Source organism: Camelus bactrianus, chromosome 6, assembly GCF_048773025.1.
Source record: "Camelus bactrianus isolate YW-2024 breed Bactrian camel chromosome 6, ASM4877302v1, whole genome shotgun sequence".
Classification (NCBI taxonomy): domain Eukaryota; kingdom Metazoa; phylum Chordata; class Mammalia; order Artiodactyla; family Camelidae; genus Camelus; species Camelus bactrianus.
In genome coordinates this window covers 8,937,127-9,081,305 of record NC_133544.1, presented here as the reverse complement: position 1 = coordinate 9,081,305, position 144,179 = coordinate 8,937,127, and the positions used below count along the sequence as shown (strand labels likewise).

At 42.9% G+C, this 144,179-nt stretch overlaps 1 protein-coding gene across 7 annotated transcripts; it reads right to left on the bottom strand.

The window, feature by feature from the left end:
- Positions 1 to 74,512: 74,512 nt before the first annotated feature.
- On the bottom strand, positions 74,513 to 143,398 carry DICER1 (dicer 1, ribonuclease III). Of its 7 annotated transcripts, XM_074365076.1 has the most exons (29): positions 143,096 to 143,398; positions 125,825 to 126,039; positions 123,588 to 123,652; positions 118,413 to 118,601; positions 117,622 to 117,784; positions 116,534 to 116,664; positions 115,429 to 115,563; positions 114,820 to 114,980; positions 112,743 to 112,911; positions 110,953 to 111,425; positions 104,753 to 104,885; positions 103,258 to 103,500; positions 102,542 to 102,696; positions 99,862 to 99,994; positions 99,152 to 99,227; positions 98,337 to 98,476; positions 96,426 to 96,605; positions 95,781 to 95,994; positions 95,423 to 95,576; positions 94,103 to 94,285; positions 93,726 to 93,831; positions 93,087 to 93,262; positions 91,314 to 92,097; positions 88,022 to 88,177; positions 84,135 to 85,023; positions 82,213 to 82,481; positions 79,497 to 79,659; positions 79,330 to 79,405; positions 74,513 to 78,979 (listed from the first exon to the last, which is right to left on the bottom strand). In XM_074365076.1, exons 4-29 carry the CDS (start codon positions 118,554 to 118,556, stop codon positions 78,814 to 78,816), a joined length of 5,772 nt encoding a protein of 1,923 aa, XP_074221177.1. In that variant the 5' UTR covers positions 118,557 to 118,601; positions 123,588 to 123,652; positions 125,825 to 126,039; positions 143,096 to 143,398; the 3' UTR covers positions 74,513 to 78,813. The 7 variants fall into 7 exon arrangements, with proteins under 7 accessions (XP_074221177.1, XP_074221178.1, XP_074221176.1 ...); XM_074365077.1 differs by lacking the exon at positions 125,825 to 126,039; XM_074365080.1 differs by lacking the exons at positions 74,513 to 78,979; positions 79,330 to 79,405; positions 79,497 to 79,659 and adding exons at positions 81,198 to 82,141; positions 122,239 to 122,339.
- Positions 143,399 to 144,179: the final 781 nt, after the last annotated feature.

Sequence of the window (144,179 nt, the reverse complement as noted above, 5' to 3'; positions counted from 1 at the left end):
TGCAGAGCATCCCCTCTTCAAGTCCCTGGACTCCCCTCTGTGTGGTGCCTCTCCGCTCCTGGACGGAGGGGAAGACCCACACCCCTTAATTAACAACCTGAGACAAATTGGAAACAGCTGTGAATAATTAGACAATTTAAGTGCTGTGAAGGAGGAATAATTTCTGTAGCCTTTGTAATAAATCTTATGCTGTCGCAGTCCCTATGCTGGACTTGAACTTTTTTTTTTTTCCAGGGGTGAGTTAGCACATTACTCATAAAAGAAACAGTATCCCTTTTGTTTGGCCTGGGTCTGTTTAATAACAAAAGAGCCTATCGCAATTACAGGGCCAGCATGGGGACAAAGCAAGTGCCCCCATTTGACGGGGCTGGCAAACTCCCTGGCGAGATGGGCAGCGGCTCCCTGACCCAGCTGTCCTGTCCAGTGTGGCTTGATTTCCACTCTAAACGATCTTCACTTTCAATTGGCTCCAGACTTTGGAGATCGCAGTGGGAAAGGTAGAGGCCCAGATGTGTTCTTGTCAAACAAGAACCTCGGTCTGAGCAGGGTTGGACTTCTGCAGGATTCCAAGAGTTTGTCTGTTTTACTTCCCCCCATACTCCTCAGGAAGAAAGAGAGAGAGAAAGCCTCATAGGTAACGAGTAAGAAAAGACTGAGGTGGCGCCTAGATCAATCCCTTTGTTTTACAGAGAAGAATCAAGACCCACAGAGAGGAATTCTGTGGCTGAAGCAACCACTGAATTTGCAGCAGAATCAGATCTAGCATTCAACCGTCTGCTTTGGATTCTGCATGGCCATTTCCAGATGATTAAATAATCAGAATCACTTAGAGCGCCCTTAAAGGGTGCGTGTAGCGGCTCTATGAGTAAGCACACTGTGAAGATTCAGAGCGTGAGCTCTGGAGTCAGTCCTGGATTGCAGTCCCGGCTCTACCCCTTCCTGAATGTGATCTTGGGTAATTCACCTCACCTCTCAAGGTCTCAGTTTATTCATCTGTGAAATGGGTGTGAAATACCTTCTCAGGTCTCTTATGAAGGTTGAGGAGATAAAATCTCATTAAATATAACTGCCTTGTCCACATGGGCACCCCCTCAGCTGAGCATGGCTGGGGGAAGTCACATCAAAGGGCTCGCCTTGAACTCACGTCCCGGCACTCAGGCAGTCTCTTTGGGCTACCCAGCCATGATAGGGAAATAAAAGAAGTTTTCTAGTTCCCTATCTTTCCTTTCCTAGAATATCATTCTATTCCTCTCATCCTGCCAACACCCACTCTGCTCTGCTCGATCTCAGCTGATAACCTTGCATTTATTTTATTTAACTAAAACCAAGTTGAAGCAGTTGGAAGAGAACTTCCAACTGGCCCTCCATGAAATCAACAAGTCCACTGATATCCATATACTCTGCTTTTTCTCCTGTTCAAAAGATGAATGCCCACACCCTGATCTAAGCCATTTCTTCACCTAGTGCCAGATCAAAGTTCAGAGAAGCTAAGTTTTTTGCCCAAGGTTAATAGCTAGTAAATAGTAGAGTTAAAATTCTTCCTCTTAAATCTACAAGAAGACAAACTCTGAGAGATCTTTTCCTCAGAGAGCCTGGAATATGGCAGACATTCAGTAAATGTCTGTAATCAATAAATGAATGAAAGACCAATCTATGGATCTCAATGGACTTCCCATGACATCAGTAATTTACCAACTGTAGCTCCCCATCTCTCCCTCTTCATCATCCCAAGAGCAGAGGTCTCAGATGTGTGTAAGGAGGCGGGAGAATGGAGACTCTTGCATAAAGCCACTAGCAAGCAGACAAATGGCAGCGGAAGCTTGCCACCTGTCCGCAGCCCTGCCTAGGAAAAAAATCTACCTTCTAGAATTTGGTAACCCTAATTGAACTTTATGTTCCTCCTAAGGGAACATCTGAAACTGACACTTTAACATAAAAACTAGTCCAAGGCAAGGGAAACTTACAAAGGCCATTTGGAGAGACGATGTATAATCCAATGTGCGCAGAATTCCCACAGGAAGCAACTCTTATGAGAGATGAGGTTGCAATTAAAAAATTACAAACCACATGAAGAATAAACATGAGGATTAGCAGCCCAAGAACCAAAGAGGATGATAATCTGACAGTGACTAAAAATATTGTACTGTATCATAATAACAGAAATGGTTCAATTTAAGTTCATTTTTCGAAAGGGAAACCAATAGGATTAGAGGCACAACCAGCCACAGATCATTACCTAAAAATACACTCCGTGTTTTGCAACTTCAGTCATTAGCATGCAATTTTTGTGACATCTACAAAGAACTTATAATATCTACTTATTTTTTCTTGAAATTGCCTCCCTTTAAAATTTTCCATTAATTGAATTTAACAGGAAATTATAATGATGCACAATATTCATAAAATCATGGGTTTAATGTGCCAAATATGTTGTTATTAAACACTAACATAAACATATAATTATTATAATGTTTTAAATAGTTGTCCACGTACTAAATATTTCTTGCACCAACAGTGGTGCATCAACCAAGCTTTAGAAAATATTAGCCTACAGCAATTTTGTTTCAAATAGGAAAGTAAAACTTTACCAGAGGTCAAAGAGCAAGTTCAGGGCAGAGCCAGGGCTTGAATCCAAACACCTTCCTCTCCGCCCAGGGGTTGAATCCTTTGTTCTGTACCATGTAGCCATCATTCACATTTTTTCTTATGTAACTTTAAAATCTGTTCACAAAAGTCAGAAATTCTTTATGCATTTTCCAAAATAAATATGTAAATAGCCTTAATAGAGGGGAGAGTTATTTCCACCAGACATTTATTACATGTCTGTAAATTAAACCCATATTTATGCATGCTGATGAGATTGGACGTAAGCAAAAGTCCTTCCCAATGAGTGGAGAAGCAAGTTTGCACGGAATGTATTAAACTAATAATATTGCTCAAGTCACAGTTAGGTGAGGATCTCAAAGGGCTTCATTAATGGGAAATCATTCATAACACTTGGAAAGAAATTAAATTAAAGAGAGAGGGATTTCCTTTACAACTAAAATATTCTTAATCTATGGGTAAGCTGGAGCCTGCTTGCTTTGAGCAACTGCAGAGCAAAGGAGATATTTAGAGCATTTTTTCATTATGCTAGGATTACAACCAACTTTCAGTTATCTGGGAGCAAAATTTTCAGCCCCATCCACACACTTCAACTCCATCTCTCCACCCCCACCACTGCTCCATCTATGAACGTTCCAAATAAAACATCTCAAGGTAAGTATTCAAACTCCACAAAGCATCATTCAAGATTCCTCTCAGTCAGATCTCACCAGCCCACTACTTTCTCACCATAGGTACTCACTGGACTTACACATATGCTTGTGTAAATTATAAAGGTGCCAGCCGCTAAAACAAATACATCCCAGAAGTTCAATGGCTTAGCATGATAGAACTTTACTTCTCACTCCCTTAATAGTTTTATGTGAGTGTTGCGGTTTGGTGAGTTCCTCCGTGTGCTGACTCAGGTTCTTTCCATCTTGTGTTTCTGCCATTTTTTGGAACTCAGGACCCTCTAACTCCAGCCATCAGACCAGGGAAGAGTTCAAAGACATGGTATGCTCCTTTCTTAATCATGTCAGTCCAGGGGATAGCAAACATCACTCGCACTCACATTCCACTGGCAAGAACAGTCATTTGGCACCCTCCAGATGGAAGGCAGGATGAGTATACAGTCACGGTGTAACCAGTCCTCTGCCCTTTCTCCTACTGCACAATCTCCACCTCTTGAACTCCTATTCATCCTTCAAAGGCCCTATTCATCTTTCAAATACCCTCTTCTACAAAGCCATGACTGTTGCCCCAGGCAGAATAACCACATTCTTCTCTTTTGGAAGACACATCAGGTATTCAAGCATCTGTCTCTTCTGACATCTGAGCCCCAAGAACCAGACCTGTGTCTTATTAAACTTTGTGTCACTGGTAACACTTAGCACTATTCCTGACATGGGATAGTGGATATTCAATCTATGTTTATTAAATTGCACTAATATATGTTCATAAAATTCATTAATAAGCATTTAGTGAGTTATTACTTTGCTCCCAGAACCACATAAAGAGTAAAAGAGTTCCCAAATAAACATAAAAATCATCTTAACTCTAAATGTTAAAATTTTAGGAAAAATGCAGAGTGAATTTTGGTGGCAAAATTTAATAAATTGCTGGGACTCCTTAAAATCCCTTCCAAAGGCAAAAAGAAATAAATTGAACATTCTCCACCTTTCTCTCTTTTCTCCAAACTACTGTTCTCCTCATTAACACAGATAAGTAAGCATTGCTTTTATAAGTAAATGGCGAGAGGGAGAGAGGTAAGCAGAAGGAAGGGAAACAGGAGGGAAAACTCCATTGAATTTTTTATTTTGAATTAACTTCGGACTTACAAAAAAGTTGGTGACTATAGTTAGTAATACAGTACTGCATATTTGAAAGAGAGGAGATTTTAAAAGTTGTCATCCAAGAAAATAAAATTATAACTATGGATGGTAATAGACATTAACTAGACTTGACCGGGGGTGATATATACAAACTCGAATCATTGTGTTGTGTACCTGAATCGCATACGTCAATTACATCTCAATATAAATAAATAGGTTGCAAAAACAGTATAGAGAGTGTTCACACATTCCTTTCCTGAGGGATTCCTTCCTGATCATGGTGGACAGACATGACCAATGGGACCATCCATCTGAGCAGGGTGGCCATGGGGACTGTTAGGTATTCTATAGTTACCGTCATCAACAGCCTGTCATCCCCGTCCAGAAACCATCTAAGAATTTGAGGACATTCGAAACTGCAAAAACGTCTAGTCAGAAGAGCCGTGCTGCAGGGTCTTTGTGAGAGTGCGCAACAGAACCCTTGGAGGGCTCCTTAAGGCACAGACTGCTGGCCCCACCTGAGTTTGTGACCCAGGAGGTCTGAGTGGAGCCCACGAATCTGGATTTCTCACAAGCTACCTGGGATGCTGATACTGAGAGTCTAGACTTTGAGAACCAGTGCCCTGGAAGATTCCCTTTAAATCCGTGGGTTATGCCTGCATGTTAACATTGTTAGGGGGTGCCTTTAAAAAAATCCATGCCTGGACCTCAGCCCCAAAGAGTCAGATTTTTAAAATCAGCATTTAAAAATATCTCCCTAAATGATTCTAATGTGCCTCTGAGGGTTGAAAACCACTGTGTTCAAGGTAACCAATATACCCCTCCTGGGTTTTCTTTGTCCAAAGATATTTACTCCAAAACCTCTTTTCTTTGTCACATTCTATAAATGATTCTATTCCACAGCATTTGGGAATTGGTGGCAGCTTTTTTCCAGGATTCCTAGGATCTAAGGAAGTATTGATTCCGTTGGCATTATACCAGTGCTTCCTGGTAATTCTCTGACGATAGGTTTCTCCAGGTCCACAGTGGGAGGAACTAGGAAACACAGGATGCTCAGGGCTGCAGGCTGTGCTGGAGCTAAGGAAACACACTTGGCTGTGCTAGGAGGCTGTCCAGCACCTCACATGTGCAGGGGAAAGGGGCCCAAGCCTTCGCTGGCAATACAATGGTGAAATTCCAGAAGTGACCTTCTTAATGTCAAGCAGCAGACCCGGGGGCGGCAAATGCTGGGCTCGGACTTCATTGCCCTGTGTTAGTCTCCCGGGGCTCCTGTAACACATCATCACAAACTGGGCATCTTAAAACAGCAGACGTGCATTCTTACTCCCAGAGGCCAGAAGTTCAAAATCAAGGTGTCAGCACTGCCATGCTCCCTGTGAAGGTGCTAGGGGGCAAATCCTTCCCTCCTTCTTCCAGCACTGGATGGCTCCAGGCGTCCCTTGTCTTATGGTCACAGCACTCCAATCTTGCCTCTGTGGCCACATGGCCTTTTCTGTGTCTGTGTCTCCTCTTCTGTCTGTTATACAGACAGTTCTCCTTGGATTTGGGGTCCACCAGGGTAATCCAGAATGATTTCATCCCAGGATCCTTAACTTCATCCTATTTGCCAAGACCCTTTTTCTTTTTCCCAATAATGTCACGTTCACGGGGTCCGGGTATTAGGACCTGGACATATTTTTCGGGGCCACCCTTCAACCCACAGCAGCCTCTGTCCACCCACAGCCTTGGCAGAGCAAGGGTCTGGTCCGTACTCCTCATCTGACTCCTTGCCCAGAGCCAGACGTGGAAGAGGACTTACACGTTCCAGACTTCACAGTCTTCCTTGTTTGAGGAGCAGAGAGGAATAAAGCTGAAAGCTAGGGGGTGAGGGAGGGCAGGGGGACTAGACAAGAAGAAATACAGGGTTCTGGCCCAGAATTAACTCCCCAGGAGCCCTGGGAAGCCAGTTAACACAAGGGAGACCGCGTCCCTGTCAAGTTAAGCTGTGCCACTTTGGTCCTGCTGCCCCTCTCCCTGCACTGTGCATCCGCCCCATCCTGAGACTAAATCCTGGGCACCGCCTGCTCCCCTGCCCTCCCCTCCGAGGTGGGAATTGGTCATTCCCTCCTCTGTGTCCCCAGAGTCCTGAAAATGAGGGCAGATGAGGGGGTGCTGCAGGAAAGCAGGGGGCTCCAGAAATTGGACTCTGCGGAAGGTCCCAATAGAAAACATGTCAAGTCATTCAAGAAGAAAGTCTCATGAGATTTGGTAAGATTATTGAAGGAAAAAGAGAGAGGGCTCGCTCTGTGCTTTCCCCTCATGGCATTCAATTGACAGGATTGGCTTTATCTTTAAAAGAAGCCGTGGAAAATACTTATTTCACATCTTAACTGAGTCATTCCTCTCTTTAAAAAAAATAAGCAGGTGATGCCCCACAGAATCTGGCATGCAGCTGCGTAAATTGGGGACTATCTAAAGCCAGGACAATGCCATCTCTGCAAACGCTTAAGTCACGGGCTCTGACGACTGGGGCCACCCTGTGCTGGACAGTAATGAGCAGGACCGTCCCTGGCTGAGTTCAGTGTCGGGCTGAGCTAGCTGGGCAGAGCCCACGCCTCCCATGGAGCCACTGCAGCTGGAGCCCCCTCCTCACGCAAGGGGAGATCTGAGGGGCCACCACGGAGCTGACGCCCTTGTCATGGAAGCCGGGATTTTTGTGGAGGCAAAAAAAAAAAAAAAAAAAAAAGCATGAGTTGTGGGGAGGGTGTAGCTCAGTGGTAGAGCGCATGCTCAGATGCACGAGGTCCTGGGTTCAACCCCCAGGACCTCCACTAAACAAAAGAAGCATGAGTCAGAGCTCATGCGGGTGGACATGCAAGATGAACTCACACCACTGGGATTCATTTGGGAGCTTTTGGGGAGCAGGGGATGAGATGGTGGAGGTAACAGGAGGCCAGGCCAAGACATTGTGTTTTATGCCAAGGGCGGGGAGGAGCAGAGTGACGTGCGCAGATGGATGCTTTAGAAACATTATGTAACATGTGATGTAGAAGCAGTTAAAACCTGACACATTCAATTATGGAAAAGGAAAATTTATGTAAAAAGTGAAAGTTTCTGCATGGAGGAAAACACGAATAAAATCCAAAGACAAATTATAAAGTGGGGGGACATATTTGCAACTCATATCACAGAGAAAGGATTGAGTTCCTTAATTTCTGGAAAACTGCCACAAATTCATAACTAAAAGACCAAATTCTGCAAATGAGGTGAGCAAATGGCTCACAGCAAAAGAAAGAAAAATGAGTTCTGAACATATTAAAAGTTGGTCAAACTCACTCATAATAAGGAGAATGCAATTATAAAAGTACGAGATTCCATTTTTATCCGCTAAATTTACAAAGATTAAAAATCTATTTTTGTATATGTAGTTTGGAGGAGGGCAGTAATCTCCCTCTTTGTGGAGAGCAATTGTCAAGATTAATTCAGAGTTAAATGCAGATCGTCTTAATGCAGCCACTCAGCCACTGCTAGGAACTTGCCCTGTGGCTACATGCACGGATGCAGGGTTTCATTTGCAATAGGGGAAGTCTGGAAATGACAGAGAAGTCCGTCAACAAGCGAACAGTGGTTAAGAACATCAATGTGGGCAGAAAGTGTCTCCCAGAAGATATGCTGAAGTCCTAACCCCAGTGCCTCAGAATGTGACCTAGTTTGGAAACAGGGCCACTGCCGACGTGATTAGTGAGGATGACGTGGCATAGGGCAGGCCCACACTCTATTAATTCTGGGGTCCTTATAGGAAGAGGGGAGACACAGAAAGGAGAACACCACTGGAGGCAGAGACGCAAGGGGACGATGGAGGCAGAGGTTGGAGTGATGCAGCTCCAAACCAAGAGACCCCAACAATTGCTGGTAACCCCCAGAAGCTAAGGGAGAGACATGGAACGGATCCTATCCAGAGTCTCAGAAAACAACGTGGCTCTGCTGACACCTCCATCTTGGACTTCCAGCCTCAGGAGCTGTGAGAGACTGAAGTTCCGTTGTTTAAGTCACACAGTTTGTGGTAGTTCATTACAGCTGCCCTAGGACACTAAGACAGACACACGCTCCGGAGCTGGACCACCTGGGTAGCACCCCTGCTCTGCCACTGACCAGCCTTAGTTTCTTGACTTCTCTGAGCCTCTGTTTTCTCATCTTTAAATGGAAATAACAAAACAATATCTCCTAGGGTTGCCCTTACACTGAATGAGTTAATACCTGAACAGCTCTTCAACAGAACCTGCACGTAAAATTACCACTATATCAGTGTTTACAAAATAGAGACACATTTTAAGATAAGATAGAGCAGGGTGTACGCAAGAAAATATTAGGGAGGCCTTAAAAGAATGCTGGGGATCTAAAGCACTGAAATGGAGCAATCGCTAAGATACACTAAGGAGGAGACAGCAAGATGCAGGACAGCACGTAATAAGGTGCCGCCGCTGATGCAAGGATGGGCAAAGATGGTGGTTCGGAGTTACAAGCACTGACTGTCTTTGGAGGTAACTGCCAGCTATGGGGACCTCTGGGGGCACCTAAGGGGCTTGAGGACCCAATTTTCCCCACATTCTTCACACTTTTTGAATTTTGAATCTTGTGCATGTATCACCTCGTTATAAATTAAATGAATCAAAAATTTTAAAGAAAGAAAGACCATGCTGTCAGCCAAGAGGGATGGGGGCACCAGAGCTCAGCGCCTGGCTAGGACTCGACATCGATAGTCAAGTGGGAGATGACTTGGTCCTGAATCTGGGCAGTGGGTGGGGACAGAGAAGCAGGAATATGGAGCATCCAGAGATGCCGAAAAGATGGACTCACAGAGATGTGAAGGAGAGGAAGATCTCAGGACGTCTCTGAGGCTTCTGGTCTGGACCATAAGAAGATGGATGAGCATCTGCTGAGATGGAGAGTGACAGAGGAAGGCCAGTTGGCTTTTCTTGCATAAGAAAGTGGGAGGTGGATGGAGGGAAGAGTAGAAGGCATTTACTTTGGAAAATGCCTTTTAGTTCATTCTACATTCCTATTTGATCTGTAAGGCTTGTTCTCTACTCCGTCTCAGGAACATGGACCCCTGTGTGCTCCAGAAAGGAAATGCAGCTCATGCAGAACCAGGCTTGTCTCCCAGCCCCACCACGTCCTGGCTGTGTGAGCTTGGACAAGTCACAACCTCTCTGAAATTCATCGTTAAATGAACTCATAGATAGAGAAAGAGTGTGTGGGATCAACAATGGGACTGATTCTGACAGCCATTGTTGCTGTCGATATAAAATTCCTTTCCTCCTCTCTAAGAATGCCACATGGATATGTATGCTGGCTTAGCTTTAAATCTGTGTTTGTTACAGTAAAAAAGAAAAGTTTTTTTTTTGCTTCTGTAAGAGGAATCCTTTGGATTCTAAATAAATAGATTCTGGAATTCAGGCGGTTGTTTAAAATTGGCCCGGGAGTTTGCATCTGCTCCCAGCATTACCAGGGTGAGGCTCTGTGAATGAGATGCCAGGCAGGCAGGCATCCATCCTCGGAGAGAAGAGGCTGGGAGCGGACCCACCTGTTGGCAATAGTGCTAGCAGCACCCACCACCCCCTTCCGGGGGCCGCCCACACCCTGACTATGAGCGACTTCTGTGCTAAAGAGCTTTACTGATGCCGCGGCCTTGAATTCCAGCTGCAACTAACAAGATAGAACTTGTAATTCGCAGTTTACGGATGGGGACATGGAAGCCTGGAGAAGTTAAATGATATGCCTGAAGCCACACAAAGTTTGACTAAAGGGCTAAAGCCAGGACTTGAACTCAGCTCTGTCTGAGTCTTTTCACCTGACCACTGGGTTATACTTTCTCCCTAAGTTGTTTCCTGTAAAACCACTGTGTGAGCATGGGCCACCTTTCAGAGCGGGGGGCCCAGTTCCTGAGCCCTATTACAATGTCATGGCAGCAGGGAGGGCCAGGAGAGGCTCAGGGACAGCCTCTCCTTGCCTCGGCTCTCCTGCACACACTGGATTTCACCATCTATTTGTTTGCAATAAAGAGGCTCTGGTCAAATGTCGCTCTATCCTTCACTCTTCTTCAGAGTGAGATAAGCCGGCTTTCCTCAGTGGGTGCCCCAGGGAACACCAGTCCCTTCAGCTGCCTCCTAGCGAAGCAAGAGAGAAGGTTTCTGCAGTTTAACGAGTTTGGGAAACACACCTGTGAATGAAAAATATTGCCAGCCATATCATTACACAAAGGACACTGTGGCCATCAAGTCATCAGCTGCTGCCACCACTCCTGACAGTGAGCAGAGGGAACTCAGGAAGGGGACAAGCAGGCAGCAAAAAGGAATAATTTCAATGAGCCCAAACCTTTGCACCTTCCCATACATAGAAAAGTGCTAAATTCCTTAATTTGAGATATCTAGTTTTCTTTAACAGTAATCTTTTGATGTTCCGACTACCTGGTCTTTGTGACAAAATTTATGTGTATCCTGGCTCTTCCCCTCCCTCTTTGAAACAGTCTTTGGCTCTGCATCACCCATCTGTTTGTAACTTCATTTCATGACCTATACGTGTCTCTGCTCTTTAAATTCTCCTCTCAGCCAATCCTATCTTACCAGTTGCCTCATTAATTAATGAGTTAAATACAATCTCTGATGTGTTCATTTCACATTTTCATTTATATTCATTTATTTCTATTTTAAATTTTTGAGGGGGGAGGGTATAGCTCAGAGGTAGAGCGCTTGCCTAGCATGCATGAGGTCTTGAGTTCAATCCCCAGTAACTCTGTTAAAAAACAAAACAAATAAATAAACTTAATTACCTCCCCTCACCAAAAAATTTTTTTTAAAAACCACTTTGCACATATTTTAAATTTTTAAATTATCCTTGAGCACTCCCATTCATATAGTCTTAAAATTCTAAACAGAATACCAGCCCCTTTTTTTCTTGATTTCTTTGTTGAGTTCTCTTTCTCATCTCTTGACTTAAGCACTTGATTCTTATTCTTTCTTATTTAACAGTGAAGAGTATTTTGTTACAGATTTCCTTCTGCAATAGGAAGAAAAATTACCTCTCCAAAGGTATACTCACTCCTAATTCCTAGAACCTGTGACTATTACCTTATATGGCAAAAGATGTGATAAAGTTAAGGATCTTGGGGGGAAGAGCTTACCCTGGATTATCTAAATGGGGTCTAAATGCTATTATTTGCATCCTTTCAAGAGCAAACACGAAGAGAGATTTAACACAGACACACAGAGGAGAAGGTGATGTGAAGACGGAGGCAGAGGATGGACTTACGAAGCCTCAAGACAGCTGGGGTGGCTGGAAGAGACTCTCCCCAGCAGCCCTTGGAGGGAGTACAGCCCTGCCAGATTTGACTTCAGACTTCTGCTCTCCAGAACGGTGAGAGAATGCATTTCTGTTGTGATAAGCCACCAGCTTTGTGGTGGTTTGTTACAGCAGCCACAGGAAACTAATACATCATATAATATAGAGTTGGCCATATGGGCTGGATTTCCACATATTGGGTGGTCATTATGAATATTTTCTAGGTAGCTTCCAATTGCAGCTTTTAGTTACTCTTTGACCTAAGAAATATTTAGAAGAAAAGTCTGTTACCATGTTTTTCAAGTGGGTTTTGTTAGTTGCTGCTGCTGATAATGATTGAAAGTATTATTTTGGGCACTCTAAATTTAGCTTGTGCTTTTTTTTAATTTATCAAACATTTTTATCACAGTTAAAATTTATCACCATTTTTTAAAAATGTTCCATGGGATTGGAAAAGTTGTAAAGCAAACTATAACAGGTAATAAGTAAATAAATAAATAAACACGTCGTTCACAATATCCACGTTTCTGTTTTTTAACTACTCGATCTTGAAGGACTAAATTCTTCTTAACGATAAATTAGTCTTATTATGTTTGTGATAATTTCTCTTTGTGTTAACAGTTTTTGCTTTCTAAATTTTAATACTATGCAATTCATCCCACACAATTTTGTGATTGTTTTGTTTTGTTTATAGATTTTATCAAATTTTAGCAACCAAAATTTAGTCTTTGTGTTCTTTTGGTTTTGTTTGTTTTGCCTTATGATTGCTTAAAAGAGGCTTTGAAAAAACTTTTCCTTCAAATTTTTGAGCCACTTCATGTTATACTTTTCCCTCAAATTTTTGTGCCTTGTGGAAACAGTACATAATTGAATTTGGAGTTGGATTTTTTTTTGGTCTAATCTAGGAGTAAGCATGAAGTTTAAGCCATTTATATTTATTGTCATAACTGACATTTTTATTGTTTACATCACCTTGTTTTATAAGATGTTGATGATTTATTTTTCTTTCTTTTGCTTTGTTTTTTTTTTTTGTAATGACTACACAGGTATATATGCCATTTAAAAATCTTTCAGACACACTGGTATCCAGCTGCGTTTTGAAGAAGCCATCTCTCACCATCATTTCCAACTTTACTCTTGGGGTAGCCACTTTTTCATTCCTTCACTCAGTGAATGCTTAATGAATGCACACTATGTGCCAGATTGATGCCAGCTTCCAGGAATCAGAGATGAACAAGGATGATCTGGTAAGGAGACAGAGAGACCTCAAGTAAGTAATCATCAGTAATTGCATAAGTAATTATTTCATCCATAATTACATAAGTATAATTGTGATAATCATATAGCTGCCTTTGAATTCTACTGATGTAGAGCAGTTGAAAGGAAACCTAACTTGACTTGCTTACAAATACATCCCTCTAAATAGAGGGCCTCCATAAGGTCCGGGAGTCTTCTTACAAGCTATGCTGCTTTCTGGGAGAGGTGAGCTGCTCACAAGCCCTCAGTAGCATTTTGGAATCTGTCCTCTATCTGCTGGAATCCATTTCTGACCCATGCTGGGCACTCTCCCCAAGCTACCAGCTGGTGGAGGAAATTCTCTGTTTCTACAATTTGTACCCATCTTAGTAGGAACCAGGAGGAAAGAATCACACCTCTTTCTCTTTTCTAGGAAGATGGAAAGTTTTTGCCTCTATGTGGCCCCAGAAACTAGCATAGCAACTAGCTATTGAAATAGTGACTTATAAACATTGGGGTGCATGTATCTTTTCAGACACTAATTCAAAAAGATACATGCACCCCAATGTTTATAGCAGCACTATTTACAATTGCTAAGATATGGAAACAATTTAAATGTCCATCGGCAGATGACTGGATAAAGAAGATGTGGTATGTATACATTGGAATACTACTCAGCCATAAAAAAGAATAAAATTTTGCCATTTGCAGCAGTATGGATGGACTTGGAGGATATTATGCTAAGTGAAATAAGTCAGACAGAGAAAAACAAATACCATATGATATCACTTATATCTGGAATCTAAAAAGTAAAACAAACTAGTGAACATAACAAAAAAGAAGCAGACTCACAGATATAGAGAACAAACTAGTGGTTACCAGTGCGGGATGAGCAATATGGAGTTGGGGTAGGAGAGGGAGGTACAAACTATTGGGTGTAAGAGGCTCAAGGATGTGTTGTACAACACGGGACACAGAGCCAATATTTTGTAATAACTGTAAGTGGAAAGTAACCTTTAAAACTTGCATTTTAAGAAAAAAGTGACTTAACCAGCTTCCTTTGCTATAAACTGTTTCAATCCTTTGAGAAAAAGAGTTAATCCATTATCATAGTCCTGACTCAGTCCTTAACAACTGGGCAAACCTGGGGGAGTCTCTTCACCCTCTGAGACTTGGTTTTCTTCCCCAACCTGATGTGGCAGGACAGATGCAGCCAACAAGTCAATAATGGAAGTCCATGGGCCTCAGGTTTTGCCTCGGATAAGGGGGCAGCAGCTGAGGAGACCCGGGGGTAGGAACTGGCGTTCATTCTTCACTGGGAGAAACAGTGAAAGCCATTTCAGGAGCCATCCAGAAATTCCACAAGAAATAGATCTAGAACCAGGGTTACTTGCCAGGCCTCCAAGGAGACAAGTGGTTGGGTGCTGGAGGCTGGAGGGGACAGAGAGGATGGCGGCGTCTCATAGGCACACACAGGTCCCCGGGCCTCTGTGACAGCTGGAGGAGACGGTCTTAGGGCCACACCCTAATGCTGTGGTTCCCCAACCCTGACTCATCCTGGTGTTCTGGGAAACAACTTCAGGATGAGACCACCACAGCTTCCCCATCAGCCTTCCACTGTGATCAGTCGTTGCAACTAAACTTTTCCAATGACACTCCCCTGCTAATGCCAAACTGCAATTTTCCAAGAGGCCCACCCACCAGGAAGGGTTTAAGGATTTGGGGATCCAACCAAAGCCACTGGGGTCAACTGCGTGGCCAGCTTCCAGCAGAGGGAACAAAATCTCAAGAGAGGGAATCCCAGAGGATGGTGTGAGCAGCAGAGGAGGGTTCTCAAGAGTCAGCTTAGCTGAAACAGCTCAGCCCAGACTCGGGTCCCTCCACGGCAGGGTGCCCAGCCCATCCTGCAGCCAACAGGGCTTATAGAGCACGTGGGTGCCAACTCAGTCACCCTGCTCTCTCAGCATCTCTTCTGTCACCAAGCGAGGTTGCTCACCGTCCATCTCAGTCTCGCACACAAGTATACCAAAAGAACTTTGGGGTAGCTTTGGGGTGGAGATGAGGAGGCAGGATCAGAAAAAAATCCACCCACATTGTCTCCAGTTCTGCCTTCCCGCAAACGTAGTACCTAACAGGGGGCACCATTCATAAGGAGACTTAGCTGCTGGCTAACGTTTTCGCTTTTTCTTTTTCTTCTTTTTTTGAATCCGGTGTTTATAATTCCAATTGGTGTAAAATTTCCTGATGGTTAACACATCACATTACTGACACTTTTGAATGAATGACTCATTCCCAAATAATTGACTAGCTTTGTAATTTGGGAAGTAAAATCACATTTACGAGCCCCCCGAGGGGCGGGTCTATATTGTTGTGCATTAAAAGTAGATAAATCATAAAAGCAAAATCTGCAAACATTCCCATTAGCCTTTGTCCTTGCATTAAGGCAGTGCCTCTTAAAAGTGCACAGCTGCCTAGGATCACCAGAGTGCTTTAAAATCAGGCCCTGTTTCATCTTGATGGTAAAATTACATGTTGGTCACCGTAATCCTATCTGTGTCCAATGGGTCGGCCATGCGCCCAATCCCCCTTCCCCAGCCCGGCTTCTCATTCTAGTTCAAACCATCCAGGCCACACTGACTTTGGGTGCTTTGCGGCCACATGTGGAACCCCATCAAGAAGAAACACTCCCCAATTAAGCCAGGTTCAATTACAAGCAGCATCCACAAATAATAAATAAGTGCATGGCCGATTTAGGGTCCAAAAAACCCACAACAAGATCCTAATCAGACCTGACAGGGGAATTTTTTTTTCTTTTTTTTGGTGGTTGAGAGTCAACTATTATTATTTTGTTTTAACTACACACATGCATGCATTTTTCAGGATATCTATTTTTAAGGGCAAAAAAAGTACACATGGCCGTGGGAGGCAGACTCAAGCCTGCACGATCTGGTGCCGAGCTCTAATTGTATTTTTATGTGCTGTGGATTTGAAATCTAGAAGTCCTGGGATTTTAAGCCTCAGGTCCTTTTCCCACTTTTCCAGAGTACTGTAAATTAGTTTAGTATGCTTGAAAGAACCCCTAATTGTAACTGCTCTTGTTGACATTTCAACTTGAGGCCGCACAGAGCTGGCTTGGGGACTGTTGCCCTTGGTTTTGTAGCTACAGTGCATTTTAAGGGCCTGACAGGTCCGGTGCTAAGATGTTCTGAATTAGATTTGAATTACAACCGCTAAATGCCCTTGTCAAAGACTGTTAGTCCTGACACTAGCCATGTACCTTGAGCTGACTGTTCTGATGCAAGGCCGACGGCTTAAACAAAGACATGCCCCCAAGTTTCATTCCGAATTGTCAAAATGTAATTGAGTTAAAAAGAGCAACTACAGCATAAGAATTGCAATCTTTGCTTCTTCTTTTCGCTTTGAAATAAATCCAAGGGACAATTTAGCGGCATCATAGGCGCAAAATGAGAAGAGCGTTTTCCTCCAAGACGCAGCGTGCTGAAAAAATAAAACTCCAGACCCGTCCATGCATTGCAGGATCAGAAGAGCCAAAGACCTTTTCAGATGCCTTTCAGTTGTGGACCTCGGCCTTTTCAAGTGAAAGAAATAAAACTGGCCAACCAGAGTTGACCCGGCAGTGCCAGGTACGTGGCTGTCACTCAACAAATGTTGGTAATGGAAGTGAGCGAACGAATTTTAAGATAGACAGACCGTGGGTAAAAAGATGGGATGTTGGAGTCAGGCGACCTGGCTTGAGTCCCCTTCCTGCAGCCAGAAGTGTGACCTGGCCCATTATTTGCCTTTTCTGAGCATCCACACCCTCATCGGCAAACATAGGGCTAGTCACGCCTACATCCTCGAGTACTAACTGAGATCATGACTATTAAAGCACATTGCAGTCTGTTGATACATTTTCTTTCCTTTCTTCAAAACATCACCCACAATGGGGCTTCATGAAGCTGCCCTGGGAACTTCCAACCAGAAGCCACGGAGGAGCAAGGGCTGTAGAGGCTGGAATGGAGGGAGGTACCCACCCCAGAAGCCATGGAGACCAAGCAGCACATCTTCGTGGGGAGCTGCTGGACTACATAAGGAGGGTGGAGACTGGTGGCTGAGGAGTCCCTGCTCCATCAGAAAAATCCCCAAATTCGAATTCCAAATACATTGGCCAAAGCAAACTTAGCTGCCAGTGGATTCAGCCAGGGGCCAACAGTGTGTACCTAGAGGATTCTTGTCTCCGTATATTTAAGAGAAGGCAGCTGGTAGAGTGGAAATCCAGAGGTCAGATAAAATACAGGATGCCCAATTAACTTTGAATTCCAGATAAATAATGTCTTAATATATGGACATCCTAAATAACACATGGGCATATTTTTAAAGTATCCATTGTTTATCTGAATTTAAATTTAGGTAGGTGTCTTGTCTTGTCTTGTCTTGTTTTTTTCTTTTCTTTTCCTAAATCTAGCAATCCTTTTTAGAAAGAAGCTGAAACTGGGAATCAAAAGCGACCAGAGGTGACGTCCTGCTGCCCCTTAGGAAAGCATTTCACCTCCCAGAACACAGGCAGTAAAATGGTAACACCGGTCCTACTCTGCAGGGGAGGGAAGGAGACAGCGAATGTCGAATGTCGGGATGGGACTTAGGAGGCTGTGACACACTGTGTGAGGATTCACTGCTGCTATTATCTCAGTGCTATCAAAATGCAAAGTGCGAGAGGCTGTTTCATTAGCAGAGTGAGAAGTCCCTCCCTCCCTTCCTTGCTAAGAAAAGTACTCTGTGTCTCGACGACACATGCATTTCTTAGCAGGGATGGAAATAGCAAGTTATCGAATTGCACAGTCGGATTCTTGGACTTGGAACAATGAGCACAAATCCGGGCAGCTTAGCATGAAAAAAAAACAACCCAGAGAAGACGTTCCAGTGGCTTGTTTGGGGGATCCCCCGCCAAGGGACAAGGAGGGGTGCGATGAGAGATGAGGTTCTCAGTCTGCATCTGCAAAGAACATTTTGTGCTCCATTAGGGAAAAGCCAGCGGCGCCCAGGAATGCTGGCCCTGGTGAGAGTGGACAGACGAGGAGAGAGAAAGAGCAGGTAGCACACAGGGACGGAGACTTTGTTAAAACTGGAAGGTTTCACTCGGCCGTAACCTTTGACTTGCAGGACTGGGAGCAGTTGCCCTGTTCATTTTAGGCTGCACAGAAATCTCTTCCATGCTCTAAAGTAAATAAATGGGAGGAAAAAAAGTGTATGTGTGAGTCGTGCATGAAGCTGAAAAGCAAAATATCCTTCTTTTTGAAAAAAGAGGGGGAAATGCAGAAATGATGAACTGTGTGTCTGAAATTAACCTACTGGCATGCCCCGTCGGATAAACAGGCTTTTATGAAAGTAAATTATTTCTCGGTGAGGAGAAGACTCAGGTTGACAAAGGAGAGGCAGAAATTTGTCTCCAGGCTCATCGACTCCAGCATTTAAGTCACAGGCTGGGGGGAATTAGCGCCCCCAGACACCCTTGGCCCCTTCGTGGCGTGAATTTCCGATTCCATTAAGAAGCTGGTCTCCCCCGATCGGCCCCTTCCCCCACCTCCACGGGCTGATTTCGGAGGCAACTTGCAGCTCCAGAGATCAAGCCGCTGCCGCTTAAGAAGGCTTATTTTGACACAGTAATTACAGGGTTCGAACGATGCTTTACATTAGAGTATAAAACACTCATTAAATTAAAATTCTTCCATGAAATCATGAAAATAAACAGTCTGTCCAAACTGGCATCAACAAATTCACAGGGCGCCTCTGCGTTTTCTCAGGCCCCGGCCAGCGACGGGGCTGCATTTAACCACGAAGTGTGAACGGCCCACATTCCTCTGAAGGCCACATTCTGCTTCTTTTTAAGATTATTGCTTTAATTGTTTTTACAAGTTGTAAGATTTTAAAGCTATTAAGCTTCAAAGTTGGAGGGGTGGGACAGTTTGAAACGGGGACCCTTGTACCCCGCGCAGCCTGCGAATGGGGGGATAGGTAACCCGTCCCAGCCCCCAGCCGATTGAAATGGGACAATTAAAATGCAGGGGACAAGAAGGGCTGGGCAAGTTTTGCATAACCCCTTAAGGGATAGAAAATAAACCTCACTTCAAAGGTTTCAGATGGGAGAGGAGGGAGCAAGAATGTGGGGGCGGCGTGGTTTGGTGGAAAGAGCGGGGACTCAGCGCCTGCCAGCGGGGCGTGAACTTGCCAACCGGCTTTTCTGAGCTCACTTTCCTTACGTATAAAATGAGGACAAGTAAGCATGGTGGGGGCTCCTTATTTGCGATGCCTGTGTTCTGTAAACACTGAGTTAGCCATTTCTGAACCATTGCTCCTGGGGGAAACACAGGATCAGGCTCCTGAGAGCCTCTGGTCACAATATTTTTATCAGCTGATCAACACATAACCTTGTTTGATGTGTGTTTCTGTTTAGAGACGTCTTATTCAATACATATTGCTGACTCGCCAACACTGAACTCGGCCAGCTCTGCAACTCACACCCGAAGGAACGCACGGATCTTCTCCGGAAGCCACGTCCCAGCCTTCCTGAGCTTGAAGGTTTTACGCTACGTGGGTCCGCTGTAAGAGGGAAGCCACCAACAAAAGGTACAAAAATGTAGCGCTAAATAGACAGCAACCAGGACTCTTGTTTCCAGCCCGCAAGCGGAAACTAGAAGGCTGAGCATCTCCTTGGTTTAACCTCAGGTGGGAACATCAGCACATTGGACGACCCAAACGTTTCACCGCTCTGTGCATGTCCGTGGAAGGCTTCAAAAGTGCCCCCAAGTATTGACTTGGGATTTACAGATAAATTTTAGCATGGAGGCAAATTCACAAATATGGAATCTATGAACAGTAAATTTGATAGTGCTTGATGGGCATGAAAAGTGTGGTGTTCTTAAGGAAAGAAAGAAAGAAAAGGGAAGGTAGCCACTATGCCTTCCAAGCAGAGGCTTGAGGGAAGGGAGTGGGGATGACCCATGACACAGTGTCACTTGTATCAGGGAAGAATAAATCTCGGTACTGGTCCCTTCCACCTACAGAGACAGGAGGGACAAAGTCATGACAAAGAGTTTGTTCAAGTCACAAGAAAAACAAATTTTAAGATGCAGGGCCTCATCGCTCATATGTGAAATCTGAAAAACAAAAACAGAAACAAAAACAAAAACAAAAACAAAAACAAAAACAAAAAAACAAAGCATAAATACAAAACAGAAACAGATTCATAGACTTGTGGTTGCCAAGGGGGCAGAGGGTGGGAAGGGATAGATGGGATTTCAAAATTGTAGAATAGATAAACAAGATTATACTGTATAGCACAGGGAAATATACACAAGATCTTATAGTATCTCAAAATGTGACAATGAATATATATATGTTCATGTATAACTGAAAAATTGTGCTCTACACTGGAATTTGACACAACATTGTAAAATGATTATAAATCAATAAAAAATGTTAAAAAAAAAAAAAAGATTCAGGGCCTCTGGCATTTTGTGCAGCAAAACATGTTGATGGGCCACAGACTTCGACCAAAAGGTTGGGGGAGAAGTTCTAGAAAGAGAGTGAAATGGAAGCAGAGATGATCTGAGGTGTCTGGGGGATTCAGAGAGCATGGCAAGGTAGGTGGGAGGGGCAGCCGCAGAGATGTTCCGTCAGGGCACGTCCTCCTGAGGAATATGCATTGTCTCCTGACCGTCCCATATTCCATCCTAGGCTGTGTGCATCACTGCGCTGCCGGGCCTGCAGCCTCCGTGCGCTCAAGCCCCCATACCTGTCTTTCTTTGGGGGTTGAGGGGAAATCCAGTTTGCAGGAGGGACCATGCAGAATGGGCCAGAACACAGGAGGGGAAATGAGGGAACAGGGAAAAGTCATTGGAAGCAGAGCTTAGAGTTGGTGAAGGTGAGGAGAAACATAACACCTTCAATCAAGATCCTCCAGAGACATTGGGTAGAGGGTGCTGATGGGGGTCCCCTCACACACAGGGTAGGGGTTCAAGCCATTCCCCTTAAACTGTTCAAAGGAAAAGGGACCCCAAAGGCTGTATTAAGAAACATCCAGGAAGCTAATACCTGAGTGGCAACGAAGAGTCAAAATAATTTATCCAAAGTGTTTAGAACATAATGAGGCTCAAAAATAGCCATATTGTAGGTATAATTGTAACAAATAAAATGTATTTATTGCCTTTTACCTCCAGCCCTCTCCCCTGTCTTTCATGGTATGGTAATGCCTCAGAACAGAAGCTGAGCCTTAGTCGATTCTGAATCCCCAGTGCTTAGGACGAGGCCCAACACAGTACGTACCTGGGAAACATGTGCCAAAAGCAGAAAATGATCACAGATTTCATGAAGACCATCATTTGCCATCTGAAAGGAATCCTTGCTTTGATGGGAAGAAATTCACAGGGCCTACAGCCTGGAATAGATGCCCAGTATCTCCATAGTTCCAGAAAATAATCCAGATTCCCTTAGGGTCCTGGAGTTTCCAGCCAGAGCTGTGAGGAGCCCCAGAGGGGTGTTGGGTGGGCTCTGGGAACCAGGGGGCAGGCCAAGCTGAGAGAAGGCCAAGCAGGTCTGGTTCAGGAATCCCCACTCAATGTCTTCCACCAGCCAAGCAGCAGTTTTAGGTGTCTTAGATCATTCAAAGTAGTATTCAGGTGGAGGAGGATAGCTCAGTGCTAGAGCACATGCTTAGTATGCACAAGGTCCTGGGTTCAATCCCCAGTACCGCCATTAATAAACAAACAAACAAAGCTAATTACCTCCCCCCCAAAAAAGCTTTAAAAAAAGGTAGTAGTCAACAAAAAGAGCTCTTTGCTTAAAAGATAATAAAACACACACTTGCACACTACCTATATCCAATCACTTAATACTGGAGAGAAGAAAACTGAGATTCATAAAGTAAAAGGGACTTGATCAAGCTCACAAAGCAAGAGAGGGACAAACTTCAGCCCCATAGCTAGGTTCCACCACACCACAGGATGGGCCTCCTGGAGCACGTCCATTTAAGTATAAATTCCTTGTATTAGTTTGGATGGGCTAGACCAGGCTGCAGTGACAAATAATCCTCAAATCTCAGGAACTTGACTCAAAGCTTGGTTGCTCACACACAAGCTTCCGTGCAGCTCTGGGTGTTTCTCCAGCACAGCCATGCTCCATGTGGTGATGCAGGATTCAGGATGCATCATTCATGTGGCTTCACCATCTCACCATTTCCTCCTTCTCCATCAAGACCTCAGTCCAGGGAGGGCCAGAAAAGAGGATCAGTCACACAAGAGCTCTCCCTTGCCTCTGTCTGGAAATGACACGTGTCACTTCCTCTCACACTTCATTGGCCAGAACTAGTCACATGACCCTGCCTCACGGTGCGGAGGCTGGAAAGTGCATTCTGCATATGCCCAGGAAGGAAAAAAGAATCAGACATTGGTTCTGACCAGTTTGGGGTGTTTATTCAGTCCCTAGGAGTATAGAAAATCCCTGGGACCTGGAGTCCGAAAACCTGAGTTCAAGTCCTGGTTCCACCAGGTGTGACCATGTGATCTCAGGTGAGTCAGTAGAGCACTATTAACCCCATTTTTCCCTCCAACGAGTGTAATAGTAGTACCTGTTTTCTCAGGAATATTTTGAGATTCAAAGGAACTGAAGCATATAAAGTTGATTTGAAAATTATAATGAAGTTTACAAATATCACTTTTTAATTGTTATCCAAAGGCTAAGCCCCTGTCAGAGCCAAGCCAGAGTAGTGTTAAGCCCAATTAAACCACATAATTAGCACTCAGCTGAGTGTGCACTTGACAAAAAGAACCAATGCTGAGCAGGAGAGAAATCTACATGCCTATGGAGGCCTGAGAAAAACCCAGAACTGGAAAGAACTGGGAAGGCCATCTCCTTCTTCTTCTCATTGTACAGGGGCCTGAGCCCATCATTACAACCCAGTCACTAGGAAGATAAATCCTTTCATGGACTTAAGAGGATTAAATGAACCCAACTTCTAAAATGGTCATTTTGGACTTCCCCCATCTTATTCATCCTTGAACTTCTCAGAACACTTAGCTGTCAGCAAAAATGCAATTGTGATGAAAAAAAATTGATAAAATTCAAGGCTGTTGAGCATAAAATGAGATAGGTGTGTGCATACTGTGCTGGTTTGGACATAGATCCAAATAATATTTTTGAATAGAGTGATATCAAAAATATTAATATATCAAAAATTTTGACCCAAGAATTCCATGCTGAGGAATCTATTTAAACTATGTACAAAAAGTTATGCACATAAATATTAATCATAACATTTTATATGATAGTGAAAACATTTAAACTCTTTAAATATCCAACAATAGGGGGGGCGATAAACACAAAGTAGGGGAATATTATGCAGCCATTAAAAGTAATAACAGTAAAGAATTTGCCATAAAATGAGAACATGTTTCTCATAAAATGTTATAGAAATCAGCATTGAATTACTTTCTTCAATTTCAATGAGCAGCTACTATCTACCAGGCTAGGAACTCAGATAAGAAGCATTTATTTGTTTCCTTATACATTCATCCAACAAAGATTTATTGATGGTCTGCTATGTGACAGGAACTCTGCTAAAATCTAGAATACAGTCATCCATTTACTTATCCATTCATTGAGTACGTGTTTTTTGAAAGCTTACTAGTTAGGCTGAGTAAGAACTAGGAAATAAAACTGCATGGAAGTGTGTAAATAATACCAAAGTGGGAAAAAAGCTGGAAGGAAAATACATGAAAATGTTCATAGTAATTAACTGTAATTAACTGTGGGAATGGGATTCTGAATCTTTTTTTTTTTTTCCTTTCTTTGTATTGTCCAAGTTTTCTGCAATGGACATTTATTGCTTTTGAATTTTTTAAAAATAATGACTAGAAGGAAACTTAAAATCAGAAGTGGAGCATAGTTGTGACCATGAGTTTGCAGAGAACCTAGCATAGGGGACAATAACTCAGATGCAAATATTGTCCCCTGGCTTAGATGCAAACAATCCCCACTTGTTCCTGCTTCCTTCTGATGCCAACAGCATTGGTTTTCTGAATGAATGGGGTTCACCTTTCCCTCCATGCTGCAGCCAGTTTCTCTTTGAGACAGAGAGATCATGGAAGTTTTCATTAAACAGATCTGAATTTGAGTCCTAGCTTTGTCACCTAATAGTCAGGAGACCTGGAAAAAAATTGCTTAAGCTCTCTGGGCTCCTACTTCCTGATCTGTGAAATGGGATGATAATAGCTACTTCCTTAGCTGCTCATGAAGGGTAAGTATGTAAGGCACTTGGTGCATAACTAAGAGATGCTTAGCACCTTTATTTACCTCCCTTAAATATCCCCTATCCTCAATCCACTCTGGAAAACACCAGGAATTCTGATATGGTATTCTCAAACATCTTCAAAAATCATGGATAGACTTACGAGAACTACCCCAGGAGTACAGAGATAGGATCCAGGTCTGATACACTATCTCTGTGGTGTCCTCACAGCCAGAGTCCTTCTCTGTTCCTGCTGTACCAGCTTACAGGCTGACTTCCATCCCCTTGGTTTCCAAACCACTCCTGAAACCAGAGAGCAATAGTTTTCCCAGTAATCTGAAGTTACAGACTCCTGTTTGCTCCTCATTGAGTCAAAGGGCAACATCAACTGCAAAGGAATCTGGGAAAGTAATTTTAAACTAAGAACATTGCTACCCTGAACAGAATCCATGGTTCTGTTTATAAAGAAGAAAGGGAGAGGGTACTAGGCAGGCAACTGTGTCTGCTGTGATTTAATATCCTTTACCAGGAATGCGGCTCTGAGATTCTGTTCTTAAGAAATAATCCAAAAAGATCTTAGGTGTAAAAATACTTATCACTGAATTATTTCAACAGTAAAAATTTGAAGGAAACAAGTACCTAAAAAGAAGAGATTGGTTAATCAATTATAAGGTACATTCACTCAATAAAGTATTATGTAGCCATTAAAATGATTCTTAAGGAGACTAGGAGGCGACATGGAAAAATGCTTATGCCATTATGTTAAGTGAAAAAACAGAATATAACATCATCACAGCTCAGGACTAAAACTATGTGAAATATGTACACCCATGGAAAAATACAGAGACGAGCTCCAAAAAAAATGACAGTTGTACAGACCAAGTGATGGTGTTACGTATGACTAATTTTTTTCTGTATTACAAAATTTTCCGCTATGTTATTCGATTATTTTTTTCCAATAAAGCTATCCATAAAAAATTAAATTATCTGAAAAGTCTAGCAGAAAATAGAACCAAATATTTCTCAGGCTCCTGGAAGTGCAGTTATTTTCTGAGCCTTGAAGCCAAAGAAAAAATTTGCAAAGGAAAAGGCAGGCAAGTCTGATGAAACAAAATATAAACATTCAGCCAAATGCAAGCTTTAACCAATACACTTTAGTTAGCAAAAGAAATCATTTTAACAGTACACACACTACTGGCAATGTTACATTGTAATGCAGGGCTGGCTGGCAGGGGGAATTGGCATGACCTTTTTGGAAGGCTATTTGGTATCATATCTCAGGAGCTGTAAATACGAACACAGGTTGTAGCCTGGCATGACCACCCTGGAGACGGCACGCTGAAGACACAGTTCAGTAGAAGATAAAGATGCATGCAGGTAGATAGAGGTTCCTTGCAGTGCTGTCTATAAATGCAACTCTTATAAAGTTCCTTGTGATGTACCAGTGGCTTAATCCTTCACGGAATGCTCTTCAGCCTTTGGATATGAAGACAATGCTGCAAACTGGAAATGTGTTTTCTGTAACAATAATTGTTAAAGAGTAGAGAAGACAGGGCTGCAGAGACCACTTATTCAGTGAGAATTTATTGAGCACCTACTGTGTACTAGATGCTGGGGCTAAGGGCTTTGGGAGGGTGAATGGAGGGGGCAAGCGCAGAACTTGACTTAGTCTGGTGTGCAACCGTGGGACCGTGTGTACATGCGTGCACACGTGTATGAGGCACGTGGTGTGGAGGGTGTCAAGGGCTGCATGGGAATGTGCAAAGTAAGACTATAAGGGATTTTTTCCCTCTGTTCAGAGATTTCTTACAGTTGTTATATTGCTTTTAAAATAATAATTTTAACTTCCAAAAGAAAATAATTCTCTTCTTGTTCTCCAAGCCCAGGAAATTGAGAAAAGGCATGTGTCTGGGTCATTTAAAATGTAATCTTCGTCCCAAAAGTTGGCCATTTAGACAGCTGAAAGCAAATGTTCAGCCACCACCAAGTGGAAAATGTGATGAGTGCTGCTAAGGACCTGAATTTGTAATTTTATTTGATTTTAATTAAATTTAAAAGCTGAAACAATGTAAAAATATTTTCTGTTAAACACTTTATTATATCCATTACATATTATTAACATTAATTAAAACTAATTTTACTTGTTTCCTTTTCCTTTTCTATTATGGCTACCAAAAATTATAAAAGTCATGAATCTTTCATTGTATTTCTATTGAGCAGCACTGTTCTAGATGTTAATCTCTTGTCAATTATGTTTTACAAAAATCTGTTCTAGTTCAAAGCTTGTTTATTCACTTTTCTTGAAATCTTTTGACAATCAGAACTTCTATATCTCTATGGCTTTTAGGTAGGGACCATTTTTCTTAAAGACGACCCCCAAAATCACAAGCCTTAAAAGAAAAATTGGTAACTTTGGCTTCATTAAAATTTTATCCGAATGGATGAACCTAGGGATTATCATACTACACGTCAGACGGAGAAAGACAAATATCATACAATTATCACTTATATGTGAAATCTTAAAAAAATGACACAAATGAACTTATTTATAGAAACAGACTCACACACATAGAAAACAAAATTGTGGTTGCCAAAGTGGGGGAATAAGTTAGGAGCTTGGGATTTGCAGATACACACTAATATACATAAAATAGATAAACAACAAGGTCCTACTGTATAGCACAGTGAGCTATACTCAATACCCTGTAGTAACCTATACTGAAAAAGAATATATATGTATAACTGAATCACCATGCTGTTTAACAGAAACTAATACAATATTGTAAATCAACAATACTTCAATAAAAAATTATCTTAAATTTTATTTCAAAATATCAGAATTTTTGCCTGTTACATTGAAATCCTTAATCCATCTGAGATGACTTTTATTCATGGTGTGAGGTAGGGATCCATTTTTTTTCCCCAATATAAATTATCATTTGTTTTAGTTCCATTTATTGACCAGTCCAACTTTTCTTTCCCTCCATCTGTCAACCTATCCCATACCAGGTCTGCACAATGTGCTGATCTGTTTCTGGATATCTCTTCTGTTCCTTTGGTCTTCTTGTCCTCGTTCATACACACCACTGTATTAATTATAATCATCTAACACTCCTACCACCTGCCAGGGCGAGTTACTCTGACTGCTATTTTCTTCTTCAGGAGGGTCTTTGGTATTCTTTACCTTTGGATCTTTTGTATAAATTTTAAAAATCTATCAAATTTCTTCAAAAGAAGAGAGAGAGAGAAAACCCCTGGGAGTTTGATAGAAATGGCATTGAATCAATAAGTCAATTTGGAAAGAACTGATGTATCAGATATTAAACTCTCTTATCCATTCAGATATATGTCCTTCCAGGTATTTAGATATTTTAATGCCTTTCAACACATTTTTATAGTTTTCCACTTTGTCTCGGTCTATTTGGCTTGTTCTATTCCAAGATACCTTAATTTTTGTTGCTGCTGCAAAAGATAACCTTTTACTGCATTTTAATTGTTCATTGTTGATATGTAGAAATGCAATTAGTATAAGCATGTATTTCTTTTATATCTAGTTTAATATTATTCTGCTTAAGCCATAACAGCATACCACAGACTGAGTGGCTTAAACAACAGAATTTTATTTTCTCACAGTTCTGGAGACCAAGTCCAAGCTCAAGGTGCTGCCAGAGGTAGTTTCTGGTAAAGCCTCTTTCCTTGGACTGCAGACAGTGACCTTCTCACAGTGTCCTCAAATTGCCTTTCCTCTGGGCACACGTGGAGAAAAATTCTGGTGTGTTTTTCTCTTCTTAGAAGGACAGCAGATTAGGACCATAGCCTTAGGACCTCATTTAACCTTAATTATCTCCTTAAAGGATCTGTCTCTAAAGATAGTCACATTAAGGGTTAGGGCTTCAACAGATGAATTGGGGGAGGCACAGTTCAGTCCATAACATCTAGCAAACTTGCTAAGCTCTGTTATTAGTTCTGATAAATTTGTCCATTAGTTCTTCTAGGTTTTTCTGTATGGACAAGGCTATCATCTGTGCATAAGGATACTTCTGCTTCTTCCTTTCGTGTATCTACATCCTTTATTTCTTTTCTTAATTTCTGTATTGACTAGGACCTCCTGTAAAGTGTTAAACAGAAACAATGATAGAAATTTTTGTCTTATTCTTATTTTAAAGGGAAAGATTTTAACGTTTCGCTATTGAGTAGAATATTTGGTGTAGGTTTTGGGTAGATATTCTTTGTCAAACTTGAGGAAATTCCCTTCATAGCTGCTAAGAGTTTCTACCATAAATTGTAATGAAATGCTTTTTTTACTGAAATACTGAGGTAATCGTATGGTTTGTCTCTTTCAAGCTGTTAACATGGTGAATTTTCCTCATATATTTTCTAATGTTGATTCAGCCTTGCCTATTGGGAAGACATCTAACTTATTTATGGTTTGTTTTCTCTTTTTAAACATTTCTGGATCCAATTCACTAATATTTTATTTAGGATATTGGCATTTCTGTTTGTGGATGATATTGACCTGTAACTTTCCAAAACTTAGCAGCTTAAAACAATAAATATTTATTATCTCACAGTTTCTGTGGGTCAGGAATCTGAGCATGGCTGTGGCTTTGATCTTATCTGAAGGCTCATGTGAGGGGAGATCTGCTTCCAAACAGATCATGGTGAATTAGATCCAGAAACAGACCCTAAGCCAAGGAGGAAAAGATCATGCTCAGTGTCCTCTCTGGCTGGCTCTCCCTTGAGCGAGTTCACCAACAGCAGGGTCCCTCATCCTTCTCCCTCCCTTGCTCTCAGCCACAAAGCAGGGCACCTGGGTTTTGTACCTTGACCAACATTCACTAGCTATGTGACTTTGGGAAAATCATTTAAACTCACTCTCTTTTCCGGGTGGAAAATAATTTGGTCTTTGGAAGAAGCACTTAGACGTAACAGATCAACCTCAGATCAGGTCGGAAAAGAAAAGGCAGATGGAAAGGATGAAAAAAAAAGACTCTACATAAGGAAATGGACTGGTGTTTTGTCCCTGAGAAGTAGAGGAGAGAAAGACAACGGCTCTTATAAACAAGAAAGAAGTTTAAGCTCTTTATTACATAAGCAAAATCTGACCCAATAAAATCTGACACCTAATCAAAGGACTTAGGACTGTGTGTGTGTGTGTGTGTGTGTGTGTTTAAATAAAGAAAAGGGGCTGAGGCCCACAGGGAGCCAGGGGCATATACAGAAAAGAGACAATCTCTAAACTAGGTCCCAACGCAGTCAAGGCAGCAGCTCTGGGATTGAAAGCACCGTGGGAGCACAGCCCACTGGAACCCCCTGGAACCCCCTGGAATTCATAGGGGGCACTGAGTCCACTCAGAACATGGAAGGATACCTTAGACTGGTCCTTGTGGCTTTTTAGAGGCATGGAGTCCCAGCTGACATAGTGACTTGGGGGACATGACAATGCTTCCCTGAAGAAGGTGGCTTCCTACTGGCCCTTGCAGCTTGTTCCCTGGTCAACGACCTTTCTGCAGTGAAGACGGAAAGACAATGTCTCTCTGCCTGTCTGAAGACGTCTTCTCCCTGACAAGGAGGACATAGGACCATAAAAGTCCTTGGGAAGAAAGCCCAGGGTCCGGAGGGCGAAGGGGCCTCCAGTCCTCAGGGGTAAACCGGATTCCCGTTAGCTCCACCCAGCCTGCTTTTGGAGTCCTCTCTCCTCTCTTTTGGCTTTGGAGGTCTGAGCAGTCCTGGAGCCCAGCCTCTCCCTTCCTCTGGACAAAGGTGGACTGGGCTGGCAGCCATCGAGTGGAACAGAGACTCAAGTGAGGGCCCACAGGCACAGCCCCAGGAATCCTGAGCTGCTGTCTACGGGGTGGAGTAGGGGGCAGCCACCCATGGTTGGAAGCCTCTGTCCAGGCTCCCTGAGAGAGGGCTGATGCAATCGTGGTGGTTGGGAACATTCTTGGAACATCTCTGTTCTGTCGGAGTCCTCAATTATGGCTGCTGGGGCTTCGTCTGAAGCCGTTCCAGCAGATGGCCTGCCTCAGTAATTGCCCCGTTTTATCTCAAGATGTGGATCTGGAGGCTGATCTCCCAGCCTTACGAAGTTACAACCAGCGCAATGCTTTTTCCATCTTCATAAAGCAAATCTGAAACATACACATACATGCATTTTGTCTTGAACTTGTGAACATGTACAAACCCCAGTGACTCCAAGAGGACTAGTCTAAACTCCTAATCATTTTATTAACCCAGGTTGTGCATCCCAGACCATCTGGGCTTGAGGGGGCCCTGCTTCAGTATTCTGGCAATTCCATGAGAACACCTTTCAAGTACCATGGTGGGTTGTCCCTGCTCCAGCCACATACGTTGGTGGATGGTGGGCAGCCCTGGGGAACAAGCAAACTGTGTCCAAACCATGTCACAGCTATTCCACAGAGTCCTGTGAGCTGACTTTTCATGTTCACAGTGTCACCCTCCATCCTAGGACCTTCATATTTCCTCTTCCTGCTCGACAACCTTGAAGGACTCGCAGCTGCGGGCCCACCGTGTCTGGAAACAGTGTTGTGCAGCCCAGCACTCCAAGACTGCAGTTTATAGGAAGCTGATTAGTCGGCTTCAAAACACAACAAAATGGAAGTGTTTATTAAATGCTGGGTTACACTTTTAAAGAATTTTTATCCTTTTCTGCAGGACTTCTCAGAGCCTTTACTATGCCAAGGGGCCATGAGCACTTCTAAGAGGGAGATGTAATATGTAGCATTTCCCAAACTTAAGGACCACAAAGCCCTTTTGCGGCAGGCACAGCGGGCATCTGTTGTTTTTGCTTACCCAGCATCCTTTTCCTCTTCCAACAACAGATTCTTCTCATTTCCATAGTGTTCTGAAGGGGCTGAGTCTGAAACTTTCCCATTATCCTCATCGCAAAGTGAATAGGTGATTCAGACCTGGCCTGAAAGGGTCCCCCTTGGAAATTCTCTGCTGGCTCCTTTTGTGAAGAAGTCCTCTTTTTGTCAGAGTTACTGGCCTGATAGGATCAGCTACCAGTGGGCCTTCAAGCTGAAAACTACAACATGGTCAGGGTTTTGGGATCCAGCCATGCCTGAAGCCATCTGTTCCCCAGACTCAGGATTGAGTTTTGTCCCAAGGAACAGGAAAAGCCCTGGTTGGTATGGAGAGTAACCTATGCAACAGTATTGATACACACTTCAGGGAATGCTTGTGTTGGTCAGGATGCTTCCAGCTACAAAAATAGATACTACCACTCAAAATGGCTTCACCAATAAAGATAATGGATTTTCTCATCCAAAAGAGGCCCCTGTAGGGTGGCCACTGGGTTTGTGAATTCAGCTGCTCAGTGATGCATCAAGAAACAGGTTCCTTTACAGTTTTCATCCAGGATGGGGTCCCTTTAAGAAGTGCCCCTTACACCAAGTACCTCAAGCTTTCCAAGCCTTGGTTTCCTCATTTATAGAATGAAAGGAAGAGCAACACTGTTCCTCCTGGGCTGTGGTGAAAGTGTAACAGTGTGACCAGAGAGCATTTAATAAACGGGACAGTGACACATGTGCCTGTGTAGCATCACCACGGATTACACCAGGATGTCTTTTAAGCCCCTCAAACACGTCCAAACAGAACTCCTAGGTTTCCTCCTCAAAACTGGTGCTACTTCATCTTCTCCCACCTCAGTACACGGCCCTTATTTTTCAGGCCAAAACCTCAGACTTCCCCTTACCACCTCCATCCAACCCATCAGCAAACTCTTGGAAATATTTGTCTCAACTGTCTTCTTCCCACAACTGTGGTCCAGACCACCCTCATCTCTGCCCTGGAATTTTGTTAAGCAGCTTTATTGAGATGTAATTTACGTTGCATCCATTTAAAGTGTATCATTCAGTGACTTTCAGTGTATGAGCATCACCACTATGTAATTTTAGAACATTGTCATCATTCAAAACAGAAACCCCCTACCCGTCAGCAGTCACTCCCCATCCACCACCGCCAGCTCCAGGCAACCATGAATTGTCTTCTGTCCCTATAGAGTTGCTTGTTCTGGACATTTCATATAAATGGAATCATACAGTATGAGGTCTTTTGTGACTGGCTTCTTTCATATAGCACGGTGTTTCCAAGGTTCATCCAGGTTGTACCTTACGTCAGCACTTCCTTCCTTTTTAGTGCTATTAATAACATTCCACTACATGGACAGACTCTATTTTGTTCATTCATTAGTTGATGGACATTTGGGTTATTTCCACCTTTTGACTTACGAAATAAAGCTGCAATGAACATTCACCTACAGATTTTTGTGTGGATGTATGTTTTTACTTCTCTTGGGTTTATGCCTAAGAGTGGAACTGCTAGGTTGCCTGGTAACTCTTTAACCATTTGAAGAACTACCAGATTGTTTTTCAAAGCAGCTGCACTATTGCATAGTCTTCCCAGCAATGTACGAGTGCTCCCTTCTCGTAGGCGTGAGGCAGGATCTTCACTATGGTTTTGATTTGCATTTCCCTGAGGATGAATGATGTTGGGCATATTTTCCTGTACTTATCAGCTATTTGTATATCTTCTTTGGAGACATATTTATTTAAATTCTTGGCCCACTTTTTAACTGAGTTCTTTGTTTTTTAAATAAATTATTGAGTTATGAGAGTTTGTAGATACAAGAGCTTTGTCAAATCTGATTTGCAACCTCATTCTGTGGGTTGTCTTTTTATTTTTTATCCTTTGAAGCATAAAATATTTTAATTTTGATGAGGTCTAATTTATCTTGTTTTTTTCTTAGGTCATTTGTGCTTTTGGTATTATATCTAAGAAAGCTTTGACAAATCCAAGTTCACAATAATTTATTCCTATATTTTCTTCTAAGAGTTTTATAGTTTTAGCTCTTGCATTTAAGTCGTTGATCCAGTGTGAGTTAATTTTTGTATATGGAGGTAGGGGCCTGACTTCATTCTTTTGCATGTGAATTTCAAGCTGTCCCAGCACTTTTCACTGAAGACACTATTCTTTCCCATTGAACTGCCTTGGTATCCTTGTTGACAATCAATTGACTGTCTATTTGAGATTTTATTTCTGGACTCTCAATTCTATTCCATTTTTCAATATATCTATCCTTATGCCAATGCCACATGATCCTGATTGCTGTAGCTTTTTAGTAAGTTTTCAAATTGAGAAGTGTTAACCTTTCAACTTTGTACTTCTTTTTCAGGATTGTTTTGGCTATTTGGGGATTCCTTGAATTTCAATGTGGATTTTAGGGACAGTTTGCCAATTTCTGAAAAAACACCAGGTGGGATTTTGATAGAAATTTTATGGAATCCATAGCTCAATTTGTGTAGTGTTGTCATCTTAATAATATTAAGCCCTCTGATCCACAAACATGGGATGCTTTCCCTTTTATCTGAGTCTTTTTTAACTTCTTCAACAATGTTTTGTGCTTTTCAGAGCATACATTTTACACTTTTTTCTTAGACTTCTCCCTAAACATTTTATTCTTCTTGATGCTATTGTAAATGAAATTGTTCTCTTAATTTCATTTTCTGATTTCATATTCACTGATGATATATAGAAATACAATTGATTTTTGTATATTGATCTTTTACCTTGCAATGTGACTGGACTTGTCAAAGAGTCTTAATAAATTTTCAGAGGATTAGTTAGGATTTTTATGTACAAGATCATGTCATTTACAAATATCAGATAGCTTTACTTCTTCTTTCTAATCTGGATGATTTTTATTTCATTTTCTTGCCTAATTGCCCTGGCAGGATAATAGTAGATAGAATTGGCAAGAGCAGATATCCCTGTCCTAGTCCTGATCTTGGGGAGGAAATAGTTAGTCTTTCACCATGAAGTATGATGTTAACTGTGGGATTTTCATAGATTTTTTGTCAGGTTAAGGAAGTTCCTTTCTACTTCTGGTTTGTTGAGCGTTTTTATCATGTAACATTATTGGATTTTGTCGATTTTTCTACACTTACTGAGATATTCATGTAGGTTTTTGTCCTTATTCCATTGATATGATGCTAATTGATTTTGGATGTTGAAACAACTTTGTATTCCTAGGATAAATCCCACATGGTCAGAGTCTACAAACCTTTTTATTTATTACTAGACTTGGTTAGCTATTATTTTGTTGAGGATTTTGCATATTTATAAGAGATATTGATCTATAGTTTCCTTGTAATATCTGTGTTTAGTTTGATATCAAATTAGTACTGCCCTCATAGAATGAGTTGGGAAGTGTTCCCTCCTTTTTAGAGAAGACTTTGTGAGGAATTGATGTCAGTTCTTTAAGACTCTGGTAGAATTTACCATTCAAGCCTGAATTTTTCTTTGTGAGAAGTTTTTAAATTACTAATTCAATCTCTTTACCTGTTATAGGTCTATTCAGATTTCCTATTTCTTCATGACTCATTTTTGATAGAATGTTTCTTGGAATCTGTCCATTTCACCAAAGTGATCAAATTTGTTGGCATAGTTATTCATAGTTCTCCCTTGTTGTTCTTTTTATTTCTGTGAAGGTTGGTTGTAGTGTTCCTCTTTTCATTCCTGATTTCAGTGATTTGACTCTTCTTCTTTTTTTTGGTAAGTCTAGCTAAAGATTTGTCAATTTTGTTGATTGTTTCAAATACCCAATTGATGTTTTTCTATTGTTACTCTATTGTCTGTTTCATTTATTTCCTCTCTAATATTTATTATTTTCTTCCTTCTTCTTGTTTCAGGTTTAGTTTGCTTTTCTTTTCCAGGTGTCTTAAGATGGAAGATTAGGTTATCGATTTAAAATCTTTCTTTTTTTGATATAGACATTTACCCTATAAAATTCCATCTAAGCGCACTCTAGCTGCATCCTTATGTTTTAGTAAATTGCATCTTCATTTTCATTAATCTCAGGGTATTTTCTAATTTCCTTTGTGATTTATTCTTTGACTCATTGGTTATTTAGGAATATGCTGTCTAATTTCTACATTTTATGAATTTCCCTAATTTCCTTGTGTTATTGATTCTAATACCATTCTGTCATGGTTGGAGAACTAACTTGGTATTATTTCAACCATTTAAAAATTCATTGAAACTTGTTTTATGTCCTAGAATAGGATCTATTCTAGAGACTAGTCTATGGGCGCTAGTAAGACTGTGTATTCTATTATTGTTGGGTAAAGTGTTTTATGGATGTTTGTTAAATCTAGTTGCTTTGTAATGCTGTTCAAGCCTTTTAATTTCTTGTTGGTCTTCTGCTAGTGTAACTTCCACCTATGAGCAAGCTGGTGACTGAAGTCCCAGTAATCTTGGCCTGCGTCACCTGGGGGAGAGCTCGTGCCCTACAAATGGAGGGAAAGCCCCAGAATTCTTAGCCACTCATGCCTAGAATAGAGCCTCTGCAGCACAGAACTGGGGAGATGCGTGCTGCTAGTGGCCTGCCCCTCCTGAGGAGTTGCCTTGGCCTCACTGGGAGCTAGGACACAAGGATTCAATCCTGTGCTCCTGGCTATACTCACCCAGAATAGTGCTTCTGCCAGCTAAGCTGGGAGCAGAGAGGAGGGGGTGGATTGTACATCCATTATCACAAATTTGATAAATTTTCTTTAAAACATTTTTCTTTCTTTGCTGTATGCCCTTAGACTAATTTCCAGAGACATTATTGGTCATGTTTTGTAGTTTTCACCAGTTATGGTTATTTCACAGGGGAGAGGGTTTGCAGGGCTCTCATGCTGCCATTCCAGAAGCCATTTCCCCTCCCATGAATTTTTGCAGCAGCCTCATAACTGGGCTCTGCATTTGCACCCTTATTCCCCTACACCCATTCTCTACCAGCAGCAAGAGTGACTCTCAAAAACCAAATCAGGTCATGTCACTCACTTGCTTATCACGTTTGAAAGGCTTCCCATCAATTTTCAATGGCCTCCCAATTCCAGAATGTTCCAACTACCGTCTATCCCTCTAACGTCATGATGTGTCTCTTCTCTCCTCATTCTGGCCACACAAGCTTTCTTTCTGATCTCAGAATATGCCAGACTGTTTCCCACATCAGGGCTTTGCACTTGCTGTTCCTTCTGCCAAGAACACCCTTCCCTCCACCTGTCACATCACTGGCTGCTTCTGGCTCCTCAGATCTCAGCTGAGATGTCACCTCCCCGAAGAAGTGACCATCCATTCTATCAAAGTTACTCTCCCTCCACCCAGAGCTGCATGCCACTTCTGTCCATCATACTGTCCTGGTCCATTTTCTCCATGGCCCCTCTGACTCCCTGAACTTGTCTCATTCATACATCTGTTCACTTTCTTATCATCAGGTTTCCACCAGCAGAATGTCTGAGACCTGACACCCTATTTCCCACTTATTCTCCAGTACTTGGAACAATGCTGGACACATTGGAGGAGTCTGACAACCAGGCAAATTCACCACTGGATTTTATACTCCTTTTAGGTCATTTGATGAGTGTGATGGTTAATTTTATGCATCAATTTGGCTAAGCTATGGTGCCCAACTCTTTAGTCAAACATCAGTCTTGATGTTGATGTGAAGATATTTTTAGATGTTATTAATCCTTAAATAAGTAGGCTTTAAGTAAAGATTAACTTTTAAATCAGTAGACTTTAAGTAAAGCAGATTACACTCCATGATGCAGGTGGGCCTCATCCAATCAGTTGAAGAAATTAGTGCAAGGACAGATTTCCTAAGGGGGAGGAATTCTGCCTCTGGAGTGCCTTTGGACTCAAAAACCACAATATCAATGCCTGCTGGAATTTCCAGCTTGCTGGCCAGACTTGCAGATTTTGGACTTATCAATCCCCACAATCACATGAGCCAATTTCTTAAAATAAATTTCACAGCAAAGACGAGAAAGAGAAAGAGATACACACACGTGCACATGTGCACACATGCACACACACTTAAAGACACACATATGTCTTATTTATTGGTCTGTTTCTCTAGAAAACTCTGACTAATATGATAAAAGTGGATCCTACTTTAGAAGAAAGACTGAGATTCCTCGAAGGCAAGAACCATAACATACCACCTTCTCCATTTCTCTGTGTCTCCCCAGCACCCAGTGTGGCACTGGGCTCCCAAGAGCTCCTCCGTGAAGCCTTGATGACTTGACTAATAAATCAGCAAATATCTCTGGCTCTCCTTGCACATAGCCCCTTCACAGCTGTGCAAGAAAGGGAAAAAGAAAACCTGTCTGTGCCCCAGGTTTCCAATCTGTTTCCTTTAAAACCAATGAAGTCTGTATTATATGGGAGCCTCTTAAAGAGAGCAGGCTTTATCCCATTGAAATTGAGTCTGTAAATGCAAAACATTAAAAAAAATAACGAATTGGTATTTGATATTCCTATATTTCAATATTCCTTTGATATTCCAATATGAAACTTAAACTGCTGGGGTTTTATGCATTCTTCGTCTTCCTTTGATTTGGCACAACTCGTTGCTTTGAATATGTTTGCTTTAATCACTGGACCATGGAGCAGGAGGGACATGCATCTTGTTTGGGGAGGGATTGGGGTGGGAAGTGCAGCCATCTGGGCCCAGAAAATGACTGCCTTCTGCAAATCACTGAATCTTCCCACTGGAATGCGGCTGGTGGGGATTGCCAGGCCCACAGGGAGGGGCGGACTTCCCTGGCCTTGCTCCAAGGGTGACACTCGAGACTCTACCTTACAGTTCAAAGTCGGAAAAGCAGAAAGAGCAGCTATAGCAGGGCCCCTGGCAGGTGTCAGGACCAGGGACAAGATCCTGGGACATCTGATGGGCAGCTGATCTGGAACGCAAGTGTCCCAGGTGCCCACTGCCAGTTCTGTGCAGGGGAGCAGGGGTGTGTGGGGGAAATCTCTCCTCATTAATTAGGCAGGCTTCTCCTAAAGAGAAGACATGACTTTGATGATCACGAGACGGTGACAGCGACAGTGCTGATGATGTGACAGGGATGATGACATAACCACAATGGCCCATATTCATGAGGTACTAACTAACGTGCCAGGTATGGTGCTAACCTCTTGAGACGCTCTTTTTATCCCCCAAATGTCTCCATTGCATTCCCCAAAAGCAGACCCTGAGACCAGGACTTGAGCCCAGTTGTTTATTTGGAGGTTGTCCCAGGAAGAATAAGTAAGGGACAGAGGAGCAGAGCAGGGCAGGAAGGGTGCACCAGTGAGCTAGTCATCTCAGCTCTGCAGGCAGCGGGGCTCCACCAGTGACGGGCCGCATGGCAGTGCATGGAAGGGTTGAGGGATACTGGGGCGGTGGTCTCAGGACCCCACGACCTGCTTCTTATAGCCCTGGACCTGGACTCTAAGATGAGAGTGACACAGAGGAGACAGGGGTAAACACTGTCAGTCAGTCAATTTATCCAGCCTGGCTCAAAACCAAAAAGGATTTGGAGCAGCATGAGAAGGCACAGAAAATGTAACATACAAATGATGTGAAGAAGTCATCCAAAGGGAAACAGAACAGGAGAAACAGGATGAAGCCCAGAGGCAGATCAGTAAATAACTTCGAGGCTGAGGTCCCAAACACGTGGGCTGTGGTGGCCTGCAAGTTGGGCTTCCAACCTCCTTCAGAAGGTCACCTCACCAAGCACACAATATTTAAAACAGATGGAAATGGGTTGCTCTGGGTTGGGGAGGGGAGCACTCGGGAGCCCGAGCTCCGCCCTGTCTGCTCCCAGCACCCTCCCAGCTGCCGGGAGCCACCCCTCAGACCCCAGGCTCCAGGGCCCACCGTCTGCAAACCTCTACGCTGGTTGGTTCTGTCTCCTTTGCACTCACAGCAAACCCCTGGCGCTGGAGCAGCCCCAGCTCTGCCTGGGACAGAGGAAGAGAGGAATGTGCCCCTCAGGTCCTCACGGGATGTGTGGCCATGAGCCGATCATAACATGCAGACAACACAGCAAGAGGTTCTAGGGCTGCTTCCCTGTCCTGAGGGGCCCCACAGCACCAGCACCTCCCCTGTGACATGGGCCCTGGGGTCCTCCACCCATCAGTAGAAATGCATGCAGAGTGACAGCCTCGGACTCAGACCCTTGTCTGGCATGGCCCACTCTCTGAAGGGCTGTCCTTTGGGAAGAGGCAGAGCAGGTCCAGTGTGTCCCCAAATCACAGAACTGAGACCAGGAGGGCCAGCCTCACAGACAGCCGTGTCCACAGTCGGAACCACTCATGCCCAGGTGTCCAACATCACTAACCTGGAGCAGCGCAGGGGACCAGAGGCTGCAGGGTCAGTGGCTCCACCCACCCCGAGCCTAGTGCACCCAGAGCCCAAAGGGTTTCTCCCTCCACCTCCCTTCCATTCCACACGCCCCAACACCCACACAGCAGCTCGTGCACTTGCTGAACTGGGTGCCGACTCTCTCCGAGGTCATCTGGACCCTGCACTGCCCATTAAAGCCCTGCCATGACTGCCCACTGCCAGGAGACAGGATCTGAGGGAGTTAGTTCCCTCTGCCGGCCCGGTAACCGGCGCCTCACCTCTACACCTTCCCTGCGGCACACTCGTCACTGGTGGGGATTTCTCTCCTTGAACGCTTTGGTTGTCAGAGGGTAAAATCTGACGCGAAGCAAATGTCTCTGAGTTCACCAGTAATAACCCCCAGGAGACCATGCTGAGGAAGTTATCGGCTACCAAATAATAAAATATCTCCATCTACTTGCAGAAGCTTTGGACAGCAAAGTGAGACCGCCGAGGGACTCTGAAAACCTTCAGACAGGATCTGTCTGGCTCGTCCAGCCTAATTCACAGTGACTTAATACATCACAGGGAAGGGGTGGTGGGGCCAGGAAGCCAAGCACAGCCAGATTTCCTCGATATAAAATACCATCAACTGAAAGATTTAACAAGAGTTTGGTGGGGGCAGCGGAGCCCCACAACGCACACAGATGCAAGATGTATCCTGACTTCAAAAACGCTGGAAACTAGGAGAAAAGAGAAAGCTCATCCATTTCAAATGAAGGAAATATGGTAGCTGGCTGGCCCTCTGGACCTGCAGGGTCTTCGTTTCCAATCCGTTTCCTGGAGGATGCTCTTTATAGCTCCAATGGCCAACGTGTAGTATGAATCACACGCCCTAAAAAAGAAACACATCAAAGGATCCGGGGCAGTCCAGTCCGTCCCCTGAGCCTCCTGCACTGGACCCCACACCCCACAGCCCCCCGGCGCTGCCCAGGTGCACCCAGATGAGAAGACTCTCGAGGAAATTCAAGGAAAAGAAAAAAATTAACAAGCCTTTGCTGAGCCCCGCCTGCGGCAGGCACTTGCTGGATGCTGGTGTGACCGGGCGCAACAAGACCCAGCCCCTGCCCTCAGTCGGGGGAGCTGAGAAGGTGACTGCAGCTCACGGAGGTTCTGCTGCATCGGTGGCCGCGCCGGGCGCCACGCTCGGGGCATCCCGTTTGGTCCTTGCCACAGCTCCCGTAGGGGGTGACTACACCCGTTCTGCTGGGGAAATAAAGGCTGGGTGAAGCTAAGTCACTTCAAACACAGGCTGCCAGCAAAAGTAGGAGCCGGAATCTGAACTCAGCCACTCTCCCCAGAGCCTGCCTGCCCTCCCTGTCACCTCGTGTGGCCCTTCCCCAGTAACCTGAAGCCCAGGGTGGTATCAACCAGCCCCAGACAGCAGCAGGCCCTGAGCTTCCTCGGCACGCGGATCACACAGTTCCACCTCTGATCAGCAAGCTCTCCAGTCTGTCCACTTCTCTTCATTTCCACTGCCAAAAGCTTAGACCAGACCCCCATGGTCATGGTCACAGTCACAGGAAGCCACCACGACATCCCAAGGAGTTTCCCAGCTTCCATGCTCACCCGCCGTGGCCCAATATCCACACCGCAGCCAGCACGGTCTTTGTCAGACACAAACCTCACAATATGTCTCTTCTGCTTAAATGCTCCCCTTGCCCTGGAGATAAAATGTTCCACCTATGAGGACCCACGTGAGCCAGCGCAACCTGACCTCCGACCCCGGGATCATGCTGCCGTGCTTCTGCCTTCCGTCCATTCTTCCAAAGTGTGCACTTCTTTCCAGCCTCTGAGCTTCGCACATGCCGTTCCTGGGCCTGAAATGCCATTCCCCTCTGTGAACCGGCTCCTCTTCATCTTGCTCAGAAGAGACTGATGCATTCACAGTACCTGAAATTATCTCCGCACCCAGAACCCGGCTCTTTTCCTTAAAGCCCTTATCACAAGTGACAGCCACCTATTTTCCTGTTTTTGTATTAAATGCGGTCTCCTCCACTGAGTCACAAGCTCACGGATGTCTGGAACTGGGTCTCTCATTCACCGTTGAGTTGTGACACTCCACAGAGTCAGTGCCAAATAAATGTGCTGAGTGAATGTGTGGATTAGCGAGTAGGAATCATGCTGCCCATCCCCAAGGTGTGTCCTCTGCTGACTGGGACACGGCTCAGTCATTTCTTGTCACCACGTCTTAGGTGCCACCACCAATTGAGCAGACTTGGCAATTTAGATGGGATTCGATGACACAAACTATGGTACATCCACACTATGGACTATTCCTCAGTAATAATAAAACAAACAAACAAACAAAAAAAAAACCTTGAATGGATCCCCTGGATGTTATGTAGAGTGAAAAAAGCCAGTCTCAAAGGGTTATACACCATACGGCTCCATTCCTGTGACCCCCTCGATGTGACCAACTTAGAGAGGTGCGGAAAAGATGAGAGGGACACGGAATCAGGCACAGGGAAGGCGGGGTCACTATCTTGGGGAAGCAGGAGAGAGTTTTTTGAAGCACGGTCTACATCATGATCACGGTCGTGGTCATGAACCTACACGTGGGATCAAATGGCATAGAACGCTACACAAGGACAGACAAAAAAATAAAATGACACGAACACATGCAAAAACCGGTGTAATGCAAGCAAAACCTGCAGTCTGGGTCATGGCATCGTGCCGGACAACGTACTGGTTTTGGTCACGCACTGCAGTCACAGAAGTTGTCACCACTGGCAGAAGCTGGGAGCAGGGGCCACCGGACCTCTTGGTACTATGTTTGCAACTTCTTGTGAGTCTACAATTCTTTCCAAATAAAGAGTAAAATAGGTTAAAATATTTAAAGATAGAATTTACGTGGCACTCCAACCTCAGACTCTCCTTACCCATCTTCCCCCCCATCTCCTTCCCTGGGACACCAGGTGACAGCTGCCCCAGGTGACTGCCTCCCAGCCGGGAACTTGCAGACAAACCAGAGCCAAGGACTAGCCCTGCAGGCTCCCGCAGGAGGAAGGGACTGGACCCCTCAGCCCACCAACCAGAGTGGTTGGGTAACACAGCCATCAGTTGCACCTACTCACTGTCTCATTTTTGCACTGGATTTTGCACTTCTGTTCCCAGTGTGATCTGAGGTACAGTAAGGGAAAGTGCTCCTCTGATCATTTGTTGCTGACACCCGGACCCCTGCCTCTATGTTTCAGAAGCAGCATCTGGGGAGAGGACCACAAGCAAACCCCACACTGGAAAGCTTCCTTGTAAACCCATCCCCAAAAATCAAGGAATAAGGAGTCTTTAATTGAACTGCTTTGTTCCAAAGAAGTCAATCTTTTTCTCTATCCACCATGTCACAGGCCACAGGCAGAAAAGCCACTGGCTTTTGTTAAATCCTTTCCAGTCCTTACACCGTAAGATATATGCATACAGAGGTCTGCTTGGGTCTGTGGCTCGGGGAAGAGATGACATGTCTGGTTTGAGCTCAGTCCAGATTCTGGTGGCGGAGAGCGAAAAAGTAAAAGTAAGTGCCCGGCTTGCGGCCACACAGAGAGCAGGGGCTGTGTCTACACCAACACAAGGCTGTGGGCTCCGTGTTGCCTTAACCCCTGTCTAGACTGAGCACTCACGTATACAGGCAAAGCGCTGGCCCAGACAGGGGTCTCCGGGCTGAACCGGGTAACTGAGCAGGCCTGGGGGAAGGGAATGGGCACTGGATGAGGACCAGCGGGGTCCTAGCTTTGGCTCTGCCCCTCATTCACCACGTGACCCTCCAGAAGCCCCTTTCCCTCCCTGGGCCTCAGCTTCCCCATCTTCAAAGTGCCCTGACATCTGAGGTCCTCCTCAGAACTAAACGTCTACCTGTCGGGGTTTCTCAGGCTTGGCCCTGTGGACACTGGGAGCCAGATCATGGTTTGTAGAGGGGCGGAGCTGCAGTGAGGGCTGTAGGATGTCCAGCAGCACCCCTGGCTTCTATCCCCTAGATACCAGGAGCAAAGCCCCTCCCCACAATGGTGTGATGACCAAAAATGTCTCCAGACTTTGCCAAATGTCCCCTTGGGGGGTAAAATCGCCCCTAGTGGAGAACCACTGCCCTAGAATCACGGACACTCAAATCAAGGAGGACGGGGAGTCTGGATCCTTGCCGGATGGTGGAGTCTGCTCACCTCCTCCAACAGCCCATCTTCCTTCCATCTCGGCCCCACACCTCCTGCGCCGGGAGCTCCGGAGAGGGGCCTTTCCCTCCGGGACGGTGCTCCTCATTCAAATAGGCTCTTTGCATTGAGCTGCAACGTCCAACGCTGCATAGAGCCACTCAGGACTGGTCTGTGCCTCCCCTTGAGTTCCAGGCCATTGGCTATTTGAGGAGAACCATAATTCCCCTTCTCTTCTCCGGCGCCACCCTTGAGGGGGTGGGCAGGCACACGCCGACGGGAAGACTGAAGCGGACGGGCAGAGGTGACCCGCACCAGGCTCCCCACACACACTGCGCCAAGCCCAGCCACCCGAGATGGCACCTGCCTGGACGCGACGGCTCTGCTGCCTCCCTGCTAAGCTAATGCCCGAACTTGCAGAGTCACTGATGGCCCCCCTGGGTACAGTGTCTTCACCTGCCCTGCCCTCACAGGGGCCCACACGAAGCCCTAGAAAAGAGAATAAACCAAAAGCTCTGTGTAAAAGGTGTGAGTCCTTCCAGCTCTCCTCTCTCCCGACAGACCTTTTTTGAATGCTCGTTGATTTACAATGTTGTTTTAGCTTCTGGAGGACAGTATAGTGCTTCTGTTAAACATTTAAATTTTTCATATATGTAGATATATCTCTATTTATATCTTTCATATTCGTTTTCGTTATAGGTTATTACAAGATATTGAATATACTTCCCTGCACGATACAGTAGGACCTTGTTGTTTATCTGTTTTATATATAGTAACTTGTATCTGCAAATCCCAAACTCCTAATTTATCTCTCCCCACCCCTTTCTCCTTCAGTAACCATAAGTTAGTTTTCTACGTCTGTGAGTCTGTTTCTGTTTTGTAAATAAGTTCATTTGTGTCATTTTTTTAGATTTCACAAATAAGTGGTATCATATGATATCTGTCTCTCTCTGTTTGATTTACTTGCGTAGTATGATAACCTCGCGGTCCATCCCTGTTGCTGCAAATGGCATCATTTTATTCTTTTTTATGGCTGAGTAGTATTCCTTGTGTATATATATATACACACTACTTCTTTATCCACTCATCTGTCAGTGGTCATTTAGGTTGTTTCCATGTCTTGGCTACTGTAAATACTGCTGCTATGAATATCGGGGTGCGTGTATCTTTTCAAATTAGAATTTTCTCTGGATATATGCCCAGGAGTGGGATTGCTAGATCATATGGCAACTCTATTTTTAGTTTTTAAAGGAATCTCTGTACTGTTTTCCATAGTCCCCACAAACTTTTTATTGTACCTAAAATGCCCTGATCTGGGATAAGAAATAATCACAAACCACCCAGGACAGGGGACCCAGGAAGCCCTTCACATCAGCAGGAAGGAAGCCTTTTTAGAGGGGCTCCCCTTGAAAGCTGCCGGCCCAAGCCCCATCCCCTCGCCCAGCTCCATCTTCCCCCTTGTGCTCTCTGTCCCTGGGCATGGAGTGCACGTCACACTTCTGTCTCTCATCCTCTAGCATCAACCCCATGAGGTCGGGTCTTTGCCTCGTTCACGGCTGTCTCCCCAGCAACTCAAGTAGACGTGTGCAGAGTACACTCTCGTTACACGAAAGCGGGAACACTGAGGGAGTCTCCGTTGGGGGAAGCGGCCAATGGAAGGTGGCAAAGAGGAGACAGAGGACCCTGCCTGAGACTCAAAGAACCCAGTGAGCTGGTGTGGTGAGGACTGAGGGGGATAGGGTGACATTTAGAACGTTGGTGCTTGGGACTTGAGACACACAGAGGGAGGAGAAAACTAGTGAAAGTTAGAATTGACAGCAAACCTAGAGGTGACATATGCCACCCTCACACAGACAGGATAATTGTTTTGTCAAATACTATGGTAGTATAAATTGGAACGTTAATCAATATATAAATACAACTTTTTTAAGTATTTAATTTATTCTAATATATGTGTGAGGGTATGGAAACAAACCAGATGGAGTCACTACAGTAGAAATGGCCCCACAAGCCATTCTAACAGTTACCCAATGGGTGGGTGATCTCTAACAATTGTGGGGCGAGCCTTTGACCCAACTAAATGACGCCCCTGTCTGAGCCAGGATTTGACGTGGGGATCCCCCTGCCTTGGTCAGCCCTGGCTGACGTCAGAAACACCCCAGACTGGGTGGCTTAGACATTTATTTCACACAGCTCTGGAGGCTGGAAGTTCAAGACCAAGGTGCTGGTCTCTTTGGCGCCTGGCTTGGAGGAGGCCATCTCATTGTGTGCTCGCGGGACCTCTGTGTGTGAGCAGAGAGAAAGAGCTCTGGTGTCTCTTCTTAAAAGGATGCTAACCCCATCCTGGGTTAGCACCCTCCTGAGCTCATTGAAACCTAATCACCCCTCAAAGGCCCCAGCTCCTAACACCATCACACCGGGGGTTAGGGATTCAATGTACAAACATGCAGTTCATAGCACCCCCAACTCCTCCAGGGCTTGCCATTGAGAGACACCAGGACCCTGGCGGCCAGCGGGTGGACGGCAGCATCATTTCTGTGACCAGGCCACACACACCTAGATACCGGACCTCGTCTGACCCCACCATGTCCTTGACCGCATCCCCATCACTGTCCCTTCACTCCACCCCTGCCTGCCCCTGCCTCCCAGCCTTTGCCTCTGCTGCTCCCCCTGCCTGGTGTCCTCTTCTCCCAAGGACATACATGGACTTTAATGTGGAAAACGGTTTGGGTTTTCCCTTAGCGGCTGACTTCCCTGTTAAACCTTCCTTGGTCCCCACTCCCGACAGCCCATCTTTCTCTTTCTTGTTTTCTCCTTGCACGTGTCCCCAGCAGGCCTTCCATGCATGGTGAGTCAGGAAGAAAGGAACAAAGAGGGAGGCACCTCCTTTGGGGAGCCAAGTGGCCCACAGCCTCCATGAGATGGCCACTCACCAGGAACCGTCCAACCCTCCCTAACGAAAATGTGATAGGATTTACAAGGAAAGTGGAGGGCAAAGAAAAGGAACTTTCTTGCGTGCCCAGCACCTTCTGTCTGTCATCTCCATCATTCCTCACAAGAACCTGTGAGACAGGTGTTCTCGCTCCCACGTTCCAGAGGGGAAAACCCAGGCTCGGAGGGTTTAAGCTCAAGGTCACAGAATCATGAAACACAGAGCCAGGATCAACCCCAGGTCAGCCCAGCTCTGATAACCGTGTCCTCTCTCCTCACAGTCTCTGCACCTGGGAAGCAACGCACACAGAACAGAAACCAAACCCTCTCGGCTGGTAAGCCTTCCTGTCCAACCGGGGGATCCAAATGGCCTGCATCTCTGAGCCTTTAGAGGGATGTTGGTGGCAAAGACTTGACACTTTGGAGCCCTGAGCTTGGGTCGTCCCACAGAAAGGAGCCCACAGTCGAAGCCCTGCCCTGAGTTCCTGCCCATCAAAGCTGTCTGCTCCCATCAGGACCAGGCCCCTGACGTACAAAACCCAGGCCCCGCCGCGGGCTGGTTTCAGGTTTCTGCAACACAGTAAATCGGCGTGTTTTTATTTCTCCATCTGTAAACATCTCTCCATCTAACACGGTAACTGCTGTTTATACTGAGCTATAAAAACAGAGGTCAGAGCACAATGAGATTATAGTCTTACTTCAATACATCCAATCCATAATAAAATAAAATCTTACAAACGATCCGGAGGACCGGTCCAGGCGTTCTTTCAGAATTAACGTCTGTCGTATGTGAGGATTCTGTCCGGGCAGAATATTTTCCACAGCTGTCAGGACCTATTTAAGAGGCAATATCCTTTCACTGGCATGTGACTTAGACTCTGTTTCTGCCATGTGGAGGACTGTGAATTCTGACATCTGACTCAGGAGTGTTTGATTACACCAAGGCCACCGCCACAGGGACGACCCAAGACGTGGTGTGAGCTCGGGCGGCAGGGCCGGGCCCCTTAGGCACCAGGCCCCCCCGTCGCTGATGGGGTGAGCCTGTGGGGACGGGACGCAGCAGCGGGGAGTGGAGACACTCTGCTTTCCAGGCAGCGCGGGTTGGTGGCAAGGGATGCTTTGGCTTTGAGCCTGGGTCAAGTTCATTTGCCACTTGGAGAGTTTCCCAGTTAGTAAGTACGGAAAAGCCTGTACCCTACAAGGGGTGATGGGCTGAACTGTGCCCCCCACAATTTCCTATGTTGAAGCCCCACTCCCCATCACCTCTAAGTGTGACTGTATTTGGAGACAGGGCCTTTAAAGAGGTGATTAAGTCAAAATGAGGCCATCTGGGTGGGTCCTAGTCCAGTCTGACTGGTGTCTTGCAAGAAGAGGACACGGACACACACAGAGGAAAGACCAGGAGAAGACACAGGACGGAGACAGCCGTCTACAAGCCCAGGAGACAGGCCTCGGGGGAAGCCTGTCTGCGCATGTGTTCCTTGCTGCTGCCGTCACAAATTAGCATGACCTCCATGATTTAACATAATACACACTGTTGTTGTTGCTTTCATTTGTGTCTTTTATTATGAATATTGACATTTTAAAATGCATATATACAGTGTGTCAGGTTGTGTTTTGAAATATTTTTTAATATTAAAAATATTTAAGTCAATTTTTAAAAATAACTATTTATTCTTCTGTAATCCTGGAGGTCAGAAGTCCAAGACGGGCCTCACAGGGTTCAAACCAAGGTGTAAGCAGGGCTGGTTCGTGCTGGAGGCTGGAGGGAGAATCCACTGTTGGGCCTTCTCCAGCCCCTAGAGGCCGCCCGCAGCCCTTGGCTGGTGGCCCCGTCCTCTGGCTCCAACACCCGGAGGGAGGCATCTAATCTCTCCCTCTCTCTGACTCAGCTTCCTTAGGCCAGCACATCTCTTTCCACTGACTCTGCTTCTATTTTTGCTTTACAGTCTCTTTTCCACTTAGCAGCCCTTTGGGGCTTTGGGACCCTTTTAATGTGCAGATTAGATCCTGACACTTCAGGCACTCACTCACCTGGACTGAGATGACCTCAGGGTGGCCCAGCGGCTCCTGGGCTCCAGCTCCGGATGCCTCTGGCCTCCACCCCCCCCCCCCCCACCATCCACCACTTGCTAACACTCTTCTCCTCACACTGGCCTCCTGGTTCTTTCTGGAACACTCCAAGCCTGTTCCACCTCAAGGCCTTTGCCTTTGCTGCACGCCCTGCACATTTTTCCCAGAGGCCCTCCCTGCCTGCAGGCATCTGCAGAAATGCGCCTTTGTCAGAGAGCCCCTCCCCGACCGTTCTATCTAAGTAACAACCCATCCCCCAGCTCCGGCCCCGCCCCGCCCAGATCTCTCCATCCTCTTCCCGGACTGCACGTTTCCACGTAGGATTTATCATCGTCTGATGCATATTTCTTCATTGACTGTCGTCCCCACGAGGGTGTAAATTCCATGCGAACAGGACGTGGTCTGGCTGCATCCCCAGAGCTGGCCGCCCAAGAGGCCATGTACACACAACTGGGGTTGAACAGACAAGTGTGCACTTTGAGTAATTGTGGTTGAGGTCGAAACATGAGGGAAGTCACTAAAGTGGTTCTTGAACCAGAGAATGTCTAAGTTGGAAGGCCCTTCATGACCGCCTTGCCCCGCCTTGACCATGCAGAGACCCCCTCAGCCCTTGTCCAGCAGTGGTCCATTTGAAGGGTTGAGCTTCCCTGACTACCCTGGGAGTCTCTCAGTGGAAAGGATCCCATATTCATCTTTTGAATGTCAGGATTCCAACAAAGAGCTTGATATAGATTGGGCTCTCAGTGTATGCTTGAGGGGCAAATGGAGGGTTGGGTAGGTGGAAGGGTAGATGTATGGAAGAAAGATAGTTGGGTGGATGGATGGATGGAAGGATGGGTGGGTGAATGGGTGGGTGAGTGGGTGAACAGATGGATGCTTAGATGGATGCATGGATGGTTGGATGCTTGGATGGACTGCAGGCAAGAGGATAAAAGGCATGGATGGATGAATGGATGAAAATCAGTGACTAGAGCTTACCACCAAGTCCACTGGAGAGAACTGACCAGCACAAAGCCCTTCCTGAGCTGCACTGGAGTCCTTTTCCCTGTGCGCCACACTGCTATTTTTTCAGGAGCCATCTTCTTTTCATTCACTATAGGTTTGTAGGCAGAAGGAAAGAGTGACAAGGTTTGTTACCCCTCCTCTGGTTGAGCACCACCCCCTGGGCTGTGGCCTGTCGGGTGCATTTCCCCCACGACACCATGGGCTCTCAAGGTCCAGCACAAAGCCCAGGACATGAGGATTGGGCAGCTCTTCTGATTTCTAAAAGAAAATGTTTCATGTATAAAATCCACCTTTATGTCCAGGCTGACGTGAGGGCCAGTCATATCCAGCCCATTTAGAGGACTGTCATCCTGGACTAAATGGTCCTAAATATGATACAGTTTTGTTTAAAAATTGTTTACAGAGACCTCTGTGCCCGGCCCAGGGCTGCGTGCTGGGCACAGGGACAACGGTGAGAGCAGTGATGTAAGCTTCTTGGCATCACGACATTACTTGCAGGGATTACATGGCTGAGGGGCAGATGGACACTGGACACAGAAAAAGGGCTGATGGCCAAGGCACTCTCCTTCATCCCAAAGTGGCTGAGCCCCCACACATGACACATGTCCCGGGCTTGAATGACTCCTCTGAAAGCTGCCACCTGAAGATGTCACTGACCCAGTTGTGAGCTGTCCCTCGGACAGGCCACTCCGGCTGTCCTGCCCCCACTGTCGCTGGGAGCCCCAGCTCCAGGTTCAGATTATAGGAGGTGATCTTCAAGGCCTCTCTGGCTCTAATCATCTTCTACACATAGAATGTTCTGGCTTTCACTAGATTGGCAGCAAGGTTGAAGTTTATGAAACTTTTACAGGTAACTTCATCCTAGAAAACTGCTGGAAACCATAATGACACAAAAAAAATGTTGCTAGAAGAACCCAGGGTTTGTCCCAAGTGTGAATTAAGGCCTCAGAGGTGGACCACGTTGGGTAAGAATGTAGCCTCTGAGGTCAACAGACATGGTTTCTAACCCTGGCTCTGCTCCTTGGAGGCTGTGTGACCTTAGTGAAGTCGCTCAAACTCTCTGGGCCTCATTTCCTTCATCTGCAAAATGGGACTGATGACAATCACACTGATCACAGAGGGAGGGGTGAGGGTGGAAACATCACACCAGAACTCACTGGGCAAACCCCCAGACAGAGAGTAAGGGCTACATACATGTTTGTTGTTATTATTATTATTGAAATGTGTCCCCCACGAGGCACATGCAAAGCCCCAGCCCCTGCAGGCACCCAGCCACAGGGCCAAGCAGCACACAGCAGCGTTTTGCCTGTGAAAACATTTTGGTGCAATTTTCTGACCCGCAAAAATATTTTTACAGCGAAAACGCAGGTCTGGAGTGGACTGCTCAGTCTCACCGGCCTGTTTAGCTTCTCAGGAAAATAAACAAAAGTGAATTTGCGGACACCAGGGGATGGACTCAAGTCAAACAAACGTGGCACTCGCCGGTCCCCAGTGTGCCCCCCACCCCTCCCGACTGAGCAGTGGAATCTCAGACCAGGTCACCGACCAGGTCTCCCGAGAGGCCACCAGGCACAGAGCCTCATAGCCTGAGGGCGGCCGGGACCCTGGGGAAGAGCCCACCCCTGGTTTCTCAGAGATGGTGACAAAGCCCAGAGCAGGAAGGGGACCTGCCCAAGATCACACAGCAAGACTGCATCTGCACCTTCGTTTCTTCAGAGATTTGATAGAACTTACTGAACACACACTGATTCCTTTTTATTCTTTTTTTTTAAATTGAAGTGTGGTTGACTTACAGTGTTTCAGGGATACAGCAAAGTGATTCAGTTATACACATATATTCTTCTTCAGACTCTTTCCCATTATAGGTTATTACAAGATATTGAATATAGTCCCTGTGCTATACAGTAGGTCCTTGCTGTTTATCTACTTTATAAATGTTAATCCCAAACTCCTAATTTATCCCTCCCTACCCATTCCCCTTTCCTTTGGTAACCGTAAGTTGGTTTTCTATGTCTGGGAGTCTGTTTCTGTTTTGTAAATCAGAGGTTATTTTTAAAATTCCACATATAAGTGATATCACATGATACTTGTCTTTTTCTGTCTGACTTCATATGATCATCTCTAGGTCCATCCATGTTGCTGCAAATGGCATTATTTTTTGTTCTTTTTTATGGCTGAGTAGTATTTCCATTGAATCTATACATTTGCTTTAATCCCATCATCTGTCAATGGACACTTAGGTTGATTCCATGTCTTGGCTTTTGCAAATAGTGCTGCTTTGAATATTGGAGTGCATTTTTTTTTTGCATTAGAGTTTCCACACACTGATTCTTGAAGGAGGCCAGTCCCATCACTGTTTGTACAGGAGAATATGCAGTTTGGGGAGGTGGTCTGCTGTTCCCAAGGTCATCATGTCCAGGGTTCAAGCTTCCTTCCCTCTGTCTGCTCTTGGGACACCTCTGCCCTACCTTAAATGACTGTTTCCCAATCAACCTACTTTGTCAAGAAATGTGGCAGGAAGGTGAGGGTTAAGCACAAGTCTCGACAGAAAACAGATTTCCCAGCATCACCATTTTATTAAATGTGCAACCACAGACATGCCATAAATGCCTCTATGTCCCACCCTCTGTAAGATGTCAGGGACAGACACACAAGAAGTGATGGATCCAGATGATGGAATATTACACAGCAATGAAACATAATGAACTGCCCCACACAAACCCAACATGCTGAATCTCAAACATCCATGGTGTGTGAGAGGCCAGCAGAGAAGCCCACTCTGGGTGAGTCCATTTATGAGAAGTTCAAGAACAGACGAAACTCCCAGGGTGACAGAAGCTAGAGCAATAGTTGCCTCTGGTGTCGGGTAGGGGCTGGGAGCAGCACGAGGGGGCCTAGAAGGGGCTGGAGACATCCCACACCTGGGTCTGGGTGGTGGTTACCCAGCTGCCAACGCATCCAGCTCCATCCTGAAGGTTCCTGCACTTTCATACATTTAAACCAGGCCCCGACACAGACAATTAACAAACTACAACGACGATGACTGTTTCACAGAGGCGAGCTGCGCTGCTGACACATGATGAGGGAGAAGCTGACACAGCTCCTCTTACTTATTGTTTCTGTCGGTATTTTGAAATTGCACGTTTTGCTCCCTTCACTTAAGGACTGCATAGATTCCTTTGTAACTCAGTCATTCATTTATCCACTCAGCACCCCTTGGGCTCTACGAGGGAACTGGGTGCAGGCACAGTGCGATCAGGCTGGCCCTACAGCAAAACCATTCTGGCGCCCCTGGAGAGGGATGGCTGGCAGGGGCCAGAGGGGAGGCTGCCCCGGTGACTGTGCCCGGCCCGGGGATGCAGGGAGGAAGGCGCACCTGGCCTCTGCTTTCCTGACCCACGTGAGCCTCCAGCTGGTGCACACGGTGCTACCCCCAGAATCAGCACTGTGACAAGTGCCAATGGGGAGAAGCAAAGGGCGCAGGACGCAAATGTCAGGGAGGCCTCCTGAAGAGGTGGTGTCTCAAGGATGAGGTAGCAATTGAACAAGGGGAAGATGGGGGGTGCCCAGGAGGAAGAACCTGCATGCGTAAACCCCCTGCACGGGGAAGGGGCACACAGAGTGCACTGACGGGTGAGAGGAGGCTGGTGGCCGCTGAGCAAGGGGTGGGGGCAGAGCAGCACGAGGGACAACTCAGTCCAGGCCTCCAGGCCTCAGCAAGGATTTAGGTCCTCCTGTGAAGATGGGGCAAAGGGATGGGGCTCTGAGGGTTAAGCAGGAGCCTGACTTGGTGAGAACTAGAGATTTTACCATCATTCTGTCAGTAAGGTGGAGAGTGGCTTCAAGGAGGCAGGTCTGCAGGGGACAGGAGAAATTTAGGGTCCATTAGAGTCACCCAGGCAAGAAGGAGAGGCTGACCATGGGGGTGGAGAGAGGACAGACCTCCTTCCTTCACTTAGGAGGTGCAATCCCCGGGGTTTGGTGGCCAGGCCGGGTGGAGGGTCAAGAGAAGGGAGGATTCTGGGTGACGCCCAGGTTTCTGGCTGGAGCACTGGGGTGGAAGCAGTGAAGGAAGACAAGTTTGGGGCCCCCAAAGTACAGAATCTTCTCTTCTCTTCTCAACACCAGCCCTTGCAGACCCTGGTTTGGCTCAGTCACCCCAGCTCCTGTGGAAAACCCAGGAGAGCCCAGAGGCACTGGAGAAGCACGTCCAGACATCCTGCTACCCGCTGCCGTCCGTAGCCCGGAGCTTCTCCAGCCCCACATGCCTGTGAGTCACCAGGTATAGTGGCAAAATGCAGTTTCTCATGAGGGAGGTCTGGGCCAAGTCTGAGAACCCACAGTCCAACGGGCCGCTGCTGTCGGACAGTGACCACACCAAGTAGCGAAGGTTGTGCAAACCCTGCCTGGCTGAGTCGCCCACTTGCCGGCCCCACGCCTGGGAGGACCAGGAGCACAGGTGCAGGAGCGCAGATACAGCTCTCCTCTCACCTGTCTCCATCCCATCTGCAGACCTCGTCTTCTCCCTGCTCCAGGAGAGACTCAGCTATCCCCCTGGGAGTCCCAGGAGATCGTCATTTATAGGCTCAGGACCACGTCCTCTTGGCCAAACAGCAGAAATGTCTTCTCTCACAGTTCCGGAGGCCAGAAGTTCAAAGTCAAGGTGTCAGCTGTGCCAGGCCGTCTCTGAAGGGCCGAGGGAAGAGTTCTTCCTTGCTCTCTCCGTCTTCTGGTGCTCCAAGCCATCCGCGCCAGTCCTGGGCTTGCGACAGTGCAACTCCAATCTCTCCATCTTCGCCTGCCTTCTCCTCCCTGTGTGTCTCCGTGCCTTGGTGTGGCCTTCTCGTAAGAACCCCAGTCATTGGACTTAGGGTCCATTCTGCTTCAGCGTGACCTTGTCCTAACTCAATTACATCTGCAAAATCCTGCTTCCAAATAAGGCCCCGTCATCTGGAATCTGATGTTAGGACTTCATCACGTCTCTTTGAGGGGACACAATTCAACCCACCACAGTGGGGGAAGCCCAGAGAGTGTGTCAAGCCAGGCGGGAGCCAGGGCCCCCTAGTGCCTTCCAGTCAGGAGGCCCCACTAGCAAGCAATTACCTAAAGTGTGGGGACCTGCTAGGTGTCTGCCCTCCCCGCAGCCTCTCAGGCTGCCCGGCAGTGAAGTCCTGGCCTGTAAACTCTGCTCCATTGGCTGTAAACTATTTGTAAGATTTTAAATAAATAGCCATAGTCTTTCTCAAGCCTGGTGGCTCAGCCCTCACCAGGGTTTTGGCAAGCTGTCAGCCAAATACACAGCCTCAGCCCCTGAACACTCACCAAGGGCCAGAGCCACCCACAGAGGCCAGTGAGGGGGTGCCCACAGAGGCCGCCCAAACCAGGGCACCTCCTACGGCCCTGCCGGGGCCAAACCAGCAGTGGAGACGCCACCAAGGAGGCCGGGAGCAGTGGGTTCCCCTCTGGTTCAGACATTGTCTACATGGTGGGAACTCGGGGCCCTCCTTGAGCTGCAGGCCTTGGTGTCCCAGGCTGCATGGGGAGGTCCCGTCCAGCCCACGTCGGGTACACCAGCGAAAAGGCTCCCTCCCCTGTGGTGACTGGCCTCGGGGCAGCTCCCTCCCTTCTCCGTGATGGAGGTGGGGGGGCCTAGGTTTCCCATCGGAAAGGTGGATGCCCGTTTCCCCTTGTAGCTTGGGGGCTGGTGGCACTTTTCAGCCAGGGTCACTAGCTGATGGCCTCTGGGCAAAATTCAGCCCCCAGGTGGGGTTAATTGGGCTTCTAAGGGTGGATTTTAAGTGTTTTTAGATAGTGGCCAATGTTTTATTTTGTGCTATTTATTTCATTTCATTTCATTTCATTTCATTTTAATGGAGGTACTGAGGATTGAACAAAGGACCTTGTGCATGCTAAGCATGCGCTCTACCACTGAGCTATACCCACCCCCAAAATATTTTAAAGTAAGGACATTTCATATGGAAATCTGAATTTCGAGCTTTCCATTAAAAAAATTCCATCCAGCCCAGTGGAGCTGGCCTCACCTCCTGGAGGGCCACGGGTATCCGCCCTTGTGCTGGGGTTTCCTTCCAACAAGTTGAGAAGACGGTGGAGTGGTTCTTGTGCCCCAGACCTTTATCAAGTGGGGAAGAGAGAGATCAGCTAGAAAGGCAGGGTTTCAAAAAGAGCGGCGGGACGGGGCGAAGGGCCTAGAGATTTTCTGGGCTTGTAGGACTCCTGGCAAGCTGCGGGCATGCCATGCACTCACATGGAGACCTCCTGGATTACAGTCCACCAGCGTTTTCTCTGGCACCATGCTTCTGGATGGTTCCACCAAGGGCATCGGTCAAAGGGACCGCTTGCCTGGAGGTTGGAGCATGGGCTCTGATTCTCCAGGATCTGGGATCCCAGCTCTGTTCTCACTGGCGGTGAGGCCTCGGGCAAGCATGTGACCTCCGTCTCAGCATCCTTGTCTGTAAACAGTACGTACAGCAGGGAAACGAGAGATGAAGGGAAGACGATGAGTGAAATGCAGCAAGCAGGCTAACGGGCAGCTACTCTTACTGTTGTTCCTCTGGTTTTCTTGCTGCTGCTGTTGGTAAGTGTCCCAGGTCTTAGTTTCATTCTCCCAGGAGCAGACTCAGATCAGGAGGCAGCGCAGAGGGTTGGTGGGGAGGAAGGATTCCAAGACACGCCAGGAGGGGGTGGGGAGAGGAGACAGGGAAGCCAAGGCAGCCGAGAAGGGGTGTGTGGCTAGGCCCTTTATCACTGTGGGCAACTGCCCCCTAGTCTTACTGGGGGCTCTGAGACCAGTGTAGCCCGCAAGCCTCTAAGCCACCCAGCTCCCTCCCCACCACCGCCGTGAGCCTAGGAGCTGCGGTATTGACACTCCCGTGCCTGTCGCTCATCAGCTGAGGCCACCTCCAGAGACTGCTCATCTCCCGGTCCTCTGGCCTGCATGGGGGCAGGCGGAATGAGCTTCTGCACCCAGGGAAATGCCGGTGCCCACATTTAGGAAAGGAGTGGTAAGACCTGAAGTATTAAAGGAGAGGAGATCTGGGCAGGGCACCAGCAGCATCTGCTAGAACCCACGTTACTCTTTACAGGGATGCACACTTGGTTTTTGATTTCACAATAAATCCATTATTTTATTTTAACATAAAGATATTTGGAAAAAGTACATATATAGGGACCCAAGAATTGAGCAAAAGAGATACCATTAAAAAGTGCGTCATTTTATTCTGCATCTCTTTGGACTCCCTTGCACACTGCTAAACACACATACACACACACACACACACACTCCAAGATACCTGTGACAAGATGTTTGTGGAAACTGGACCTGCCTCATCTCCTGTGAACCTCACACCCGTCTGTGCATTAGGCACGTATGATCCCCAGTCCACAGACGAGGGAAAGGAGACCTAGGGCTTGAGGCGACGGACCTGCTTAGACCTGGGTTGGTGAGTAGGCGAAAAGCCCTGGGAGCTGGCCCTTCGGTAGCCAGGCCATATGGCGTGCAGGCTACAGAGGGGCTCCCCTACGTATCTTGTGCAGGAAACAGCCTCCAAGGACCAGAGGTCTCCTGGGAGGGGAGGGAAGTGAAATCGGAAAGATCATCGTGGTGACTGAGCAGAGAAGGGATCACAGACTGAACTGGGGGCGGGAGAGCAGCGGGGAGGCCGCCAAGACATGTGCCCTGGCTGGGCTCAGAAAGACGACCACAGCCAAGAGCTCTAGCAGAAGAACTGGCAGGACTGGGGCTCACTGGGTTGGGGAGGAGGAGGAAGGGACATGACACCCAGGTGTCCAATTGGGGCAGTTAGATGGGCAGTGGGGCCATTTAGTAAGACAGGAAGCACAGGAGGAGGAGTGGCTTTGGAGGGACTGGGAAGATCATGGGTTCTTCATGAGCCGACGTTGAGGACCATCCAAGGGGAGGGTCCAGGAGATGGATGGATCAACGGGTGTGGAAGTCGGACTGGAGACTCAGACCTGGGGAGCCCTTGGCACTGAGAGTAATCATGACCATAAGAGTAGAGAGGGTCACCCAGAGAGAACGAGGGGAGGGCAGAGGCGGGGAGAACAGAGCCCCAGGCAGAGCCTGAGGAGCCCCGACGTTCAGGGTCGGGCAGGGGAGGAGCCGGTATAGACGATTAAGTGTGGTCACAGTGGTCGAGGGAGAATTTGGATAAAAAAGTACAAGGTGGCCGAGGGGGAGTGTTGGGCTCCCAGAGGCTCCCTGGGGCTGATAGAGAGTGCTTGTCTAAGATGACTTTTGTTTTAAATTGAATGAAAGATTCTTTAAATTCTATAGTGCTTTACAATTTTCAGAAGTTTCACACACATGATTTCGTATAATCCCATAATAACCTTCTCCCCCACCCCTGTGTTGCCCCTGCCCCCCCACCAGTTTGCTCCCCACATCTGTGAGTCTGCTGCTTTTATGTTATATTCACTAGTTTGTTGTGTTTCTTTTTTTACATTCCCCATACAAGTGATATCATACAGCATTTGTCTTTCTCTGTAAGACGACCTTCTTGATTGGAGAGGTGTGTAAATGGATCGCACTTTTTTTAAACGCTTTGTAGCTTGAAAAGTTCCACCAGAGCAACGGCCCGTTTGACCTTGTAGGAGGCAAAGCTGACCCTGAGGCTTCAAAAACTTCCACAGTTGGTGGAGAACTGAACTTGTAGGTGTGCCTTCATCCTGCAAGACAGTTGAGCCCTTCCCTGGCTCCGCGTGGCTCTGTCTGGCCCGGAGGACAGTGGATTGGTGCCTGCCTTGAGGTTAAGTGCTTTCCCAGAGCCCCCTCTGCCCCGCCTCCCACTGGCCCTCATGCCCCTAAACCCCAGACTGGTTGCTCGCACCAAGTGGGGATATTTGGTGTGTGAGAGCTGATTGGTTTTTGACAAATCCAGCTTGGCCTCTTTTTAGCACCTACTCATCCCCCAGGGGCAGGAAACCTGATATTTTAATGATTTGCTCCAGACCCTTGGGGGGGTGGGGCGATGACTGTGTCAAGCCAAACTCCCGGTGGAGGCGGGCCTGGTAGATGTAATTAGCAGGTGAGGACGTTCGGGGCTGGGGAATCAGGTGCTGTATGCACGCCGGGGCTGTGCTGTTAACCCACTTCCATTTTCAGCGGGAGCAACTCTTCATCTCCCAGGAGTGCAGGGACGGCCTTCCCAGTCCAGGGAGGAGAGAGGCTTTCAGGAGAGGTGGCTCTTTTGTGTCATGACTGCAGCACAAATGTTTCTTCTCTGTTTCTGTTTGCTTGGCTCCAACTTGCTTGTTTTCCCCCAACCCCTTTTCTTTCTTTCTGAGAAGATTTTCCTACATTTTTCTTTGGATCCCAGAATCTCAGAGGAAGAAAGAGGCTGAAGTTTAACCTGTTTGTTTGATAAGTGGAGAAACTGAGGCCCCGTGAAGATAAAGGACTTACCCAAGTTTATACAGGGAGTTAATACCGCATTAGCATCACCACCACCACCATCACCACCATTACCATCATCACCTCCGTCACCACCACGTCATCACCATAATCTCAGTCATCATCATCATTATCGTCATAACCATTTTCATCACCACAACCACCACCATTACCACCATCATCACCATCATTTATTTGTTTATTTATACCAACATTATTCCCAAAAGGATTTAGGGCACCTTAGCCACCATGATCTTGGGTCTACAGACTCCCTCCGTGGGGACCCTCTTTCCCCCATTTTAGCCCCTCTCTCTTTCTGCAGGTCTCACCCCACCTCTTCCTCCCCATCATCCCTCCCCTGCACCAGGAGGTGGTCTCTGCCTCACATCTAAGAGCTTCCCTCCAGTTCTCCTACCCTCTGCCCAGTTATTTCTCATGTACATACTTCTTTTCAAATCCCTTCTGTCTCTACTTCTTCCCTTTGCTTAGGGGATACTGAAACAGAAGGATCCTGGGGAAGAAATATATGAAACACGGAGGATGGGGGCTGGGGATGGAAATGAAGAAAGTAGCGGGTGGGATAGAGTGAAGGGTCCCAGACAAGCAGCTGCCTCAGCTCTGCAGCCAGGTGGGCAGGGCCACGGGACCAGCCACTCCCCTCTCTGCACCTCAGTCTCCTTGTTTAGAAGTGGTCCGAAGGGAAGGGAGGAAGGATTACGCTGGAAGATCTGAAACCCCATATGGTTCTCACGTTGCAGGATTCCAAGAGCATGGTGGTAGGGGAGGCCTCTAGTCTGGGCATTCCCAGAAGAGGGCAGAGGAGACAGTCATCACAGCCCCCAGCCCCTAAAATCTGGGCCACATCTCCCCGCCCCACTGGATTAGGGTTTCAGCTGCCAGCTCTCCTACACGCCTTTCCTTTTTCTGGACGCCTCTCACTGGAGCCTCCCTGCACGAGGTCCAACGGGTTCACACACGGAGGCATCAGTGCCCTGATCTCTGCAGGGACAGCCGCACCGGCGGGGCCACCCTCCAGGCTGTGCCCTCCTGGGCCAGCTCCCGAGTGCAGAAACCTCCAGCCCCTCCTCTTCCCACCCACTGCCCTCGCCACGTCCTCCTCCCCACCCTCCATCCTCCCAGCCTTGCTCTGTGCAGCCTGACACTTTGAAACGTGGGGTCCAACTTCAGCTGGATTTGGCCAGAAAAATACACATCCATCAGAGCTGTGTCTTTGGAAGGAGAAGGAAATTCATAAACCCTCCCCCAGGAGCCTCCCAGCAGGGAGGAAGGCGGCTCCGCTCCCCTCCCCAGAGTGATGAGCGAAAGGACAGATGACTTCAAGCTGCCCAGGGGACTCACATGAGTCCAGGGTAAGGGGCCCAGCCAAGGCCTGAGCTATGCTGGGCAGCGCGGGTCCGACAGGCCGGCCAGGCTGCCTTCCCGGAGGCAGCCTAATGAGGCTTCCAGTGCGCAGATGCAAGGAGGGGAGGCCAAAGTGATGATGACATCAGGGGACCAACTCAGTCCTGGAACAACTGACCACACTGTGTCTCGGTCCAGCAATCCATCCCCAGCCCCTCCTGGCACCTCTGGACGGCTCTGGTGTTCATGGCTCCCAAGGGCGGCACCCTTTCAGAAAAAGGAATGCAAGGTGGCCCCAAAGTAAGTGGAGGTGCAGCCAAGAGCAGCGCCCTTCCTCACTTGGGGATGATGGAAAGGGATGCAGTCGTCTTCCAGACACAGATGTGACTCCAGTAGGAACAGGCACGCTGATCTCACACATGCGGCACCGGGCCCTGGGCTGAGCACTAGAACTCCTGCTAAGGTGCAGTCCGGGTCACGTTTGTGTGGGGAGGTCAGGCAGCGGCTGAGTGGCACAGTCTGGGTTCAAACCCAGCCCTGTCTGCGTCTCTCCATCATGTCACATCACCTCCATCTCTGACCATTCACTCTAACCAACCCACACATCACAGAGACGCAAGAACCAAGGGTTGGAGGGGAAGCAGCTTCCCCAGATCATCCAGCAAAGGGGTCCAGTCCAGAGTGGCCCACGTGAAGGTGGGTGGATAGAGATGAGGTGAAGGAGGAAGGATGGAGCCAGAGGACAGCAGCAGTGGGTCAGCTAATGAGTGAGCCAGGAGGGCAGGGGGACAGGGATGGGGCATGGAGAAGAGAGGAGGGCTGAGCATGATCTGAGCTTGGTTTGTCCAAAAATCCTGCCAGCTGCATGGGACAGGGATGGCAGGCGACGAAGGCTGAAGACGGGGCTGCCACTTAGGAACTGTAAGCAAGGTGCAGGGGGGCCTGGGGGAAGGGCAGAGCCTAGCAATGGTCACAGAGGAAGTGGGAGGAGAGGCACTTCCAAGGAGAGGTGAGGACAGGAGCAGAAGGCGGCCTGATGTTTCTGGAGATGGAGAGAAGCAGGTCCACCAACTTGGCAAAGAAAAGCAGAGGGAACAACGGGCTATCCGGGCACAGGCTGGGTTTGGGGGAAGCCGGGTAGGTGCTGCGAAGATCAGGCCAGAGCTTAAAGTCAGGGCTGACATGTAGATTTGAGATCCACTCTGCTCATTCAACATTTGTTCCTACATTCAGTAAATAGGTACTGAAAACTTCCAGTTCTGAGCTCTGGACTAGATACTGAGGGAGACAAAGATGATTTTGTAATGGTCCTTGCACTACAGGAGCTCAGACTACCCCATCCCCGGCATCAGGGATGACGATGGCTCAGAATCCTCACCTTCTCCTTCCTCTGAGACGAGATCTAGGATGTTCTCATCTTAATCCCCTGCACCTCAATCCATCCCCATCTCCATCACCCCACAGCCATCACCCACCCTATCTCCGCTCTCCTCCATCTCCATCACCCCCTTCTCCATCCATCCACCATCTCCATCCACCTCCATCTCTATCTGCCCCTATCACCTGTCTCCATCCATTCTCCATGTCCATTCCTTCTCTATTTCCATCACCACCATCTCTATTTCTCCTCGATCTCCATCTACTTTCATCTTCATCACCTCCATCTCCCTGGTCCAGGTGTGGGTTTCTTTTCACTGCGTCACCTCCCCAACTGGACCGGTGTCATCTCTGTGGCAGGAGCCACCACCCCCATAGGGTCCATTGCACAGTAGATGCTCACCAACCAAATAAGGTAACCTTGATTACTATGCTTATTTGGTACCTAATAAAGATCCCCACTGACAAATAATCATTGAACTGTTCCAAGTTTTAATTTTTTTTAATCAAGCAACTTAACTTCCCAAATTTGTGGCTGAAGGGAACTCTTTGGGATCAGCCCCTCCATTTTGCTTTCACATTCATTCAACAACAGACTGCGGCTGCGCTGGGTGATATAGAGATGAATCTGCCGTCAACCGGCTCACAGGGAAGCCGGGAATGCAAAGAGTAAGACCAATAACATGTGATGGATGTGAATGGCAGGCGTACCCAAGAAATAGTTCTACCAAGAGGAGGAAGCCAGGAAGGCATCCTAGTTGGGGGCAAGTGAGGGCTTCCATGAGAGCTGGATGGATGGAGCCAGTCAGGTGGAGAGAGGAGGCTGTTCTGCAGAGCAGAGGCCGGGAGGTTGAGGCCCTGACCGTGGCTGTGTGTTGGGAGGCTGGAGTGTATGGGTTTGCTTGTTTGGGGTCATTTGCCAACCTGTTCTTAACATATGGACCAAGCTAGGCTATTAGGCTCATTGGATTCTGGAGTTTTCTTTATCACATCGTCATTCCAAATTAGGAGTCCTCCTGGGCAACATTCCCAGCCCTTAAATCATCTGGCACTGGTGCCCAGTTGACTTCCCCAGTCTGAGCTCTACCTGGAACACTCGCTCCCACCCCTGCCCCAGAGTCCTGCCCAGCCTCAGCGTCCACCTCCCTACCAAGTTCTGCCTCTACCATCTTCCCCAGAATCCATAACTCCCCTCTCTAATTTTGGGACTCCTTTGGTACCTCCCTTAGGAACCCTTGGGGTGCAAATTGTGTTCTGGCTGGTCAGTCGGATGTACAAATTTCTCCTTCCCCCTTTGCAGGAGGCAACACAGCCCAGTGGAGGAGAGCACAGGCCCGGGGGTCAGGATGCTCTGACGGGAGGGCAAGGGAGGAGCTGGAAAGCTTCCTGGAGCAGGTGACCACTATGTCTTGAAGGGTGAATAGGAGTTGGCAAAATGAAGAAGGAGGGAGGAGGAAAGGAAATTCAGGCAGAGAAAGGAGCACAGGCAAAGGGTGGAGGCATGAGAATACTCAGCACATGCAGATGCTGGTAAGAAGCTGGGTGAGGCGAAGGACAGGATACTCGGCTGACTGGGATTTCCTAGGGGGCTGAAACAGACGGACTGTCCGTATAGTGTCCAAGAAGGCAGCCACATCAGAGACCCCCAGCAGACACCGGCTGTGCAACCAGCTGGACGCTGATAGCTGGCTCAACTCTCCAAAAAACCACCGTGTCTCCAAAAGAGCCTTCTACCACGAGGAGCTTTTTCTGGCTGGAGCCAGCATAGCCCTCCTCCTCTCCGCCTTTCCCGGGGCTCCAAGTCTGCGATCCTATCAACTCTTTTTTTTTTTTCCTTTCATTCACTCACTGATCATTATCCTCCACCCTTCCGACGCTTCAGACAGGCCGTCCATTTAATTTTGTAAAACTAAACAGCACGCTGAGTTCTTTCAGGACGCACTCTGAGCGTGATGTGTTCTGGGGAATGTTTTTCAGAGCAGTGAAAAATTTAATTTTTTCCCCCAGCATGAAGATGTGTCAAACATAATTTATGCCTGGACATAATTCATCCCTAAAGATAAATATTGAAACCCAAGAGAGGAGAGACGGCTGCAGAGTTTCCAGGGGCAGGGGGGTAGGCAAGGGGGTCTCCTTTCCTCATCCCACCACTGGAGGGGTGAAAAAAGTGTAAACTAAACGCAAGTCAAGTAGCTACCTCCAGGTCTGGTCCCGGTCTCCCTCCACAGCTGCTGCAGACTTTTTTTTCCTTTTTTTTTTTTTCACAGGCCTCTTTTGTGTCTGTTGAACTGTTGCTCTGTCTTGCATAAAATCTCTTGCAAGAGAAGTCCTCAATTAAAGTCACCTGCTGGCCTTTGTCAGCTGAGCTTGACGCTGTCAAATCAGGCCCAGGTCCTTAAGCCAATACAAGTCATTAAGGAGGAGGTGAATTAGAGACCTTACATGGCGGACAGGAGCCATCCATAATCAATTGATATCTTCCTCTGCAGGAGGCGGGGTCTCGGGGAGCCCCGTCCCCACTCGCCTCATCCGCAGGGGCCTCTAGCCCTGGATCTAATTAGGCTGAGGCTCAGCAGGTCCGAGGCTGCGCTGAAAGGCCATCAGTAGGCGAGCCCATTAATAACTCGCCGGTGCCCTGCGTATTGTAATTGTCAGGCTGCAATTTACAGTAATCCTCCAATGCAAAAGCCTACGTCGCTGCAGCTGATTGGAAATTCATACACCCATTTGAAAGAGAAAAACACAAGATGCATGGGTTAAAAGGCCAAAGCATGCAAGTGTGTGTGTTGAGTGACAGACATTTTAGTACTAGCCTGGGACCATATTTTAAAAGGTCACTGAAAACTCTTGGCTTGGGCCCTCTGACAAACAATGAACGTTCCATATATTTATTTGCCATCTCTTTGTTTTTACAGCAAGCAGAATAAATGAGTTAAATGACGTTGTGCGGGCCTGCATATTGTCAGCACAGGTTATAAGTCATTATTAAACTCCATCAAATCAAACCAAACCCGGTCAAGGCAATGAGACTAAAAGTTATTTGCATTCCTTCTGTCATAAAAAATCATATCCCCTTACTCAAGACTTTCGTTTCTTTATTAAATGCAGCCACAAGAGTATTTCAGGTCTGGCAATATAAGCCCAGGAAAACCTTCCCGGTATAACTCAGTGTAACTGCTTAGACCCGACTCCACTAAAAAGTCCCAGTTGAGCGTATCTGGGCACTCAATCAAGACATACATATTACTTTTAAATAAGATTAGCCTTTATATTTTGCTGCTTAAGTTAAAACTTTTCATGTCATTCTCTACTTTTATGTAAACTCCAACATAATTCTGTTTTAGCAAAATACTTCAAACAAATTAAAAACCTCAAGTCGAGCGTGTCCTTAACAAAAACTTTCTTAATGGCATCGCAGTGTGTTTGCTGACACTAAAACACTTTTAAATAAGATGGATTTTCCCTCTATTTCCCTGTGTTTGTAATTACGGCCGTACAGAGTGCGCCTTGGGTTCCAATGGCAAAACAGTTATCTGTGCTCCAAATATTATTTGACCAATAACTTACCAGTGACCTGCAGCAACTGTGTAAAAATGTGTCTGTCCCTGTCTGTCTCCCATTGGGTTCTGCATTAGTTGGGAAATGGAAAGTGATCCATGGGGACTATTTGGGGGAGGGGCACTGGGAGTCAGAGGGTAGGTAGGTGGGAGGGAGGGGGAAACGTGTCCCACTGAATGGCACTCATATGGCAAATGGCAGAATTGCTGATCACAGTATCTTTCTGAGCCTGATGAATGGTTGGGAGGAGATTAGGGAGTCAAAGTAAACAATTGGACACCGCAGCCATTCTTAATCTAAAAAAGATGTCAGTGGCCATTATTAAGAGTATGGGGATTTGGAAAGGTAACTGCTTTGAAAAGTGAACTCTAAGCAATTTCAGTGCCCATTCAGGTCATTGATCAAATGATAGGGAACTGAAGATTTGTCCACGGTGTCTTCATGCTTACATCCACTCAGCGTATTCAGCGTTACCTGCAGCCCGAAACAGGTCATACTCCCACATCGTATTCTTCCGCTTAAGCACTCTGCCTGCCATGGCACGCAGCACACCACACCAGGGGCTGCCCAGCTTACCTCCAGATTCCTACACACCATCTCATTGAAGCTGACTACGTCCCTCCAAGACAGGTAGGAATTGTGATTCCCCGCCCCCGACAGTACATCAAAAGGAAAGCTAAAGAGGTTAAGACACTTGTCTAAGGTCACATCTGTGGTGTGGCAGGCAGAATTCTAAGATGCCCCCAGGATTCCCACACTTCAGTGTACGCGCCTTGTGTAACACCCTCGTCTTGAGCGTGGGCGAGACCTGGGACTATGATGGGAAGTCAGTGTCATGGTTAGGTATTATTACACAGCAAAGATGAAAGGATTTGCAGATGTAATTAAGGTCCCTAATCAGTTGACTTTGAGTCAGTTGACATCATTGGTGGTCCTGACCTAAGTGGATGAGACCCTTTAAAAGAGGGTCTGAGTCTTCCCTGAAAAGAGAGACTGAAGTGGCAGAATTCTCCAGCTGGCCTTGAAGAAGCAAGCTGCTTCTTCCTGGGGCCCTGCATCCACCAGGAAATGAGTTTTGCCAACAACCACGTGAGTCTGGAAGCATCCTGAGACCAGATGAGGCCTCAGCCTCATGAGACCTGAGCAGAGAACCCAGTTAAGCTGTGCCCAGACTTCTGACCCACAGAAACTGATGAGAATTGCATGTTGTTTTGACCCATGAAATGCGTGGTTACGTTATGCAGCAATAAAAAACAAATATGCGTGGCTAGTAATGAACCCAGGGCCTCCTGGTAGACCTGCCACAACATCCACGTTGTGGCCGTATTTCAACCTCATATGTGTATTCCTTCCTCCTATTTACAGTCTAGACATCAAATATAAGCTTACTTTTAAGTTGCTCTTATTCAGCCATTTTCTTATCCTAAATATATTCTGAAATATACAAAAACCCAATGAATATTATCTAAGAGGTTTCTTATAATACAAAAAAATAAGAAGGCTGTAATACCTTCTCTTTTTCATTTCAAAGGCCCGCCAACAGCAGCAGACTTGACACCAATATGAAATTTTCTTGTTAAGCTCCCCCCAAATTAGTACCTTATGAGAAAATCATACCTCTGAAAGCACCTGACTAAATATTTCATAAATGCAACACACACCAAATTCCTACAGTAGATTCACTGGATTTACAACCATCAAACTATATTAAACTTACAATATCAAGATTTATCACCTATTAAATGGAGTCTTGTTTTAGTAATATCTCGCATTTGATCCCAAAGGATCTCAAATACCTTCGACCCTTCACCAGGGCAGGCCACCGTAATTCATAACGAGGTAATCAAAACGCTCATTGTAATGCTGCTGCTGCCACACTTGGGGATTAACTCACCTATCAAGGAAAGGTAGCCAGACCTGAGAAAGAAGGCAGCTGCTTTACAGAGTGCAGAAATGGTACCAAGATCCAGCCCTCAGGGGGAAACCCCACAGAGAACCACAGATGCAGAGTCAGAGGGTCCTAGTAGGCCTCTGGCCCAGTGGTTTTCAAGCATGAGTTTTTGGCAGTAGAACCCTTTCTTCCCACATAGTGTTATAAGAAAGCTCAGTAAATGGAACTGATAAAATTGGAGTGGCTCTGGCCCAGGCAGGGAGCAGGAGCCTCACCAGCCTTCTGCCGCACACAGTGGGAGACCCTGCTTCCACTCCCGTGCTCCCTCACCTAGGCTACCCCTTAGGGTCATATGGGCAATTTTTTTTTAAAAAATGCACATGCCTGGGCCTCATCCTAGACATTTTGATTTCAGAATGAGGTTCACTGGTTTGGCTGAACCCCCATCTCATATTTGAGGAACCTGAGACACTGTGAGGAGAAGCGATTTGCTTAAGGAAGTACAGGTTTAAAACCACGGCCCAGAAAAATATAGCCTGCTCTCAGAATGTTTGCAGGGATGTCATTATCCACATTGAAATTGTAAATCTGGGTTAAAATGTGTGAGTTAATTTTGAAGATTTATAGTGATTACTTAGCTTAAATAATTTCTCAAAAACATTCAGAGCTTTATGATATGGCCAAATAATACAACCCACATCTCAGAAGCCTCCCTGGACCCATCATCCCAAAGAACTATATGGTCTATTAAAGAGACTGTAGATGGACCATAGGCACGATAGAGAGACATTCTGTGCGAGCTTCTGTTCATCCCTCAAAACCTCGCTCAAGTATCACCCCCTCTGTAAATGTTCCGTTGCTCCTCCAGCTGTCTTCCACGGTGCCCTGGTCAGCCCTTTGTCAGAGGGGACACTGGACTGAAATTAGCTGGTTGCACACACTTGTCCCCACCATAGTCTGAGCCCTGAATGCAGGGTCTGTGTTTTACTCGTTTTCAGGGATGTCTGCAGCACCCCTGCAGATCTTTACTCATCTGCAAAGTGGGACTGGCAGTGGCATCTATTCTTATACGAAATACAGGGGAAGTGCTTGTAAGAGTTAGCACTCAATAAACGTTAGCTTTCACTACTGTGTAACTTTAGCCACACCACTCCGCCTACCACTCCATTACATTACCTTGTTTTTACTGTCTTCCTAGCAAGTCTTCTCCAAAACTATCAGATTTCTTAAAGATCGGTCTCTGCTCCCACTCCCATCCCACTGGAATCTAGCGTCCATGAATGTGACAGATCTGTCTGTCTGACCAAATCCCATTGACTCCGTGGAGCCTGGATGAGGCTTGAACATAGCGGATGGAGAATCAATATTCGTGGAGGGGCAGTATGACTGAATCACTGTGCTACATGCCAGAAACTAACACAACACTGTAAATCAACCCTACTTCAATTAAAGAAATTTTCATGGGTGAGCGTGTAGCTGATGAGTCGAGGAAAAGAACAAGAACACGACCTCGGCTTCTAGAAATTTATGGTCTTGACCGGTCGTGATTTAAATCTCTTACTTCTGCATTCACAAGTTAAAGTTTTGTGACTTTAGGGTTACTGACTGTTAGATCCGGTGGGCCAGCTCCTTTGCTGTACAGAGGAGACAGAGGCCGTAATGCAGGCTCCTTCCAGCATCCCTGGTACAGGAGGGTTAAAGCTGGATTGCCCTTGGGGCGTGTCTGGGACTCAGGAATTCCAGATGCCTAGAAATGCTCAGACCACTAGTTAGGGTACCTCCCCTTTGTCAACAAAATTGGTTTTAGTGAGCTTTAGTTCTGGAAAGTCTAGATTTTCTATTTATAAACATAACCTCAAGATGGAATTCTGGCTTGTTAAGAGAACTGATTCAGCCCTTTATTCCAAAATAGGTAAATATAAGTAAAAATAACTAACCACTAAACAAAACCCAAAGTGGCCTTACGGCTCTTAAAAGACCTTAAAGCTCAAACACACTTTCCCATAAAAGCAACTTGTGCCCCACTGTGTCCGCCCACATGTGAGCCTGGGCTCCGGATGGGAGAACCCTGAGGGCACAACGCTGGCTGTCGCCTTGCTTGTCGTCACAAAGCAGTGGGTGGACTGCGGCTGTACCCATTTAACAGGCCAGCTCACTGAGACCTCTCAGCAAAACCAGTGCCAAGGTCAAAGCTGTGACTATATTGTGCTACCTGCCTTCTCAAGAACCACCTAACTCAGTGAGATCAGCTTCACGTCAAATACGTAGTAGCTGCTTGATGCACAGACTCTGGACCAGGGAGCATCGACATGCTGGTTACAGCCCGTCTCATCCCCAAGATCTGTGGCCGTGACTGGAGAGATGCTGTAACAGGATAGGATGGAGAGTCAGGGGAATGAGGGCAAAGGGAAATGAGAAACGACTACTACAAACACAGGGTTTTATTCCCAGAAAGTAACCACCTGTGGTTTGGCTGTGGTCTGTCTTCCCCCCGGGACTTCACGGGGCTATGACTGCCTGTGATGAGGGCGAGGATGGTCTGCTCCTCACCCCTGTGCCCTCAGTGCCTGGAAGAGTGCCGCACACCCACGGAGCCCCAAATACTTATGTGAACAGATGAGCCTGGTGGAAGTCTGGCTCTGAGTTGCCTAGTAGTCAAAGCAAAAAGGGGAAAAGGATCAGCTACAAGATTCATTGTGTCCATTCAAAGTGAATCTTCAGGAAAAGTATAGGCTCTTCCAGGCATTTTCTTTCTGGGTTATCAGCGCAACATGAACCAACTGTGTCACACTGGCCAGGAGACTCACCCTTCACCCGAGACCACGGCACGTTATTCATGAGGACCCAGGTCCCATTCCTTGTGATGGAGACACTGTACAAAGCAAGGATTTTCCTCATTCTACTCTGCTGCCCCCTCACCACCCTCCCTCCCGACCCTGCACTCTGTCTCCAGAAGAATATTACCACCTGCAGACAGAGGGCGGACAGCACTGAGGTGACAGCACCATGGACTGAGGCTCTCCTGTGGTCCAGCAGCATCTGGGACCCAGAGTGCTGGTGGTGGTTAGGACACAGTCCTCTTGTTCCAGTAGCTCACAGACGTGTGGAGAGACGGGGCAACGGGCCGAGGTGCGCTGAGAAGGGCAGGAGCCTGCGGGGGGTTCCTGGGCTGAGGGAGGGGCCAGGGATGGGGAGATGTCCTGGGGGGCAGGGTGCAGGGAAGGGTAGCATTGGATGAGCAAAGGTGGAGGCAGGGAGAGGGCCAGGATAGTTTCAGGCAGACTCAACAGCACACAGAAAGGCCTCCCTAAAAGCTGCAGACCTGGGGTTATCGGGAGACGATGTCCATCAGCCAGAGATGGCTGAGACGCAGCCCTCGGGGGGGAGGTGAACGGCCTGAAACGGGTCCTGCTTGGGGACAGTCAGGGACCAATACCTGGGGAATTTTGGCTTAAGAGGACTGATTCAGCACTTTATTCCAAGGGCTGGACATGCAAAATTCGTACTAACAAAAAACACACTCAATGGGAGTTTTATTTCACGACTGCAATTTGCAAGTCAAGTGTAGCCAGAACCACAGGACCCGGACTCGCCTATGACTGGGAGCCAAAGTGACCCAGTGATTAGACTCCTTAGGGTCCCTTCTAGTTCACCAGCCGCAGGGGCTGCTTGTCACCTTCAAGCATGATCTTGGGCCCGCTGGCTGAGAGACTCCAGGCTGGGTTCTGGGGTGCCCTGAGAGACATAGTTCACCAAATGCCCGTGTGCCCTTGGCAGGGCACGTCTTAAAGTGCATTGCTCAGGGTGCTGGCACCTAAGATCTACTGTGAAGGCGTCTGTGGTCAAGTAAGTTTGGGAAATGCAGCCCCATTGCAGAGGGCATAATAAAGGACCTGAGAAGTCCTGTAAAGAACGCTGTTTAATTGTGTTTAACCTGTAACCTGCCCAAACTCAGTTACCCAGGGAACTTTTTTTTTGCCACATGACACCTATGAACATTCCTGGACTCTACTCAAGCCTCCATCTCAAAGGCAAGTTCAGGCACTGACAGCCAAGTAGGGGAGTCTTACCAATGAAAGGCAATGATCAGAACAAAAAAATCCTCCGTAACAGGAAGACTCAACATTAGTAAGCAGCTCGTCAAAAATTACTCCCTAAAAATGTCAGAAAAAATTCTCAAGATACAAACAGCACTGCTTCACCACCTACTAACTCCCTACCTAGATTCATGGTCACGCACACACCAACCACCACACCCTGTGCCCGAGCAAGACACAGCGGGAGGAGGTCCCCAGAGCGGGACACACCGCCTTCCCTCTGCAGGCCACAGACGCTTCAGCCGCGAGGGACGGAAGGCTAGCTTCACTCACCTCTAGTTTGGTCCTGATCTGATGACACCTTACCGCACAACAGGAGTGGCTTTCCTGTGGCAAAAGGGCTTTCCTTTCTTTTCAAAATATAGCGAATGCAAAAGCAGGAGGGAGAAAAGCAAAGAGGTTACGGTAAATGCTTGCTTCTTGTTGGACCAGGAAGAGTGTTACTCGAAACGGGGAACCAGCGGCCTCTCTTACCAAGCCCAGCGGCCTCATGCTCAGCTGGGGCCATCCCAGGTCTTCAGACCAACGCGAGCCGGGTAACAGAGTCATGGTGGGTTCCGACTCCAGCTCTCTAACCAAGACCACGAATCTTCTCCTCAGGAGCTACTGGGGTTACACGCTCAACAAAGACACAAAGCCTGCAACTGCCACGCACACTGGTTAAGTCACCATCCGGCTTTCTTCTCAACATGAGAAACCTGACGCACACATACATACGGTCACATATTTTAATTCCACCTTTATCTCAAAAGACCCACATAAATGACTGAATGAGGGTTAAACACTCCTTTTGATTTAGGTCGATGTGGGTTCAAGGCCCAGCCCTGACTCATACTGTGAGCTCAGGCAAGTTACTTCCCTTCTCTAGGCCTCGCTTTTCCCACCTGTCAAAAGGGGCTGCAGGAACTATAAGCATTTACTACAGGCATACGACATGTGGGGCACTGTGCCCAGCATCTCACACGAACTCTCACTGAACCCGAATGACTCTTTCCTCATGGCAGAGGCAAGGCCGTGATGCTCAGAGAGGTTTAGTAACTTGCCCGGAGTCACACAGTGCCGGAAACCGGGCATTCCGACTCCAGCTCTCAACGTGAATCGCTCTTCTCTGCCTCCCTCCAAAGCAGCCGTCTCTGTAACTCTGGTGAGGAGTCAATGGCGTGAAATGTCTGAAACGTTTAGTTCAGATAAGGCGCCTAGTACGTGTTCAATGAACCATAGCCATTACAGGTCCAAGAGCCCTCATCTGAAATCCTTGAGGCTGAGGGGTTTTGCAATTCAGATTTTTTTCAAGAGAGAATTTAAGGAAGTGAAAAGGCGACCAGAGAATGGGAAAATATATTTGTAAATCACAAATGTGATAAAGGTTTAACATCCAGGATACAAAACGGACTCCTAAAAGTCCACAACTAAAAACCTGGGTGGGCAAAGGCCTCGAACAGACACGTCTCCAAACAGAACAAGCAGCCACTAAGCACAAACTCAGTTAAGATACCACCTCACACCCATTGAGACAGCTATCATCAAAACAAATGGAAACCACTCTGGATGAGGGTGTGGAGACTGGGAATCCCTGTGCAGCACAGGTAGTGGAGGACGGTACGTCAGCTCCTCGAAACCCAAGCGTGGAATCACCGTATCACCCGGCAACCCCACCTCTGGGTACACAGGCTGAAGAACTGAAAGCAGAGACTCAGGTGTAAGTGCACCAATGTTCACAGAAGCAATATTCACAGTAGCCAGAAAGTGGAAGCAACAGAAACGTCCAGCCACAGAAGAATGGAGAAACAAAACGTGGCCAATTTACCTACGATGAAACATTACTCGGCCTTAAACAAGGGAAATCCTGACACGTGCTACAACATGGCTGGAGCTGAATGAGCAAGCCAGATGCCAAAGGACACGTATGGTCTCATCCCGCTATTTCTATGAAGTACCCGGAAGAGTCACATTCAGAGGCAGAGAGCAGACATGGCGGGGCAGGCCTGGGGGACGGAAGAGACAGGGGGCAGTGTCCAACGGGACAGGTTCCATCTGGGATGGAGTGGAGTTCTGGAACTAGACGGTGGTGGCAGCTGCACAGCAACGTGGATGTCCCCATGCCAGTAAATGCCACACTGAAAAATGGCTAATGGGGAGTTCTACGTATAATTTATCACAAAAAGAGAAGAGAGGGAAAAACAGATCTAGGAGTTGCTGACACTGCCTCGCAGACAGGTCAGGAGCCCGCTCGGGCCTGCTCGTGCCCCGTGGGTGCGCCTCCACCCTGCAGGGATCACAACTCAGTTACAACTGAGAGGGCTGCGAACAGCACGTGCCATTCCGTCGACACACACATCGTATGCTTGTGCACCTGCAGGAAGGAAGCAGTTTGCTGCCATCTGGATTCTCCTTCCGCACCTCCCGATCCGCACGCGGGTCGGCTTGGCCAGCCTGCGTTCACGGTTGCGGCCTCGAGAGGGGAGGGTCGCGGGGCAGGAGGAGCTGTGCACCTCAGGCCTCAACTACCCAGTGAATCCTGGGCAGTAGCACCAAGGCCAGCAAGCACGGAGCGCTTCACCGAATTCCTCAGGATTAAAACATGTCTACTTTTTCTCCTTTAGTTTGCAGAAGTCAGAAGGAGGGAAAAGGAAGAGATCAAATTCTCACAAAGGATAACGAAATTTTGTTCTCATTCTGAGGAACTTGTACTTACCAGCTTGTTCCTACAGCCAAGTCATTCCCTTTTGTTTTTAGTGCTTAATTTGCCGAGTTACAAAAAGGTTATGTCAAGGCTTGAAATAATGGAATTCTTTCCCAACAATATTGGAAGTGTCCTAAAAAGCTAGGAGCTGAACATTCTGTTCACTTGACTCCAGGATAACCAAACTCACTTAAGGAATGTGCCAAATGTATCATAAATAATCCAGGACCTGGAACCCATCAGTCAATGTGGCAGAATTTCAGAAAAACACACTGGTATTTTTTGAATCTTGAAAAGAAAAAGGCAATTGTTAGTAGATAACTCTACCAGTAGATGGGAAGCAGAACTTGGTAAACAACGTTTTATCACATTCAAGTACGCACTTCCAGGTGATCATGGAAATTAAAACCTTTTAAAGATAATGTCTGCTGCAACTATTTCAGTGTAATTATCCACTTGAGCCAAAACAAGAAAAGAAAAGACAAAAGGACACAGAGTGAACAGACCATAACTTTATTGGAGATTTACTTGGCTACAATTATTACAAAAAAACGACTAAAGGTAATTGTGACCCATAAGGTGCAGACTGCAAATTTCTGCAGCATGATTACTGGATGAATGAATTACATCATGTTCCTTAGAAACAGCTGCAGCATGTGATGGTAAATCTTTTACTGTCAATCAAATTATGAGTGTTAGTTTTACTTGATTTTAGTCATTTTTCCTTCACTCTATTTACAGCAGAAAAGCCAGGAATTTTACTTCCTGTTCACCTTTGCATTTTTGCTATATAACCTGCTGCTGCAGTGAATTCTGAGTGCATCTATAAAATTTAAATTGTGGTTGATGTCCAAATAAAAATGGACTAGAGAAAGAAAAACAATGATTAAAATATATTTACAAGTTAGTTTCAAAAGATCATTTTCACTGCTAGTGGAAAATACAATAGTCGCAATGCAAATTCCCTAGATATTGCTGCCGGCGTCTCCAACGACTTTTAAAATCATTTCAATATTCTTGGTCTTAAACATATCTTAGAAACTTTTCATGTACAATATAAAATAAAGAAATTTATTTGGAAATAATTAAGTTCCTGAAACATAATCAGTGGTTGAAAAAATATACCTATTTAAATGTAATTAAAATAACCATATAGGTAATAAACAAGACATGAGTCTCTCTTCCGAAGCTAACACAAACTGGTTCAGGGCTCTAACAGAATCTCAGATGCAGTTTAAATGAAGATATCAAGGTCTCAGTTTGGTGGCTTAAACTTTGTGTAAAAGGATTAGATACCCTAACAGAGCAAGATAGAGAGTTTTAAATCAACTGAGCCTTTAAGGCTGAACTGTGGTAGGTCTGGACTTCGATCAGTCGCCACACTCTGCAGTCACCGTCTGATGTCAGGTAATGACTAAAAGAGCCGACTGCAGGGTGAATAATTGTATTTACAAACTGAACCAACAGAACCAAAGGAGCCTCAAGTCTCTTGCTATTTAGGCAGGGTAATTTGAATCTTTCTGAGGGCAAGCTACTTTTAAGAAAGTAAAAATATTAGTATTTTAAGAGATAATTACAGGAGTGTTAGAGGTCATTCTAAATTTAATCACTTCACATAACGTAAAAGAAAAGAGAAAAAATGTAACAAACATCTTTAAAACATAATTAAGAGTTCAGTTAACAAATCTTTGTCATACTTTCACAAACAGTAAAAATGCCACAGACAAAAATGACCTATTGAAGTTGTGCAAGTATATGACACGTTGCAGGCATTATAATTATCTTTTTCAAATTCGGTAAATCAAAACAGCAGCGAGGCCAAACCACATTTTTTCCTCTCAATTAAGCATATTTTCCTTGAAATGAGGTAAAGCATGGTACCAAGTGCAATGCTTATCTGTGCTACATGAACAGAAGGGGGGGAGCTATTACAAAACGCAGCATAGTCAGGACTGCTGAAAGGATATTATAAAAGGAATTAAACACATTTACAATGAAGGTTCATGCCAACTAACCTCCACACAGTCACCGTGAGGAATTTCTGCAGCTGCTTCCTCAAGACGCGCCTGGCCAGCGCTCCCCGCAGCGCGGTCCCACCTCCCACCACGGCGCACCCGATCTCGCTCGGTCTCACATTGCAGTCACAGGAATAGAAAGGTGACAGACAGGGTGGTAAAGTGGGGCAACGTAGAGTGATTTTTTTTTTTCCCTCAATTAATGGATGCGAAACATTTCGGTAAGCTAAACCGGGGAAAAGTTTACAGCATTAAAAATCAGCAGCACAAAAGCGTTCATAACCATTTCGTATGTCTAACTCATAGTTTTTCAACTCAGTAACCAGGGGATCCTAGATTGCTTCAAAGTGTGAATCACAAATGAAAATCAGCTCTTGTCCTCCAACGGAAAACTAAAGTAAAATAAAATAGCTGAAGTTTGCTGTGGATAAAACGTTTTGAATGGTAGCAGGAAATTTGAACCCCTGAGACTATGACCTAATCATATCCAAGTCCGAACTTTTTAGTATTAACAAAAAATACTCTTCTTAAGGTTACAAAATATATTGAGGCATTTTTCTCCCAACGGGAACTGTAACTGTGAAACAATCTGATTTTGGTGCCAGGAGGCCAGAGAAACCCTTAACACCGGGACTAGCGCATCAGCCGCAACGCAAGGGCCCCAAGCTCCTGGCATCAGGTAGTTTATAAATCATCAAGAGACTTGTGATACGACTTTATCGCAAGTCACCCTCACAAGCAAAATTCATATCCAGCCTTACTTGTTAACTGTACACATTTACAGTTATATAATTCAAGAATTGCTTGGTTTTAAATTGCCAGGAGATCTTCTATTGAGGTTTCTTAAAAAAATCAAATAGAAATCTAAGGTTCCAAATCAGAATGAAATATTTTAAAAACAAGTCCTCCCAAATTAATTTGCTCTAAAAGTCATTTAAGAATTTAGATCCCCATTTAAGTTTAAGATTGGAGACAATCAATCACATTGGAGAAGCTTAGCATCCCCTACGCTCCGGTCTGCTTAGAAAGCGGAGCTGACAGTTTCTGTGTGCACACACGCAGAGGTGCTTCTCTGGGGTGGGTGGTGCAGACAAAGCTACAAGTACAGTATTCGACCGCAATTTAAAACATAAATGCAGCATTACATGAAACATCACGTTCAGAATGATGTGCTGGAAAATATTAGACACCTCTGCTCAGCTTTCTTAAATTTCAAGCATAATTAACGGGGCAAATTGCAGCAAATCTCTACTGGTATGTTGGTGTGAGTGCAGGACTGACCCACAGCTTTTAAAAAGGTAAATTAAGAGGTATTATAGTTACAGTGCAAAAAAAAAAAATTAAAATTTCAAGCATAATACATAAACATAGCACCAAACAGGGGAAAAAAATGCATGCAAAAGAAAAGAAGAACTGAGGTATTTAAGTGAAGAGTGCCTACAAGTCTAATCAAAGAAACTTAGGCAAATGCCTAAAAATGTCTTTTTTTCTTCCTTTTCCAAAGATGGAAACAATGAGCTAGTTTATCTAAATTAATGGCCTAAATCACAGACGTATCAAAATTACGGCAGTTTATCGCAAACGTTTAACTTTCATGGCATTAACAGCACAGCTTTGGTAGGTGAAACACGCATGCAACATTGTGAAAAGTTCAGTAAGAAACGTATGTGAGAAGTAAGGGTAAGGTGCTCTGTTTTGCTTTTTTAAATAAGTAACCAATCCATTATAAAATCTGCAGCATATTTTAGGTATGATATGTCTAAAGTTTATTTTGTTAGAGCAACAGCCTACAGGGCAAAATTATTTGCCACAATTTCCCTCAGAGGAACTACCTAGCAGGAGGTTTTTAGTAAAATTGGGTATTTAGGCCAAAGATTATTTTTACTATGGTTATTTTAAAAAATCCATAGACTACAGATACTGGTTTTTAAAATGTCTTCAGTACACATATGACAGAAATTCTAATTTAATCCCGTAATACGTTAAGTTACAACTTTACCAGTGAGTTTGAAGTATCACGCTGTCTCAAGGTCTAATGCGTAACAACAAAATGAAGGGAATGTAAAACAGTTTGTTCCAAAGAGATCAGAAGTGAAAGAATATTCATGAGGGTTTTAAGGCAAGAACCTTTTTTTATGCAAGACTATAAGGCATGAGAAAACTAAAATGTGATCTGCCAACATGCCAGCCAATGTTGATTCAAAACCTGTCCCTTACCATCATGTGCAGGCGCGACCGGGGAGCATCACCTTACACGACACAATGTGGAAAGACAGACAAAACTGGCACACTTCTCCTCTCGCAAACCGCATCACTCTGCAGGCTCGTCAACGACGCAGGCCCCGCGATGGCACGCCACCTGACAGATGCCGAGAGGACGCTACAGAACTCCAGGGGCTGTCTGAGGTTTAAGCTCCTTGGCCTCCTAACACTAAGCAAAGCCGACAGAAATTAAACTAAAACAACAAAACAAAACAAAAGCTGTCAATAATTATTTTGAACACTTGCTAAATGTCGTCATTAAAGCACTCTTGTGATTTAAACAAAGCAGAAGTGAGGAAAGAAGACAAGATTGTGTTTGCGCAAAAAACTAAAACTACAATTAGTTCCAAGATTTTTATACATACGTTAAATGTTTTATTCTGTAATCTATCTTGTTACCAAACAAACTTTAAATTCTGCCTTCAATTCATTCCACTCACTACCAGTTTTTAATCATCCTTTTCAACTTAAATATTTTCCACCTTAATTCTGCTTTTTTTTTCAAATGTTAAAAAGGGGTTTCAGCTGTTGGGAACCTGAGGTTGATTAGCTTTGAGGCTTCTTAGGGCTCTTCGTGCTGCTGCAGATTTGGCAATCCTGTAACTTCGGCCAACGCCTTTGAATTTCCCCTTTCCTACTACTTCCACGGTGACTCTGACCTTGCCATCGTAAGTTCTCTCAGCCGGGCTGTAAAAAGGCCAAACAGCTTGAATTAGAAGTCAGAAGTATTTATTATGACTGTCAATCAGCACGGAGCAGGCGCCCGCGGCCCGAGAGGCCCACGCACAGGCTGAGCGCACGGAGGAAGCGTGCACCGCGGCTGGCTGCACACCACCGACAGACGGGGCTGCCGCTCCTCCCCTAATGCGGCACTGCTTTACAAAAACAAAGAGACGTCAATCAGACTACAGATGGCAACGGTACAGAAGCATGTCCCAGGATAAAAACTTTCAAAATCATTAATTTATGGCATCTTCGAGAACTTTCCACCTTGTTTTTCAGTACATTCATTTTTTTTCCATGCAGTTTTTGCTCACCTAAATTTGGCGGTTTCTGGTTCCATTTCAAGCAATTCTCGCACAGGGGAACGGGGCACATTTGCAGAAAATTTTTCTGTAATCAAAATGAAAGAATAATGGGAATAATATCCTTAAAGTTGTTTTTCATTTTGATGTTGCTTCTCTCGAAGGGGGGCCTGCAGTACCTATTAGCGGCCGCATCATAGGATAGTACACCTGCCAAACCATCTCCAGTGACATCCCACTATCCATGTAAATGGCGCCAGCCAGCGACTCAAAGATGTCCCCCATGGCTTTCGGGACTTCGATATCCTCTTCTTTCTCTTCATCCTCCTCGGATCTCCTAAGCTATTACGGAGAGAAAAGTGACTGGTCAGCAACAAGGCCATTTTTAAAGGCAGCCCAGAGAGATGGGCTTCTTCTCTTGTACATGACTGTGACCACAAATTTAACAAGAGTAACAATATCAAACATTTATGGCATGCCTACCACACTGTAATTGGTTCTTCACGAATCTCATCTTATCTTAAAAAGGTTTTCACACTTAAGGAAAAAAAGAAAGAAAAAAGGCCCCCTCCCAATTTAGTATTCTATAGTCATCAAAGGGAAAAAGATCACTTGCAAAGAAAAACAAACACAACTGTAACTCACACTGGAAATAGTCAATAAATTTATGAAAAAACTTTTCAAATTCACTCATGATCCAAGAACTGCACATTAAAACCATTCCACCCCCTAGCGGCTTGGCAGGCAGTGCGCGGAATGCTAATGAGTGCAGCGTGGGCAAGCATGGACACTGCCTTGAGGAGCATGAACTGCTGCCCCTGCAGCAGGGAAATTCTATTTGGAAGAAACTTTCCTCCAAGCTCCCCTTGTATTAAACCACTTAATAAATGTTCCCAATAGAGCACCTGACACACTGGTAGGTACTCAAATTAACAGAATAAAAACTTACATATGTATCAAATGCCTTTTAAATGTTCGTAACTCTTTGATGTGGCAATTCCATCCCTAGGAATTTATCTTAAGGAGGTAACTGGATATTCAAGTATATTTACCACATCCATATTTATTAAAAACTCTAACTAAAAATTCCTTGGCTATCCAGCCACAAAGGACTGTTTAAATACATTCATCACAGGACCGTTTATATACATTACATTACATGTATATATATAAACGTATAGATTTATACACACATATATTCACTAGCAAGCAGCTACTGAAAGTCATAATCACAATTAATAATTACTATGGAAAGTCATCCGTAATATAATAAGTGAAAAGAACAGAGTATGGTACACTGTGCGTAATATAATTCCACTTTATGTTTATGCCTTATATACATTAGCAATAGAACAGTGCAAATATTAATTTTGGTTATTTCTGAAGTATATTTATATAACTTTAATCTTCCTTTTGCTTATTTGTATATTCTAATATACACACAAATTACTTGTAAAAGAGAAAAAGAAGAGGGGGAGTAATTTCTAAATAGGTTGTTCAGCCAAAGTTCTATGTAATAGACTTATAATGCCGACTCCTGGAAAAACAAGACACTTACTGTTGCAAATGAGAATTTTAAAACTTATCAAGTTTAATTCTCTCCTTTTACAAATGAGGAAACTGAGGCCCAGAGAGGTGGAGAGACTTTCTTAAGATCATACAGTAAGTTAGAGAAGCCAGACCATGGCATTCGAAATCAGTTTTTATAACTTCTATATGTATGTTTATATAAACAATGGGAAGGAAAAGAATGAACAAAAACTAACAAAACCAGCGTGTCCAACTGTCATCAAAAGAGAACTTTAGTTTTAGCTAATTCCTCAAATTCTAGCTTAAATATTCCTACAGAATGAGACTAGAAATAATACTGAATACATACGAGATGGCTCTAATTCCTGGTCTCACTGCAAGCCATGCTCCAAAGCAGACCACGAATCGTGGAAGAGTGTGCAAGGGTGAAGGGGAGAGTCATAGCGCTGCCCGCTGATTTTCCTTCAACACATCCTCCACCCTGCCCTGGGGCCACACCTCAAAAGCCTGACTCTTCATTTCTCTCACGGAAAGCCAAGAAAAGGCTCTTCTCCCTAACAACGGTTTGTGCGATTAAAAACCCTGAAGGTACAAATTAAAGAAAGAATAATTAAAATGGCTACCAGAGTTATGAATGAATTCCCTGACTTCGCATAAGAAATCCACAAAAAGAAGATAAACAAAGGAATGAGAATGAGAAGAGTAAGAAATGAGAGTGCTCTCCTGGGTACCCAGGTATGTGGAGGGATGTTAGCAAAGGATTAGAGGAGATTGGAAAGATCTCAACAAAATCCTTTCCTACAAAACTTCAAAATAGTTCACAAACACATCAGAATTAGCTCCATCACCAAAGAACCTTTGGCTGAACTTACAGTAGAAGCCTCAAAGTTTCAGCGCTTAAAAATTTAGAAGTCTGGTTTTTAAGTGAGATTTTCCCATTTCAAGTAGAAGCAGAATATAAATTTGTGATGCTTACCTGAGACATGGGCACATATTTCTGATCTGTTTTAAACACAAAGAAAGACAGAATCAACCCTCAGCCATGCAGGGCTTTCTCGGGGGGGGGGGGGGGGGTGCACCTCTCTGGCGTGCCCACATCCAGGAAGTCCAAATCGAGGACTGGGAACGGTGAGATGGCTGAAAGCCCGTGGCTCCTCCTCATCACCAGGATGACCACAGTGCGAGCAGTCAAGTGTAAAAGGCCTGCCTGAAGACTGCGATCCAGTCAACCTCCCAGAGAAGGCAGAGCATGCTGGGGACCACAGGCCTGGCCTTCGGCTGGCTCCTCAGACAGCTATGTTGAGAACCCTGGTCAGAAGGCTTATTTTAAACACCAAATGCAACATATTTTAAAAAGGCACTAACCTCTGAATCCATTCCCTGCATCTCGTTCTTCTCAAGCTGAAACTGCACAAAATCATCGATGACGTGGAAGAGCTCAGGAGAAACTGCCTTAAAGTACTTGTGGTAGTCATACTTCACAGCCAGCGACGCGAAGATGGTGTTGTTGACCAGCGCAGAGCGCAGGTCAGTCAGGACCCCTGGGGAATGCTGCCGTGGGTCTTCGTAAAGGTGCTTGGTTATGAGGTAGTCCAAAATTGCATCTCCCAGGAACTCCAAGCGCTGGTAACAATCTGAGGGAAGACCCAAAGTGGAGCCGTAAGCTCCGGCAAAAACACCTGACACGATCTCCAAATAACAATTTGTACAAAGGACTGATCCTCGGGTCCATTTAAAAGCCTTCTCCCACGGCTCACTTTCACACGTACACGTCAGCGACAAAAGTATCTGACACATCACACTGAAGCCTCTGGAAATTAAATTCTAATGGCAAAGTAAGCACATTTTCTTATACACAAATTGGGGTCATAAAATCTTCAAGTGGCCAAGAGACGAATGCTTGTTAAGGGAAAAGCACTGCTCAAGTGATACCATTATCACTGAAGACTCTCCCTCTGGCCCTGTGCTGGCCCGGCAGGTGCTGGGGCATCGCTCCAGATCCTCCATCACACATCAGCCCCGGGCAGAGGCAGGCCCTGCACACACAGCTGCCAGGCGCCCCACGCTCTGCTGCCACCGCTGCGCACGGCCTGCTCACGCTCTGGATGTGCGTGGGTGACAGCAGGCCTCACCACTCCTGGGCTGTACGTGTTACACAAGATGCAGTTAGTACAAGTAGACCCTCTTCTCAACTTGAATTAAAAATGCTGAGTCTGACACAAACCAGAAGACTGAGAAAGGAGAGTCGTGGAGGTAAGCAAAGATCTTAGGCAAAAATGGTCCATGCCAAACTGTGAAAAGTTATCAGTGCTGATCAGCACCTCCATTTCCCCAGAGAGACTGAAAAGAAGCCATTCAACTGAGGAACCTTTGGCAGGAACAGATAAAGTGACCGGGCTCAGGGCACCCGATGAGTTCAAAGGCAGGGCTGAGACAGACTAGAACCCAGGCCTCCTTCCAGTCGAGTGTGGTAGAAAACCAGGCCTCCGTGCTTCCCCACAAAGAAAAACAGGTTTTAGTTTCACCAGAGTCTTTCTAGCCCAGAGTCAGATAATTTTTCACTTTTGGTTTTACATTTGTCTGATCATCTTTTCGTACATTGTTTTCCTTACACGAACCTTATACTTGGCCTTGGCATTCTGGATTCAAGCACTTACTGCTCTGACACAGAAAAAAACATACAGACTTTAGCTGTGTTTCACAACGTGAAGCTGATTTTGGTTTTAGGTCCCTATTCTCCCTTCTAGTCTAATGGACTGGGAGTCTGGTGAAGTAAAGGAGGGAAAAAGCATGGAGCAAAGCAGATGCAGCAGAGTCAGAGCAAGGGCAGCCAGGCCTTCCTGTGAAATGGTTTCTTTCAATCTATTCATCTTTAGATTTAAAAAGACCTAAGAGCAGGGCCTTTTTGTTCAGGAAGAACAATAAAAAGATGTGAAAATACACCCACAATGTATGAATAAATTATCAAGAATCAAAAGCAGCAGTGACCAGGCATCAGAAAGACATTGCAGCGGGATAAAACGGCAACACACCAACACACTAACACACTACGGCTCCAGCCTAACTGTGTTGCATATAAAGAGACAGATACATGAGCAGGTAGGACAGCTTGGCTCCCAGAAAGACGAGGAAAACAAAGGTTTCTTTCACCTTCTTCTAACCACCCCCCAAGCATGTTAAGCACTCAGTCTGTACATGCACAGACCGGTCTCCGTACAAGGCCCAAAGCTTTCTGCTAACACCAGGTCTCATTTCAGAGCAGTGAAGCTTGGTCTGGGGCTCCTTACCAGTAATGGTGTTGTAGTGGTAGGAGGCATGTGTAAAAGCCTGCAGAAGGTAAGCCTTATTCTTGAATCTGTAGTTGATTTTCTTTTCAAAATTTTCAAAACCTGATATGAGGTGGTTCAGTGTTCTGTCTGCATCTGGGTGATCAAACATGCACCTCGGGGGGATCTTCAAACACCCGTACTCCAGGTCCTTCCACGCAGCAGAGCGGGAGCCAGCTCCAGGGGCGGCAGCCCTGCTCCCTGAAAGGCTCCTTTGTTGGCTGGTGAGATGCTCCCCGCTTGGGCACACGGCCTTCTCCCGACCAGCCCTCTCAATCGCCGGGAGCACCCGCAGCCCCAGCGAGCAGAGGAAGAGCTGCGCCGCCCGCTCACCGCAGCTGGTCAAGTAGCAGCCCAGCAGGGCCTCCACGCAGTCGGCGATGCTCTTGTCGGCGATGCACTGCTCAGTGTGCAGGTCGTAAGAAATGGACTGCTTCCCTGTGTCGACACCACAGTTCTCTTCTGATGGATTCCAGAACCCCACCACAAAGTCATCCTCTTCAACAGCTTTGCTAGGATCCAGATAGCACATTGCATCCCAAGAGCTATAGTCAAAGTCCTCAAAATCCGATGAAAATGGCATACTACCTAAGGAGGATTTTTTGGGCATTTTCCATTCATATGCAGAATCAGTGGTTGAAAAAGGAGAAAGAGAAATTTTCTTTACAAAAGCTCCTGATCCCATTAACATGTTGTCTATGAACTTGATATGCTCCTGATCATACTCCAGGAAATCGTCCTCATAGTCGGCGTCCTCCTTGGGAGCCCTCCACATCAGGTCCTCCTCCTCTTCTTCCTCTTCCTCAAAGTCATCGTCCAGTTTGCCATTAGCCAACATGCAGTCTTTTGTCTGGAAAAGAGGGAATGGGGAAGGAGGGGAGACATAGCTGCTGTTTTTAAAAGGGTTTGAGACTCAATAAAAGCCAGGGTTATGGATAATTTCAAATGACAACCACAAATACTAAAAGGCAACTTTAAAATCATGGCCATTTGTTTTCAATTAACATAAAATAAGTTATTTAATCATATAAACAAAGTAAAACATGTTCTTTGAATGTTCATTTTCTAAGTTATAAAATGACCTTTATCCAGTATGAAGCTTTAAGTTAAGGATTTTATACATGGATATAAAGTTTAAAATTAATGTCCACAAGGCAAAACTTCAGCTAAGAATTCTAACTCTGGCAGGATACACAATGAAAGCACTCATGTGCCGATCACAGAGATCTTCAATTGTACTGACGAAGTTTTGAAATGTTTTTAAAAGATTTTCAAATTAGTAAAATTAAATTCCATCTGTAGAAAAAGCATTATTATTGCAATTAAGTAAGAGTATAATATCAAACAGATAAAGTTATTTTCTTTGTAACATTCAAAATGTACAAAAGGGTTTTACCATAAAGTTTTTGTCCCTATTTCCACTTCAAATCAAAGCACATTTGCTACAACGTAAAACTAAATTGCTTTGCTTGGAAACTAAAAGTGATCACTGAACTGAGCTATGAATTTGAGAAATTATGCTTTTCCCTTCCACTGAGCTATAGTAATCATGGTAACGGATTATAGTATAACTGACAAAAATAGAAGAAAATTTAGACTAACATGAAACACAACAATCCAATTTCTGTCAGAAGATCTTCGCTAATTCCAATTTCTTTGGCAAAAGCTTATTTGTGAATGACAACCTTAATAATGGGCCAGGACTCAGTAACGATAGAACTTTTTTGCAATGCTAGAAAAATGCTAAGTTTCTGTTGTGCTATAAAAAAAAAAGTAAACAAGACTTTACTTAGGGGGAAAGGTGGGAAGGTGTGCTTCAATTTCGATAGTGACAATTCTGCAGAGTATTCTGACAAAAAGGTTTCCAAATTCTTTGTCGAGCATTTTTTAGATACTGCAAATATTCTCGCTTTAAGCCAGACTCAAGAGAGATACAAACAGTGTATTTGCTTGAAAAGAAGTGCAGCGAACCAAACCATTTATATACCACTATTTATCTTTACGTTGCTTTTAATTAAAAAAAGCTTATAAAACATTTTCAAGAATAAGGAAGACCACCAAAAGAAACTACAACGGTAGACCTCTAGGAACTATGTCCTAATAAAAACCCTATACTTTCCTAAGGTGAAAGGAGATGTTTTTGGCTATTACTTGGTCCTTAAGAAAAAAAGACCAAATTTCAATGAAAAAAAAAAAAAAAAGACTGAATATTTTTAATTAAAAAAAAATTCTTAAGTAATGCTACCATAGGCAAAATGCAAAAAAAGGACTGGGTTTTATCAACAAAGAAGCTGTGTGATCTTGGGCAAAGTTCTTTTAATGCCTCTGGGTTTCGGTTTCTTTATCTGCAAAACAGTGGGATTCTACCTCACTAAATGGTTTCCAAGAGCACTTCAAACTCTTAAAAAAACACGTCAGGATAAAACCCTTTTCTCTTACAGTTCAAGTTAACTTTCTACCTGAGTTACCACTACCTTAAACCTACTTGCTGAGGAGTAAGGCAATTAGAAGAGGAATGGGTCAAGCACATGTGTTCCAATATCATGTAATGGTCTATGTCAAGAAGTATAAATTATTAAATGAAAATATGAAGACTATTTTAATGTATTCTAAGAACCAAAGTGCCAAGTCTTTTGAAATGTTAAGGAAAATAAAATAAGAACTTTGTGCTGTATCTTAAAAAGTTTTTTTAATTAAAAGGACATGCTAACGTCACCTTTATGCTAAATTTTTTAAAGCATCAATGACAATATGAAACAGTATTTATTTACAAGGCAAGATAATTGTTACCAAAATGTTTTTTGTAGAAATGTAATGTTTTCTCTAAACTTCTCAAAATCTGTACATTTTCCTCTATTTCTAAATTAATAAGCAATGTAATTTTACTAACCCAATTTGCATTGAAATAGTCTCTTAATGCTTTTCCAGATAAGTTCAATTTCTATAAAAAGCCAAATACTGCATGAGTTAAAAATACACTCAATGAATAGGAAAGAATCAAAACAGTCGCAGTTGCACGCTACCTGGAAATACTTACAACAGATCATCTAAGATACACATATCAGAAAGAAGAAAAAAAAAAAACCAACCCATATTTAAAAACACAGCCTATGAGAGAAACGGTATTCTCACTGTTGGCTTTAAGTAAGAATGAAGTCACAATGAGCCAGTTTATTATTAATGCAAAATGAGCGTCTGAAAAGTGAAACTGCCTGAGAGATGGCCTCCCGGCCAACCACGCGGACAGACCGCTCTCCCAGCTCTAGGGCTCCGAAGCCCTCTGAGGTGCCCTCTGGTGGCCTTAGGGACAAGACAAAATGAAGGAGCGGTTGCTAACATTTGGAGACTTCCTTTAAGTCACTGGCAAGATTTAAACTATTTCCAGAAATCTACGACCTTTTTGTATTTTTTTTTGTTAAGGTCACAAGAGGAGAAATAGTTCTGAGAAAACCCTGAGCTGCAAAAGCAAGATTTCACTGAAGTTAATTATTTCACAGACAGACTGGAGCTCATAAGTCACTGAAAAGTCATTCCACTGAACACAGCTAAGGATCTATGATAAATTGTCATACGTAACAGCCAAGTGAAATATTATGGGGTTTTGCTTTTTTTTTTTTTTTTTGAGTTATAATATCAGATACTCCTTTGCCTATGGAAAAGATAATAGAAATTGCCCTTTATCAAAATGACAATACTGCTCTAAATTCAATGAAAAGACAGTGTTTATTAATTTAATACATCAAATTTCTACTCTATTATAAACACACTCGGGAAAAGAAACAAAAAATTAACAGAACAGAATCCCTCCCGTCACCAAAAGACAATCTTTCCAGTTACCAAAAACTTACCATTTCATCTTTTTCCCATTTATCTGTGTTACTTTTGTCTTGATTTACGACATAGCCAGGAGGAAGCCAATTCACAGGGGGATCAAATATTGACACCACCATGCGGCTGGGCAACCCCTTCTTTTTTCCAAGCCGATACAGATTACAGTTGCTGACCTTCGGCATAAAAAACGTGTAAGACACATCCGTAAGTGACCACTGCTGAAATCTGTACGGCATTAACATATTTTAGCTAAACAGTCTTCATATTCTATATCTGGTCATCAATTCTACAGATTATATAGTTTTTCTACCTGTTCATGACAGGAAATATTAAATTCTCATGTAATCTGATATATAAAATGCAAACTGCTAATTGGGACTATCAAAACAGAAAAGAAGCCACATCAGCCCAGCATTAACAACATCCTCAAAAACATAAAAGGAGAAAATACCACACACTCCAGCTACAAATCGAGAAGTGGCACTGAACAGAGCTAAAATAACTTTATATTCCTAGCGCCTAAGCCATAAATACTATTTCAACCGCAGTGCTTTCTCAGATATTATTCCTTTGTTTTGGATGGCATCTCAAGGTATTTTGTTCAATGATTTAAAAATAGGGCAAAAGGTAATAAAGAACAATCCCATGTGTATTTACATCAATAAAACAGCTTTACCGTCTGCCCTCTGGTCTGTTTTTCCTAAGGTCTCCACCGCCTCCATTTACTCGAATCATTGTATTTCTATCTAGTTCTTACTTGGAAACCAAGGTCTAGAACTGTCAATCTCATTTTCATCTTCTATGAGTTCCTTTTTATTCAAGCACTTCATGAGCCCTTCTTCCATGTAGCCCACCACCACCGAGCAAGCACCCACGTGGAGAGGCAGCAGTCAGGCGGCAAGCCAGAGGAGCAGCCCCTGGAGACCGCATGCTGGGGGGATGCACCCACACTGCTCAACATGCGCCCAGGTGCTTTCCCACGCCGCCTACATAGCTTACAAAACTGCTTGTTTCCTCTTCCACACCATGAGAACACACCACCACACATGCCAACAAGAGTTTAGATAAAGTGCAACGGGAACTTGACAGGGATGGAAATCACATTCAGAGTCAACAGAAATGGTCAGCAGGAGGGAAAAGGGAGAAAGAGCTAAGGACTTGTGAGGCACAACGTGGGACAGGCAGGACTCGGTACCTAGAAAAGGGGCAGGAGAAGGAGCAAGGGCCGGGTGCGCGTGGGTCCACAGCGGGCGCAGCCCGGGAGGACAGGCCGAGGAGGTGGGCGCGCTGCAAGGGCCTTCAGCACCGGGCGGACGGGGTGCTGATGGTTTCCGCAGCAAGTAAGGACTCCACGCTTTCTGAGCAGATGCACGGACGAACTTTCAGAAAAGAAAATAACTTCCTTCTTACCTAAGAGTATGCTATTACTTTATACTCATTCTTAACCTCTGATACTTGCTTCCGCCGAACCACCCCTGGGAAATCTCACTTGTTCTCAGAGCTTCAATTTCCACTCTTAGACTACTCCCCTAAACTGAGTCTAAGTCCTAAATTCTTAATTATCTGAACACATCCCTGAACATTCCACTTCCTATTCCATGAGGTCTAAAAACCCTCACCCTAACTCCGAGTCCTGCGTATCTGCCCATCTCGGCCCCAGCCCCTGCCCACGCCCCAGCTTCTATGGCAACAGGGCGAGCGGGAGGGGCACGGACCAGCCGCAGCCACAGTCCTGGCCTGTCCCCGACTGGCAGACGACCACGCAAGGCAGTTAAACTCTCCAGGCAGGTGTCTTCTTGTGTGCACAGTGGAGACGTGTCGTCTACCCCTCAGGGGCTCGGCGAAAAGATCAGATGAGAGAGGGTCTGTGGAATGCTCAGTGTGGTGCCTAGTGTACAGAGACCATCGGAGGAGGTCAGCGGAACAGTCAAAGAGCAAGGTCTCCAAAGCCAGGCTGCCCAGGCTTTGTCGTGTACTTGGACAAGTTAGCCTCTCCTGCCTCAGTATCCCCAGTAACAACATGGGGAGAATAAAATAATTATAAATAAAATAATAAAAGAAGTAATAAAAGTCTCCAGAATTAAATTCGGTAATTAACGTATATGTAAGGTGAGGAAGGTAGAGTCTGGCTGGAGTAAACACTCAGTGTCGGCTATAATTATCATCTCCCCTGAAACATCATGCACCTCAGGGCTCTCCTCACTGCCAGGACTCAGCGCGATCTCATTTTCTGCTTAAGCTTATTAGCCTTCTTCAAAGGCCCAAGCGATCACTCAGCTGGGTTTGGTTTTGTTTGTCAACTCACGCTGCACTCTGCTACCAGAAAGGTCATTTAAAACCACCACTTGATTAAATACTTACAGTCCCGCACACAAAAAGTGCCCTCAACACTCAAGTGCCCACGACATCAAAATACGCGCAAACTCTTCAGCTGAGCGCTGAGGATCCTCCACAGCACAGCTTCAGCCCAACTGCCTTTCTAAGTCTTTTCTCGGGTGTTTCGACACTTGTGACGGCTGCCAGCTCCTCACTGAGTGCTGACACACGGCCATCTGGTCGCTGTTTACACACTGTAAACGCACCTCTTGCATTAACGCCCCCTCCCCAGTCACAGTGCTAGTCCTGCCCCCGAGTGCTTCCTGAGGGCAGCGACGCCGTGTGTCACCTGTCAAGCAGGTACAAGGTGACGCCTTGTGACACTGCTTTTATCGTTGTTCAAACATTGTATCTCCATTACTTTCCCTCCCTGAGTCTGAACTCCACACTGAATTGCAGCGCACCGCCTTCCTTCGGGGGTGGGGGGCGCTGTTCCCCCAGGGCTCCAGCATCGCTCTCCTCACACAGAGGTCACTGGGCTGGGGGAGGGATGACTTCCTGAAACCCCCAAGACAAGCTCCTCCGTGACAGCCCTGCGCCTCATCTGCCCTGGCACGGCTGGCGCACAGCGCCAGCGCCCTCCTCGTCAGCGTCCTGCTAAACTAAGCTACAGCGCGAGCTGCCTCTCTCTTCACAGCCCTTCAGGATCGGGTTGGCACGCACTCACAACTCACTGTACTGGGCTGGATCTCCATCACTCAGCAGGGCACACGCAGCCCTGCCACCGCCCAGACCCGAGTGCGGCAACAGTGACACACAGACTCATGGGGCTCCTGTGGCTGTGCCAGGAGCTCGAGCTGCACGGGTCACGCCACAGGCAATCCCTGTGGGCAACACTTCCCTCTCCTCTGAAGTTATCCAGCACTGCAAACCACTTCTAGGCACACTGAGTAATTCCTCTAACTGCTCAAAATAAAAAAAATGCTTTCTTACCTTTTTGCTTCTCATATATGACAGGCGGCCCTCGTGAGCATCAGGGTAAGTGCAAAACAGATACGTGGTGATGGCATGCTTTAAAAAGGAGTCACCAAGCATTTCAAGCCGCTCCAGGTTAAATCCATCACTAGCATTTGAAAGGGTCAAAGCCTGAAGGATAAGTCCAGGGTTTGGGCCCAGAGTCCTCGAGGAGTACCCAGGAGAAGGGCTCTGCTCAGAATCCGTCCTGTCCGGGAGCGCCTTACCAGCCTCTGCAGTACCGGGCATCGCGGCCATCGCGGGACTTCCATCTGAGGTAGATTTGTTAGCGTTTCCATCAAGGTATCTATTACTCAGTAGAGCACATTCATCGCTGGGCTCGGGCTGGTTCTCATAATTGTATAAATTCTGAATGGGATATGAGGTAGCTGGTTGTACAGGTATTTCCTGCTTGTAGTAATTCAGATGATTTCCTTGGCAAAAGTCTCTGTTAGCTAAATCATAACTGCCATTGGCAAGATTTTTATTGTAAGAAAGACCATTAATTGCTGTAAGATCTGTTGAAACTTCAATATGGAGCTTACCAGGTGACTCACTGAATATCGCTCTGCAGTTCACAGACATTTGGTCATGATTTTCTAGAGAGGAGGCTCTATTAGCACCTTGATGTGCAGCATTTTCAGGGACTACAATTGTGCTATGCTTACAGTAATTATCATTTTCAGCTGAAGAGGAGTTAGCAATTGAGATGAAAGATTTGCTGTCGATAGATTTTTTCCACCCGAAGTCTAAGTTAGGGTATCTGCAAAGACATTTTATAACTTTTCGTCAGATCCTTCAAAGGGGCTAGGCTTGGAGCAAGAGCAATTTGAATAAAAATCAGATTCCTATAAATATATTCTTACTTTAGAAGACAAGTTAAGTTTCCAAGGCAGAAATCAACACTCCTGGAATTCTGCACGATGTAAATTATAACGCGGACATGGGCCACTGCCCCACTGTAATCCCCACCCCAGTGCACGCAGTACAGTGGTTAGATCACAAAGTCCAGGGGCGGCCCATGGGACCTGGAACCCAGGCCAGCCAGCTAACTAGCTGGGTAACTTGGGGCAATTTACTTCACCTCTCTGCACTTAGCCTCCAGGCCTGCAAGAGGAACTGACAATAATTCCTACCTCACAGGACTGTCCTAGTGATTAAATGATCTAACACAGGCTACAGCATTTAAACCAGTGTTTGACACTGTAGTAAGTACTCAGTAAACGTAGTTGTGATTACTACTATTACATTTTCAAGTTCCTCAATCCCTGAACCATCCTGGTCTTGCCAACTGGATAACCAAAATGAGTGATTAAACCAGTAATTTCCCTTAGAATGCAGACACTTTACTAGTATTAAGGAAATAATGAAGACAAAGGACACACTGAGGCAACTGCTCTTTAATATACATTTGATTTTATAAAAGAGGAAGAGTCTTAAAATGTCAGTACAGTAACAAATAACTGTTTTCATTTTCACTTTAACTGCCATCCCTGAAGGAGGAATGATTATTTTTGAATTTAGGCTCTCCTATCCCTCGGTAACTTGCCAAGACCATAAGCCTCAATGACCCAACAACATACCTATTTTCACTTAGGAGTCAAATAATGCATTTATTTCATGTATTAATTACCCACGTTTTCTTTCTAATCTTTAAAAAATTATTTTACATAAAATTAAAATGTAAACTCAGTTCTTCTGCAAATAGGATTCCATGAGCCGTGTTCTTTCTGGCCCACAGCACTGGCGTACCTAAAATCCACGGGAAGTGATCTGACTCCCACGCCAGCGTCGCTGGCCGTCTGGGCTCTTAGCTCCTCTGCGGTCAAAAGGCAGTGAAGGCGATAAAGTATGCTGGGGAGACAAACTGCTTTTCTCCACAGTGATGCTGGGATTGGATGTATAGCACAGAGTTCTGGAACCAGTATCTTTGAGTAAGGAAAAATGTGGATAAATATAAATTGTGGACAGACAAATAGAAAGCAAACACACAAGAGAACAAAGAAACAAAACTTAAGACCAATTTCACTAACAAATAAAGACAAAAATCATAAACACTAGCAAATTCTTATTTGTTAAAATATTTTTTTAAATAATTCTTTAAGGACAATGGGATTTATCCTAGGATTTATAAGCATGATTTCATGATATAGCTACTACCAGAGGACCAAAAGTATACCAAAGTATAAAAGCCAAATCTCTCATATTTGCCAAAAAGGCATTCAAGCGAAAGTCAATAGTTGTATTAATTAAAACAAAACAAAACAAAACAAAACCTAAGGGTTGGGCAAATTCCAAAAATCTCAGAAGTCACTCAATTCACCTGACAATATAAAATTCAAATTAATCCTTCAAAACATTAAGTTATTCCAGTGACAGTGAGCTCACTACCTGCTTATTCTGCAGGCTTTCCCACTTGGCTTTCCTCTTCTCGGCACTGCTTAGAGGAAGAGCTTTCCCCTTCTGATTCAAATGGCGAGGTGTCAAAAGGTTAAGTCTGTAAAAATTTCAAAATAATTTTATCAAACAAACAAAAACAAGTGCATTCTCATACTGCTTCTACAACTTGTGTGCCTACAAACCACCTGAAAAGCTCATTTAAACTGCAGACCCCTGGGCCACACTCTGGGCAATTCTGTGTGCAAAGGACCTCCTGAGTTCAGAGTCTCCAGGTGGGCAGTGGGGACCATGAACCTCCACATCTGCCTACTGACCTCTGGAAATAATGCCTCAAGAAAAATCAAAATATCATTTCTAAAGCTCCTCACCTTGAAGATGTGTGGTCCACATCCAGCAGCGGCTGGTTGAGATTGGTCAGGTCAAGGTTATACTTTGTTTTATAATATTCTGCAAAAGTTTCATACTCAGGGGAAGGAAATTTACTCAGTGGAGTAAGATCTGTGTACACATCAGCTACATAAAATCGATGAGGCTGGTCAAAATTGCGGTATCTAAGAAAAGAAAAACAATCAGTGACTTTTTGGTTGAAATCAACTATTCTCTAAACACAACTGTTTCTAACATGGCAACAAAAATCATGATTTTAAAGTAAGAGTTCAAAAGATTAAAAACAAATAACAGTAATGAAACTTCAATTTTAAAACCATACATTCCAAGTGGACTTAAAACAAGAACTACACTTAAATCAGGTAAAAACTGACTCGCCACCATTTCCCCTACTTTGCTACTGTTCTTGTTCTCAGTATCTTAACTTTGATAACACATGAAAGCTCAATGGCACCTTTAAATATCTCTTAATTTCATCAATATAAATAGTAGAGACAACTTTCAACATGCAAACAACCATTAAATATTTGTATATTACCAATCCCAAACATGTAAGACACGTGCTACATAAAATGTGTTACTGCACCATTGATAATGTTGATAGTTTGCTGTTATCTAACATTTAAAATATGGCTTTGAGGTACAAAAAGAAAAAGAAAAAAAAAAAAAAAGACTGAATTACAACCAGTACTCTAATTCTTTGAAAAGTGCAATATTTAATTTGTGATTAATTTATCGCTCAAAAACTCCATCCCCTAAATTTTTACAAAAAAGAAACAAAGCATTATAATTTACTGTTTTCATTACACTTAATAACACTACTCCTTACAACAGTTTAATAGACTATTACTTATGATCAAATTCTGTAAGACTTTGTGGATTAAAAGGATGGAGGTGTAAAGAGAAAGCCCGTCGACACTACTGTTTATTTTTGGTGAGGAAAATATTCTGGATCCTTATTGTAGTGGTCACTGCATGCCGGTACACACTGGTCAAACCAGAGGAAAGGAAACCACAGGGTTTCTCAGAATACTTCTCTTCTTTGCAATCCTGCTGTCTTGTGGTTAAGGAATCGTATTATCATCTGTGCTAATGCAGCAACACTATTTAGATGGTCTGACATTCACAAAGTAAAATCCCTTCACCAACAGTGTTTTCGGATTTTTTTAAGTAAGTAAACTGGAAAGAACAGGCCCACCATGAAGACATCTCAATTTTCTATTAGTAACATCCCCCGTGTGAACAAGTGAATCTCCTGAACAAAGTATCACCGCCCCTTTGCTTTCCACTTAAAACCTTACCTTGGAATGATAACTGCATCTTGGTAATCTTCTAATTTGAAAACAAAGGGTGTTTCTTTTGAATACTTTGTACTGGGAATGCCTATGCGAGCTTCAGATTTCTCAATATCTTCCATGAATTTAAAGTCAATGTCCAAAGTGCTGGAGTCATTAACTTAGGGAAGAAAAAGACTCTTTAGCTAGTTAAAATATAATGATACAGATAAAATCCTTACTTAAGCTACATATTCATTTTACGTGCCTAATTTAGAATTATCAAAGAGATTTCTGTCGTATCTACAATAAGCACATTGTGAAGTAGAACTTTCATTTTTTTAGCTAGTATACATGAACACTTTAGAATCTGGGTCCTTCTTACCAACATTAAGAGGTAGAACACAGTATGCTGAATCAGCGTCTGTGGGTTTAAATTCTAGTGCAGGTTTTTCAAGCCGAAGAATATGTGAGAATATATACTGGTGAAGTCTTGTAATCAACTCGAGCATTTGCAGGGATAATGTGAAACCAGACTTCTTCAGCTCAATAGATATGGTAACCTCTCCAGAGCGTGTGTACACAGGAAAGTGCGGAATCTTAGCAAGATAAAAAAACAGGCAGCGCAAGGTTAGCAGACGTTTCGGTCCATCATAAACATTACAATTCAGAGGAGGGGTGATGCTTCCTTTCAGGGAAACAGAAGAGTCACCTCAATTTTAAAATTTGGGGGGGGGGAGTTCTTTTTTATTGAAGTACAGTTGCTGTACAATATTTTATAGTTTACAGGCGTACAGTATGATTCACAATGTTTAAAAGTTATGCTCCATTTATAGTTATTGTAAAATATTGGCTATATTCCTCATGTTGTACAATATATCCTTGTAGCTTATTTTATACCTAATAGTTTGTATCTCTTACTCCCCTTAAAATATTAAATATTCTGAGGATAGTTACTTTTAAGTAGCTTTTATTTTAAAGAAAAAAAATAAAGATGGTTTAAATTGAACAGTCACTATGAAATGTCTACCTGAGGTATGGGTTTGGCTGTCAGGATTCCAAAGCATCTTGTGGTATCCTCAGGGGGATAGAGCTTCCGCCTTCTGAAGTTGAGTTCATCAGGTAAAGGGGTCGTTAGAACCATTCCTATCACATACAGGTAACAGGGCTGATCAGGTTTGGGGTAGCTATCCCTCAAACATTCTGGAATCTAGGAGCAAAAAGAAAAATTAAGCATCAAGCTCAAATGTATTAACCTCTTTTCCAGGTGTTGGCAAGAAAATAAACTTATTCCAGGCTTTACTGAAAGCGGATGAGAAAAAAATAAGAAAATACCTAAGGCAGGAGCCCTCCTAATTACTTAACCCCAACAGAGAGTTGGCACTTCTCGCGTCTGGGCTGCAAGATGGTCCCTGTGAGGCTGACTATATAAAATTATATAAAACAATCCAACACTGGAGGGTCTTTTAAAAAAATTCTATTTATGCAATCTTCCTTTTGACTAGAGAACACTGTTTTCTTCCTTGGGTTTCTTAGTCTTTACTCACTGTTAGAACATCAGAAAATAAAGGTAGCCAAATCTTTAAAAGTCTCATATAATCCTGAAACTCAAAGATATAACCTTCATTAACATTGTGATATACCGTATCATGTTCCAGACTTTTTCTGGAATAAATGTATACATTCCAGAATTCATGTATATAAACGTATATGCATACATATTTTTCATTACAAACAGAATCACAAAGCAAAGATTGTGTGATAACCTGATTTTTACCTCCAGTTACTACAATGAGAGTATCTCTCAGGGTCAATACAAATCAGTACCATTTTTAATGACTATTTCCTTAAATGAGCAAACTATGATTTAATTAATCTAAGATTGTTTCTAAGCTTCCGGTATTCATAAAACCGCACCCAACAGTCTTGCCGCTTCTGAGGCTCAAAAACATAAACAACTATGTCTCCACTTACGAGGCACAGAAATGCTGGCTAAGGGATAGTTCTAGTTAACAAAATATCAGGCAACACAGAAATGCACCTGTTAATTAAGCAGGATGCAAGGCAGTACTATCCTTCTCTAAACACTTATTAGTGACAACATCTGTCAGATGAAAACCAGTCCGGTAATCTCCAGGGTAAATGTTAGAGCAGGGAAATTGGATATGAAGGAAACAAGCATCTCAGAACATTGGGTAAAACTTAATTCATGAGTTTTGAAAAACCAACAGGAGTTTGAATCTTGAAAATGTTTAGCTGGGTGTAAACTTTTTTAAAGTCAAAATTCAATAAAACTACAAAAATAAACAAAAGAATTATACATTTAGGCTAAGATGAGTACACAGCAAAATTCTGCTTTTGCTTCTGTTTTTTATAGGTTAAAAATATTACTTAAATTAAATATTTTAAAAATAAGTACTCCAGCCCGATACAACTACAGCTAGAAGTCATGAGTCCCCCCAGGATGTCGCAGACCCCACTAGACCCAATATGATGAAATGACTGATTGTGACTGCTGACAGTCCTCGTGCCCGCACGTGCTGGAGTGGCCCTCACCTTGAACAGGCACTTGCCTATTTGATCATACAAGCGCTCTCAGCCCTGGGTGAAACATAAAGTAGGAATCTTACCGCTAAAGTGAATGAAACAAAGAAAGTCTCTTTAAATGAAATAAACTCATTCTGGATAGAACGTGATAGACGAGTCCAAAAACCCCGAGGAAAAAACCAAAGCAACATCCAAAGTGAAGAGTACACAGTGTACGTGTGAAAATGAAGGGGCTGATCTGAGAGAAGCTGTGGATGGCGGAAATGAGCTGAGGACCACGGGGTGGGAGGAAATACAGGGCTTGGGAAGCCAAGCAAAGACATGTGGACTTGATATAACAAGAAATAAAAGGTCGGAAAGGCTAGATTTTTATTCGGTTCTAACCAATACTAACTGCTTTTGGGTAGCACTGTCTTCGTTTTGTGGAACCTGGTCTTCCTGGAACACTGGTTTCTTCTTCATCATGTAAATCAAGCTCTTCTTCGTATTTAACAGTCTCTTTCCCAACTGGCATCAAATGGTCATCCAGTTCACCTAGGAAATTTAAAGAGAACGCAAATTAACAATCTGAATTTTGTCTAATTAATTAGTGAATAATCCAGAACAATACTATGTTAGGAAGCAACTGGAAAAGTAACGAAAACTAAAACATCTGTGCTTTTGATAATACAAAAATCATCAGACGTGATACTTAAGGCAAAGTCCATTCTGGCATTCATATATCGATCAGAATTACAAAGTCTGTTCTAAGACTCAAAAATAAGAACACCCACAGGGGGAAATAACACATATCATCACTTTACAAATCCCACTGGAAAGTGAGTCTTCCCATTTAAAAAAAGTTTTAGTCTGTACACCAATATAGATTAATTTGAGAGGCCAAAACATTAAAACACAAATGTTCATGACTGTAGTCACTAGAAGACCTGTACATGTTTACATATTTAAAGGGGGTCAGGACAGGGAGCAAGTACACTCAGCTGGTAGCAGCTCAGCTGTGGAAAACAAAGAGCCCCCACATCTTTGTTTTTTCATCAGTTCTTATCTTCAAGTTACGTCGCACTTACATCTACCTTCACCCAAGCACACCAAGAGCAACAAGTCCACAGCCTGAAAAGCCTTAGAGACCCATGAAGTCCTTGATGTGCTTTTGTTTTACAGTGGTTTTAATTTTATTTTCGTTTGCATGTGCTCTTCAAATACTCTTACCAATTTTGTGCAGTTTTTCACAGCAAATGAGAGCTACAACTCTTTCAGCCAGTCGTATACAGCTCATTGGGGGACCCTGGAAGTAACAACAACAAAAGAAAAGTTTCCATTGTGTACGCAGGGAGCTATGTTATCATTAAACCTCTATCCCTTAAAGTTGAATTTTACCAGAACAAAGTTCTTCCTTTTGAAAAATGTCAGCAAGTTTTAAAAAAAAATCATCATCTCCATATCTGAATAGCCATCTTTAAAAATCCTGCCCAGTAAAACTTTAATAAGTTATAATTAAGATTTTACAATTTTGATGAAGTTAAATTTCAGTAAGAATTTAATATATCAGTAGTGAGACCGAGCGTAGCAGTTACACAACAGCAAATTTTTAAGTCAACGACAAAATAACTAGAGCAGCCCAACTCTATTTACTGAATTGTGCATCACTGTGAGCATCTAAGCCACAGCTGAGTGACTCTGTCAGAGACGCGTACCACAGCGAGACTTCAGAGGCCATCTGGGCTAACTCTGAGTCTCTAAGTTACACAGTCCACTGAAGACCTGAACATGTAGTTGACCACGACAGATATTTATAAATCTACTTTTTAAAGTAGATTTAAAGCCAAATTTACCTATAATTTGCATAGCCTTAGAGAAGCTGAAAAAAATCCATTAATGATATACTTCAAAGGCACAATCATTTCTTTTTCTAAACTTACAACAATGGAGGCTCGAAGAGGTGAGTTAATTGGCAGATAAAGGGTTGAATAAAATGTACCATCAGGCAATTCTCGGGTTCTACATTTAGGAGCCAGATGAGTAAATGGATCACTTGGTAATCTAGCACAGTATCTGTGAAGAAAAAGAAATTCTGATGCTGAATCTACAACTGAGAAATAGAAGAAAAAAATCTGTCCTAACATTTATATTCCAAAGTTTGATTTTTACGTCCCTCTTCCCCTCTACTGGACTGCTATTTATATGTGCAGTTTGAGCTTCACTGCTTCAAACTCTCAGTAAGATGAACAGCGTGCTCTAACAGCTCTCTCTGCAATGATGTTCTGTGTCTGCGTTGTCCAGTAGGGCAGCCACTGAGCACCTGAAATGTGGCAAGGGCAGCTAGGGAACTAAATTCTCTATTTCACTTATTTTCATTCAAATTGAAATGTGAATAGAGATAGCCATGCATGTCTAGTGCTAGAACTGGACAGGGCAGAAAGTATTGTTCTGAATCTGTTAAGTTTGTTCCTTAATGATCTTACCTTTGCCAACAACTACTGGGGCCTGTGCAAGGAAGGCACCAGATGCGGGGGCCCAGTATTCGTACAAAGGCGGGCAGCAGAACAAGAATCCCACCCAGCAGCAGCACAAGGAGAGTGCAGCAAGGAGGGCAAGAAGCCAGCCTAGAGGGAGCTGGGGCCGGAGCAGGGAGGGTGCTGGGACAGAAGGCAATTCCATCAGGCCCAGGACGCACCTAAGGGGGGCAATGGAATGGGCAGTGGCCCTGCGAGGTCAGGTCCTCTGCAACAGGGCAGCTAAACATGGCGACCCTGCAGACAGGGAGACTGGCTACACACAGGGAGACTGAACATTAAAGTCATTATTTTGAGGGCAATGGGAATTAGACTTCTCACTATTAAAAAAGCCAGGAACAAAGATGGGAAAGAGAAAAGCAAGAATAAACCCTCTAATGTCATATTAAAATTGGAGGTAACAGACAGGTAGTCAGATACAGAAATAAATATAAATGTATGTGTGTATGTGATTACACATGAATTTATTTTCTAGCTCTGTCTGCTCAAGACAATAACATTGGTAGCAGTAATATTCCAGGGGCAGCGAACACACTTAGCGTGCAGATCTTGGTTTCTAAACACAACTCATTCTCTACTAAAAGGAATCAGGACCTTTTGGAGAAATAGGCAGTATCTAGGCTGGGGCAAGGAAAATGTGAGTCTAGAACCTCTTGGTGTGCCCTAAAATAAGGAAATGTTCAAAGAATAACGACATGTCAGAAAGACATAGAAGCTAAACTGAAGGGGTCCCTACTGGCCAATTTTTAGACAATTTTAACATCAAAATAAATAATAAATGATAGTAAAAGATCATAACCCACTGAGTAAAACAGGAGTCCATTAGTTCACACTGGATAAAAAAAAACAAAAGGAACAAATAAATGAAGAAAAGAGAAAACTCTTCCTTACAGTAAAATGGCAGTAAATGCAGAAAAAATAATGGAATTAGAAAATTCACCATTTTGCAAACATCATAGAAATAGTCAATTCATGCAAGAAATATCCATGAGTACTGATGGGTGAAATTGGGAAAAGGAATACATTTTTACATAATCTCAAAGTATCTCCCCATGAAATATTCACTAACTATAAAGGAGGAAAAGGTAACTTTACAGCAGAGAAAGCTGGCAGACCTTATGTAAGTGATCAAAGTCACCACCATTGTAAGAGAACAAATCAACACTTGAGTCACCCAGTTAGACGGAATGAGGGGAACTCATCGCTTCCCTGATATGTTGACCAAAAACACATACCTGTCTAATGGGGAGAAAATATCAAAGAAACCCAAACTGAGAGACAGATTACAAAATGCCTGGCCTGTCATATTCCAAAGTGTCAAAGTAATTAAAGTCAAGGAAACCTGAAGGATGGTTCCAGGTTGAAGGAGACTAGAGAGATGAGAAAAATGGGTGCAGCCCATGATCCTGGATTGAACCCTTTCCCTCCAGAGAATATTCTCGTAAAACAGGTCTCTCTGGGTGGAGGATAATGGGGGTTCTTTGTAGTATTCTTGCAGTATTTTAAAGTTTAAAATTATTTCATAATTAGACATTAAAAAGAAAATCTTATGTTTGCTGCTCCTTTATTTTGCCTCTACATGAAGTTTATCCTGATGCACAATCTAGCTACATATCTGCTTTTCTTAGTTCTTGGCAATAAATGTCATTACCAACCCAAGACAACGAAGTATAATAGAACATACTAAAAAAAAAAGCTATTTTATCATAATCTTCCAACACTGCTAATAGAAAAGTCAACACTCCCCAACATTCATGGTACAAAACAAGTTTCAAGATTTCAAAAAAAAAGTGGGCACAGCAAAAGTAGCTTCAGTCTGACTAAAATAAGCTCGCCTTCACTGTGTCAGCCTTGCCGGGGGGGAGCCAAGCATTCCTTACTGCACAATACTGCTTTTGCCTTCTGACAAAAAAGAACAACAAATGGAAAAAACTAACTTCTTTTCTTTCTCTCACCAAGATATCACAAGCCATAAGTGGAAAGATTGGTGATTGTTTGCAAAAGGTAAACAACACAAAACTTACAGGTTTAGACTTAAATCTTGCAGTACTCATGGGTTTTTCATGCAAGTGATTCGACGCCATACCTATTAATGTGTCCAATGGCCGTGTTGATTGTGACCCGTGGACCCCCGTCATCGGGCCTCAGCACGTACGGCGGGAAAACGTCATCGTCGTCCACCACAGGCTCGATGTCAGTCTCACCAGTGTCAACTGACTTGGAACATTTGTTTCTCAAGATCTGAACGATTTAAAAACAGAACTGATGATGAAAACAAAAGCCTTGTCATTAGTTTTCTGCCTCTGTGCCTACAGAAAAAGTTCACTTGACATGAAACATCACTCTCGAAACACACTTCAACCTCCGTAGTTACCCACTGCCGAGAACTTCCCCAACACGTCATCCCCAGCTCCAGTCACATGGAGACATTCATCACACAGGTAACAAGGTTTACAGTGTAACGTACTGTCCTACCTACCTATACACACACGCGCGCGCGCGCGCGTCCTTCATGAGTATAGACGCTCTGTCGTCACATCCAATCACTCCACAACTCAATCGACTGTTACACCACACTGACCACACTGACAGCAGACTTGCCAGGCATTCTTCCTCAATAATCCATAGGACCATTTTCACCACTATTTGACTGTAAAATATCGCTCTTTGTAATTATTCCCAATTTGCTTCTATTGTACACCCTACCCATCCCTGTTGAGACTATTCTCTGTAGATAAAACTATTCTTATCCATCTCTATACATATAAAAATAAAGATTCCATATGAATCTTCAGATCTTACCTTTTCAATAGCTTTGTATGTTTTAAGGTCTTCTTCAAAACTTTTTATTTTGTCTGTATCTGCTAACATGACATAATTAGAGATTGGTGCCCTTGCTCTTCCCTTAGATTGAACATAGGATCGATACTCTGTGGGCAAATCAAAACGAACTACCAAGTTGCATTTTGGTATATCAACACCCTCTTCCACAATACTTGTTGCAATAAGCAGGTTGGTTTCATGTGCTCGAAATTTCCTAAGTACCTGAAAAAAACCCACCAAGCAAAGCAATTATAAGAGATTATCCAGAGAAAACAATGTAGTAAAATTAAGTGACAACTGTCATTTCTGACAATACTCTGAGCATGCTTAAACTAAGGCCAAGCTAAAGAAGATGACAACATTGCATAAAACTTGAGACACATGAACAAATGGGCAACGAAACTCTGATTTAATGACATTTACAACGGACTATGGCTTCAAAAATCAAAGTGCCTTTCTACTTTACAGAAGCACCCATGGACAAATCACAGCCTTCAGGTTGAAGGGGCTGGCTTCTCTAATAACCAAAAAAATGACTAAAGGAACCCACTTCTGGAATCCTGCTGACATTCTGCCATAATGGTAACTCATGTCTGTGAGACTGCCAACATCCCTCCAAAGATGTCAAAACTCTTTCACTAAAATCCCTAAAATTAAAAATTACAAGCAAAGCATTACTTATTTTCTGGCATCTTGGGATACTTTCAATTTTAAGAGATCAGAACTGACTGAAAAATAAAGTGAAAACTTTCTTCACTAGATTTAAGGTAACATAATTTCCCAATCCAGAATAAGTTAAATAAGAAAGTCAGTTGGGTTTTAGACAGATCTGTCAGTCTGGCTATCGGACTCCCCTAACTTAGAATATTATCAAGAAGCTATCATGTAGAAAATGACATCAACATGAGTTATTCTGCTACTTTTAAGTTAAATAACAAGTTTGAAGCAAAAAGTTTTTATTTACAAGCCAGAACACTGTATTAAGCTTCTGCATCTTTATAATGCCATTTTCTACATCAAAACCTTAAAAAGCCTGAAAAAAAGTGAACCAAAACCTTTCAAATGTATTGTTATCTTTAAAGTATTCAACCAAGGCAGGACTTTAAATGGAAAACAAAACACTTTCCAGGAAAATATTTCAGTTTGTTGCTTCAGAGTCATACAGAGTCAACAGTTAAGTTCACACAAGCTTTCTTTTTCTACGGAACATAGTTGTGTGCCATCAGCCTGATAAAGGAACACGAAACGGTTGATGGCAATTAAGACACAAAACTGATTTCCCAGACAGCTATTCTAATTCTGAACATATGGATCACTCTGCAGCTACCTCACAGGAGACGCTAGTCTCTGTATGAACAAGTATCCTGTGTTACAAAGAAGTCGGGAGGAGATAAAAAAAGGGGGGAGTTCCTATGGGCAAAGTCTGTATATGTTCTGAAAATTGTTTCTGTACAATTGTTTTAACTTAAGTTACCTCTTCCTGTTTTCTGAATTCCGCTTCCATCTGTTTGTTACGAGGCTGATTCTTCCCGATGCCATGTCCAGTTATAAAGTTGCTGCTGATGTAAGCCAGCTCTGGATCTTGTTTGCCAGCTTCCTTTATCAATCTAAGAAAATTATACACATTTGGAAGTTAAGCATTGCTGAGGGAAAAAATTCAAACTTTTGTTTGTAAGGTCTCCCTTAAAATGGAAATATACGTATTTTTTGCCAATATACCTAACAAAATAGATTTGGTATTTTTTCTCAACTAGCTTAAAAAAAAATCACTGCCACTCTTCTCTGCATACATCTGCGGATCAAATACTTATAACACCAAATACGGAGCTGATTTACACTAATGAATGAAATGGTCACAGTACCTCAAACTTTCTAATTTGGCAGTGATGACCTTCATTGAAATGTGGCCCAGGAGGAGACAGCATTAGGCAGAGAGAAACATAGGTTCTTCATATATCTTGGCTTTAGGCCAGGACTTATAATGAAAAAGCCACACACACTCTGTGAAGGCTCGGTGCGCTCTCCTAAGTGCACACACAGCTTGCGGCAGCGGTCATGCCCTTGTCTCTACAGCCAAGCTTACACAGAGTGAGCACCAACACCCGCACATCAAAGGGAGAATTTTTACAGTAAAGGAAATTTCATTCTCCTCTACAGGTAGTAAGATAGTTCCAGTGGTGCATGAAAAGAAGCTCAATTCTTTCTTTTAGTCTTACCCCAACACCCTGTACGCTGGAAGCAGAGCTCTAGGGAAAGGAGTGCCTCCATCCACTGACAGGCATCTCCATTCCAACACCTCCACAGACCCGGGCCACTGACCACAGTTCTGCACAAAAGACTTCGGAATCTTTTGCATAAGACTTCCCATCCCATCCTGTCCCGTCAAGAAAGAGAACAGCCTCCTGAGCTTGTCCCCTTCCTGCCTGCATCTCTGCATTAACCCAGAACGCTAGTCACCTCGAGCGGGCCCTCTAGCTAAGCCAAGGCAAAGAGCTCAGGTCGAGATCACGTTACATGGGCACAGGAGGTTAACAGTTAGTGTTGCCATTACAGCTATTTTGGAAATACCCACATTCAGAAACTCAGCACACAGGATAAATGGTTCCACACCTGACGTAAGTGGTTCCATATGGTTCTTCAGAAGTCATACAACATAGTATAAATTCCTAATAGGAAACTGCATTTTTAAGTCAAACCATCCTTTTCTTTCTTTCTTTTTTATAAATACGTAAAACAGACTAATATCAAAGTCCTGGAAGAAACCTTGAGTGGCCATCTAGAATATCTTTCTGCCTCCAAGTCAGTAAAACATTTGCATGTCTAGGTTAGTTTGAGAGTGTGTTCTGAGAGTTCAAGTACATAAGGTGTTCAGAATCAGAAACTTCCTTAATACGTTCCAAGCTTTGTTTAGTCATTATAAACTTAAGGCGTCAGTAACAAAAAGCAGTATTGCATGCAAACAAATAGCATGCCCCAAAATCTAAAATGTGAAATTATCTTAGAAATAATACGTACTTCCAAATTTTAGTTTATGTAAATAAGTATCAATTCAAATGTAATAGGGGTAAAAAAAATTAATTTCGGGTCACTCCCAATTAGGCAAAGAATGTATTTTAATTTGCCCAAAATGATAAATCTGGTAGATTTCAATTAGCTGAGAAACGGAAGCACTAACAGTAATAAATTTATTTCTCCTTATTGAAATGGTCATCAATACTGCAGGCAGAAGACATTAATAAACAAAACCTCTTGTAAGCAAATAATTAAACTCTACATACCTATGCTGATAATGTTTAAAGAAAAAAAATTTCTCTACTGGACAAATTTAAGGAGTCCCCATAGACAAAGCTACAGGCTTCCAGAGAAACAAAACAAGGTCTACTGTCGTCAGGGAGCCTGTAACTGAGTCACACACACCGCCTAGAGATTTCACAGAATTGATATGACTAAAGTCTTGTTTGTTTCTTTTAAATTTAAGCTGAGGTTATATGAGTTGTTCCACAAGCAAGCTGTCAATAAAGTATGCTGTCCTCTAGTGCTCAGAGCTTCTAAAACAATCCATAGCAAAAAAAAACTGGTTATTTATTTTTCCTAATTTCAAATTCACCAGAAACCAGTATTTTTGTAAAGTTCCATGAAAACTACTAAGAAAATGAAACTTAAAAAGCATTAAAATTCAAACGCCAGTTGTATTACACTCAGCAGACAGCACTTACTGTTAAAACCAGGAGTTTCTAGATGTTTACCCTCAACCTCTGCACTTTACTCACTGCAGCTGGCACGGGCCCATAGGTCGCATTGTGTGTGTGCACACAGCCTCCCCAATTACAACGGAAACAGCGTGACCCAAAACAGGAAATGTGAATGCTAGATTCAGAAAACTAGCAGAGGAACTACTGAAAAGTATGATTTGACTAAATGGGCTAATTTACAGACCTTAAGGGGAAAAAAAAAAAACCAAAATATAAACAGATCATTTGAAATGGCTGCCAGGTACTGAAATACGTTATCAGCAATACCTTCACTAGTACCCTTACTACGTGTATTTTCTTGCCCATGTGAGACAAGCAAGTGTAATCCCTCTATGACCCTACCAAAAAAACCACCTCTGCTAGTTGCGACGTACTGACACTATCCCCCAAGTGTGTGCACAGACCCTAAGGAATCGGCGCCTGCTGAGTGTCGGGCGAGAGGACCGCCATTTCCATAAGCAACCCAGAAGACAGGGAGGTATTATTACTATTTTACAGGTGAAGATGCTAAGGCTTTAAAAAGTTAAATAACTCTCACAAGATATACATCTAAAAGGTGAGTAAAAACAAAAGGAACCAGGGCTCCTTGGAGAAATGGCTTCTAAGGCTGAGCAAGGAAAACACAGGAAGAGCCCGGAACACCTCGTAGTACCAGGAAGGAAGGGAGGGCTCAGAAAGCAAAGGGCTGAGGGCCTGTCAAAGGACAGGGGCCGACCTCAAAGAGCCCCCAACGGCCCAAGGTGGGACAACTCGTTCAAAGAAAATAACCTAGGATCAGATCACCACCAAAGTATAAAATAAGCAAGCATGAGTTCATAGTGATAAAAGAACATGATTCAGCAAATAGAAACAGATAAATAAGATGAGAGAGACAAGTCTTCCTTACAGAGGAATTCCAGTAACATACAGAGACAAGCCCTTCTCCAGGAATGAAGCCTATACCCTCCTTCCCCAAGATAAACTAGATTTGGTGACTTGCTTCCAAAGAATAAAGTAAGAAAAGAGAAAAAGCAGCACTTTACAGTGGAGAAAACTGGCAAACACTATCATAATCGTGTGATGAAGTTTACCATCACCAGTGATGGTTCCCGTTGACCATGAGTCCCCCTGAGATGAAGTGTAAAAGGGGCCCTTCATCTCTGTGGTGTTTTTCTAAGCTGTAACAGTATAGCACGGGAAATACATACAAGATCTTGTGGTAGCTACAGAGAAAAAAAAAAATGTGACAATGAATATATGTATGTTCATGTATAACTGAAAAATTGTGCTCTACGCTGGAATTTGACACAACATTGTAAAATGGCTATAACTCAATAAAAAAAAAAAAGAAGAAGCTATAACAAACCAAAGGCAATTAGGGAGACATAGCAACCAAATGAACTCTAGTACACCTTGGCTTCAAAAGAGGCCAATAATGGGAAAAGTGGTAAAATTCAAGTAAGCAGAGTTTAATTAACAGTAATACACCAATGTTAGTTTCTTGGTTGCAACAAACATACTCTGATGAGGTAAGATATCACTCGTGTAAGAGGGGGAAACTTGCAGAGGGGTACAGGGGAACTCAGTGCTGTTTTTGCAACTTTTCTGTAAACAAAAAGTGGGAAAATAAAGGGGTGGGGGTAGAGGGAGGCTGTGAATCCAGGTTTGTCCAATGCCAAAAGTCACACATGACTAGTACATTACACAGAGAAAAGGGCTCGAGACTCGGAGAGAGGAAGTCACTTTCTGCCAACTTGCTATCTGTGCTGTTTTGGGGGGTCCCAAACCAAGTGTTCTCTCCCTCATCTATATATAATCTAGCAAAAATATCTACCTTCCTCCCTCATGGAGTGTTGTGAAATTTTTTTAAATGTGTAAAGGCAAATTATAAATGATAAAGCCTTATAAAGGCAAAAGAAAAACCATAAACCTAAGACTATATGCACTACATTAATATACAGAAGGAGCTGCGATTAATTTTTTAATCAGGAGAGGAGAAAACTGCTCATATATTACAATAGCTTGTGCTCTCATGAAACTGTTCACTGAAGAAGGGTTTCTCCTCCCCTTAAACTGTTGGGAGGAAAGAATCTGGATTTCAGGAAGTTTTTCTAAGCTTATTAAAAAGCTTACTGGAACAAGACCTCTATTGTATATTTAATTAGCTGCCCATAAAGTCAACCCTCAAACCACTCTTGATTCATCATCCAACATTAAATTCCAGCCACATTTTATGAAAGTTGATCACAATTAACCTGATCCTCAAAGTCAGTAGGAAGTAACATTGACTTCTGATGAACCCTTCCAGGCTAATATTCCTGTAGTGAAAACTGGCATCTCTCTCCATTTAAAAACACAAAGGGGGAAAGGAGAAAATAAACCCCCACTTCTTCTCCCCAAGCCCCAGAAAACTCGTTTAATTCTTAAACCATCCTATACGGGGACAGGGAGTACGTCTATAACTAGGCTTAGAGCTGTGCCAGTATTAAACTTTTCTGATCCCTGAAATGCCTTTCCCCCATGCTAAGAAGTAACCCCACCAGCCCTGCTCCCCTGGTCTGTCTCCTGGCAGTCCTCCCACCGTAAAGCGCTGGTTTTCGGTGTTCTGTGATACCCGAGGGCATTGTGATTACACAAAGAACTGGAAACCAAGAGGTAGAATATCACGATTCTAGAATTGTCTCTGCCACTGACTGGCAATTTAACTCAGAGCAAATCACTTTCCTCTTGAGGCCCTTTCTTTTTTTTTTTTTATAAAAATAAGTGGGTTGGATTAGATAGTCAGTGGAGTCCCTTTCCAACTTTAAACTTTTGATTCCAGGGTAATTCACCACCTAAAGTTATTTTACTTCGTAGTCATCATAAGGATCAAGCCCAATGACTATGAAAATCACCAGGCTGAACACCGCCAGATGACTACCCCAGAGTCCAATTTCTCGTTACTCAAGTACGTTCTCCAAGCCCCAAAACAGTCAGAAGCAGTTAAAAAAAAAAAAAATCCCAAATTACCTCAGGAAACAAAGCTTAATTTCTCCTCAGAGATCAATACTTGCAGAAAAAGCTCTCAGGGATCAACTCTGGCCAATTAATGGATCTTGTAGAAAAGTAGATTCAAGTACAAAATAAGGACACTCTTTTTTGGCCCTTCTAAGTAACAGGGCATCTATCCACAAATCAAAAGAACCAAATGTTAAGTGACCACCTGACACAAATTTGAAGTGAAGCTCCCTGGCTGGGTATATATTCAGGAAAAATACACTTGTGCTGAAGAGTGTAGGGCGGGAATCCACAACTCAACTGGCATTCACTGTCACCTTTGCCAACACTCTCCAAATTCCTCCCTAACATTTTTGTTCTCTTTTGATTCAGAAAATTTTAATAGGTAGTCTATGAATCAATCCAAATTTCAAATTCAGTTGTTATAAACTTCACTGCAAACGTGCAATCTTGAATCAATACTTGTTAAGGAAAAAAAGCTACATAGGAAAATGAGCCACAGCAATACCCGGATAAAATTTCTCCCAAGCTTACCTGAAGGAGAGGGCTTGGTGTGAAATGCTTAACACAACGCCTAACGTGTCAGAGTCACAGATTAATAAATATCTGAATTGAGTCTAACAACTGAATACAAAACAAGGAAGGCTTTACTTTAATGTAACAATTTTTCTATACTTGAGGTCTCCGTTTTAGATGGATTAGAGCAGATGAGCATCCTTTATGAGAAAAATTGCAGTCATATCAAACCTCGCCTTTTGGGAACGCCATTGTATATGTAAGCACCCCTTGTGTCAATCCCAGTGCAGCCTAAACACGAGGTACGATGGAGCCAAGTGAGGACTTACACAAGCCTTCCGCAAGCTCTCAAAGCTGTTACCATGTACCACTTCACAAAACAAAAAGCTGCCTGTTCAACTACGGAAAAAAAGTAATCTTAGAGATTTACCTGTTTAAGACGACTGCTGTGTATCTTCTTTCCACAAAAATAATCCCACATAAAATATTGGTAAATGGAGAGGGAAAATTTGTCTCTGGTTTCTCTTTTTCTTCAATTTCTTCATCCTCCTCATCATCCTCAGAATCACTCCAAGACACGTAATTATCCTGGTTCCTGTTATTGTACCACTCAACGCTTTCAAACTGCTGTCGCTCATATGGTTTATATTTGCGTAAGATTTCAAGCAGTTTTATGACCTTAGGAGTTACAAATTTCAGGTCAAGTGAGGCAGGTGAGAAGTGCTCTTCACACAGTGCATGTATTTTCCTTAGGAAAGTGTCTGTAAACAATAGGAATTTCCTGTGCAGCTCCTCCTGCTCGTGTTTGATATACTTCTGTAGTTCTCTCACCATCATCCCAGCCACTTTATCTGCACACCAGGGTCCCAGAACTACCAATACCGCTCGACAGTCCGATAGAATCTACAAAAAATTGTGAAGACCCAAACATTAAACAATAATCATGTAGCATTTTCATATGGAGTTTAACTGGGACTCAAGCTGTCTTCAATCTGCCCCTTGAAAATAAATCTCCCTCACTAATATAAACACTGAGATTAATTTCCCAAGGTTGGAGGGAGGGGCCAGTAATTGTTTCAAACTCTACTTTTTCATATATATGCCCAGCACCATCCTTTTGTTTTCTCCAGCAAAAATAATCAAATAACAGAAATTAAAAGATGAAACTGTATAAGGCTAATAAAACTTAATTTTAGATCTCTAAGTAGTTAGAAGTACAACTGAGTCATTTACTTCCAGCTAAATACGCAAGGAATTATGTAGCATAGTACATGTATGTGTGTGTGTGTGTGTGTGTGTGTGTGTGTGTATATATGCGTATGTAGCAGAGTATGGAATTTTATTTTAGGTATCAAAGAAGAGCAAGACAATTTTCCTTGAACTGTATCTATACCCAGAGTGCCACATCTTAGAAGCCCAGCTCAGAGCAGAATGTAAATCCATAGTGAGGCTACAACTGAGGAACTGTCAGTTTCACAGGCAAGTAAAAAACATACTAGGTTGAACATGAACTTAATGAGAATTCAAGGGCTATGAAGAGTCTGGGCACTGCTGTTCCAGAAAAAATCAGCAGAAAAGAAATTAAGACTTAGATTCAAGACAGTGTTAACATTCACAACTGGTTGCAAAGAACTTGGACGATGATTCTCAAGTATTAATGGCATCAGGATAACGGAGGGCTTGTCAAATCTCAAACACTGCGCTCCCACCCCCAGAGCTTTGGATTCAGCAGGTCAAGGGTGGGGCCCGTCATCTGTCTGCCTAAGAAGTTCGAGAGGGATGCCGATACTGCTCGTCTGGGCTCCACACTTTGAGGACTACTGTCCTGAGGAATCACTTCTCAAAGCTGCACTACTCAGGGATGCTGGGCTCATATCCAGTTGCATACAAAGAAACAGCAAGAGATTCATTTAGCCCAAGGGTTTAAGCAGGAACTAATTCATCTAACTAAGAAAAAAAAACTGGACTCAACTTCTTATACTTAAATAATGATGACACCTACTTAAACCAGGGAGGGCTATACTTAATATAAATGTTTGTCAGGTAAAAGTAACCTCAACCCAATATGATATATTCAATGAAAAATGTTCAGAGATAAGAATGTAAGGCCTTAAACTTTAAATGTACAGAAAACAGCCTCAATAGAAGTATATTTTCATTTCAATATTAAAAATAGAAACCTTTTATCATATTCCTTATCATTACTTTGCATATACTTACCTGCTTAGAAATTAAAGTAGAATCTCTTTCTTTTGAATGTACAGATATGTTACAGTCATTGATAAAATTAAGTGCTTCTTCTAATTCCATCAGCAGTCTTTCGTAAAGCCCACTTCTGTCAGTAAATGGTCCACAGTCCACCACAATCTCACATGGCTGAGAAGTATATCTTTAACACCAGAAATAAAAGTTGTCAATACCACAATAAATGCACCATAGTATTACAATCCATCTATATAACTGAACCAAAAAAAAAGAAACTTTCTATTATCAGTTGTATAACTACTTGGAATAACAGGCAGGCTCACAACAAGCCTTCCTAATGTGGTACTTGCTCACTGTTATCTGTACTATGTTTGCCTGTTAGGTTTTGAGGAATAAATATGTTAAGGCTAGTCATCAAAGAATTATGTGATATCATTATTATCCCAGGTTTTTTGTTTTGTTTTTAAGTTTAGTTTAGCCTTTCATCTTTTGTCCCCTTAGGCATCAGCCAGAATGAGAAACAATGTTAGTCACAATACTTAAGAAATTCAACAATAATTACGTCTCAGAAGCAGAAACGAGGGGACGGGGTGGGGGGGGTGGGAATCATAGGGAGAAAATACAAAGTATTATTAAATTTATCCATTTCTTTATTATTTGAAACTTCTATCATTTACAAATGTCAATTTTATTTTTAATGTATTTTTAACATGTCCTCATAAGGAAAGCTCCCCAAATTTCAATTTCAATATCGTTCCTTGGCTTTTTCATGCCTTTCATAAAATGACAACCAGAACAACACATAAAATTCTAAAAGCACATATAATAGTTAATGAGAAGAAATACAATAAAGGTATTTAAGTACCATAGTTTTCATTATTTTCAACCAGAATTTATAAGAGTCACATTACAGAACTAGGTAATGCCAAACTCAATGGATCACTTACCAGTTTTACCTACATGTTCTAACACCCCTACTTCTGAAGACTTTAAGTATGACAGGGCTATCAATCTAAGTCAGGTCAGATAAAAGCAAAAGTATAGCCTTTTAATTCCACATCATAGATCGTTCTAGCTCAGGGAGATTACAAACAACATGTCTTAAAGGCCATAAGATTTCTATTTGTATCACATTTGGATTCCTAAGTTCCATGAATTTAAGTTACCTTTTCTTCTTATTCTACAGAGAACTCTCCAAATTCCCACTAAATGACAGGTGCATTTACATGTGTCAATGTAAGTGATCAAAGAATCCCCTGAAACCACTGCTAATGCCATTTCTCAGGTTTGGGGACCATAAATGACTCACTTGAAGTTGCATGCCTTACAGTGAGTAAAGCCAGTATACAAAACCCATGTGTGATTTAACTTCACAATCTGAAAAATAAGTCTTCTCTATTGTAACTGTTCCAAGAACCACTACTTGGTAATCTTTAACCTTGTTAAAGCCTATATCTCATAAGGATATAAGGATATTTTAATATTAATTGAATTAATTATACTTATTTAAAAATCTAATTTACATAGACTCCCTTCCACCAACTTAGATCAAAAAGATTGTGTATGCACATTTTAATGAAACTCAGAACTGCTGTCTCCTCAAAAAGAGACAAACCTAGAAATCATAAACATCTCAGAAATTCACACCAATTTTCAAAACCAGAGGATGCTTCCCATTATTTTAAAGCATACTATAAAACACACAATTCGGTAAATAAATTAATGGTTTTTCAAAGCAACAGGTAGGACATTTAGGTGAGAGCAACAACTTGCACACACTGACAGAAGAGGACACTGATTTCCTGTCTGAGTTCCCAGTCTCTGGCAAGATCAAGCAAACAGGATGGACCCACACTCACACAATATTCCCTCTTAGGGCAGAAACACCTCCGTCTGCTACTCTCTGTGGAAATAATGTTAGATTCTTGCATTCGAAGGCGACTGTCCTGACAAAGAATGCTTATTCTTCCTCGTTTCCTTCTAACAGCCATTGTTCACTTAAACAGATACTATCTGCAAGGCACTATGATACTGAAGGCTTAAAACTGTTACAGCTAGTCTCACAAAAGCCAAGTCAATCCTAAATGCATACCTGTCTAAGACCACCAAGTCAGTTGCAGTTTCAGCATTACTCTTAAGAATTTTCTCCAGTTTCTGAATCTTTTCTTCCAATTCCTCTGGATCACATTTCCCATTTAAAATGGAAGCAGTTAGTCCCAAAATACGTGGACATGATGGACAATTTTCACAGAGCTAATGTTAACAAAAGATACTGACAGTAAATTCATTTTGCAAGGCTCCAGCAAAAGAGACAGTATCATAATGAGATGCGTCCAAAAAACCTAATGAATACTAAAAAGATTATTTATAGAATTACTGTAGCTTGTTTAAATGATCTACTTATCAAAAAGGAACACTGAAATATGCTATGACAGATTACGCAGTTCATTTATGATAGATCATATATTGATTTATATTATGTTAAATTTTTATTATAGATTAAGATTTGTTATAAATTAATTAGTTTGATATTATAGATTATAGATTTAACTGAACATTGATTTAATATTCATTCATTCATACACTGGAACCAAGTTCCCAAAACTAGTAACTGATATTGCTTCTGATATATTAAAAACACTGTTTATACTCAGTAATTTGACCTGTATTATTAAAAGTGATAAGAAATCTAAAAACTTACCTTCATAATTTCTCGGTAGGGGTGGTCGAGGATTGCAAGATGACACTCATCAAATACCAAAAGGTTAATGTCTGACAGTGATAAGTAACCATTTTTCAAAACATTCAAGGCGACAAAGCAAGTCATAACAAGAACCTAAAATAAGATTAGTATCAGTAAACAACACATGGCATCCACCTGCCTAGACAAACTTCTATGAAATCAGATTATGGAACCACTGTATTTTTCGTGAAGATTAAGAAATTCATCAGTAAAAGTTAAAACAAAACTTCTCAATGTATGGAAGCTCATACTTGGGAACCAAAACGTAAAATTAGGAAAACATGGAAAGAGACAATAAAAAAAAAAATCTTGATAATGGAGACCATGTTTTCATGATAAATCTATTAAATCTACTTCAGGTTTTCAGGTTCCTACAGTCATAATTTGAAGAGACCTGTCAGCTTTATCAGATCACAAAATAATTCACACTGTTTTTTCCTTTTTTTCCCCCATCGAACGGACAAGGTTTTCTGGAATAAGACACAGACTACTTAGTTCTTTTTACAGCTTATCATTCTGTGGATTTTAAGTACTTTGCTCATAAGGACTTAACCCAGTATGTAAGACACACTAGCAGACTGTGGACTACTTAAGGTTGATTAGCACTCATCTCTTAACCACTTCAAATCTACCAACACCAACACACAAAAGGCCCTCAACACAAGCTGGCTGCATGGAATGTCTAAGTTAGAAGTATCCATCAAAGACACTAAGATCTCAACCAACAAATGTCTCCAGTTTCAAGACATTTAACTCAGTAAGTTTTCTGAAAGCAAAGTATTTCTACGATGGAAATAGGTATTAGAATTTGTGTTTTTTAAGCAAATAAATCATATTGCAAGGTTGTTTCTTTTCTACGGAGTAAGAGCAACGCAAGTTAGTCATTTATTTGCCTTTAGGATGAGACTTATAGTGAGAAAATGTGTCAGGGCTGGTTTGCCGGCTGACAAAATACAGGAAAGCAGAGTTTTCAAACCTAATTGAGACAACTAAGCCTACAGGTTATCTTAGAAGCCACGGACTTGTAGGGGTTTATTAAGTGAGATTTCTCTCCAAGTCTTACCTGGTGCTTAGTAAACTCTTGGTTCCATTTCTCTTTTGTCCAAGATGCATTTACTTCTAGGTTTGAGTATTCCCCAACCTTGAGATCTGAGTGAGTTCTGACAGCTGACACTTGTTGAGCAACCTGGTTTGCTGGTCACAAATATAATACTCCATGTAAATATGAGAAATCTTCCCTAAATGGCTCTCTGGACTATTAATGATTAAACAGTTAAGGAAATTCTTATTATTAGATATTACACCTAACCACCAACTTTTTAGACAGCCAATTTAAAATCATATTTATCCTCCAAAGCATCTATATTAGACTCATTCCCCTGCCTTCTGCTATTCACTCAGAGCCTGATACCACCTTCCTTCTTTAAAATTAACTTTCCCCAACCTAAGAATATAATTTCTAGGCTGTAATGGCAACTACTCCAGATCCACCCTCCTGTTTTCTTCAATAAAATCAGATTATATCATCAAGAAATAAGTTAGACAACTTGTATTCAAAGCACATGAAGAACATCACATGCTGAGACAATCTAAAAAAAAAAGGAGCGACATGATTATAATAGTACCCTAGTAGTTTATGTTGACATTTTATACTTTTTATTTTAATATATAACCCCAAACACATAAAAACCAGTATTTTAAACTCTTATTGAATATCTAACTTTTAAGAAGCATCTTTCTTTCTACAACTGGCATAGCAAAATTATAAGTCAGTCAACTCTTTCATAATCAAGCACCTTTTGATACACTTTGTGAAGCTAAAATATCAAAAACAAAAATAACTAGTAACTTAGATTATATCTCAAAAGCAATCCATTCAAAAGAAATGCAGAATCAGAATTAAATGCAATTACATTTAAGGAAAAAAGCTGAAGTTTAACACCTGTGAAATAAAATAACTAACATTAAGAGATATACTATAAAGAAATAAGACATAATGATATTTCTGCTATCAGAGCTTCATCAAGCACATTATTCGTCCAACTCTCTACACTTTCAAGAATTTAACTTAATACCCATGGAGAAAATCTGCTTAACCATAAATCTCATCCAATTTCCTCCACACAATTTGATAAAATAATTTTTTATTACCAGAGTTGACCAAGAACACCGTCCTTTTGCCATTTCTGTTGAAGTCTCCCCTGATCTGATAGGACAGCTCTTTAGTGAGCAGCACTGCGATGAACGTCTTCCCTGAGCCAGTGTTTAAGCAGACTATGGTATTATGGTCCAGAGCTGCTTCAAGCAGTTCAACCTAGAGATACAGTGGGAAAAAAAGATTACACACTTCTTACCTATGTACAAAATTTAGAAAACTGGATTTTGTTTTAATTCAGGAAGTTTCACTGTTTTCTAAAATCTTCCTCCAATAAATCTGCCCTTTCAAAAATATACTTTCTCAATCTTTATATAATAATAATCAGAGATGTTAAAATGACAGTTACACACAGCTGGGCTGTGTAAACATGCTGAAATGGCATTTACAATTTCTTTAAGAATGATTTTCACAAGGACAGAACACTTCTCTAGAATAATATGACCAACTAAAATGACTATAGTTGTGGTTCTGCCAGTCCATGGTTGTTCAAACCAATCTCAATTCCTACCCAGATCACGAGGACAGACACACCCAAATAGGTATTAAGGACAAGTGAGGTTTTCACAGGGAAAAAAATAAGAAACTTCACTAATAAAACTATCAAATCAATTACCCAGCAGATGTTAGAAAAGGACTATTAAGAACAAAAGTATTTGGAATGAGAAAATTAATCAGAAGAGGAAAGCTTAAAAAGGTAAAGGAATTTTATATAAGTTGTGTCAACTATATGCTAATTTATTCCATTTTAGTGAAAATGCTCCAGTATTAGTGTTCTCATTAGTACCTGATATTTTCTTGGCGTATAAATGTTATCATGAATTGCTTCTTGTTGCCATGGCAGTCCAAAGAAAGGACCCATTGGTGAGGAAGCAGGGGTCATGAGCTGCAGGCCTGCCATGCTGAGGGGTTGCAAAGCAGGGCTTTTCATTCATCCAGTGTTTCTTTCATTGCATTTTTGTCCTAGCACAGCTTACTACAAAAGGGAAAAAGAATACCATTACACAACCATGCAGGGTTAAAAACAAAAGAAAGCACAGAAACAAGAGAAACATCAGAATATCATTCCTTTGGGCCTTTTCAAACTCTTCCTATAATTGTTTTAGCTTTTTCTTGATCTAAGAGGATCATTTTAAAAGTCAAGCATTCTATGCTCTCCAACCCAGCAATACTACACCTAGAAACTTGTCTAAAAGAGTTAGGCAGCTACACAAAGATATAAATACATGAGTACTTACTGCTGCATTATTACTTAAGAACAAGAAATAACCTTAAAGTGTATCAATAAAACAATTAGCTAAGTAAATTATGATCGAGCCTTAAAATGGAATACTTTGAATCCATTAAGAAAATACATATCTGTATTAACTGACATAGAACTATGTCCATAATGTATCTTTAAAAGAAGATATGCATGACGCCTCTTAAAACATATATGTATATATGTACAAACATAAATGCATTTCAAACATTGTAAATTCTATGATGCTTTTATTTACAAAAAAATGAGAACACTGTATGGAAGGCACTTCACATTGTGCCTGCATACAAGAAAGAGTCAAATGTCTGCCAACATTTGGTCATTTTATCAAAGGACAGTAAACACAGATGGTCATTTCTCAATCGACAACACAATTGCACAGCTGATCAACTACTGAAATATGTATCTTTAAAATTATGCATAGTTTAGATAAAGTAAAACAAAGCAACACCATTCTGTGAAATAAAAGTTATTTCATGGTATCCAAGCACTCGTCTATATTTCACATACTCCTTCCCCCAAAATTTGATTCTGTAGAATCAGAAAATAAAAATTCAATCTTCTTAAAATTCCTAACCTGCAGCTAGAGGGTTATGCTTTCAAATCTCAATGTAAAAGTTCACCATCAGCTTTCCTGACTGTCAGCAGAACTGACCTGGCCTGTAGAAGGGAATTTTCTCCCTTGTACAGCTTTGGAGTGTTCATTGTTATTACTCTCTGAAACTGGAAAGAAAGACTCCTCGCTCTTTGTTCCTTGACAACAAAAACTCTGAATCTCCTGACATGTTAAATTTATAACCATGGTACAACAGTGACTTAAATTGTTGCATCTAATCCAACAAGAAGTTGCAAGAACAGTCTCCTTTATGTACAGGCATAATACCAAATTCTGATTTCAGAGATTAATTTAGTTGGCAAGAATTCAATATCCAGCTAATTCAACAAGTAGGATCTCAAGTAAGTGGTACAGGGCCGAGGAGCTGAGCAAGGCAGGCGTGTCCGTGGACCAGACAGCACAACCACTCTCATTACCCTTCTCGGAGGAAGATGGCACACAAAGCAGTGCAGAGTACATTATGAAAATCTTCCAAGTCACTCTTTTCCCTGCATCAAACGGAACTATGTTTTTCATGAGAAATAATGCGCTCGTTCTCTACTGAACCAAAGTCCCAACAGCCATTCCTTTTACCCTTTTTACAGTTAGCGTTCACGTCTCTCAATTTCGCAGGCCCACAGGAAAAACACCCCTCAGGTTGATCCCTCAAGCTTTTTACTCAACACAGCTGCAGAGAACTCAACGTGGGAAGTTTATTTCACCTACTTTCCTGAGAACCCAGGAGGGCGTGTTGAAGGCCCAAGGCAGAGCTCTACAGGCACTTTCCACCTGGCTACCATTCCTGGGATGCCTCGCCACAGTCCCTCCATATCCACAGGTTCCACATCGGCAGATCGAATCTGTCCTCGGTTGGACAAATCCACAGATATGGAGGGTCAACTGCACTATGTGGTTTTATACAAGGGACTTGAGCATCCTTGATTTTGGTATCCGCAAAAGTCCTGGAACCAATCCTGGCAGGTGCTAAGAGACAACTGTACTTCTTCACGACTACAGGATGCTCACTGGAAGGATTATTATCCTCAAACCTGACCCCCTCACTTTTTATTTACCCAATCCAAATGCTAATCCAAGACCAAATAAAGACATGGTGGAAGAGATCAGGAAATAAGCCTAAATTCTGGTGGTGGATGGAAATTTTAAGGAAAAAAGGTGAGCAGCAATGTAAATCTGCAAACACACTTCCTCCAACTCCAGAAACCACGTACAGCTAGGAACCTTCCTCCTGAGCACTGTCCCCATGTCACCATTTCTTCTCATATAGATAATATTAGTAATATAGCCTTAAAAAAAGTTCTTTTTTTAGAATAGTCTAAAAAATAGTCTATTTATTTATAAATATTTAAATATTTTAAATTCATTATAATTAAGCTATTTATATAGAAAGTTTAAAAAATAGAGTCTATTTTTAGAATAGTCTAAAAAATAAAAGAATGTTCTACTTTTTTAAGGGGGGGATACATTCTTCAAAAATAGCAGAATTATAAAGCACAAAGAACACCTATGAAAATGTTCCAGATTAAAGACTATAAAGATGTGACAACTCAATGCAGTCACTTATCTCATAGGTGACAGAAACACGTGTGAGACATACAGCTCCTATGCTCAAGGAAACCCTAGTCTATCTGGTCATACGTATTCATTTACTTTTTAAAATTCTTTATTTGGAAATAATTTCAAACTTACAGAAAAGATGCAAGAGTAAGAGGAGGTCAAAGAATACGCGCGTCCCTCTTTCGCCCCACCGGCTTTATCAGCTGCACCCGCGCTCTCTGCGTTATCTATGTGCAGTTTCTTTTACTGAGCCATTCACACCCCGGATGTGGCAAACAAACAATGTAGGTTTGCAGGATGAAAAGTGTCCATGTGAGTGACATGAAAACCTTCAAACAGCTTCTATTTGCCTTTCATAATTTATATCACACTGCATATATTCACAGAGACACGTACACACAACTTACTCCTTCCCTGGCACAGATGCTCCCTGAGAACAGGCTGTGTGTCTCATCCTCTGGGGCACCTAAATTTCCAGGTACGATGTACCACATATACATTTAAATAAACATCTGACGAACTGAATCAGATTCATGAATGTCTACCCAGTAACATACAGAAGAGAATCACAGACAGTTCAAAAGATAATTCTATTTGGTTTGGAAGTCCACACCCACCCCACTCCTACTCACCCTAAAGGGCGGATGCAGGAGAGAGAATCTGCGAGGAAATGGAGGATGGCAACCAAACCCTCCCCATTATATTTCCACGAGGTCACAATATTTAAAATTAATTTTCACTCATTTAGTACACAGTTGCTGGCCTCAGTAATATACTTTCTATATTTAGGGAAAGCAAATGCAACACTAAAAAACTGAACAGGCAATCCAATAGTGTGAAAACAGAAAAATCTCTAATTACGCCAATTTTTACCTTCTTTGGCATGTTAAACAGATCTTGTCCCCTTAACTTAGCCTTAATGGAAAGTTCTGAATCCCTGCTGGTAAGTAAGTTTCTAGTTTCACAGATTAACTGACTACGGTTAATGGCTCAGAGCGGAGAGAGTAATACACGTGACTATTCTTCAATCACAGATTTTAAATTTCTGGTCAAATAATTTACACTCATGAAGTCAGTGAGGTGGTTTCAGAGCTTCCACATGTGAGTCATTTAGAAGTAACTTAGTGAAACACATGAATAAACTCTCTTCCTCTTTCCACACAGGACAAACCACAGATTTACCGTCTTAATGTTTGAGATCTCTGTGTTGCTGTTGTCTGAATTGCATTTTGACATTGTGATAGCAGTTTATTGGAAAATCACAGCATACTCAAGCTTCTGCTCTAAAAATAAATGCAAAAACAGCCAAGTTTAAGATTCCTGTACTTAAACCGAATGTAAACACATCTACAAGAAAGCCCTATTGATATGAAAAGTTGAATAAAAGGCCATTATTTTGTATTAAAATTTAAACAAAAGACATTTGGGTTATTTTAGGATACTAAGTCTTATTCTAAAACAAAGAACAAGAGAATGAGCTGTAACAATAGCATGCCTAATTCTCAGAAGTCTGGGGGGAAGAAAATGTTAGAGGTAAGTTCAAGGAAAGATTTCAAAAGGAATACAAGGAAATCAAACGAAGCACAAAAATTCTAAAGACAATGACTAGGAAATGATATAAATAAGTACAAGGATAGATACGTGTTATTTCCTAAATTCACATATGCAAAAGGACTAGAGGAGGACACCAGAAGAGGTACTTGGCTGAGAAATCCAAATCAGATGGCAGTAAGTCTTCACTACACGTATGAAATCTATCAGCAACTTCAATTTCTCAAATGAAATTAAAAACACAAATGCAAAGAACAATGAAATCTAACTATAAACTTTTATAAAATTCATTTGTGAATAAAAGAATTCAGGAACACAGTTCAACAATGTTAATGTTTGGGAGAAATTTATTTTTAGGGGTGGTCTTAAATAATCCTAAAAGAGATTATAAATCAAAAACTAAGGAAGGGAAATTGACACAACATTGTACACTGACTATACCTCAATTTAAAAAAAAAAACTAAGGAAGGCTGCTCTCCCTTCTGAGTGAGACGGCCCGCACTCTAAGGAGCACGTAACTACTTTTACTTTACACTAAGCACCCAACCCCCACGCCTCGTGGCCTTTCTCTTGCCTTCTAAAACGGCCTGTTCTCTGTCTAAGAATGTCTCTCTCTAAATAAATCTACCATTACTTAAAAAAAAAAAAAAACTAATGAATCATTAAGTATTGAGATGAAAAATACTAAGATGAAAAGTTCAGTTTAATCAGTAAAGGTTGATTTTCTTAGACATCAGATCTCATTCATGCAGATTAACTGCAACGCCTCTTTTACCACAAGCGCAGGAAAACCAAACTGGCAGCCTTTTCTTTTCGCTTGTTTCTGCCCAGTCTAGTCTAGTCTAGTCTGCAGTGGTTTTTTAAAAGCACATTCGTGTGGAGGTTAAACTTCCTCATTTCACACACAAATTGATTTTGCTAATAAGTTAACAAAGCAGAATGGGGAAACCTTAACACTTCTTCAGTATGTACATATTTACCTCAAAAATGCTGATTCTAAGTTCTTTCAGTTTCCAAGTCTGTATTAATTCATACCCTAGGTAACCTAAAAGCAATCAGAGAGAATATTTTAGAACATACAACTCATTTTTAAAAAACAACTTTAAGAAATTTCCTACTTGACAAAATTTTCATATTTAACTTACAGAATAAGATCTCTGATAAAATAATGTATATTTATCTATCGGGAGTCAAGAAAACAGTGTATGTATGAAAGGGCTGCCGATTAAACTAAGTATTAATTATGTGCTGTACCACTGAAAGATTTTCAAAGTTGTTAGTACAATCCAATTAGACATAAGGGAGAATTCTTGGAATATTCTTGGAAAATTACATTTTCCCCTAGTAAAATCTGGCTATAAAAATACTTAAAAGACTACAGAAGGTCAGTATCATGCTCTACACGAACAAATAATCCCCTCTCCTAATGAGTCAGTTTGTGTTTTCTAAAACTATCTCATGCTTTGACTTTTAATTCCATTCTATACAGCCCCCTAGCATAATGTAAATTCAATACAGCAACATGGCCCGAGTGTCACACGTCTTTCCAATTCACATTCACCTCTTTTCGAGAAACACAGGAGCCAAAATAATAAACTGATAATCCTTTAAAATTCAATGCAACTCCATTATTACAAACTTATGGCTGAGTTATCCAAATTAGTTCCCTAGACAATTCTGTATAGAGATACATTAGAAAGTTAACATGCCAAGTACAATGCCAACTTATTTTATGTTCATACTAGAGCCAATGGGTCAAGTTTTCTAATTTTAACTGATGACCACGATTTAAATAACAGACATGCAAACTTATGTTTGATAGGCCCCTTTAAGATAACTCTGAAAAAGACATGCCACATACCAGACGCTCAGTTAAGTTTTAGTATAAACCAACAAACTTAACCTAATTAGCATCTAAATCCAGTATATGGTTGAACCCTTTCAGACAAAGGCTTGTAACAACTGACAGCTAACTCCTCTAGGCTGAGATCTAAAGGCACCTAGAGCTTCGTGGTGCGTACTTTCAAAACCAGTAACAGAAAACTTCCAACTCAACTCATTATGTGTCACAAATTCTGACATTATTAACTTTACAAACATTACTATCTAGATTTCATTTCTACTCTTATGGAGCCCCAAATGCATAACCACCATGAAGTCCCATAGTAAACAAAAGAAACACACACACACACAGTATTCACATTGTGACATTAAAACACTGTCAAAAGTACTTCTGTAAGCTAACAGATAAAAACTAAAAAATGTTTGAAGAGCTTTTAGTCCCTAACAAAAATGCTATTGAGATCCAAGACATTCACTTAAACTCCGACCAAGCCTAAATGCTAAGAGCATCCTTGGCCAAGGATACACTGTAACAGGCTTACAAGTGGTTGTTGATGTAAAGGTAAATTAAAAATAAGTGGCTTAATTCTCCCATTTGAAAATAAAGGGAGGAGACTCCTTCCCCCTCCCTTTTTTCAGAACTTCTTTTTCGCTCCTTGTCAAATGTAGTTGAATCTTTCTAAAAGCTAAAGAAGCCTCCAGCCAGTCTCACTTCTCAGGAATGGTTTCTTAAGATATGTAATCACCAAGAATCACCGAGAATCTCCCAGTTTCCTAGGATGGTCTAATTTGTCAGCTGGCTCCAAATCGCAAAACCTACCCCTAGTCATAAAGACATGAGAAAATTAGCAATTTTATCTTGAAAACACTGATGTCAAATCTTGCAACCACTCAGCTATACAAAATAGTAAGATTTCTGTCTGTCTTTGCAATCTCTTTAGTGGGATAGCCTGAGGTGCACATCACATTCTGGATTAATGTTTCCTCAATGAAACTGCTTTCTCCCCTTCCACTTTTTTGGAGAGTTTTTCTGGGTTAGCAGGAAATTTTGTTTTTAATTATATTTCCCCAACATTAACTTAAAAAAAAAGTCCAATTCTCAAATAGTTTTCATGCCAAATAACAAAATTCCGTTTCTTGAAACTTAAACACTAGAGAAATTCTAAAATATGCTGCCCAACTATGCTCAAGAGAGCAGTTTTTAAAATAAAGATAGAGCCTACGTGGGAAACACCTCCATATATAAAAAGGAATCTGCACACAGGAAGGATCCAAGTTGTCTACAGTAACTCCCACCCTCCTTTTTCTAAATGAAAGTTAGAGGAGAAAGTGTCAGCTCTTTTAAGCTAATTCACAGTCAAGTCCGCGTTCTCACCTCTGAGCACTCTGGCATACACAGTCACTCCCTCCTCACGGAGGCCCTCTGGTGTGGGAGGGACACTGGGTAAGGCCACGGGGGATGCAGAAAGCAGTCTTTTCTTTCTTTCTTTTATCTTTCATCTAAAATCATCTGAATGCCAGCAGAGTCCAGTGTCAGGAAGACCAAGGTTTATCAGACTCCACTACCTCTCTCTAAGGTTGTTTCCTTGCCTGTAAAATAGAACACCTGACTATTATGGGGATTAAATAAGATTATGCACATTAACCTTGGTAGAGAAAAAGTGCTTGCACAGAAAATGTTCAATAAATGGTAATTTTTAAGAAACCACACTACCATCTCTATCTAGAACCACTATTCTTGAGTAATTCTTAAAGACTTTAAGGAACTTCTTAAAGAACCTAAAATGTTTTATTAATTCCCAAATTCAGTATGAAAAACGTATTCTCATACAAAGTTAAAGTATTATACAAAATTTTATACAGTATTTTTAACTAGATGAACCTAAAAAAACCACAAATTCCAAACTACCTAGTCATTATGAATTTACAGTGGAATGAAAATCAAACAAATTTAAATCACAAAACATGGTACATAATATAAAATAAAATAAAATAAAATAGCTTTTTGTCTACTAGTTCTTTTTAAAAGCAAAACCAAAAAATACTACATGCTACTTCTATTTGGCTTCCTAGACATTACTGAAAACATCACTTAAGTGTTTCTTAGGCAATGAAATGGTACACAGCTGGGCAAGTAATCATTGTCATCAACAAATAGACAAATTTTGAAAATATAAAATTCAAGAGAAAGCAAGAAGATAGGAAATATCCAAAACATCCATGGTACATAAAATAAATATTTCAAGGATTTATCAACTATTATTTTGTAACTACAGATTACAAAAGACTAAGGTCAAACCAAAGACTGACAGATCAAAGAGAAAAGGGATAATAATTTCAAGAATTTAAACACTGGAATTTTTAGTCTTTAGAAAGTTAAATACACAACAGAAGAGAAAATTTTCCATTTTTACTTTTAATTGTCATACCTGTCATTATTAATTAGAAATCCTTGCATCTTAATCTAGCCTACAACATTAACACAAACTACATTCAGAAATGTTCCCTTCAGCATTACCATTTATAACAGCAAAAAATACCCCTCCCGGCTCCCAGAAAACCTCTAAATGTCTAACAATGAATGAGGGAATGGTTTGGTGACCCATGGATGGTTCACATCACATGATGCCCTTCAACTGAGCCATTAAAAATGATGACAGTTTATAACTAAAAAAAATGCTTGTGTTATGGGATTCAATGAAAAAAAGAGAACATTTTTATTTACAGAAGACTGGACTGTGTCCTCAGGTTAAAGGAAAAAAAGAAGGGAGAAAAGGAGGAATGGAGGGAAAGATAATTCACCTCAAAACTGAGGATGACATTACCACCATTAGTCATTTCTCTTTCCTTAAAATTTTTCTGCATGTTAAAATTCCCCACAATTTGAACACATTATTACTTTCAGAATTAAACTCTCAAGCTGAGGATGAAGACAATAAAGATATACGATTCTGTTAAGTATTGGGGAAAAAATTCCCTTCTTAAGCTATTAAATGTGGTAATATTCACCTCCGTTTCTATAACTTAAACCACAAATTCACTAGCTGCCTATTCTTGCACTACTCTATGAAGCAAATTTCTGGGTTTCTCTAAAATCTGTAACATAAACATATTGTTTACATTTCAACATAATTATGCCTGAAATTAGATTTGTCCAAAATTGAAGTTGAATACAGGTCAAATACCATTTTAACAAATTCCATCCACCAAAATCTCCATATAGAAAGTATCTCTAGGCTGCCAGCCAATGGCCCACTTACTTGGTGTATTTCTTAAAAAGACAACATTCCAACACATCAAGATGGCAAAGATACTCACCCCTTCCCTTCAAGTTACCTATTATGACCTTTACTTTGCAGTTTTAAGAGAGGTAAATATTTAATACATCACTAGCTTTCAAGGTGAGATTTTCAGGTTTATGTTTGATTCCAAGTTTCTGTAGTTTACTCAACAGACATATTGTTCAACAAGTGCTAGAATTTTATTTAACTCTTACACCACCTAAGAACATCCATGAGGAGAAAGAGGCCACAATTTTCTATGTCAAGCTGCTTTACGACACTGTAACGTGAACAACGTAATAGTAAAGAAAAGTCAGTGCTGAGACAAAATGAGCCTCAGAAACTGCTGAGTATGAGGGATGCTTAATCAATGTTGGGTCAGGAAGCAAACAAATTAAAAGTTCCAGGCAAGAGGCAAAGCCCCCATCACAGCTCTGTGACCACCCCAGCTCTCTGCTCTCCCTGTAAACTCACAGCCTCCCCAGGTGAGCTTCTGCTCCTGGAGCCCCCAGGCCCTCTCCCCGCCCCCAAGCTTCCCTACAGAACCTCTACCATGTGACTCTCCTCTCATCCAGCACAGGGGTGCTTTCCACACCACTCCAATCAGGGCTTAATCACATCTTCTGCTCCGTGTGACATGGTATTGCTATTGCTATTGCTATTCCCACCTCCCCCCTCTCCCCAACAAAATTTTAAGATCTTTGAAAAGAAAGATAGCCTCATATCTGACTTACAGAGAATTCAAGGAAAGCTGGAAACATCCATTATACATTTTCATTAATTAATTCTACACTGAGAATAAACCTCATTGATCTAACCTTAAATGAACATGTATCTTTTTGTAGGGCACATAAATTCGATTTAGATACTTCCTACTTTTAAAAGACTTTGAACAATCCAAATTATTTTAACAAGTTTAAAACCTCTATCCTTGTCCCCTCAGGGCTGACCTGAAACTATTAATAAAGCTGGAGAGGCATCAAGTCAGACAATGATTCTGACATCATCCAAATATACCCATCCTCCCACCCTAGTCCTTTTTGGGTAACTCCCAACCTACAAAATTCTCTTCCACTTTAATGCAGTCTGATCTGATACTAACCCAGAAAATGTTTCAGCAACAATTTAAAGTTCTAAAGTTACAAGTTTAACTGGGAAAACCCAAAGATTCAAATAATACTTCTCATTAATTTTTCATTTTGGAAATTGTACTTTATTAGTTTTAAAATCTAGATAAAACTATTCAATGTCAACCTACAAATGTAGAAAAAAATGACAGAAAAATCACCATTTTTAACCATCACATCAGTAATGAAGACAAGAATCATTAATGGATGCTGAAACTGTTGGGTGAAGGTCTCAGTCATTCTGCCACAGATTACCTACTAATTCAAATGAAAACTGGTATTTTTACACTGGAAAAATCTGACAAATACCACCTTAACTCAAGAGACAAAGTTAACATTACCAATATTGGGACAAACTGACAACATGCACCTCCGAATGTGATGAACTGACAAAGGAAGTACATTCATGTCAGAAGTGCAAAACCTGAAGATAATCATGAGGAAAACCAAATCTGAGATGCATTTTACATATCTGGCTTGTGCTCTTCAAAAGTGGCATTATCACAAAAAGCTGAGAAACTATTCCAGACTGGAAGAGCAAAGAGACATGACAGCTAAATGCAACACACATTCCTGGTTGACGAAGGAAAACTGCTATTAACAAACATTACTGGGATGAAGGAGGATCAGAATATGCCACCTCAAAACATGCCATTTTGGCATAAAGATTGTTTTTGAACTGAAGGCAACAGAGAAACAGTAGACACAAGAGGAATTCTCTGCCCCCCAGGTCTGCATAAAAGCAGGGCACGAATTCCCCTTTGTGAAGGATTTCCCCGCCCCACTCCAGGACCACAAAGAGGAGATGATTCCTATCTCTGGAGACCCCATCGGTATATGCATAAACAAACCTTACTAAGATAACACTTATCTTCCATTAGCTGCCCTCATGTATGAACCTTCCTACAATGTATCACCCCTAGAAGCCCAAGCTCCTTTTCCTTTGTCTTGTCACTCCTCCACAATTTATAAGCTCTCAAATCTAACCACTTTGAGTTTCCACTTCTTCCTGTGCATCACCTGTGTACCTGAAAAATAAACCTTTTCTCCTGTTAATCTGTCCTTTAACTCACAGGCCCCATCAACTGAACCTAAGAGCACAGATGGAAAGGTTGAGGGTTTTTTCCCCTCCCCTGAGGGACAGCGGTGAAACTTAAACATCATTATCAATATTAAATCCCCTGAATTTGATAACTATGCTGTATTTATGTAAGAGAATGTTCTTGTTCTTAGAAAATATGCCTCGAATACTTAGTGGTAAAGGGCATAATGCCTGCAACTTATTCTCAAAAGGTTCAGGAAAAACAAAATGCAGAAAGACAGAGAATGCAAATGTGGCAAAATAACTACTGGTAAATGTAGTTAACAATAAGGGAATTCTTTATAGTAGTCCTACAACTCATTAGTTTGAAAAGTATTTTAAAACATAAAAGTTAAAAACAAAGCTCTGCCAAATACTGATACATGTTTGGCTACCAGCAGAACACAGAAAAATGGAACACACCCAAGTTTATTTCAGAGTAGTATAAGAAGTAATATTTAAAGTGATTTTCCCCACTTAAAAAACTCTTGTTTTACCTCTTGCTCCTTAAATTATTTGTTCATTCATTCAACAAGTATTAAGCATGACATCCCTACTGCAAACCTGGATTCTGGAGAGCATGATAACTTGAGTTCAGTTCTGAAGAGCGTGTAGTAACAGCACTAGTTAGGGAGTAGATACCACAGGACACCATGGGGTGAGGAGACAGCATGCCAAGGAGCATTTCAAACGGAAACCTGGCAAGTCAAGTTGAGGGAATTACAAGCAGTGTGCCGCAGCACCTGTCCCACAGGAGAACCCCAGACAATGAAACTGGTAAGATAAGCAGGAGTGAGATCATAAAGGACCTTACATACAGCTTTAAAGGGATTACAGTCTGGTCCTGTGGGCCTTTTCATTCTCAGCATACACCAAGGGTTCTCACGTATTTTAATCTCAGCGGAAGAACAACTCTATCCAAGGCCCCTAGACAAGAACTTCTAAATGCAACAAAGAGACTCCTGAACTTTATTCTTTCCTCGAGAGGGTGCACTCCTCTTCCTGGTTGCAGTCACTGCCTCTACCCATGCTGCTCTGCCTGGGACTGTGCCTGTTGCTGCACTGCAACCCCTTTTCCCAGGAACCATCCACCACCTGCTCCAGCCACGGAAGCACAAGAGTCAAGGTCACCCTCTCTCTGGCTCCAGTTTGCCATCCTTGCTGCCTGCAGCACGTTTCCACTTGGAGATCCACACTTTGCTATCAAGGGAACCTTCGGCTTTTCCAAAATTCAATTAATTTAAAAAGAAAAATGAAGATCTGCTACTGCTAAAACACAATTGGAAAAAAAACCCAAAAAACCCAACACCCCACACACAACCTCCATTACAGGAATTCGGGAAATATTCCAAGAAAGGGAAACATCATCAGAACAAAGGCAGTCTCCACAGGTAACAACTCTTATTTTGCTCAATTATGTTACAATTAAACTCGAACTACATATATTATAGAAAGAATCCAGACAAAAGAGGAGAGAAAACAGGCTCCAAACTCACCCCTTTGTTAGCTCAAGACCTTGGGCAAACTACCTCACCCCTCAGCCTCAACCTCATTTCTATACTGAGCCCTACATGGAGGCCAGTCCCTTGGCTTCTCTTCCTCCCCTACATAATCCACAACATGTAAATTTAATTCATTAGCTAAGTCAGATATGCAAATCACTAACAAATAGCTAAGATGTTCGGTGTGGAGAAAAGAATGCACGTATTGGAGACAGGAGGTGAGAGACTGCAGGAGTCACGCTGAAGACTCTCGGAGAGCTTCTCCTAGAAGGCAGTTAGACTACGCTCCCTGGTTAACAGATCTTGGGACTACAACGAAGGGGAAGAGAAGCAAGTACAACTACAGCAAACTACAACTGCTCTCATCTTTCAGAATATTTATAGCCCTCCTTAAAAAACAGGGAGGTACCCATACTGGACCAAAGGACAAAATTGGCAGCTACTGTTATCCTGCAAGCTAGTGTGTTTTTAATCCTGTACTGTCTGAACGTGAACAAAGCCACCAGGACACGGAATACGTATTTCAGAATTCTCAATATCTGCTTACCCATTATTGTAGAGATAAAGTCTGACATCTCTAAGGGTCCTATTGATTGCATGGCAAATGGACAGTGTGACTGACACACAGCATACAACAGTAAGAACATAAGAAGTATCCGTCATTTGCCAAACTCAATCTCTTGCCAAGGACGACCAACAAGCATCAGTCCCAGAAAAAAAAACAAAGTGATTAAAAACAAAAGAAGAGTACTAATGAAGCGCAAAGCTCCAGGTGACTCAGGGTATGAAAAATGTGACGAATCAAAAAATACAGCAAGAGAGCTCAAAACCTCCAACGGATTCCCTTTGCACTTAGGATAAATTCTAAAACACTCACTATGTATGACCCTAGTTAGTCCCTCTCCCTAACTGTGGCTGTGTAACTCCACCACCTCCCGCTAGTCACAAGGACCTGAGTACCTCCACCTCGCTCTTTCCTACCTCAGAGCCTTTGCACACACCATCCCCTGGCCACCTGCTCCTCAATCTTCAGGTCTCAGCTCCAGAGTCACTTTTTCATAAAGTCAATAGTTTCCATTAAAAGACAGTAAATCCATATATCCAGAGCCAATCCAGGTACCAGGCACGCACAGGATCTATTTGGGTAAATGAAGAAAGGCTGACAATTCTCACCACTAATAGGCAGCCCTTAGGGAGAGGCCATGTGAATACTGATTGTCCCCCTCCCAGAATGGTTTTTTTTTTTTTTTTTCAGAATGTTTTTAAGACACTACTATTTCATACCTTAACTACCTATTTTTATTTTTACTATCACTTAGAATCAATCTTTCCTATGCTCAATATCTTATAATAAACTTTAACGGAAAAAAATGTGAAAATGGGTATATGTGTGTATATTTGGGACTGGGACATTGTGCTGCACACCAGAAACTGATACATGTAACTGAGTGTACTTCAATTAAAAGAAAAAAAACTTTCAAAGAACAAAGAATATGTCCAATTATAATTCATTAGTCAAATTTATCCAGAGTGATAAATCTTTTGGTCAAAGATGAAACATTTAGCTTCCAATCTAATTACAGATTTCACATACCAACCAACAACTTTTGAGTATCATTAGTTTTCAGTGAACTTTGCCCATATAAATCATACTTGTGCCTAAATTCTAATGGTATAAAAAACCTAACTTAGGTGGTACATTAAAATCTGTCTACGTCTTCCATACACCATAACAAAGAGTATTTTTATATTAAATTATTTAATGACTCTTTTAAAAAGTTATAATTTTTCCAAGTAGAGCACAGTTACCTGGTTATTTTTACTTCTAATATCGATTATTTCTTGGGGCCACTCTAATAATATTTCAGATGAAATGGACAAACTCCTTGAAAAACACAATTTACCAAAATTAACATATAAAGAAACAGAAAATGTGAGAAAGCCTATAGCTTTTAGAGAAACTGGGTTATTAAAAACTGATTATTTATTTACTCCAAGCCCAGATGTCTCCACCAGAAAATTCTTCTAAACATTTAAATAATCCCAATCTTAAAAACAAACTCTTCAGTACAGAAATAAGAGGAAACACTTCCTAACTCTTTCCAGGACATCAAAACCTGAGAAGGACATCATAGGAAAGCAAAATTATAGAACTATCTCTCAGGGAAAAAAAAAAGTAAAAATACAGTATTAGCAAACTGAATCCAGAAATACATAAAAAGGATAATGCATCATGATCAGTTGTGGTTTATCATGGGAATGCAAGGATGGCTTAATATTTAAAAATCAATCAGTTTATTAAGATAGACTTAAGCTACAATAATTAAGACAGTGTGGATACTGGCACAAGACTAGACTGCAACAGAACAGAATATAAAAACAGAACCACATATAAAGTTACTTAACTAATGTCAAAAATTATACTGTAGCACAACAGGGAAAAATGATGGTCTTTTCAAATAAAAGCTAGGTTAATTATATATCCAGGTAGGAAAATGAATCTTGAATTCTGCCTCACATCATATACAAAAATTAATGCCTGCTGGATATAGATCTAAATGTACAAAGTAAAACAATAAAGTTATTAGGAAAAAACAGAAAAGTTTCATGTCCTTGGGGTGAGCAAACATTTCTTAGACAAGATGTAAAAAGCACTAATCATAAAGGGAAAAAATTAATACACTGGATTACATTAAAATTAAGAACTTATTATTAAATGAACTGATTAAGAGAATGAAAGGTAAACCAGAATAGGAGATATATAATCATCTCCTACAAAGCTATAAGAAAAAGGCAGACAAGCAAACACAGAGCAGGCAAAGGCCTTCACAGAACCAGGTATCAAAATGGTCGATGAACTTCATCAGCAATTAGACTAATGCAAACTAAACCACCAGGAGCTACTACCACACACAACAGAATAGTTAAAATGAAGAAGAAAGACAACGTCAAGTGAGGGGGAAAAGGCGGAGCTTAGTGAACTTTCACACACTGCTGGTAGAATTGTACACTGAAGTATCTGCTACAGCTGAATACACACATACTCAATAACTCAAGTTAACTCCATCCCTCAGTGTGCGCACACCTGAAATACGGACATATATTCTCCAACAGACATGCACAAGAATGCTCAGAACTGCACTTCGCCTAACAGCCAAAACTGAAAACAAGCCAAACGTCCATCCACGATATAACAGGCCAGTAAATACCGACATATTCACATAATAAAACACCGTAACTAGATGATGCAACATAGAATGAATCTTACAAACTTAAAATGTTAAGTGAAAGAACACAAAACCATACTTGTGATTTCCATTATATAAAATTAAAAATCAGGAAAACTAATTAAGTCAGTATGGCATTTACTCTTTTGGTTAGGGGGTGCTGGTTGCAGGGGTGGGTGTGCCCGGGAGAGGACATTGAGAAAAGGTTATAAAATACTGGTTATACATATTCCTTGACCTGGGCACTGGTTGCAGGCATGTTAACTTTGCGAACCCTTGTAATTTATGCACTTTCCTGCATATCAGTGGAAACCGATTTCATTTAAAGTTTATTTTATTTTAAAGAGAAGTAAACAATCCTTAATACAATGTGTAAAAATTCTTCATTTACCATGGTAAGTACAAAATATAAAAAGCTCCCAGAGAAAGAAGGAAAGGGAAAAAATTTACCTTTAGTGAGTACTTTTAGTCTATCATCTGGCTTAATCCTCAAAACAACACTAAGTATCATCTCCATTCTACATGGATTTGAAATATCTTGCCCAAGGCCATTTGACTAATAAATGGGAGAGGTGAAATTCTACTTAAAATTTTGTCTGAATCCAAACTTTTATTTCCACAATACACCATACACTATGGTCTCAAAGACGGTGTCTACTTCCACTGATTTATGCTGAAAAAGAATGGACCCTTTTTAAGATTAACAGATGCACAATGAATATTTTATTCTTAACTGAATCTGCATAAACACTTTACAATTGCTTTAGCTGTAAAGTCTTAGCAACTGAAATCAGCCCTGTCCATGGATAGTTCTCTGGGCCTTTCTAGTCTAGGAACATAGGTGCTCAATAAATATACAATAACAGACTATATATTCACCATTTTTTCCCATATCTTTATTACATTTAGCTGAAGACTAGGAGCATTTTACTGCTTGACACAAACACTACATAATAACTTATTTCTCTAGTGAAATGAATAAGTGCTACCTTAAGAGAGATTATTATTATAAAGAGGGTTCAGACATAGTGAAATAAACTAGATAAATTAATATTATAGAAACCACAATGTACCATGTAACCTCTTCTTCACTTGGTAGATAGCACAGGTAAGCATCCTGCCAGAGCTCTGCTGAGACAAGACACAGATTTCACACATGTATATATGTACATATGAGTGTACGCACTGCACGTGTGTGCGTACGTATGCATGTGCACCCACGCGCACGTGTGTTAGCATGTGCATGCTAAAGAGGCCTCAAGAGAAGTATTTAGTTCCCAACTCTTGGCCAAAATATGGACCCAACTCATATGTCAATAAAAACTTCCCAGAATTCTCCTAATGTTCAGCAACAAAAAAGCTAGAGGTTTACAAAGACTGATTATAAAATAATAATAATATTCTCCTTCAGAATTCTATCATATGTCAATGAAAACCTTTTTTTATAAATTATCCCCCAAAAAAGGACCTTTGACAATGTTTCATTTCACATGTTTTATTGAAGAAGGGTTGGAAACTAAAATCCACATATTACATAAGCAATAAAGAATTACTCTTTTTAAGTACTAACAGTGTTTGGAAATTACAGCTTGCCTTAACTCCAGTGTAATTTACATATTGCATTTAAATGCCTAATTTAGGTTGTTCTATTATTTGTTCATATATTTCTAATCAACAAAATTCTGCATTTTTCTCAAAACACCAAAATTATGTTTGCTCTTAGGTAAATAAATTCCCTGTGTTTATTATATGTAACAAGCACATATAAAGATTTAAAAATCAGGGGTTTTTTTTCTTTCTAATGTTCAGCTATACAATATACAAGACCCTGAAAAAAGACAGATAATCCTAGTACAGTATTATATGCAAAATATAACAAGTTTTAAAAATTAAAATACGAGGGTGCCTATTAGACACCTTTTTCCTCTTTAATAGTCCCAGATGCCTCTTGATGGGTTACTTGCTCTTCATCACATTGATCAAACCAAAAACTTTAAACAGCTCCTACCAGACTCTCTCATTCATTAACAATCACTTACAAGTTGTACTAGTTGCAGAGATAGATGATGAAAAGCCTCAACCTTCTCTGAAAGACGTCGCCATCCCTTCAGGGCACAATCTGACTTCACCCACTTTCCGAGCTTTACTTCCCATGGTTTTCGTCTTACATTTCCTGCTCAGAACAGCTCCCGAATCCATCACTCACTTCCTTATAATCACTACATACAGATCTTAACGCTCAACAAATGCACTCTCTCTTTTCCAGGTCTCATTAGTTTAGATCCTCAGCTTGAAATGGGGAAATCCATGAATAATTTGGGTGTTTCAAAGATTACAGACTCTAAGGAATCTTGGAAATTATAAATGTTCTCATTTTAAAAGTGAGAAAAATAAAACTAAGTCTAGAAAGGTGAGAATGACCTGCTCTTAACACCCAGCTAGTTATTCAGAAGTAATGCCAACTAGAACACAGGTGTCTTAACCACTCATTATTGTGCACCGTTCATTCGGTTCCCCCAATCATGTCTGCTTCAACTATCTGATATTCTGCTGTTCCTTAACCTATTACTTGCCTTTATGTCGATATAGCCTAAGTCAGCATCTATCGATGGCATTCAGCAAGGGTCCCTGTACCTCCCACAGTTGTATATAAAATTATGAATATGTACATGCACATTTTTCTGGGGATAAGATTCATATCTTTCATCAAATCAGGAGTCTCCAAAGAATAAGAACCACTGGGCTACATCAGTACGTATGACACATATATAAGAAGTTTATGCCGGTTCAAAATACAGATTCAAGGATGATGCATTTATTCATCCATACAGAAGAATGATGGTTACTTAGGGAAAGTTAGCAATATTTAAGGAACTATTATGCTTGGTATCACTATTACAGAAATCCAACTAAGACAGCTGAACCACATGATCTGGTACAGACGACCCTCAATACAGGATACTTGTCTGTGAAACACTGCTTGCTTTCAGCCCTTTTCTTTTTCATCTTCCATTATAAAGCTGAACAAGCATCTCAAAATTCATAATTTCAGGGGGAATCACAATATAATCAAATCACATTAAGAATACACCAAATTTCCTCTAACATACATATTAGAAGCAAAATAACATCACCTAACTTTTATCAAATGGTAGTTATGTGCCAGAACTGGGCAAAGAGTTTAAGAAACTCATATTTTTCTTCATAACCTCAAGAAGTAGAACCTAGGACCAGTTTTCAGAGGAGGAAGCTGACTCAGAAAGGTTACCAGACACCCTGTGTTCCTCAGTTATAAGCTGGAGGAATCAGAATTTGAACCCTGATCTCTCTGACACCAAAGACTTGCTCTTAAACATCCCTACAATGCTTTGATAAAATATTAATAATTAATTTTGCAAAATGGAAAAAGCTTAAAGCACCACTAATCAGAAATCCCCATGAGTGACGGTGGTGCAGCAGGATGTGTAAGAGAGGCCATTCAAGGCTTTGGATTCATCACGTTAAATCTGCCTCCAAGGCTGTCACCGATAGAAGGAAACAGAAATTCCGGAATTTCAAAATAGCTCAAAGTATTAGATAAGTCTCCTGTCTTTCTCTTCTCCCTTCAAATAGGGTTACTGATCTAACTCTTTAATCTAAGAACCTTTCTGCAACATTTCAAAGCTCAGTTCTTAAAAACTGAGCTCCTTCTCTCGTTATCTGAGTGCTTTAAGTATATTATTTTTAAAATTCTGAACTAGTCTGCTGACATGATCTAATCCCCAAAAGAATTTCCAAGTGTGTTTTCTAAATTCCTACTTTATTGCATACATCGAGCTGTCACCTAAAAAAGAACCACCACAACTATCAGGGTTAGCCAGTCTTAGCAATGAGAAAGCCTGCAATACCAGTAAAACTCCCCCTTTTATAGCAATTTTCTTCTATGAAATTCTAACACTTCTCTCTGTCCACAATATTTCTATGCCCCTAATCATATGTATCTCACTAATGAACCAGGCAGCATGATTTGTCCAAAATCAGAACAGTAATGATCTTTTTAAAAGCCTTAATATACAAGCAACATTGTTTTCCATAAAATTGTGTTAGCTTCTAAGTCCTTCAATATGTAATATAAATTAATTTATTCACTCAACAAATCTGAGCACCCTCCGTATGTCCTATTCATCCTTACTATCCTTATCATTCTGTAAACCTTAACACAGCAGGACATTTAGTGTCACTATGAGCTTCAAAAAATCAGAACAGTAAGGCCAGAATTTAAGTCTTTCATGTCTTATTTCTAGTAAGTCTTAGTGACATCCTCAGACAATGTTTTCCTGTGGCATCTGCTTGGTTACCTATTTGAAATGGACAGCAACTTTGCATTTTACAAGAGAACCATCAATTCATCGACTATTTTAGATAAACAGGAAACTCATTTTGTACTCAAAATTTCTTTTAACAAAGGCCTTCCTACACAACTGAAAATTTCAATTTCATCGGCTAGACCTCAAAACCAATGCTTTTCCCTCTGTATTCATTCACTGTGCGTAGACCACCCTACGAGCAGCCCCACTTTTTAGACCAGCACACAATCCTGAAGACCAGCAGAGAACACTTGGAAACTCCTGGCTGCCTATCCTACGCTGAAAAGAGTACATCTGTGAATGGACTGTTATTCAGCATCTGCCAAAGGCCTGAATGAGACAACTGATATACGAGGGACATCATCTGAAAGATAAATCAACTAAGCTCTAATGAATCACAGCACCAGAACGATGTACGCCTACACTGCTAAAGCTTTTCCATTATGCCTGAGGCCTTCTCCAGCTTCTTTAAAATGGCAGGTGAAAAATACTTCTCTAACATTTGTAAGATGTAAAACGTTTTCTCCATACATTGTTAATGTCATTTTACATAAGAATTCAAACGCTTATTCTTCATACAGGAGAAAAGTCTGCTTCTCCTAATTGGTATACTTCCTTTCATTAATCAATGCCAACTATAATTCGTCCTGCTTCCTCTTTTGCTCTAATATTAAAAAAAAAAAAAAAAAAACTTTAGTTTCCTGAAGATGCTAATTATCCTTGCCCAAGCATCTGATCGAATTCCCTCCAGCTCCAGCACATTCTACCCCTCAGCCCCCACCATTATTTTCACAGTCCTCTCAAACACCTGTCTATTACTATAAGACCATCTCAAATCTTTTCTCAAAGTAGACAAATGGTAAAACATGAACATCTATTGAGCTTTGAGAATGAGCTGAATTCTTGAACTCCAAAATACAGACCACTAGGAGGAATCGCCTGGCTCCAAACTAAACACGGACCTGGCCAGTACCATCGTCTGGCATCCAACAGAGCACAACATGGCCCCATGATGGATCAAATGAATGAATTCGGTCACCTGCCGAACACTGGTAGGAACCGAGATCATAAAAACAAGTAAATCTTGGGCCTCAAGAAGATTAAAGTCTTCTATTAACAAATAGTTCCTATTGGTAGGAAAGTATAATTGGAGCAACCCTGAGAAAAACCCATATTGCAATAAATTCTGAGTCTAGTGTTCTCACAATCAAGGAACAATCTGACCACTTCCGAGTATATACCCAAAATAAGTGACAGCTGGGACTCAAACAGATATTTGTACACCTATGTTCATAGCAACATTATTCACAAAAGGTACGAGAAACCCAAGTGTCCAACGAGGGATCAATGGATAAGCAAAATGTGGTGCATACATATACAGTGAAATATCATTCAGCCTTAAAAAGGAAGGAAATTCTGATACATGCCACAGTATGAATGAATCTGGAAGATGCTATGCTCAATTAAATAAGCCAGTCATAATAGGACAAACGTTGTATGATTCTACTTAAGTAAGGGTCCAAGAGTAGCAGATTCAGAGACAGAAAATAGAATGCTGGTTCCCTGGGTCTGGGAGGAGGGTGGAAGGGGAGTTAGTGTTTAATGGGTAAAGAGTTTCAGTTGAGGAAGATGAAAAAGTTCTGGAGATGGATGGTGGTGATGGTAGCAAAACAATGTGAATATATTTGATGCCATAAAATTGTACACTTAAAAAAAGACTACACTGGTATATTTGTTTACCACAAAAAAGGGGGGGGGGAATCTTAATTATTCAGATAATCAAAAGTCACCTGAACATTAAGGTCAGACGGAGTTTCATTCATTCAACAAGTATTAACTAAGGAATTACCTGCAAGGCATGCAGGTGTCTCCCCTAAAATCCATCTGGAACAGCAATGCAGCACAACGAAAAGAGCACACATGGGAAGACTTTGAAATCAAACCAAGATTCAAGCCTGGCTCTGCCACTTCTATATTCATCCATCACTCTCTGAGTCTTAGCTTCCTTGCATGTAAAGTAAGACAATACTAAGTCTGTCTCAGGGCACTTCTTACTAGTAAATGTTTCCCTTTGCTCCTTTCCCACAAGTTATGACCACAGGATGTTAAGGTCACAAGTGAGAGAATGTCTATGAAATAACTACTTTCTCAAACAAAACAAGCATCTCGTATGTCAGACAGTGGCAGGGAACAAATATCTCAATGCCATAGAAGCCATCCTTTCTCGAAAGCAGGACTACAGTAAAAGTACTACCCACTATGTAACACCACAAAATTACTATTAGATAAGAATCATGAGCCACATCAAAATAAAATGTCGTCTAAAACCAAGACAATCAAATTCAGCAATGGGAAAACCACCTCACTGTATAACTCAGACACAGAGCCACAGAGATAATCCAGGAGCCAAAACTTAACCTTTCAGTGTAAGAAGTAATTTCAGGAAAAGAAAGTCTTTTCTTCCCAAATTAAATGTGTACATCTTTCCTTAAAACAGAATTTTGATGCCTTGAATAAATCCATTAACCAACACTGCCATTAAATGTTCATAGTGACCATATTAAAAGCAATCTTTGTAGTGTTTCTAATCTGTAACATTTTATAAAATATGTCCTAAATTAAGTTGTGAAATAATTATATATGTGTCTATGTATATGTAGCATATATTATATACAATATATGCCACAGGTAGGTGCTAGCCAGCTTTAAAGACACTTTGCAAAATAAACTGATTATTCCAGAACCTATTTCCCAAAGATATTAATACTAAAATTACTATTCACTAACAACCTCATTCAGAATCCGTATCATCCTTCATCCCCTACTAAATTATTGGAGTTCTTGGTTAAGATGGGTATTTTTATTTAGTAAATTTAAAGTTTATGCCAATACATTTTCAATCCAGTTAATCTTGTATTAAAGCACATTAAAAAAATTTTTTTTCCAATTTCCTTAACTCCTAATTTGTGCCCTTTTCCACTCACAGAGTGTGCTGCACTTGAAAACAAGCAACCCGAAGACAACTGGAAATCAGGACTGTGAAGACTCAGAAAAGTCAAAGACCGAAGCACCTCAAGAAGCGGAGACTTCAAAGTAATACTTTTAAATTAGATGAATGTTTTTAAACTGTGACAATCACAATACTTAGACTGATCATATGGGTCGGTACCGTGTCCCTTTAAGCACGACTTTCTTCACAAAAGCACTAACTGAACACTGCATAGCAAGGACTCGTCTCTGTTTTTGCAAATCTTCGGGCTATTAAAGATACATTAAGTGGTCTGTTTGCTCTGTGCTGCAGGCATAGCCCTGGGGCAGCTCAGCTTTTCTGGAAAAGCTACAAAAAAAAAATCTCATGTGCTAACCTGAAACGTACACTGATTTTCCAAAGATTAAAACCCCTTAAGAAAGCCTCCTTTGCAGGCTCCAGGCGTTGTGGCACAAAAACATTGGAGAGGAGGGGCGAAAAGATGGCCTCGGCCACCCATCCCTGGGGACCCAGATCTGGTCACCTGCCAATAAACACGAACAATCCTCGCCGGGCGCGCCCCGAAGGCTCTCGCTTTCCTGCCAACACGGGCGGCCCGGCTTCCTCCCCTCCCGCCCCTCTCGAAAGTGTCCACAGACGAGGCCCAGCGCAGCCACCGCCACCACGCGGGGTCCCGAGGATGCTCCCGAGACGCCGCCGCTAATTCTGCACCACCGTCGTGTGCGTAACCGGACCTGTCAAATCCCTGCTCTTCAGGGGCCGGAGCAAGCGGCGAGGACCCGCTCCACTCCGGGTGCGGAGGCGCCCGCGTCCCCATCCGGTGCCAGGGCGACCGCACAAAGTCCCTCCGAAGCGCTGACTTGGGAGGCGCGCCAGGGTCGGGGAGGCGCAGAGCACGGCGAGGCGGACGCCGGCCCCGCAGGCCGCGCCGCTTGGGACCCGGCGAGGCCGCGCCATCGCCCCGCGCGGGTCTCCCCACCGCGGGCCCTGGGCCCGGGCGCCCACGCGGGCCTCCGCGCAGAGGCGGGCGCGGGGCCGGGCGGGGCCGCTCCCCGCCCCGGACACAAAGCGGCTCCGCGGGAGCCCGCCTCACCTGCAGCACGGGGCGCCGCGGGCCTTCGAGAACCATCGGACCCCGCTCCGGCGCGCGCGTCACAGCCCAGGCCTCTCGGTGCTGCCCGGCGCCGCCGCCGCCATTTCCTCCCGCCTGCCGTCGCCTCGTCCCCGCTGTCAGGTTACTCCATTCACCTGGGCCTGGAGCAGCCTGCGCCGCGCCGCGCCGCGCCTCTGCCTCGACCCCTCCCGCCGGCGCCTGCGGAGACTGCGCAGCGCCCGGCTCGCCCGCAGCCCGCGCACGGCCCGCGGCAACAGCGCACAGCCGCTTGGAGAATCCCACCGGTGCCCGCACCGCCCCTCCGCGCCCCCACGCTCGGCTCGCCCCGCGCCGGCATGAGAGCGAGCCTGTGATTGGACAGAGCGCGGCGGTGAAAGGTTAATCCCGGCCCCCCAGCCACTCAGGAGCCGGGAGACAGTGGACGCGGGCGTCGGAGGCCCTGGCGGCGTTTGCGGCCCAGAGCCCGGACGGGACCCGGACGTTCCTCCGCCTGCGGCCAGGCTCCTTCGCCGCCCTTCGGGGCCCGCGCGCCGGGCTTGCGGACGCTCGCTCGGCTTGGCCAAATCTGCTGGCTCCCGGGATTCGCCCGCCTCCATTGTTGCCCCTTCTGGAATTTCGGCCTTTAAACGTGGCCCTTCCCCACGGCCGTAATTGTTCTCCGGACGGCTCGGCGCTGCTTTTACCAACCCCCTGCCCTTTTTAAAGGACCTTCCCACTCGTCTGCTTGCCCCCCGCATTAGTGGTGTAAGGCCCTCCGCATTTGGGGAGACAACCCCTCTCCTCCCCCCCCCACCCCGGAAATTGGGATAATCACAAAATAAGATGGGGATACCGGCCCTATTTATGTAAATTGTTCATTTGCATAAGGTTGGAACTGTGTGTCTAGTAGCTGTGAATTAAAATATGGGGGTCGAATAAGTGATTGGCTGAAAGAAAATCCTATTAATTTGTCCTACAATGTAGGCATATTTTCCAGAAGACTACCTGATAGACTGATTTACTCCAGACGAGGTAGGGTAACAGCAACCACGCTTCTGCCCCGAAGAGTTAGCACTTAGCACCT

Excerpts from the sequence above, each read along its gene's own strand:
- DICER1 (XM_074365076.1), bottom strand. The coding sequence starts at position 118,556 with ATGAAAAGCCCTGCTTTGCAACCCCTCAGCATGGCAGGCCTGCAGCTC. Across the intron at positions 95,577-95,780 it reads TGTTCTACCTCTTAATGTTG|TTAATGACTCCAGCACTTTG; the intron begins GTAAGAAGGACC and ends TTCTTCCCTAAG. Across the intron at positions 88,178-91,313 it reads CATATATGAGAAGCAAAAAG|GTCAGCAACTGTAATCTGTA; the intron begins GTAAGAAAGCAT and ends TTTATGCCGAAG.